Source organism: Mytilus californianus, unplaced genomic scaffold (genome assembly GCF_021869535.1).
Source record: "Mytilus californianus isolate M0D057914Y unplaced genomic scaffold, xbMytCali1.0.p SCAF_1, whole genome shotgun sequence".
Lineage (NCBI taxonomy): Eukaryota > Metazoa > Mollusca > Bivalvia > Mytilida > Mytilidae > Mytilus > Mytilus californianus.
The window spans coordinates 10,058,101-10,202,279 of record NW_026262581.1 but is presented as its reverse complement, the minus strand read 5'-3'; the positions used below and the strand labels follow the sequence as shown (position 1 = coordinate 10,202,279).

Genomic DNA, 144,179 nt, shown 5'->3' with positions numbered 1-144,179 from the left:
ACTCTCTTAATTTGGCCAAACGGCATTAATTAAGTCGGACTATGTGACATACAAGGAAAGCAGGACCCACGCAAGCTGAAAATCTCGTACGGGTCTAGACATAAACGCTATGGGCCATTTTAGAGGCAATGTCTTCTTCTACCTCTTGTATTATGGCCAACGTGACGTATCTCTTAGTTTGGCCAGCCGGCAATACTTAAGTCGAACTACGTGACATACTAGGATACCAGGACCCCGACAAGCTGAAAATCTCGTACGGGTCTAGACACTGATAAACGCTATGAGCCATTTTAGAGGCAATATCTTCTTCTACCTCTTGTATTTTGGCCAACGTGACGTATCTCTTAGTTTGGCCAGCCGGCAATACTTAAGTCGAACTACGTGACATACTAGGATACCAGGACCCAGACAAGCTGAAAATCTCGTACGGGTCTAGGCATAAGTCCTATGGGTCATTTTAGATGCATTGGTTTCTTTTACCGCTGGAATTATTGCCAACGTGATACATCTCTTAGTTTGATCAGCGGCAATAGTCGGACTATGTGACAAACCAGGTACCCCAACCCTATGCTTTAAACTCGTACGGGTCTAGAGCAGCAGTGCTGTGAGCCATTATAGAGGCAATGTATACTTTTACTCCTGGTATCATGGTTAACGTTAATAATCTCTTAGTTTGGCTAGCTGGCAAAAGTTAAGTCGGACAATGTGACATCAGAACATCAGGACACTCACCCCCTCCCGCAAAAAAAAAAAAAAAAAAAAAACCCTGCTGACAAACTCGTACGGGTCTAGGCATAAATGCTTATGGCCATTTTAGATGCAATGTCGTCATCTTCTACCTTTTGTATCATGGCCAACGTGACGACTCTTAGTTTTGCCAGCCGGCATTAGTACTAAGTCGGATTATATTTGTTGCATAGTGTGCTAGTGGCCTAATATGATATACATGGGGTCAGTGAATCCCCATATTCAATTTACTGACCCCAAATATGTCAAAGTAATCAAGTCTTCAATACCGTTAGTATTAAGAACCTTCTTCCATTGGTCTATACAAAAGCAAATGCTAAAAATAACAATTTTTCAGCTTTAAATGTGTTATATGAATTTATTTCAATCGTTCATCGTCAATTTTTTCGTCTGTTGAAAACTTTTAGATTTTCCCTCAACACCGTGTTGTTTTTATAAAGGGACGCAACACCACTACTAATCGTGTATTGAAATAAGCTCCGCCTACTAACCCAATATGGAATATACACGGTCTCCATGCGGGTGCTTTTAACCAATCATATTCCTAGAAATGTATAGGAGGTAAGATAATATCAGGATACAAGGATACCAGGACCCTCCCTCCCCCCCCCCCCCCCTCACAAGCTGAAAATCTCGTACGGGTCTAGCCACAAACACTCTGGGCCATTTTAGACGCAATGTCTTCTTCTGCCTTTTTTTATCATGTCCAACGTGACGTATCTCTTAGTTTGGCCAGCCGGCAATACTTAAGTCGAACTAAGTGACATACTGGGATACCAGGACCCCTACAAGTTAAAAAATTCGTACGGGTCTAGGCATAAGTCATATGTGTCATTTTAGAGGCATTGTCTTCTTCTACCGCTGGTATCATTGCCAACGTGATGAATCTCTTAGTTTGATCAGCCGGCAATAGCCGGACTATGTGACAAACCAGGTACCCCCAACCCTATGCTTAAAGCTCGTACGGGTCTAGAGCATCAGTGCTGTGAGCTATTTTAGAGGCAATGTATACTTTTACCCCTGGTATCATGGTTAACGTTAATAATCTCTTAGTTTGGCTAGCTGGCAATAGTTAAGTCGGACAATGTGACATCAGAACATCAGGACACTCACCCCCTCCCGCCAAAAAAAAATCCCTGCTGACATAAATGCTTATGGCCATTTTAGATGCAATGTCGTCATCTTCTACCTCTTGTATCATGGCCAACGTGACGACTCTTAGTTTTGCCAGCCGGCATTAGTAATAAGTCGGATTATATTTGTTGCATAGTGTGCTAGTGACCTAATATGATATATATGGGGTCAGTAAATTCCATATATTTAATTTACTGACACCATATATCTCAAAGTGATCAAGTCTTCAATATCGTTAGTATAAAGAACCTTCTTCCATTGGTCTATACAAAAGCAAATGCTATAAATAACAACTTGTCAGCTTTAAATGTGTTTTATGAAATTATTTCAATCGTTCATCGTCAATTTTTTCGTCTGTTGAAACCTTTTCGATTTTTCCTCAACACCGTGTTGTTTTTATAAAGGGACGTAACACCACTACTAATCGTGTATTGAAATGAGCTCCACATACTAACCCAATATGGAATATACACGGTCTCCATGCGGGTGCTTTTAATCAATCATATTCCTAGAAATGTATAGGAGGTAAGATAATGTCAGGATACAAGGATACCAGGCCCCACCCTCACAATCTGAAAATCTCGTACGGGTCTAACCATAAACACTCTGGGCCATTTTAGACGCAATGTCTTCTTCTGCCTTTTTTTATCATGGCCAACGTGACGTAAGAGGTACGTCACGTTGGCCATAATACAAGAGGTAGAAGAAGACATTGCCTCTAAAATGGCCCATAGTGTTATTAGCAATAGTTAAGTCGGACAATGTGACATCAGAACATCAGGACACCCACCCCCTCCCGCCAAAAAAAAATCCCCTGCTGACATAAATGCTTATGGCCATTTTAGATGCAATGTCGTCATCTTCTACCTCTTGTATCATGGCCAACGTGACGACTCTTAGTTTTGCCAGCCGGCATTAGTACTAAGTCGGATTATATTTGTTGCATAGTGTGCTAGTGACCTAATATGATATATATGGGGTTAGTAAATTCCATATATTTAATTTGCTGACCCCATATATCTCAAAGTGATCAAGTCTTCAATATCGTTAGTATTAAGAACCTTCTTCCATTGGTCTATACAAAAGAAAATGCCAAAAATAACAACTTGCCAGCTTTAAATGTGTTTTATGAATTTATTTCAATCGTTCATCGTCAATTTCTTCGTCTGTTGAAACCTTTTCGATTTTTCCTCAACACCGTGTTGTTTTTATAAAGGGACGTAACACCACAACTAATCGTGTATTGAAATAAGCTCCGCCTACTAACCCAATATGGAATATACACGGTCTCCATGCGGGTGCTTTTAACCAATCATATTCCTAGAAATGTATAGGAGGTAAGATAATGTCAGGATACAAGGATACCAGGACCCCCCCCCCCCCCCTCCCCTCACAAGCTGAAAATCTCGTACGGGTCTAGCCAATAACACTATGGGCCATTTTAGAGGCAATGTCTTCTTCTACCTCTTGTATTATGGCCAACGTGACGTATCTCTTAGTTTGGCCAGCCGGCAATACTTAAGTCGAACTACGTGACATACTAGGATACCAGGACCCCGACAAGCTGAAAATCTCGTACGGGTCTAGACATAAACGCTATGGGCCATTTTAGAGGCAATATCTTCTTCTACCTCTTGTATTTTGGCCAACGTGACGTATCTCTTAGTTTGGCCAGCCGGCAATACTTAAATCGAACTACGTGACATACTAGGATACCAGGACCCAAACAAGCTGAAAATCTCGTACTGGTCTAGGCATAAGTCCTATGGGTCATTTTAGAGGCATTGGTTTCTTTTACCGCTGGAATTATTGCCAACGTGATACATCTCTTAGTTTGATCAGCGGCAATAGTCGGACTATGTGACAAACCAGGTACCCCAACCCTATGCTTTAAACTCTTACGGGTCTAGAGCAGCAGTGCTGTGAGCCATTATAGAGGCAATGTATACTTTTACTCCTGGTATCATGGTTAACGTTAATAATCTCTTAGTTTGGCTAGCTGGCAATAGTTAAGTCGGACAATGTGACATCAGAACATCAGGACACTCACCCCCTCCCGCCAAAAAAAAAAAAAAAAAACCTACTGACAAACTCGTACGGGTCTAGGCATAAATGCTTGTGGTTATTTTAGATGCAATGTCGTCATCTTCTACCTCTTGTATCATGGCCAAGGTGACGACTCTTAGTTTTGCCAGCCGGCATTAGTACTAAGTCGGATTATATTTGTTGCATAGTGTGCTAGTGGCCTAATATGATATATATGGGGTCAGTGAATCCCCATATTCAATTTACTGACCCCATATATGTCAAAGTGATCAAGTCTTCAATACCGTTAGTATTAAGAACCTTCTTCCATTGGTCTATAGAAAAGAAAATGCCAAAAATAACACCTTGTCAGCTTTAAATGTGTTTTATGAATTTATTTCAATCGTTCATCGTCAATTTCTTCGTCTGTGGAAACCTTTTAGATTTTTTCTCAACACCATGTTGTTTTTATAAAGGGACGTAACACCACTACTAATCGTGTATTGAAATAAGCTCCGCCTACGAACCCAATATGGAATATACACGGTCTCCACGCGGTTGCTTTTAACCAATCATATTCCTATAAATGTATAGGAGGTATGATAATGTGAGGATACAAGGATCCCAGGACCCCCCCCCCCCCCCCCTCCCCCCACAAGCTGAAAATCTCGTACGGGTCTAGCCATAAACACTATGGGCCATTTTGAACGCAATGTCTTCTTCTGCCTCTTGTATCATGGCCAACGTGACGTATACCAGGATCCCTGCAAGCTAAAAAAAACTCGTACGGGTCTAGGCATAAGTCATATGGGTCATTTTAGAGGCATTGTCTTCTTCTTCCGCTGGTATCATTTCCAACGTGATGAATCTCTTAGTTTGATCAGCCGGCAATAGCCGGACTATGTGACAAACCAGGTACCCCCAACCCTATGCTTAAAGCTCGTAATGGTCTAGAGCATCAGTGCTGTGGGACATTTTAGAGGCAATGTATACTTTTACCCCTGGTATCATGGTTAACGTTAATTATCTCTTAGTTGAGCCAGCCGGTAATAATTAAATTGGACTATGTAATATATATCAGGTACCCCCCTTTTTTCACCGTATGCTTGCAAAGTGTACTGGTATAGAGCATCAGTGATAGTGGCAATTTTGAGGCAATCTCTACTTCTACCTCTGGTACCATGGTCAACGTGGAGAATCTCTTAGTTTGACCAGGCGGCAAAAGTTAAGTCAAACTATGTGACAAACCAGGTACCCCACTCTTCACCCAATAGAAAAAGCTCGTATGATCCAAGGGCATAAATGCTAAGGGCCATTTAAGGGTCAATTTTTATTTTCCCTCTTGTATTGTGGCCAACGTGGAGAATCTTTTAGTTTGGCCAGCCGGCAATACTTAAGTCGGACTATATTACATACCCGTTACCCCGACTCTCTCGCCCTATTCTTACAAAATCGTACGGGTCTAGGGTATAAGTGCTATTAGGCAAACGTGGAGAATCTCTTAGTTTGGCCAGCCGACAATAGTAAAGGTTAACAATGAGACAAACCAAGTACCCCAACCCTATACTGAAAATCTCGTACGGGTCTAGGCATAAGTCCTATTGGTCATTTTAGAGGCATTGATTTCTTTTACTACTGGAATCATTGCCAACGTGATACATCTCTTAGTTTGATCAGCGGCAATAGTCGGACTATGTGACAAACCTGGTACCCCAACCCTATGTTTAAAACTCGTACGGGTCCACAGCAGCAGTGCTGTCAGTCATTTTAGAGGTAATGTATACTTTTAGTCCTGGTATCATGGTTAACGTTAATAATCTTTTAGTTTGGCCAGCTGGTAATAGTTTAGTCGGACAATGTGACATCAGAACATCAGTGACCTAATATGATATATATGGGGTCAGTAAATTCCAAATTGGGTGAGAGCGAAGCTCGAATCCCCATATTGAATTTACTGACAACATATATCTCAAAGTGATCACGTCTTCAATACCGTTAGTATTATACCTTTTTAACAACTCTCGACACCGATTAATGACACCTACAGTTTACAGGTCAAATGAATGGGTCGTCTCAAAATTAAAAACTATTCATGAATAGTAATACGTTTACACCTTCCATTTATCGATTTTACACTATTTTGACAAAAGAACATATTTCAAACAAATATGAATCATATATCTCTCTTTTGTATAAAATTCTAGTTACATGTATTTATACGATATTTTACGTTGATTTTATTAAACCTCCAAGTAAATAATTACTGCAATCATTTCACATCGTAAGCAGCCTTTTTCTTCTTAAATTTTATGATTATGTGAGTATTTAGAGAAGCGAGTTTGTCAATGCAGATTGCTCCACATGCCGGTAGCGATTAATTCGGTTTTGTAATGCTATTTATTAAATATGCGGAAGGAACATATTTTTAGTTGGTTCTTATGGTGTGCTGTTACACCACTGTCCCAAGTTAGGGGAGGGTTGAGCGCTCACAAACATGTTGAACCCCGCCACATTCGTTATGTGCCTGTCCCAAGTCAGGAGCCTTTAATTCAGTGGTTGTCGTTGGTTCATGTCTGTCAGATTTGTTTTTCGTAAATTGTTTTGTTATAAATTAGGCCGTTAGTTTCTCAATTGAATTGTTTCATATTTTTCATGTCGGGCCCTTTTATAGCCGACTAAACGGTATGGGTTTTTCTCATTGTTGGAGGCAGTACGGTTGCCCATAATTGTCTCATTGGCAATCATACCAGATCTTCTTATTTTTATATTGTAACAGGACTGTCCGTCCGCTAGAGTTTGTGTTTCTCAACCTATCTTTACGTCACTTGTTGTACATATTCAATTTTTGGGAGGGTAAAAACCTACTAGTTTAAAGGACAAAGGAACAGGCCACATCGATTTATTTACGAAGGACTACTCCGCTTTAAGATAACATGTTACAGTTGAGGTGTTTCCTTAATGAACTGGAAACAAAAACGACATAATTTTTTTCTGCGCCACATGCTCATTTTGACAATTAATTTCTCTTCAGTGATGCGTATGGTAATTATATCTCAACAGAGCTTGTGGTCATTGCAGTGTCTTTTTGGACAGTGCCGAACTGATTGACTGTTATAGGGTTGCCCGCGTCCCGAAAGACAACATACCTTGTCCCTTTGTCGTAGATTCCTTTTCCTGTTCCCGAAAAATGACCTTCGTGTGTCTTGCGAAAAATGCTTACCCTTGCCCTTTTCAGGATATAGCTTTGGTTTTCTACCCTTTTTTACTTCTATTTTTTTCATGCATAATGGTTTTTTAATTTCATCTCTAACCATACATAGGGGAGGGTTAAGATCCAATCATACTAGTAAAACCCCGCCACATGTTTTATGCGCCTGAAACAATTCCTGAATAAGTTGGTCATTGCAATTGGTAAGTTTTTGTCACAATAGAATTTTTATTTTACAATTTAATATTTTGACGTTATGCTTCGCTCTCATATTCATTTCCTTTTTATTCGATCAAAGATGGTAACTTTGTTTCCTTTTCATTTCATTTTTGGGGGTTGGGGAAATCAAAATGCAGACCATGCGGTAACTCAAAATGTCTGTTTTAAAAGTTGCATATTGTGATTTTTTCCTACTGCGGAAGTCATAAAAATAACAAGACAACAAAAAAAAAGCTTACGATTTGAACCTGAATCTGAATCTTAATCAGAAGAGACACAAAGGGCCTTTAAAAATCTTGGTATCTATTTTGTTATGAATTTATTGTACTCCAGCTGATTCTTGCGAATGAGGTTCATTTTTGGGCGCTATTTTTCTTTTAGTTTGTTTTTGTCGTTCAACATTAAGACGAGGCAATTCATCAGCTAACTCATCTCTCTTGTCAGCTACGGCATCTAGTTGCCGGGTAGCAAGCAGGTCCAGGGACGGCACAGTAAGCCGAATGATTTAAAGAGAAAGAGTCGAAATTTAAATTGCATTGATGCTGAATATCGATTTCAAGTTTAGTGAATCAAAAAGAAATAAAGTACTAGTCATGAGTACATTGAGGTATCCGAAGACATAATTAACAGACATTGTAGAAACATGTACCGACCTATTCAACAGACATACCACATTAATTAATTAAACATCTATATAGTACAAAAATACAGGTTTATTTATTCAGTTATTATTTTCATTTTCCAACTCGACTTCTAAAAGAAGTGAACCTTGAAGTCCTTCCTTTTCTTCATAGTCAATTCACAAATAACTTGAGTTTAATTTTGATAAGCAAATACTTAATAAACAAAAGAAGGTACGGTACACAACAATTGCTTTTATACACGTCGTGTTGGGTAGCTGTTTCATTGGCAATCAAAATAATCATAGGCGATCAATAATATTTTTTCAATTTTATTTTTGAGACGACCCCTCATATCTCACCTGTCGTTAATAACCTTCTTCCATTGGTCTATACAAAAGAAAATGCCAAAAATAACAACTTGTCACCTTTACATGTGTTTTATGAATTTATTTCAATCGTTCATCGTCAATTTCTTCGTCTGTTGAAACCTTTTAGATTTTTCCTCAACACCGTGTTGTTTTTATAAAGGGACGTAACACCACTACTAATGGTGTATTGAAATAAGCTCCGCCTACTAACCCAATATGGTCTCCATGCGGGTTCTTTTAACCAATCATATTCCTAGAAATGTATAGGAGGTATGATAATGTGAGGATACAAGGATACCAGGACCCCTCTCCCCCCACAAGCTGAAAATTTCGTACGGGTCTAGCCATAAACACTATTGGCCATTTTAAACGCAATGTCTTATTCTGCTTCTTGTATCATGGCCAACGTGACGTATCTCTTAGTTTGGCCAGCCGGCAATACTTAAGTGGAACTATGTGACATACTGGGATACCAGGATCCCTACAAGCTAAAAAAAACTCGTGCGGGTCTAGGCATAAGTCATATGGGTCATTTCAGTGACATTGGCTTCTACTACCGCTGGTATTATTGCCAACGTGATGAATCTCTTAGTTTGATCAGCCGGCAATAACCGCACTATGTGACAAACCAGGTAACCCCAACCCTATGCATAAGCTCATACGGGTCTAGAGCATCAGTGATGTGAGCCATTTTAGAGGCAATGTATATAAACATGTTTATGAGCGCTCAACCCTCCCCTAAAAAATAGCCGGACTATGTGACAAACCAGGTACCCCCAACCCTATGCGTAAAGCTCGTACGGGTCTAGAGCATCAGTGCTGTGAGCCATTTTAGAGACAATGTATACTTTTACCCCTGGTATCATGGTTAACGTTAATGATCTCTTAGTTTGGCCAGCCGATAATAATTAAATTGGACTATGTAATATATATCAGGTACCCCCCTTTTGTTCATTGTATGCTTGCAAAGTGTACTGGTATAGAGCATCAGTGATATGAGCCATTTTAGAGGCAATCTCTACTACTACCTCTGGTACCATGGTCAACGTGGAGAATCTCTAAGTTTGGCCAGGCGGCAAAAGTTAAGTCAAACTATGTGACAAACCAGGTACCCCACCCTTCACCCAATAGAAAACGCTCGTATGATTCAAGGGCATAAATGCTAAGGGCCATTTTATGGTCAATTTTATTTTACATCTTGTATTGTGGCCAACGTGGAGAATCTCTTAGTTTGGCCAGCCGACAATAGTTAAGGTTAACAGTGAGACAAACCAAGTACCCCAATCCTATACTGAAAACTCGTACTGGTCTAGAGCATCAGTGCTAATGGCCCTTTTTTGGGCAGTATATCATTCTACGTCTAGTATCATGGTTAACGTGAACCATCTCTTAATTTGGCCAGCCGGTAATAGTTACAGTGTACTCTGTGACATACCAGTGTCCCCCCTTTTCAACATATGGTGATACATCGTACGGGTCTAGGGCATGAGTGAGCCATTTAAGAGGCAATATCTACCTTTACCTTTGGTATCATGATCAACGTGGAGAATCTAAGCATGGCCAGGCGGCAATAGTAAAGTCAGACTATGTGACAAACCAGGTACCCCCACCTTTCACCCAATAGTGACAAAAAAGTAATATAACAAAAATACCGAACTCCGAAGGAAATTCAAAACGGAAAGTCCTTTACAAAATGGCAAAATAAAAAGCTCAAACACATCTAACGAACGGAAAACAACTGTCATATTCCTAACTTGGTACAAGCATTTCCTTATGTAGAAAATGGTGGATTAAACCTTGTTTTATAGCTAGCTAAACCTCTCAATTGTATGACAGTTGCATACAATTCCATTATATATTGACAACAATGTGTGAGCAAAACAAACAGACACAATAGGTAAAAACGTCAAAAATCGGGGTATAGCAGTCAACATTGTAATATAATCTTAATCACTATGAAAACAATTAACTGTTTCAACAAAGAAACAGGAAATGGCATATAGACAAAATACATAAGCAAAAATGAAAGAAAAGAACTCAATATTGACCATAGCACAAATAATACAATGCGGGATGTATAAGTACAGATCCACGTCATAAGTATATAATCAAAAACAAGTTCGTATGGGTCAAGGGCAAAAGTGCTGAAGGCAATTTTAGAGGAAGTGTCTTCTACCTCTTGTATCATGGCCATAGTAGAGAATCTCTTAGTTTGACAAGCCGGCAATAATTAAGTCGGACTATGTTATATACTTGGTACCCCGACTACATCGCCTTATGCTGAAAAAACGTACGGGTCTAGAGGCAATCTCTACCTCTGCCTCTGGAACCATGGTCAACGTGGAGAATCTCTTAGTTTGGCCAGATGGCAATAGTAAAGTCAGACTATATGACCATGTACCCCTACCTTACACCCGTATGGGTCAAAGGCATAAGTGCTAAGGACCATTTTAGAGGCAAGTATGGCCAGCCGTCAATAGATAAGTCGGAATTTGTGACATGCCAGGTTACCAAACCCTATGCCGACAAACTCATACTGGTGTAGGACATAAGTGCATTGTACCCTCTTCCTCTTGTAGTATTGGATTAAAGAGAATAGAATACTGCTTTTATATGGGACCATGACTAACGTGGAGAATCTTTCAATTTGGCCATCCGGCAATAGTTAAGTCGGACTATGTGACATACCAAGTTCCCCCACCCCTCCCAAACCTGGTACTGACAAGCTCGTAAAGGTCTAGGGCATAAGTGGCATGATCCATTTTAGAGGCAATATCTACTTCTTCTTCTGGTACCATGTTCACCGTGGATAATCTAGTTTGGGTAGCCGGCAATAGTTAAGTCGGACTTTATGACATACTAAGATAAAAAGTAATATAACAAAAAAAACGAACTCTTAGGAAAATTCAAATCGGAAAGTCTCTTATCAAAAGGCAAAATCAAAAGCTCAAACACATCAAATGAATGGAATACAATTGTCATATTCCTAACCAGGACCTCCCACATGCTGACAAACTCGCACGAGGCTAGGCATAAAACCTATGAACCATTTTAGAGGTACTAGTATTGTCTTCTTCTCTTAGTTTGATCAGCTGGCAATATTTAAGTTGGACAATGAGACATACCATGCCCCCTATGTTAAAATGTATACGGGTTTAGGCCATTAGTGCTATAGGCCATTTTTAGAAGCAATGCAAACTCCTATCTCTCGTTTCATGGTCAACATGAACAATCCTTTAGTTTGGCTAGCCGGTAATAGTTAAATTGGACTATGTAACATACCAGGTGCCCCCTTTTTATCCCTTACTGACGAAAACGTACGAGTCTAACACATAAGTGAAATGATCCATTTCAGACGCAATATCTACCTCTACCTCTGGAACCAAGGCCAACGTGGTGAATCTCTTAGTTATTCTAGGCGGCAATAATTAAGTCAGACAAGGCTACATACCAGTTACTCCCAGAGTTCACCCAATAGTGACACGCTCGTTTGGGTCAATGGCATAAGTGCTAAGACTCATTTTAGAAGCAATATATTCTTCTACCTCTTGTTTCATGACCAAAGTGGAGAATCTCTTAGTTTGGCGAGCCGGCAATAGTTAAATCGGACTATGTTACATACCTTGTACCCAAAACCCTTTGCTGACAAACTCATACGGGTGTAGAATATACGTGCTATAGACCATCTTAGAAGCAATGTATCCGTCTTCCTCTGGTAGTATTGCATTAAAGAGAATAAAGCGGTGTATGGTACCATGGCTAATGTGGAGAATCTTTTAGTTTGGCTATCCGACAATAGTTAAGTAGGACTATGTGACATACCGAGCCCCCCCCCCCCCCCCCTTTGATTCTAAAAAACTCGTACGGTTCTAAGTGGTATGAGCCATTTAAGAGGCAATGTTTACTTGATCTCTAATACCATGACCAACGTGGAGAATCTTTTAGTTTGGATACCCGGCAATAGTTTAGTCACACTATGTGATATACTAGGTACTCATCATCCCCCTATTTACCCAATGCTGGCAAACTCGTTTGGATAAAGGGCATAAATGCTTAGTACCATTTTAAAGGGCAATGTCTTCGTCTACCTTTTGTATCATAGCCAACATTGAGAATCTTTTAATTTGGCCATCCAGCAAAAGTCGGACTACTAGACATGCCAAGTCCCCCCACCCGATGCTGACAAACTCGTACAGACTAAAAGCATAAGTTTAGGGTCATTTTAGAGGCAATATCATCGTCTACCTCTTGTATCATTGCCAACATGGATACTCTCTAAGGTTGTCCAGCTGGCCAGAGTAATGTCGGACTATGTGACATACCAGGTACCCCAAACCCTATGCTGACAAACTTGTATAGGTCTAGGGCATAAGTGTTATAGATCATCTTAGAGGGAATGTCACCCTCTACCTCTGGTAGTATTGGATTTTAGAGAATAAAATATTGGTATGGTATCATGGCCAACATGGAGAATCTTTTAGTTTGGTCATCCGGCAATAGTTAAGTCAGACTATGTGACATACCCGATACCCCAAACTCTATGCTGACAAACTCATACGGGTGGACAATCTCTTAGTTTGGCTAGCCGGCAATAGTTTGTGACATACTGGGTATCCCTCCACTCCCTGCTTACTCAATACTGACTCGTTTGGGTCAAGGGCATAAATGCTAAGTGCCATTTGATAGGGCAATGTCTTCCTCTACCTTTTGTATCATAACCAACGTGGTGAATCTTTTAGTTTGGCCATCCTGCAATAGTTAAGTCGGACTATGTGATTTAACAAGTTCCCCCACCCGATGCTGATTATTTGACATACCTGGTACCAAATACCCTATGCTGACAAACTTGTATAGGTCTAGGGCATAAATATTATAGACCATCTTAGAGGCAATGTCACCCTCTACCTCTGGTAAAGTTGAGAATATAAATGGGGAATGTGTCAAAGAGACAACAACCCGACCAAAGAGCAGAATGCAGACTCAAGGCCATCACAGGTCTTCAACACAGCGACAAAATCCAGCACCCGGAGGCGGGCTTAAGCTTGCCCCTTAACAAAAATTTGTACTAGTTCAGTAAAAATGAACATCACCCTAAACTCCGAAACATATAAATGAACTAAAATTTAAAAAAAAAATACAAGACTAACAACGGCCAGAGGCTCCTGACTTGGGACAGGTGCAAGAATGCGGCAAGGTTAAACATGTTTTGTGAGATCTCAATCCTCCCCTATACCTCTAGCCAATGTAGAATAAAGAAACGCACAGTAAAACTCAGTTTAAAATATGTCCGAGTCCGATGTCAGAATAGGTAACAGAAGAAACTAAGCAAAATGACAATGATACATGAATCAACAAAGCTCGTATGGGTCAAGGGCATAAGTGCTGAAAGCATTTTAGAGGCAATTTCTACTTTATCTACGTCCGGTTCCAAGGCCAACGTGGAGAAACAACCCGCAGTAGTTTATAATTACTTAGACTGCGTGCATACCAGATATTCCCTCTTAACCCTAGTGTGGAAAAAAGTAAAAAAAAAAACTTTTTTCTACACTAGGTGCAAATGAAAGTTGGGACCCTTAGGCATGCTTGACTGACAAATCCAGGTGGGGTATAGCACGGATTTTTTTAAAAATTGATCCAAAGTTGGGGTCCGGCACCCTACCCTACCCTAACTTTCAAAGTTTATAAAAAAAATTCTGAGGCAATACTTTTTTCCACACTAGGTGCATATGAAAGTTGGGACCCTTAGGCATGCTTGACTGAAAAATCCAGGTGGGGTATAGCACGGATTTTTAAAAAAATTGATCCAAAGTTGGGGTCCGGCACCCTACCCTACCCTAACTTTCAAAGTTTATAAAAAAAATTCTGAGGCAATACTTTTTTCCACACTAGGTGCAAATGAAAGTTGGGACCCTTAGGCATGCTTGACTAAAATTTCCAGGTGGGGTATAGCACGGATTTTTTTTTAAATTGGTCCAAAGTTGGGGTCCGACACCCTACCCTACCCTAACTTTCAAAGTTAATAAAAATTTTCCTACGGCAATACTTTTTTCCACACTAGGTGCAAATGAAAGTTGGGACCCTTAGGCATGCTTGACTAAAATTTCCAGGTGGGGTATAGCACGGATTTTTTTTAAAATTGGTCCAAAGTTGGGGTCCGACACCCTACCCTACCCTAACTTTCAAAGTTAATAAAAATTTTCCTACGGCAATACTTTTTTCCACACTAGGTGCAAATGAAAGTTGGGACCCTTAGGCATGCTTGACTAAAATTTCCAGGTGGGGTATAGCACGGATTTTTTTTTAAATTGGTCCAAAGTTGGGGTCCGACACCCTACCCTACCCTAACTTTCAAAGTTAATAAAAATTTTCCTACGGCAATACTTTTTTCCACACTAGGTGCAAATGAAAGTTGGGACCCTTAGGCATGCTTGACTAAAATTTCCAGGTGGGGTATAGCACGGATTTTTTTTAAAATTGGTCCAAAGTTGGGGTCCGACACCCTACCCTACCCTAACTTTCAAAGTTAATAAAAATTTTCCTACGGCAATACTTTTTTCCACACTAGGTGCAAATGAAAGTTGGGACCCTTAGGCATGCTTGACTAAAATTTCCAGGTGGGGTATAGCACGGATTTTTTTTTAAATTGGTCCAAAGTTGGGGTCCGACACCCTACCCTACCCTAACTTTCAAAGTTAATAAAAATTTTCCTACGGCAATACTTTTTTCCACACTAGGTGCAAATGAAAGTTGGGACCCTTAGGCATGCTTGACTAAAATTTCCAGGTGGGGTATAGCACGGATTTTTTTTAAAATTGGTAATATAGCTAATTAATAATATCCCTGCACACCATACTTTGATTACTAAAAATAAACCCTGCGTATCATCAAAACTAAGCGAAACCCATTGTTATAGAAAGAGAATGATTCGCTAAAACAGATTCGGCTGACGTGAAAGTATTAAAGTACGAACGCAACTTTGAATTTCGTGTAGCGTAGAAATACTGTTACTTTTTAGGAACTATTTTACAGGATGCCGAGAATATGGAAAGCTATTTCACACAATATCGAACAAAATTTTTCTGATGGAAAGGTCGATACCGTGAAACAAGAAAGTTTGGCAATATTTAAATAATTTCATTTTGTCAGTGTTGACAGTTGAAGTATTAAAGCGTGCAGTACTATGTTGAAAGCACATATTATTAATATTGTTTTTAAAATATTGAACAGGAAATGAAATTTCAAAATTCATTGAATTATGTTTTCGACTGCTAAATTCAGATTAAAACAGATATTGTTGTGATTATATAAAATAAAAACGTTTTAGTAAGTTTGAATCTTATGCAACTTTTGGGTTTATAGACATATCTGAAAACTGGCTGCTAGCGGAGTGGCTGCTAGCGAGTGGCTGCTAGCTTGAGTCTAGCTGAAAAATGTACACTTTTTTGTTTAGGGGGCAGCTGAAGCCCTCCTCCGGGTGCGGGATTTTCTCGCTGTGTTTATGACCCATTGGTGACCTTGTGCTGTTTTCTGCTTTTTGGTCGGGTTGTTGTCTCTTTGACACACTCCCTATTTCCATTCTCAATTTTATTCAAACAAGTAATGATATTCATCCCCTAGTTGGTTTTATTACAAATGTCACAAATTCTGTCGTCACGTTCTATACCCCAAAAGCGACGCCTTTCATTAGGGAGTCGATGATTAAGACATCTAAAATTGCGTAAGGCTTTCTTTAAATCATCTGGCAAATTAAGTAAATAATATTCTAAACCATGCTTACATTTAAAAATTCTATAGTTAAGACATTTTGGTGAGTTAAAAATAGTTGTACCCCAATTCTGCTTAAATTGATCACATAATCTCTGTTTTACAAGGTTTGATAAACATATACATTTCGGTACATTTTGTGCAATCCAATATTCAGAAAATCCACAATCATTGAAAGGTAGATTAACTGTATACCGCCATCTTGGATTTAAATTAGTAGTTCTCAATAGGTCTAGTTCTTTGCTTAAAACTTCAAATTTTTGAGAAACATTTGCATTTAATGGGTTAAACTGTTTATTAGAATAAAGAAAAAATTATTGCATTATTCAGACTGGTTTATCAAATACCAAATGTTTGTGTTTGTTAACTTAGCCATTTAAGGGGAGATAACTCAAATAGTAAAATTTTTATAAAGGAATGATAGAGAAATTTTCAATTTTTACTGGTAGTAGGAAAACAAGGTCGGTGACACCATTTTTTTCTTTTTATTTTCATAAAGGATATTTTAAAGCCTATCTTCTCATATTTTATTTCAAAATTCTATCTCATAGATTTCTTTTTATTCACAAAAAAGTGTTTTTTCATGAACAATTTATGCCAATTTGGGCAATATTGCTCGACTTGTAGCTTGAAAAATAGCACAGTGACCCATACTTTTTTATCATATTTTTGAAAAAAGCATGTAAAGATCTACTTTCTGTCAAAGTTTAAGAAAATTCTATCTCATAATCTGAGGAAATATATTCCAATGATCAACCTTAAGATATTTTCAATACATGTTATCCACTTAGATTGGAAAAATCTTTCTTATGCAGACTTAACAACAATTTTTACAGCATGGCAGATATCCTGTCTTGTTTATTACATATGAGCCTTTCCAAATACCTATCATTCTGCTCTTTAAATATAAATGTCAGTAGGATATCTACCTAGTTCTCCATACAAAATACAATTAGTAGATTTTTTAACACCAAGTTTAATTTTGTAAAATTGTACAAGGATTCAACAGCATCATTATTCTCATAACCCCACACTTCATAACCATAAAGCAGAATTGGAAACCATAGTATCAAACATTAAGTTGGATATCAATATGCAACTCCAAGGATCTACATTTTCTCAACATGCTATGACTGCTATTCATTGCTTTTCTACCCTGATGAAACAATTTAATTCTATTTTTGGAAGAAGATCCATTTGACATAAAAATTATACATAATACACAAAGCCATCTACATCATTTAAAAAATCACCATTTTAATTAAATACAGGTCAGGTTGTCGATTATTTTACGCTTGTTAAATAAGACAAGTTTTGTCTTTGAAGCAGTAATTTCAAAACTCCATGTCTTACAATACAAGTACATTGCGTTAAGAGCAGTTTGTAATTCTTCTTTGGATTCAGCTAAAATAACTGTGTCATCAGCATATAACAACAAGTATTATCTTAAATAAACAGGACATTATTTTAAAGGATTAAAGGATTCAGTGTAGAGGTGTATGCTTAGACCCCAAGGGAGGCAACTTATAAATTGATGGATCACGTGATGCTTTCCATAGAAACGACGTTACGTTGGGCCTGACGTTGTGCTGCAAAAGATATTTTCATATCCTTTTGACATGCCAAATTCTGGAGTTCTCCGACTACACAATTCCCGCAAACTATACTTACCTAGAAAGGTTTACAATGCCTTTGAGAATGGTGAGGCTTCCATTTATTTCAAAGCTGTTGTTGACGGAAAACTCACGTTCACGGGAGCGTACTGCCGTCTTCCCGCTTGGTCACAGGTCCACCAACCCAGGCTTGTTAAATCTTACGAGCCTGTAAGAATTTTTACTACAGTCCAATTTAATCTTTATTCAAAATTTACCTAAAAAATCAGCATCGGGCCTGTTTCTGCTATCTATCACGAAGACCGCCGTAGGTGACAGCTAACGTGAGGGTACCCAAATTGCACCTATTTTGACAGTTTTTTCACCTACGTTTTTTAACGATCCAGACAAAAGTTACCATTCTGAGTTTATTTTGTAGATGTATCCTTTTTTACTGTATAGTTACACCAATATAATTTTGAATCCATAGTGAGTCATAGAAAAATGGGTTTGAACCGACCTCCAAACAATCCATGATTCTGTAATGAGGAGTACCCAAATTGCAACCATGCTTTAATTCACATCCTTAAAAATCGAATAACAGTTGTTTTGTTTTATTTCTTCAAATATTTAGAACAATTTGACATTAGTCCATGCTTAGTATTCATTTTTTAAGAAATAGATCCTTGTAACATATTTTATTTGCTCATTTTAAAAGATGACTTTTTGTGAACGTCGCATGGCGACGTTCAGTAGATTTTACTTTTTCCAGTGTGCTTCATCTGTTGAAATATATACTGTGAACGTTTTTTTTTTGCATATTTGAATATAGTTACCTATATTAAAAGACGTCTATAATGTCAAATCATAAAAATACTAATTATTTCGTCTCAAAGAAAACTTGTAAGATTTTCGCAGCTATTTTTGTTGAATAGGTGCAATTTGGGTACTCGGTGCAATTTGGGTACTGTGACGTTAGACTTTTACAAAAAGAGTTATAATATTCAGAAGCGGATCCAGGAAATAGGGAGTGGACAGGGGGTATCTGATTCCCTCTTTCGAGTCCTATCCTAAAATCCCACTTCACTCCCCCCTTCTCCCAAATCCTTCTCCCCTACTCCCACTTGCCTCTCACTTAATCCAAGACGAAATTCTGTAAAAAATAAATTCCAGAATATCCCTATTTTTACTCCCCCTTTCCCCCCAGTTCCCGCCCCCTGACTCCCATTTCCCTCCCCCTCATTCCCAGCTTATGGAAGTACATTTTTCTGAATTTTGATCGTCGTACCCTTTTGTCGTAATACAATTCCGGTTCCCCTTTTTTTAAAACCCCAGATCGCCACATGATATCATACTGTCGTTAGCCAAATGAAACAGCAGTATTAACAATAACATTTTTAGAAATGTAAAAAGAATATATTTGAGTCTCAGTTTGCCTTCACTGGCCTACAATTATGGTTTATGTACTCTTAACTTTTCGTGCATAACTACCATATATATTCTTGTTACATTATTAAAATGTCACTTTTAATATGAAATGGCATCCGGTAGTCTGCATGGTTTCGAGTACCATTTACGAGAAATAAATTTTCGAAATGCGCATATGGTGTAGCTTTTGTAGTAGATACTTTTTTCTTTTTTTTTCTAAATGTATATTTTGGGTCTCGTGCCTGAAAAAGGTATTTCAGAAACACGTCTCGCGTGCATGCACACAAATCTCTATCATATGATTTTTACCAATATTTTTATGAATTACATTTGATGGCTATAAATCTTCGTAAGACTCATTTGGTAGATTTTCAAAACTTTCAGATATTTTGACGACAAATTCCCTTAAATAATCCAGTTTCTTAATGTACCAGACTTGCAGGCAAGCGTTTAAAGTTATCGTATCCTTTTTGGTCCTATATTTTTTTCGTTTTTATTCTCAGTTGTCTAAAGGGGTATGTCGTTTAGATGTTTATTTTGATTGACTTGGTTAACAAGCTTTTTCTTGACGTTTACCCGACCTTTCATTTTAGTTATTTGCACAAAAATCAGAACAATATAACATTGAAAACAAGCACACTCACAAAAAAAAACCAATATGCAAGGGAATGGTTTATAGTTGTCTCCCTTACAACATTAAAACATTTCTGCTTATCCTCTGCGGACAACAATAGCCAACATAAAATAGAAAGAAAACAGAGCTATGATAGTTTATGTCCCGCCTATATATGATATAGAGGGGAATTATGTCCCCGGTCTGTGCATTCGTCCGTCCTTTAGTCCGTGCGCCTGTCTCATATCAGATAAAGTTTTGGTTTAATGAAGTTTACCAAGAAGTTGTGGTCACATCATATTTAATCTTACACTTTTTCATTATATATTCAAAATTAGGGTTTTAACTCCGTTTTGCTCTCATGATCATTATTTTGGAACGGCAGACAGGCGGTGTTTCTGTAGTTTTCTATTATATTCAACTCGTGTAATTGAACCAATGGAGTCCAATCAGAAAACATGGATTTTATATCCCCTGACTCACGGAGTTGGTGGTATTACTGCAATCGTCTTGTCCGTCCGTCGATCCGTTGGTTCGTTAGTCCGCCATAATTTTCGTTACATATTACTCATCTTCTAATTAAGGAATGATTTGATATTTGGGTTGAACGTATTTATAAGTGTTAGCAATTTTCATATCTGCCGGGTAGTCACATACTTTTGATTTTTATTATAAACACTGAGAATGGAAATGTTCCTCAATGTCTTATCAAATGAGATGGAGTATACTTTGCATGGCGCATTTTGTTAGCTTAGTTTGAAAAAAAATCGTCAGTATATAGAGTGAGAGACCCATATTCGCCGCATAATTCGTCATTTCCACTTACATCCGACCTACATTTGAATATTTGGAACTTTTTATGAAGGTTTCAGAAATTTAACTACATGAAAAAAATGTTTGATAAAGAAATTATCTTCAAAACATTGGTTAATTGTTCTAAAAACGAACGCAAACTCAAGAGGAAATTAAGTTGTTCGTGTACCATGGGGGACACATTTTCGCCGCAATGTATTATATGACCATCCTCATTATCCTGGTATATTATAAAAACGAATGTTTGCAATTACATGAATTAGCTTGAGAGATCATTCCTATTCGATTTTTCTCACAAATATTTACTTTAAGACTGCGCATGATTGCCATATAAATCTTACATAATTGCCAAAATCATTTAAAAACACCTGCGTATTTCTCAATATGTGCGAATAACCTTGGAAATGGGGTAAAGATGAATATCAACAGTTGTAACATTACAAACAGCCTTTACCATCTATTTAGGCAAGTATTGGGTAAAGGCACAAAAATTTTACAGAAAAAATAGCAAAACGGCGAAAATGTGTCCAAGGCGAATATGCGCCACCCACTCTACCTGAATGTGTAATTTTCACTCAATAGGAATAAATCAACGTTTGGGATATAAGTCATTCACCCATTATAGAACATTCCGCTATCACCAGCGAGTTTATATATATACAAAAAAATACAATTTATGATGAAAAGAACTATAAAAACATGTAGATATCTTGCTATTAAAGGAAACTGCTTATAAAATAGCTTTTATTTTAAAGCTAGTCTTTGTAGTGGGAATACAGTACATCCGGACATAATCATTTTTACGTGTACGAACAGAAATTGTACTCGACTCGGCGAAATGATCGGAGTATACTTGTATATCACAACCTAAAGTTTCGTTTTATCTATGAACCGTTATAGAAGTTGACATATTGATATAGATTTATTATCATTATTATTTAACACTAGCTATCCAAATCTCTCATCACTCACATCAAACCATCCATATTAAAAGAGACATTCATGCATGTAGAACATGGATTAATTTCACCGCCAACACCGAACCGAAAATGCCATATAATTATGTTTGGTGACGGTCAGGGGACATGTTGACGCAAAAAGCTCATTTGGTAGCAAAAAAAATCTTCGCCGCGTAATTAAGCAGTTTGAAAAACATATTGAAACTAATATCCGGGATTCATAGAAAGCGCTTGTATTACTAATTGCTATTGATTTAGTCATCATGTAAAAATATGCAGTTTTCTGTTCCATTTATTAAAAACTGATTGGCACTGAGGAGGGTGGACTTATACCTGCACAAGCATTTACGTTATTGAATCATTTTACAGTTATTTATGTTTGTATGCATTTGTGTTATGTGTCCTGTCGATGTCATCAATCTCTCGGGGTATAAATGTACAATTTAAAATAAATAGAAAATAAATATTAAGAGAGTTCTGATGATTACGGATGCCATGGATTTTGGATCGACATTTTGAGCGGACCACCACCGAGATACACAAGTGACATTGAACCTATGAAATGATTCGGTAAAAAAGATATTTAGTGGTAAACTTTTTACAAATATGTTGCCTTCAGTGGTTGTATTTGTTATTTGCCAGGATAGGCACCATTCCACAAATACGTCTAGAATTCCAAGGAAAATTCTTGTAAATTCATTTGACTCGATCTGTAAAATTGCCAAGAACTTGGGTATTATCTCCATTTATGAACTTAAAAAGGGAGCCTGAAAATGCTTGTGTAATTGTTAGCACAATCAGGACCAGAGATTCCGAAGGGTTTTGTTACCTTTAATATACGTGTTGTTAAACTGTATTAACAATTGATACTAATATATATTTAGGAATATCATAAAAAGGGTACTTTCCATTTATTTATAAAAACAAAAGAAAATCAAAATTTGAATAATTATTTTTTTTACGACAAGGTGAAAAATTAATCACGTTAATCCGGCTGTAATACTACACGAAACTTAACACATGAACTACTTTTAGTTCTCACCAGTTTTTCATTTATTTCTTTAATTTTTACGTCTTTACTACCACAGCCAATTGACTTGTTCATTTGATTTGAAATCTATTAAAGTAATATGCATTGAACGGTTCGTCGAATGACAACGATAAATTTAAATTTTACATATTATTTGATTCAATTCTTAATTTTAGATTTGAATTTTTAATGAGTTAACTATTAAAGGGGAATATTATAGTCGGTTTCTTATTCAAATCAAGAAAGTTATTTCAGTATAATGAAGCTTTGTTGCGCTTCAGGGAAGAAAAGGTAAATCCACGAGTTCCGTATTAAAAAAGAGAAGATAATTCTCAATATCGTTAAAAACACATGAACAAGGATTATTGGAATGCCAGTGTATATATGAACCCCACGTTTGGTATCATTTAGCAGGCGACCGCTTTTATTCATCTCGAGTTGTACACCTTACATGGCTTTGTGTACAAATGACAGTTTATTTGAACAAATTGATATGTAAAATGAAACGATCATTTATATTAAACAACTGATACTAATCTTTTGTTAAGTGGATTTATTTATTTGATGTTTTACATGTATTTAAAGTGCCAACATTCAAAGCCAACGTTAACTAAGGATGTGCTTTGTGAGTGTATGCTTTGAGCAACACGTCCAATCCAGCACGTGTGGGGTTGGCGAATCTTCAAAATGAATTCAACTACAAGAAGAACCACGAGGCATTGTTAATGAGTGCTTAATTTTGGATTTCATAATTTCGTCAGTTTAGATATTGTTTTTAAATGATGAGTGATGTTCTAAAATCATTGACTAGGTCAACTACCGACATAACTTTCACCAGAGGGTTAACATTTGAAAGATCACAGGTTGTTGCACCTGTTGTGAAATTAAAATATGATGTTCCAAAGTCTCCTCCAAATAATAACATTCGTTATAAGAGGAAGATGGTCTTGTCAATTCCTGTTGAACAAAAGATTTCCCACAGACATAGTTTGCGGTTGTTAAAGTCTAATACATTTATACATCCGGACAACTTGGGTAAGTTGTTTAACAGTGATGTCGAGGACGAATACAAGTTTTAGCATTTTTGTGTTTATTGTGCCGAAAAAGGAAGACCCGACCAAAAGACGGTCTGGAATGAACGTGCAGAAGAAAATGTCACGAAAGTTTAAAGAAGAAATACACAAGCTTTTGTCATTACGTAAAATTTGTTTTGTACTTTTAGGGGAGAATTATTTTGTCACCGTCAGTACATAAATGATATAGTATAATACCGAATGGGACTTATAAAAAGGTGTATTCGATTAAGTAAAAGTGTTTGAAATATGTTTTTAACCATTTTAAATTTCATCGTAGGAATGATAGTAGGAAATATTGATTATGGTCGAAATTTAAGTGGGACAGCACCAAAGTTCCGATACCACATTAGTTCGACACCCCAGAGATATAAGGAAATTTTATCTGGACTTGTACTATACATGTCCCTGATTTAACTGTTTAAGTGATGAGACCTTTTTGGTATTTTGCTTTTACATTCACCTGTATGACTCTGTATTCATAAATGTCATACACAGTTTAGTTTGCTATCCTCAATTTTCATTCAGTTTGGAATATCTTGGAAACAGTTAGGTTCAATACTTATTGACATCAAATTCAGATTTATGTCAATATTTCAATTTCCCATGTAAAACCAAAATAAGAATAACTTGTTTAGGATTTCCATATGTACCCAATTTTTGTCGAGCCTGCGACAATTATGTTGCGAAAGCGAGACATAGCAATCCTAGATTCCGTCTGCTGCATTCACAGGCAGTGTCATTAAAGTTTTTTTAGACATCAATAATTTTTGTCAAGCCTGCAACTTTTGTTGCAGAAAGCTCAACATAGGGATAGTGATCTGGTGGCGGCGGCGTTAACTAACTTCTTTAAAGCTTAATATTTCATAAGGTAGAAGACCTGGATGCTTCAAACTTTGTATATAGATGCCTTTTGATATGAAGTTTCCGTCTGTCATATGTCCATTGTCCTTGACCTCATTTTCATGGTTCATAGACTACTTGAAAAAAAGTTAAGATTTTTTGTAATGTTAATTTCTCTCTTATTATGAGTAATAGGATATTATATTTGGTATGTGCATACCTTGCAAGGTCCTCATGTCTGTCAGACAGTTTTCACTTGACCTCGACCTCATTTCATGGATCAATGAACAAGGTTAAGTTTTCTTGGTCAAGTCCATATCTCAAATACTATAAGCAATAGGTCTACTATAGTTGGAGTATGTAATGATTGTAAGGTGTACATGTCCAATCGGCAGGTGTAATCTGACCTTGACCTCATTTTCATTGTTCAGTATTAATAGCTTAGTTTTTGTGTTTTGGTCTGTTTTTCTAATACTGTATGCAATTGGTCAACTATATTTGGTGTATGGAAATATTTTACAATGTACATGTCAGTCTGGTACGTTTTATTTGACCTTGACCTCATTTTTCACAGATCATTGCTCAATGTTAAGTTTTTGTGTTTATTTGGTTTGGTCTGTTTTTCTAATACTGTATGCAATAGGTCAACTATAGTTGGTGTATGTAATGATTGTAAGGTGTACATGTCAGTCTGGCAGGTTTTATTTGACCTTGACCTCATTTTCACGGTTCATTGCTCATTGTTAAGTTTTTGTGTTTTGGTCTGTTTTTCTAATACTGTATGCAGTAGGTCAACTATATTTGGTGTATGGAAATATTTTACAATGTACATGTCAGCCTGGCAGGTGTCATCTGACCTTGACCTCATTTTCATTGTTCAGTATTAATAGCTTAGTTTTTGTGTTTTGGTCTGTTTTTCTAATACTGTATGCAAGAGGTCAACTATATTTGGTGTATGGAAATATTTTACAATGTACATGTCAGTCTGGTAGGTTTTATTTGACCTTGACCTCATTTTTCACAGATCATTGCTCAATGTTAAGTTTTTGTGTTTATTTGGTTTGGTCTGTTTTTCTAATACTGTATGCAATAGGTCAACTATAGTTGGTGTATGTAATGATTGTAAGGTGTACATGTCAGTCTGGCAGGTTTTATTTGACCTTGACCTCATTTTCACGGTTCATTGCTCATTGTTAAGTTTTTGTGTTTTGGTCTGTTTTTCTAATACTGTATGCAGTAGGTCAACTATATTTGGTGTATGGAAATATTTTACAATGTACATGTCAGTCTGGTAGGTTTTATTTGACCTTGACCTCATTTTTCACAGATCATTGCTCAATGTTAAGTTTTTGTGTTTATTTGGTTTGGTCTGTGTTTCTAATACTGTATGCAGTAGGTCAACTATATTTGGTGTATGGAAATATTTTACAATGTACATGTCAGCCTGGCAGGTTTTATTTGACCTTGACCTCATTTTTCACAGATCATTGCTCAATGTTAAGTTTTTTGTGTTTTGGTTTGTTTTTCTAATACTGTATGCAATAGGTCAACTATATTTAGTGTATGGAAATATTTTACGATGTACATGTCAGTCTGGCAGGTTTTATTTGACCTTGACCTCATTTTCATGGTTCATTGCTCAATGTTAAGTCTTTGTGTTTTGGTCTGTTTTTCTAATACTGTATGCATTAGGTCAACTATATTTGGTGTATGGAATGATTGAAAGGTGTATATGTCTGTCTGGCAGGTATCATCTGACCTTCACCTCATTTTCATGGTTCATTGGTCAATGTTCAATTTTCCTGGTTAGCTTTGTTTCTTAGATACTTTAAGCAATAGGTCAACTATATTTGATGCATGGAATGATTTTAAATTGTTCATGTATGTCTGGCAGGGTTCATCTGACCTTGACCTCATTTTCATGGGTCAATATAAAATTTCCATGGTTTGGTATGTTTCTTTTATACTATAAGCAATAGGTCATCTATATTCGGTGTATGGAATGATTGTATTAAAGGTGTACATGTATTTCAGGCTTGGTTTATCTGATCTTGACCTCATTTTCTTGGATCATAAATGTTAATGTGATACTTGTAGTAAAACCTTATATTTAAGACTATCAACATAAAATCAATTGTCAATATAGTAGGCGAGACATTTCAGTGTGTGCACTCTTGTTTTTTAAATTCTGTATTTTACTGATAAATGCTCACTTTTTAAGTCAACATTACACTTTTACACTGACAGCAGCAATTGTAGGCAAGTCACAGGGTTCTGTACAAATTTTTATGTCCTAGAATGCCTACTTTTAAGTTTGTATAGATGATTTTGAATTCGTGCACTTTCCTGTAAATTCCGTATGTCACAATGCTTATGTTATTACGTCACAGTAAGAATCGATTGTTCCATGATGTCAAACCCATACCTGCCAACTTTTCAAAATCTCTATTGGGGATTTTAAGCGAAAGAGGAACTTATTCTCCTCTGTTATTACCATAAGTGTTTGAATCTACTTCTAAATTGTTTGAACGAGTATGTATGTGCTTAAATACCCTTTTAACTCATCTTAATGTCTGTTTTGAGGTGTTCAAGTTATGAAATAAAGAATTTCAAAATTCAGGTTGAGACCTCTCATGGGGGATATCCCCCATAAATCGGGATAGTTGGCAGGTCTGCGTTTACAAGGATTGACCTCAGGTCAACAGGTTTAACTCATTCATAAAAGACAACTCGAGATTGGTGTATTGGCACTTCAATATGGTAATGAATCTTGACATCTTACAGGTGTTCCCATATATTCTAGGTAAATAAAAAGAATTCCTACCTCCCTACCCTATTCTTGAGGAGGAAATCCTTGACACTCACTTTTTTGTTTGGCCTAAGCCCAACAGTCAGTAAATATATGTCTGAAAACTAACAAAATTTCCAAATAACAACACATCACATCATACATTGTACCTAAATGAAACTAGATTGGCACAAAAACCTACCAAGAATTTCAAATAGCAATACACCACAAAGTTTTGAAATGAATACAAAATGGGTCGAACAGTAATACCTCCTATTGCAGCACCTACCCGTAATGTATACATTGTTAATTTGTTCCCATCCTGAATGTGCATGAAATATTTGCCACTGGACGTAATAATAGATCAATGATTCAATTGGTGATCACATATGATATAGTAAGGCCATCATTATTTTAAGTAGTACACAGCAATTGACACAATTAAATAAGAAGTCTGCTTTTAAATTTCATTAATATTAGGCAAGAATTGCAGTATCCAGATTTGTAATTATGAATCAGTCAGCTATTATGTTAAAATTGATATAGTTAGTTCATTGATTCCATGTTTTGCTAACAATATAGTTACATCAGCATGTTAAGAAAAACGATTAGCCTTTTAAGAAGCTAATGTATGCCACATTAATATTCTTAAACAGTCATTAGTTTGTACATGTAAACCAGAAAATTTTCATCTTGTTTAAAATTACAAAAACCCAAATAAGTTTAAAGTAAATTGGATTAACCTTATATCTAGATACGGCTTTATCAGAGTGCTTGAGAAAACTTTCAATACATGTAACCTTAATAATGAAGACTATATTTGTATTAACAGTTTTTGATGATAACCTATAGATACAGTATATTTACTGTTGGTGAAATGTTACCAGATTATGTAAATACATGTTGTACTGCAAACACAGAAATGTTGGCACAGTATAGGTCTGTGTTTAAAAAAACAATATATTTTGATACTATGTATTCAAATGACTTGGAGATCTCCTTAGGCTTCAAATATTAGGCAAAAAAATGTTTTAATATTTATATTATAGACATACAGACTGAGTTTGTGAAAGACATTGGTAAGACCAGTAAAATGACTGACTTATATTGTTGTTATAAAATAATCATCAAGTGGCGAATATTTCATGCATATTCAGGACAAGAACAATTAAACAGTTAATACAATGTATAGGTTCTTAGAGTTATTGCAAAAGTTCTTAAAATGTACATTGAGCATGGCAATATCTCTACAAAAGGCTTCCTATTTGAAATCCCACTTCCAACTGAACTTTGCTGCAGATTTGTTCATTCCACACAACCTGAAATAAATGGTCCACTTTGACTGCTATACAAGAAGAGTACAGGAATGACCATATATCTATTCCTCAGTCAACCATTTGAGTGACCAGTAAAATGAGATATTTACTGGATTAAATGTAGGATAAAAATGAGATCTTTTTCTGGACCAAATGTTGGATAATTGTCAAGTAAAAGTTTGTTTGGATCAGTAAATAATAAGCAAATATTAAGTGAACCATCCAGCACCTCTACATTGTAATTGTAATTTTAGATATCAGCCAGAAGGGATAAAGGAATTTTGTTTATCTCTGATGCTTCCTTACATCAATCAGTACTTTTGAAGGTTGACTGAGGTAGGGCATATATGATATAGCTTGAATATGGTTATATTTCCTGTTATTTAAATGTCACAAAATACAGCACTTTTATTATATACATGTACATGTAAATCAGAAGTCATTTATCAAATGCTGTTGTTGGTAAAAAACCTACAAGGTCTATCACATGAAGTTCATAACAAAATATGTTGTATCTGACCTTTTATTTAGGTAATATCTACATTTTGTTTGCCTTTAACCCTGTTTTCCATATTTACGTATTTTAATGCCTCCCACTTTCTGAAAAAAATTAGGCCTTTTTACATTTCACCCTTTTTTCTATATTAATGGCTTTTGTCACCTCCCCTTTTACTCCATAATGATGGTTTTAATATCTTACATGATTTTCTTATATGAAATAATTTTTCGCCATGCATTATTATTTTAAAAGGGAGGTATAATAACTTTATGTGTTCTTCTGAATTCTTTTTAATTGCAATCCTGTATAATCTTATAAAGACATATTTAGATAAGTTAGTTAAACAGTCTTACACCATTGTCAGAACCAAAATCACATATATTATACAGCGGTCTCATTGCATTTTAATGTATATGAATGTGCTATAAAAAACAGTATAAACCATGTGATATTGTGACACGGAGTTATAATAGATTGAGCTGCATTAATTAACTTATTAAATCTATTAAGGTCACTATAGGTCAGATTATAGTTTTAATATTGATTATATGATATAATATCACTAGTATATAATGTTTACAAGAATTATTGTAAAAAGTTATTACATATCTTATGTCCATATTTACTTGTAAATGAAATATGATCTAGAAAAAGATCTATGTCTCTACACTTAATAAAGAAAATATTGATAGGTATGAAAAATTATGAATAAATCTTTTTAATCTGAATTAAAAACTTATGAACAATTTTATTCAACAAATGAATTCATACATTATAAAACTGATTCACTCTTAAAATGAGAAAACAATCTCATGAAATGTTGGAAAATATTTTATTATAGGAACAATGGTTTGACTTATGAATGAGGGTCGTAATTGGGGTACCTTCATGACGAATAACGGTAAAAATTCTTGCCAAATGACGTTAACGGTAATTTTTGGTGCATGACGATAGAATGTACACTTTCTTTTAGACGATAAAAAAATCGACTGATTTTGACGAATCACGTTAAATTTTTTCCAAAAATAACGGTAACGATAATAATTTTATACCTCTCACGAATCACGACAAGGATTTTTTGCAAATCACGGTAAAATTTTAACCAATTTGACACTAACGGTAGCCGAAAATGACAGTTTGACGCTTGATGGTAAAGGGCATTCATTCCCTCATGAATGAAGCAACACTTGATAGGACCTTACACCATATTGTTTATAGTTTTTGCCAAATTTTTTCATATTTAGCTCAGCTTGCCCTAAAGGCCAAGTGAGCTTTTCTCATCATTTGGATATCTAGTTTATAAAATGTGACGGATGACCCTACCTGCCATCCAACATGGCTGACATGAATAAAAATAAAAGGCCTTAAGGGGTAAAAGTTTTGTCTATTAACTTGAAAACCGCTATAAATAGAGAAAAACTGACAGTCCATAAATGTTCAATATGCTGAGATCCACCTTCTGTCTATTTACATCAAAACGGTCAGATGATTTCTTATAGGAGTTATTGGAATTTTTTTTTTCATTTTTACCTATTATATTGAAAACTATAATAGATAAGTAGAAATTCAAATACTAAAACGATCAGAAAGATAAGATCTACTTAAAGTCCATCAATATAATATTCTATAATAATTTAAGAAAATTCCAGACTTAATTGAATTTTAAAATCATCTTGAAAACAATAATGGATAAAGAGAAACTTTAATCAGCTAAATATAATTAAGATTTTTTTCATCACAAGTTTTGTGCATATCCCAGAATTGTCTTTGATAGTTTCTATGTGTAACTGACACAGGGCAGAGCAGGGGAGACAAAGCACATTTTAATTTGAATAATATTTTTATGTTCAAAAGAAAAAGAGAAAACACAGATATATTTGTACAAGATGACATTTTTTAAAATAAGATTTTGTGATCAAAATTAGTGTCATATTGAAACAAATTTTGATTGTACTAAGTTTCGCTGGGATTTATACAGTGTTCAAACATAAATAATTTAAACTTCTTTAATTGAACCTTATACTTTGAATAAAATAAGATAAAAATCAGAGTTGTCATCAGTATGACAATGCTAGACTATAGAATTAGTTTGTTCACTTGTTACATGTATTTTGTTATTTATTATTAAAAATCTGAATGTACCCAGTAGTCATATAAGAATTGAAGCACTTGAATGTCAAATTTTCTCTTTGGGGGCATTTTAATGTATCATAAGTTTGAGATTTGCTTTAAGAAGATCATTTTAATTGAAAAAATAATTAAATAACTAAAAGGTAATCTACAGCACTTTTGTATCATTGAATTTCAATATGTGGTAAATTTAAATACATTTTACAATTATGGAAAATGAAGAAAAAAATTAAATATTAGATTATCACTTCATCAGAAAGATGAATTGCTATTACTTTAAAATTCTATCTGTGTCAAACATTTATATATTACAAAATATACCTCTTTTAGGACAATTAAGCCTATTCATTGATTAGAGCAAAGTTGGCATGATTAATATTTCCTTTCATTTCATGGTGGAAGTTCCATTTCATGTTATGGTCAAATCACCTGGCCCCATTGTGACATTTGTATCATATTGTCATCACTTGACATTCATATTTTCTCCATCTCTCCACAAGGCCAAATGAGTTAAACTTGGCAGAATAATATATATCAGGGTTTTCCTAAAATCTCCCATGTCATTGACTGATTTGAAAGAAAAAAAAAATGCTGCCAGAGAATATCTTATGATTCTAATTTGCCAGTTTAGAAAACTTTTTTTTAGTTGAAACTACATTTATAAGGCCAAATATTTTGAAAATTGAAGAGATTGATGATTGAGTAACCCTTTACAAAACGTCCTCGAGCGATTTTGACAGATGGCAAACATGGTGGCATTGATGGCAAACAGTTCTCATTGTAACCCTATTGTTCTCTTATGAAACTGTATGACCAATTTTAACCAAACTTTTTAGGAATGATATATGAAGTGTCCTCTACAAATGATTCTCATTAAGTTGTGAATGGATGAAAATATGGTTGCTACTGGCATTCTTTGATTCTGATTAAACAATTTTAAAAATCTTTTTGTTTGAACTACAAAGGGTTCATTATTTGTCTAAGCAGTTTATCTATCTTTAGTGATCACTAGCATGTACACACTGAGATTGTGAGTTTCAAATCCAACATGTGGCAGTTGTGCTCTGATGGACTCTGGATCTTCTGCTAAAGGTAGGTTTTTCCCTCAAGATACTCTGGCTTCCTCATCTATGACAAAGCAAGGAGTGCTGAAAGTGGTTTAAACACCCCAAAAAATAAATAAAAAATCAAGTAATCATAATTGCACTTTCATATTTCATTATGATTTTTTCAGATTGTACAGTAAATGCTGATGGTCAGAAGGTGACAGGAATTGGATTTGGTAGAAGTTATGACGGAGAACATAAGAGAAAGACAAAGTACACAGAGACGGACAGATATGTTAAAAGTGCCAGCGATGACAGTAAACATGGGAACAGAAGCAAGTTAGTCATCAAATATAATCAAATCCTCCTCCTTTACTTTAGATAATAGTGACCAGATACAAATTGTCCTTGTGTTGATATTATCTTTATCCTACACAAAAATAACCCTAATCACAAGACTCACAGACGAAGTGCCATGGTGTCAGTTCAATATGATATTTGAATTAGGAGCAACAGTGAAATGATTCTCCAATTTTAAACTAGAGAGTGAAATAGAAACTAATAAATTGTTTAAATAATTTTCCAACATTTCCACTATAGACCTAAAAAAGTTGATCATAGGTCAGTGTTCAATCCAAAGCTATATACTGGATCATAAGCAAGTGCCCTGTCCAATGGTATTGTTGAGTGCCAAGTTATCCAGAAACAATTGTACTCTGTTGCAATGTAATAATTTCCATGGAAACATCATTTAGGCGGCTGAGAATTCTTTAAATAGTCAGTGACTACACCACAATTGTTTATACAACCATACATTTTGACTGAAAATAGCAATTCCCAATGCAATATAATGCTACATTTGATTGGATGATGTCTGCCAACACAGTCACATTTGATGTTCCTAGTCATTGGCAAAAATGTTAAGACATTTACTTTTGACTTCATCTTGTATTATGATAAGATTAACTATAAGGTATTGGAAAAGTTACCACATTCTATTCTGGATTTGAAGGTTGCAAATATACTTTTTTTCGGCTCTACTCCACATCGCCTTACATTTAACTGCATTTGTAACTGTCAAATCTCCAATTGATGGTAACAACTTTTCAAACATAGGACAGACATTCCTTAATAATTGATATCTAGTACATATACCATTTTGCTGTTTTCACAATATTACATGGTTTGTATGCAATATACAGATAGCTACTTATTTGTGGAAGCCTCGATTTACAGTGGTTTCATACTGGTAGCAGATATTTTGTATATATAATAACACTACATCCAGTTGTTTTTTGGGGAATAACAGCACATTGGTCTTTGAATCAAATGATGAAACAAGATATGGATAACCCTTATACTTGTTCCTTTTATGGATAATTTTTTAATTCAGATTTAAGAAAGAGGATATATTGATTGTGCTTTTCAAGCTAAAAATGTTGATTTAACTGTTCAGTGTTTGGATTTAAAAGCAATATTCATGTATATAAGTTATTAGGAAGGTGTTGTAAAATTGAAGAAATGTTTAATAAGCCATGAAATTATGAACAGATTAATGTATTTTAGCGATTATTTTGATATACCTCTATATATAATAATAATTTAATAATATTAAAGTTAATATGAATAAATGAAAGAATGAATGAATGAGTAAACATCACTTTTTCCTATTACGGTAATTATTGTGTCTAGTTTTTCTTGAGAAAAAGAGGCATGACTTCAACATCCCTCGTTAGGAAGACTTTCAAATGTAACAGAGTTATTGGAATTTGAACACTTTAGGAGAATGATTGATTCCATTTTTAGTATCAAATAATACTTTATATTTAGAAAGCAGAACATTTGCATTATAAAATGGATTTTGATAATGAATAGATTGATTGTTGTTTGGTTAATGTCATATTGATAATAGAAAACTAACAATATTGTTTTCTCATACTCAGGAAAGCTAAAGAGCTGACATTTTACAAATATTGGAATATTAGTTAAAATGTAAAAACCATGTGTGGATGTCATGAGGCCATCCAAATATAACAAATGATGATGAACAATACAGTGTAATAACACGTGTTGTTGTTGTTTATAAGGTTGTGATGCTTCATGAATGTTGAAATTTAATTTCGGTCATAACTGAATAAGCATGTAAAACACATTGATGTGTACGCTACTTTGGACAAAATGCTTCTGATAGAAAATAACTTAGAGATGCAGAATAACTTTAAAAAGGGATATAGTGGCAAACTGTAACGGTTGTGAAAAAATAAATCAAGAAGATAGAAATAAAGATTAAGAATAAAAAAAAAAATGATCAAACATAGGATTTTCCTTAAATGTCATTATATGTTTTTTCACTTCCATTTGAAAGAAACTAAATTGTTTCTTTTGGTTGAACTTGAAAGAAAGAAGTCTCCTTTTAAAGACATTGTCTTTTTCACTTTTTAAGCAATACTGAAGATTTCCCAAAGTATCAGGTAAAATAACAATTAACTTATGTCAGACAAAGTTCAAATTGCTTATATTTGCCTTACTAGTAAGTATTTATTTCTTTTTAAATGGAGTATAAAGTGTGATTAAATCATTGAAGTAGTACAGAAATATTTTGTACAAAAGGTCAATTGTAGCAAGATCCCATTAGTGGTCTGAATCATTTATTTTTAGATATATATAAAAGTTTATGTTATGAATAATTCATCAGTGTTAATGAAAGAAATATTTTATTGCACAAGTACACATTGCATTGTCATCTTTGTGTAGGACATTTAAAGTTGTCTCCCTGTATATGATGAAAAGTGTGTCATGGAATAATTAGCAGCAAAGTAAACGTTTCAACTGGTAGCTTTTAGATAAGACTGTCTAGCCTTTTTAAAACTGTCATAATATTATTCAAATTGTTCTTTCAAAACCTTAAAATGTTAAAACAAAAGGAGATTGCATGTCTCTATTTGATTGGTTTTCAATTTTTCAGAGGTTTAGGATTTTTTTCTGGTTCCACATTTACAGTTTTGCTTCTTTCACTATATTTAAAAGCAACTTATTCTTTTGGATATTTTTTGGGATACTGGTAAATCATGTTTAGGTGCTTTTGCTGCGATTTTCTTACCTTGTTGATATATTCATATAATTATTAAGAGAAGATCCAAACATTACAATTACCAATATATATTGACATTATTTTTCTTCTGACCAGATGAAAGTGGTGAATTTTGATTACTTCTCCATCCCTTAATAGTGACATTGATTGAACCACACCGGGTATCCCGATCGGAAACTGCTGATGGATCTGAATCCAGAGGAGCAATTAATGAAAAGTTTGTAACAGTGGGTAAGTAAAATCTGGATTTTTACCTACCCACTGTTACAAACTTTTCACTAATTGCTCCTCAGGATTTGGATCCCTCCACGTATTTCTGATTGGGATACCTGGTGTGTGAACTAGCATTACCTGTGAATTTGTAAGCTGAATTTAAAGCAGAATTTTAAAAGTAAACATATGAGCAAATTGCAAATCCATGTGATTTGAAATTTAGGAAAAATATTAATTTTAGTTTTAGTGAAACAATGTGATATTAAAATATGGCCTTTCCCTTAAACAGCAGTACAACAAATTTCTAACAAATGGGTCACTGTAATTTATTTTTGTTCAGTACTGTTCTAAGAAAACTGTACTGATATTTCTATGATTAATACTATTATAAAATCCAACTCCGGTTGTCTACATTTTGGTCGTTATAACCTTGATTAACCTTAGTTAAATCAATATCTCAAAGATTGTCTTGTATTGGCCTTCCTTAAAAATATAGGAAGTTAGCCAGAATAACTTGACATGTTCGGATTATATGTCTTCCTACTGACTCTTACCCTATTGAGGTAGCAAGTTTGGTAACCCTATTGAGGTAGCAAGTAAAACTAAAGGTTCTGCTGCAGTGACCATGTAAAACTCAGAGTTAATATTAATATCACATTAACAGGTTCTCTTTCTAAATGTGGTAAGGGGGCCTTGGTGGATGAGTGGTCTAAATAGTCCAATTAATGTATCACTAGCCTGTCAACACTGAGGTTATCAGTTTAAATCCCACATGTGGCAGGTGCTCTCGACTCGCAACACGTTGCGAGGGACATAGAAATACTGCGCGTCCTTCCGGTCTTGTTAGTGCTCTCACGTGTTCAATTCTTGCCAGATTTTTATGAAACATATCATAGATATATCAGCAATGTCTCTGTTCTTTTATAATTATTATAACCACCATGACATAAACTTCATACTTATATCAATTATCATGATGATAAATGATGTCAATGATATTTAACCTATTTTGATGTAAAGCAAAGTTCTGAAAATACTTTGGCCATCACGACATGCTACATGTATTGTTACTTGAAAAACTTTTAAAGTTTTATAAAAAAAAATGGTCCAAGTTTTCAGTTTTTCATATTTTAATGTGAATTATGAAAGACGCATCTTTTAGTTTATTTTATTGCACATGCAATTTTCCTGAATTTGCTAATGTTTCTTCTACACATCCTTGTAATACTATTACTCCAGTAATGAACAGTTTCATATAGATTTAAATTTTCTACTAGAGTTACTTCCCTTTTACTGGTATATCCAAGTTTTTTTTTCCATTGTTACAAATTGGCAAGCGAAAATTATCTATGACTATTGATTATTGCAGGGTTTATGATTCATTTCCAGAAAGATATCTCAAACATTTCAGGATTATAAGTTCCAGAAGTTTTTCCTTGTTACAATGCAGATGTATATCACTGTTTATTGTGTGGTATTGTCTTAGACACTCAAAATCAATCAAGTTTGAGGTTATCAAATTTAAATTTTGATAATACATGTATGAATAAATCTAGTGGTAGAATCTATTTCTATAAAATATTTTGAATTTTGTATACACTGCAAGCTACATCAAGGTTTGCAGAAATGATAGACCTTTATAAATCCATTGTCACAAAAATTGCTATTATTTTAGAAATGAAAATTGATTGCCCAGTTATATTTCATACAGTGTCAAATGTATGAAGACACATACACAATACAAGGTTTATAACTTGAAATGTAACATCAGGCAAGAAGATATTGCAAATGAAATTGAAAATACTGTAAATTCAGAAATATATGCATAAAATGAATGTCCACATTTATAAAGCTGTATTACAGATGATAAAAGTAAGTCGATTTGTGGTTGATAACATGAATCCATTGTTTTTAATGTACAGTGGTAAATATTCCATGCAACATCCAACCCCAAATAAGGCAGGTAAATTTGGCAAACTCTACCTAAAAGGGTTTATTTGATGAGTGAAGACCTGCAATAGGTTACATCCATACCCCTAAACATTTACTGCAGGGGTTTTGTATGTGCAGAAAGCAGGGTGCTCTCCAAAAAAAAAGTCCTCATATTTAAGGTGTCCTTTCCAAGGAAGTGGATGTTCTGTATGAAATATGTTGTTGTTATACAAAAATAATGATTATCAAATGTGTAGAAATATAACGTACATGTACATATTAACCACGCGTTACCTGGTAGTATTCTACCATATTGTACCCATGCATTGTACTTGTAAATTAAATTAAGTGATGTGCCATACAACAAAATGTAGGCTTTGAACTCAGAAGTTACATCAGTGATGAAACTCATTTTGTTATATATATGGTATTTACAAAATAGAGGTAATATTTTTTCAAGTAATCAATGACAAATATTTTAGTCAATGATACAAGACAGATTGTATAAAATGAATGCATACTGTATATATCATACAATAACGGGTAATTGAATAATAGAATATGTTATTCTACTATTTATGTAATTGCCAAATTTTATTTTACTGATTTTAACAGTCGGATATTATGTAAACATGCATCATATTGTTTTAAGATATGTATATTGAACTAAATGATGGTAGTTTTCTTTACAGAAGCAACAATTTACACATATTTAATGAAAGAATGTGAACAATGTTGGATTACAAAATGATATTTGGAATTCTATTTTAATATTGTATTTGAGTTATTTCCCCTTTTCTATACATTTTCCTACTTTATGAATGTTTGCTAGGTGTTTGTTTTTAATAATACATGTAATTATGTAAAAATGGTTCAAATTTATAATACCTGAATATGCTTTGTTACTGTATATTTATGTACTCCTCTAACTCAATTGTGGTTTTTTGAAGTGATATGTAAATAATTTTTTGAATGAATTATAGTTCTTTTGAGTGTAACAATGTTTGTTTTAAGAACATTGTAATTGAATTTTCATATTTATTGATATTGATTCAAATTAATGTTCTTTTAGAGGTTGTTACTAGTAACTTACTACATGTATCAATTTTTGGATATCAGAATTTTTTTGTTTAGTTTTTATTGCATTTTTTTGTCCCTTTATTAACAGCTGAGAGATCATACAAAAGTTTGAGTATTTAACTAAATTTTTTATAAATGGCTAGAACAAAACTTTAATAGTAGAAAGTAATTTGAACAAATTGGTCACAGGAATCTAATTAGGCAGTTGTAGGGTATATCAACTGTTTCTGATATATAAGATCTTAAACAAAAACACATAGCTGATAAAAAATTTTTTTTTTATGAATGATCACTGCACTGCACTTTGTGAAATCTACTTTTCTTTTACTTAATTCTAAGCACTGCAATAGCTATATACCCAATACTAAATTCACTTTAAACTTGACTTAACCATAATCATTAATGACTGGGATTCCCCTCACCCCCCCCCCCCCCCCAAGACTTTTAAGTCTTCAATAAAACTTTCTTACTGAAAAATCAGAAAAGTTAATATAAACTTGACAAGGACAATTGTGGATATAAGTAGTTGCTAATTTAAGGAAACAAGCAAATGCATCAATTCTCAGAAAGGCAGAACAGATACTATCTTTCTGATAAAGATTATCCAGTACTGTTCAACTCCTAAAACACTTTTTGAAAATTAGTCCAATTGAAATTACACAGAATATTCAGTGTACCATAAGGAGCCATAGAACCTGAGTGGTCTAATTAGTTAAACAAATGTATCACTAACCTATCAATACTGAGGTTGTGAGCGTTTTAACCCTGCATGTAGCTGGTACATTTCAACTCCAAATCTTAATTGACTAGGATTACCAGTTTTCCAGTCAAAGGTCATTGTTCTCTACGGCACTTCAGCTTCCTCCACCAATAATGGGTTGCCATGATAAAGCCAATAGTGCTAAAAGTGGCGTTGAACACCAAAAATCAATTGATGAATGTACAATAATATTTCTTTGTTAATATAAAAATAAGAAGATATCATATGATTGCCATATATAAATGTACAAAGATGTCGTATGATTGCCAATGAGACAACTCTCCACCAGAGATCAAATGAAATAGAAGTTAACAACTACAGGTCACGGTACGGCCTTCAACAATGAGCAAAACCAATATGTCCAACCAAACTTTGGAAAGAGCTTTTGAAGATACCATTGTCTGTACATGCACCAATGGATATTGTTAACAAACATTTTTCTATAACTTTGTGGTTTCAGTTTTTTTGGTTTCGAAAAAAAAGTGCTTTGGGTAAACTTCTGGTCAACCTGGATAGAAGGACTTTTCATTTATTTCACTGCTACAAAGTAGGTTAAAGCAGCTCAGCAAAGTTTGGGTTACCATTACCTATATTTCATGCTTTGATGACTTTGGTTGACAACCTTTTCTATTTCTGCACCCATTTTATTAATGCTATATTTTGTATAATGCAATGATATTTCATATGATGCTGGTCTGTAACACTCGGGTTACAGAACTCTATATTTTTGCAATTATATGATAAATCGACTTTGGAGCTGCTTGTATCTCCATATCTCAGAACTGATTTACCATTACTTACAGTCACACAGTTCTACAACTGTTACATTGAATATCACTTTGACTGTTGAGACTGGTATTTTAAGGATCACATGCAGGTACATATCGAAGAACCCCTAGTTAATGACTCTTTTGTACATTAGTTTTATAGGGGGTGAGGCATCTTTATCTTACAAAACTATTTTTTAGACTCTTGACTATTTAGATCTTGAAATATTGTATAGACACCTGTCTAATGTTGAAGACTGTAGGTTGCCTTCTAGATGTCTCAGTTTTTGTGTCAGGGTCTTACTTTCTCATTGACATTATACCCAAGATCTTTTTTATTCATATCTTAAATTTGTCATCTTCCTTTGTATTACGATAATGAATACATTTTACAGGGAGAGAAAATATCATGAGAGTCAATAGGATATAAAATCTGAACTTTCAATTTATTGACCTAATTTTATTTCAAATTAATGACCCTGGCAGCATTGAACACCCCAATAAATATATAATTATACAGATTTAATGACTGAGCAATTATATTAATTTTCTTCACATTAACCTTTCTGTGACTAACATTACTACATACAGGCATGAAAGCATAAACACTTTACTTAACTCTAAAATGTATTTTCTCTTATTTTTTTTATCAATAATTAAAGTTTTTTGACAACTTTAATTGCTCCCAATATTATCGTATTTATGTATAATTAAGATTTAAAATGATGATAAGCTAGTTACCCTTTAGTTTATAAATCTTGACAAGTTTTTTATGTCCTCTGCGTTTTTAATTTAACAGGAGAAATATTATGTATCCGTATAATAGAGGTATAGTTATGTGTTTTTGATTATATCTTTCCATGCACACCTATAGATTTAAACTGTAAAATACTGTTATTGATTTGATTAAAATCTTCTTTATAAGCTGACCCATAGTAAGGATCACTTACCTGAGGGTTCTAGGGATCGTGTAAAAGTGTCGGGGATATTAATTAGAATCTAACCTCAAGGACCACTCTTGAGTAAAGGTAAGTTATATATATATAAAGAATAAATGAAGAAAGAATAGAGAAATTTAAAGGTTCTGTAGAATTTCAAAACATTGTAGTCTTGTTATGTTTTCAAGCAGCTAATGTTTTACTATACTTACATTATTTTATTATTCAGGCAAATTGGTTTCGTTGCCAGCATATATTTTTGTGGCGGCATATTTCATGCTCTCAAGTCTACATCCTCATTACTCCATCATTATCCTCTGTTTGATTCTTATAGTTCTTTATCATGCAGCACTTTATATTCCATTGTTTTTATGTCCAGCTGATTACAATATGGAAACAGATCTGCCTTTTGTTTATGTCCTGTCTAGGAAACTAGAGGTGTTTCTGTTTTTTGGTCTGTCTGTCTGTCTGTCTTTTATTCCATCCAATATTCCATCTGTTCGTCCATCACTTGTCAGGTTATATTTTTATTGTTAAGGTAGTTACCATGAAATTATGATCATGTCAACTTTCAAATTAGTACAAATGTTCATTTTAATGTGGACTTTTAAAATTATATGCCAAATAATGATTTAGACCCCAATTCATGGTCCTTAGCACATAAAAACGTGGTAATGGAAGCTGGGCTTGGTGTCCTAAGGACACAGATAGACTTGTTTTGGTGGAAGATGGATCTCATGGATTATTCAAACTTATTTTATGGATGTCAAATGTTTACATCATTTTTTCTCTTCCAGCTTTCCCTATTTTTTACTTTCATTTTTGCTTGTTTCGGAAGAAAATAATATTACAATTGCCATTATTGCAAATTATGTATAGTATGGAACAATATCTGACTCTTTTTTTTTTATACTGGATTATGTCATAGAAGGTTGAGATCAAAAAGTCCCTAAACAATCACAACAAGGAGTCTTTTTAACTGTTTTTGAGGGATATCTGAGTCACTCTTATTTCTTTTATGTATGCTGAATAACAAACTTAACACCACTTTCTTTTCTGCAGGTGAGACTTTTCACAATGAACCTTTGAGCTTGCACATAACGATGTAACTGTTGAAAAAGTATATAGAAAGATTAATTTCCTTTAATGAAAATGTGATGGTGTATCCCTGTAAATCAGCTGTACAAAAGTTATATCACAGCAAAATTTGGTACAGTAAACTGCTCACTGTTGAAGGGCTCACTGTGACTTTGAGATGAAGAACAGCAATAAAAGTGCTGTTCCTTTGCCAGTTGTGTGCTTTTTTGCTCTGCATGACTGGTTTGGGGTAATGAATGGATACCCATATCCTTTGTTTTTATACCCCGCTTTGAAAAAGTGGGGGTATACTTTTTTACCTTTGTCTGGTTGTCCATCCGTCCATCCGTCAGTCTGTCCATCCGTTCCATGAATATTTTTCGTTGCATCTTTCTCTACATCCTAAGGATTTCTGAAATTTGGTTTCAGGTTTTATATAAGTCAGCTATGTCGTGCGATGCGTTTTCAGATTCATCACTCAACAACTTCCTGTTTACCGAACTCTTACATATTTTTACACTATTATATTTAGGCGGGGGTATCATCTGTGAGCAGTAGCTCGCAGTTTCACTTGTTCTATTAGGTTCTCAGTTTTAGAGTGAACAGTCATATTCCAGTTATTATTCATTTCCAATGTAGTGGGATATATTGTATAAACTAAAGAGAAGATTTTGGAATTAATTATTTTGATTCAACTTCTGAGTACCCTGAATTTGGAAGTTAGTCGGTTTAAGGATGTAGTCAGGTGAAATTAAAAAAATCTGGAATTTAAAATTGATACTATAAATAAGAAGAGCATTAGTTAAGGACAATAAGCTAAAAATATTGATAGGTATGGAACTCCTTTTTGATATATATTTTTTTTTTTGGAAATGGCGGGAAACCTGACTCAGACTATTACCTTATATTTAGCATTGGCATTACTTGGGTCTCAAATCGTAAGAAAAGAAACCTAGAATCTGCTTAAATTTTGGTAAATGACTTTTTATGAGCTATTGCAGTCTTATATGAAAAGAAAAGTGGGTGATATGGGGCAAAATATTTTACCCTGTATCGTAGGAAAATACCCAAGGAGTCTGAACATCTGATAAAAATCCCTAAACCTGACATGAGTAATTATTACATCCTTAAAGTTATAGTTGTTATGATCTGTTCACATTGGTTATATTTTAGGCTTTTTCTGCTATAGCTGTAAGGAGTCTTAAACTTTGATATGATATAGTATCTTGGAAGAATTCTTTTTTTATGTGTTAATGGTTTTCCCTTAAGAAAATGTTAAGATGCACTTTTAATATTCTAACATGTACGCGTTTGAAATGTAGATAAGATTCAATTGTAATGCAATATACGTAATTCCAACCTTTTGAACACTGGCAGTATTTATATCTTCTTAGTTCTGACTTGTATCACATTGTTAGGTATAAATGTCACTTACTTTTTTACAGTTTAAGTTTGTTTCAATAAAGTATTGAACTATCTTGAAAGATTTTTACAGGATATAATTTCCATTTCTTGTCAACAGATTTAAACTCTTAAAATCAATCAAAAGTGGTAGAATTGATCTCTAGAATGTTGACATATATATCAATAGTTTGGTTTCACAGAAACCATGATGTATAAACAAATAGTTTTAATTACAGATAACTAAGTCTGTCCTATACTTCTCTGTTAAAACTATGTATCTTTATAGAGAAGATGTAAGCATGCTGGTTTAACATCAAATCTGATATCAAACTTCAATTTAACTTTAATTTTGATTTAAGCATATTTATTATTTACATGAAAACCTCCTTACTTTCAGTAAAACTATTCTCAGATCCTCCTTTTATACTTTAAGGTACGTTAGGCAGGTTTTTAATTGAACATACATGAATTTCTTATCAAATTTATGCAAACAATTTCATAAAGATTTTTCAATATGGAACAAATTTGATTGTTGGTGTTGAATGCCAATGTAAGCATGATGGGCTTTTTGATAGTGGCCAATTTTTATTGGTGGAGGAAGCCTAAGTACCCACAGAGAACCACAGATCTTTGCCAGGAAAATTTGCAATCCTAGTCAATTAAGATCAGTGTAAAATGCATGTTGTCGAACTGGGATTCAAACTCACAACCTCAGTGTTAAAGGGCATGTGATCACTGTAAATAAACTACTTAGACCAATGGGCCACCCAGGCCCAGAACAATTTTAAATATAGAAAAGTAATAAAATAATTTAGAAAGACATATTTTTTCTGTAAGAGTAATGAGTGGTTGTTAAGATTTTGTAGCTGTCTTCAGAAATTTATAGTCTTATCTTGTGTAAATTTATAGTCATATTATTATAGATATTTAATCCATACAAAAAAGTGAAGTACCATATATATTCTCCTTGATGTGATTTTGAAATTAAATGCCAATGAGTGCACACAAAGGAGTGTGTTTTCTTAGGGTATTTTTACCTTTAATTGACAAAAATAGAAATCTGATTCAATTAAAGATCATAGTCAATAGACTTCATCATCTGACTTAATCAGAAGGTAAGACATTTCATATGTTTCTTAAATATAAGGGAAAAAATAAACAGCACACAAATTTATCGTTTTTTTTATTAGGAAAAGAAATATCAGAAAATGGAGGGAAATGCTTTCTTTGTTGACCTTATCACTATATATAACACCTCTATGGAAAAGCATTTTTTTAAATCTATTATTAATTATGGAGCCATTTAAATAAAATATATCAAAATCTATAAACAATTTTAAGAAGAACCTTTCACTATTTGTGATTTACAATTTAGTTTTGGTTGAATATTGCTAAGTTTCCAGGTCATGTTTATTAAAGATTTTTTTGTACATATATCTAAAACATTGTAATGAAGTTTGAAAAAAATTCTGAATAGATTTTCCTGTGAACAGATCCTTATTTTTCACTTTAAATTTAACTTGAAAAAAATGCAAATGACAAATTCAGAAAAATGTAAATTTTCCTAATAAAAACATGATTTAGATTTCTGTATGCATGACATGTTTCTTAAATCAAACCTTCATTTAATACAAAACTGGTTTTGTGCCATTCAGCCAGTAGTCTTTAAAGTATGGTTTATGTTCAGACATTTCTGCTAAATATTTTTCCTGCCAAGACACATGTATTGCCTTCATTACCAGACATTGTTTTTGTTTTCTTTGCCTCAAATTTTCATATCCTGATTATATTTGCTTGTTTGGTATTTTTTTGCCAATAATCCTTATATACTGACATACATTTGCTTGTTTTTTTGTCTTTCTTTGTCTGTAATCTTCATGTCCAGACATTTACATGTATTTGCTTGTTTTTTGTCTTTCTTTGCCCATAATCTTCATGTCCAGACATATACATGTATTTGCTTGTTTTTTTGTCTTTCTTTGCCCATAATCTTCATGTCCAGACATATACATGTATTTGCTTTTTTTTGGTACCGTTATTTCTTTGACTGTAATCTTCATGTCCAGACATATTCAAGTATTTGCTTGTTTTTGTATTTCTTTACCAGTAATCTTCATGTCCAGACATATACATGTATTTGCTTGTTTTGGTATTTCTTTGCCTTATTATAATCATTATATGTAGAAATATTTTTGATTGTTTTGGTATTTCCAGCCTATAATCTTTATGTCTAGACATACATTTGTTTGTTTTGATATAGAATTTCTTTGACTTTTAATCTTGATGTCCAGACATATAGTGATTGTTTTTGTATGGTATTTCTTTGTCTTTAATATTCCTGTCAAGACATTATATGAAATTGTTTGTTATTTCCAGACTATAATCTCTATGTCAAGGCATATGTTTTATTGTTTTTGTTATTTTCAGCCTATAATCTTTATGGGTAGACATTATTTTTGACTGTATTGTTTTCTATTTGCCCTGTATCTTCATGTCCAAACATATATATGATTGTTTTGGTATTTCTTTGCATAATATGCCCAGGCATGTATATGATTGTTTTGGTATTTCTTTGCCCATAATATGTCCAGACATATATATGATTGTTTTGGTATTTCTTTGCATAATATGCCCAGGCATGTATATGATTGTTTTGGTATTTCTTTGTCCATAATATGTCCAGACATATATATGATTGTTTTGGTATTTCATTGCCCATTATATGTTCAGACATATATATGATTGTTTTGGTATTTCATTGCCCATTATATGTTCAGATATATATATGATTGTTTTGGTATTTCATTGCCCATTATATGTTCAGATATATATATATATGATTGTTTTGGTATTTCATTGCCCATTATATGTTCAGACATATATATGATTGTTTTGGTATTTCATTGCCCATTATATGTTCAGATATATATATGATTGTTTTGGTATTTCATTGCCCATTATATGTTCAGACATATATATGATTGTTTTGGTATTTCATTGCCCATTATATGTTCAGATATATATATGATTGTTTTGGTATTTCATTGCCCATTATATGTTCAGATATATATATATATGATTGTTTTGGTATTTCATTGCCCATTATATGTTCAGACATATATATGATTGTTTTGGTATTTCATTGCCCATTATATGTTCAGATATATATATGATTGTTTTGGTATTTCATTGCCCATTATATGTTCAGATATATATATGATTGTTTTGGTATTTCATTGCCCATTATATGTTCAGATATATATATGATTGTTTTGGTATTTCATTGCCCATTATATGATCAGACATATATATGATTGTTTTGGTATTTCATTGCCCATTATATGATCAGACATATATATGATTGTTTTGGTATTTCATTGCCCATTATATGTTCAGACATATATATGATTGTTTTGGTATTTCATTGCCCATTATATGTTCAGACATATATATGATTGTTTTGGTATTTCATTGCCCATTTTATGTTCAGACATATATATGATTGTTTTGGTATTTCATTGCCCATTATATGTTCAGACATATATGATTGTTTTGGTATTTCATTGCCCATTTTATGTTCAGACATATATTTGATTGGTTTGGTATTTCTTTGCCTTATTATAATCATTATATGTAGAAATATTTTTGATTGTTTTGGTATTTCCAGCCTATAATCTTTATGTCTAGACATACATTTGTTTGTTTTGATATAGAATTTCTTTGACTTTTAATCTTGATGTCCAGACATATAGTGATTGTTTTTGTATGGTATTTCTTTGTCTTTAATATTCCTGTCAAGACATTATATGAAATTGTTTGTTATTTCCAGACTATAATCTCTATGTCAAGGCATATGTTTTATTGTTTTTGTTATTTTCAGCCTATAATCTTTATGGGTAGACATTATTTTTGACTGTATTGTTTTCTATTTGCCCTGTATCTTCATGTCCAAACATATATATGATTGTTTTTGGTATTTCTTTGCATAATATGCCCAGGCATGTATATGATTGTTTTGGTATTTCTTTGCCCATAATATGTCCAGACATATATATGATTGTTTTGGTATTTCTTTGCATAATATGCCCAGGCATGTATATGATTGTTTTGGTATTTCTTTGTCCATAATATGTCCAGACATATATATGATTGTTTTGGTATTTCATTGCCCATTATATGTTCAGACATATATATGATTGTTTTGGTATTTCATTGCCTATTATATGTTCAGATATATATATGATTGTTTTGGTATTTCATTGCCCATTATATGTTCAGATATATATATATGATTGTTTTGGTATTTCATTGCCCATTATATGTTCAGACATATATATGATTGTTTTGGTATTTCATTGCCCATTATATGTTCAGATATATATATATGATTGTTTTGGTATTTCATTGCCCATTATATGTTCAGATATATATATGATTGTTTTGGTATTTCATTGCCCATTATATGTTCAGATATATATATGATTGTTTTGGTATTTCATTGCCCATTATATGTTCAGACATATATATGATTGTTTTGGTATTTCATTGCCCATTATATGATCAGACATATATATGATTGTTTTGGTATTTCATTGCCCATTATATGTTCAGACATATATATGATTGTTTTGGTATTTCATTGCCCATTTTATGTTCAGACATATATATGATTGTTTTGGTATTTCATTGCCCATTATATGTTCAGACATATATATGATTGTTTTGGTATTTCATTGCCCATTATATGTTCAGACATATATATGATTGTTTTGGTATTTCATTGCCCATTATATGTTCAGACATATATATGATTGTTTTGGTATTTCATTGCCCATTATATGTTCAGATATATATATGATTGTTTTGGTATTTCATTGCCCATTATATGTTCAGATATATATATATATATATGATTGTTTTGGTATTTCATTGCCCATTATATGTTCAGATATATATATGATTGTTTTGGTATTTCATTGCCCATTATATGTTCAGATATATATATGATTGTTTTGGTATTTCATTGCCCATTATATGTTCAGACATATATATGATTGTTTTGGTATTTCATTGCCCATTATATGATCAGACATATATATGATTGTTTTGGTATTTCATTGCCCATTATATGTTCAGACATATATATGATTGTTTTGGTATTTCATTGCCCATTTTATGTTCAGACATATATATGATTGTTTTGGTATTTCATTGCCCATTATATGTTCAGACATATATATGATTGTTTTGGTATTTCATTGCCCATTTTATGTTCAGACATATATATGATTGTTTTGGTATTTCATTGCCCATTATATGTTCAGACATATATATGATTGTTTTGGTATTTCATTGCCCATTATATGTTCAGACATATATATGATTGTTTTGGTATTTCATTGCCCATTTTATGTTCAGACATATATTTGATTGGTTTGGTTTTTATTTGCCTTATTTATTTCTGTCTAGACATACATTTGATTGTTTTGGTACTTCTCAGCTTATGTCTTCTTGTCCAAACATGGATGAGACTTTTGGGGTATTTTTTTGCCTTTTTATCTTTCTGATCCAAGTTATCACAGTCTATAATTATGTTTGTGTTTTATTTCTGTCAATAGACCAAAATCTATTGATCTACAAAGGTGAAAATTAAAAATATAAATCATTCATGTCAAAAATGTATGGCCATTTTTCAATTATTTTGAAGGCTATTTTTTTTTTAGCTCACCTGACATAAGGGCATGGGATCTAATGGTATTAAAAGCTGTTAATATACATGTTCCTTTGCAATGGTTATTTCATTGTTGCTGATTTATAAACAAAATTGCTGGCTTGACCTATTTTAGCTCCTGATTGGGTAGACTTTGAAAATTCCTCAAGAACCATTGAATCAGTTTGAAAGAAAAGTATCTTTATCTCTCGCTTAAAAGTGTAGCTTCTTAGGTGCTAATCAGAAAATCAAAACACAGAAGTTAAAGTTTACACTGATATCCATAAGGACTAATTAGATTTTGATTTTTTTTCAAAAACAGATGAAGTAGAATGAAGTCCATGATGCAGGAAGTTCTTTAGAGGGTACATATTTTGGAGACCTGTAATGTTGTTCAATTGATACTTTCATGTTGACTTTTTGAAATAAGCACCAATAGCCAGCCAATATGATCACCATTAGATTAAAATTTCAAGAAAATTTTAAATCACATTCAATATATGACCCAGTTCTGGGAAAACAATATTTTTGATGAATTCCTTCCAAATGGAAGTCCCGATTGTAGTTATAGGTGTCAGGTGAACAGGGCAGTTTCCTAAGAGTCTCCAGTTTTTTATTAAATTACACATAAAAGGCCAATGATAGTTCATCTGAAGATACACCCTTGATTCTGGATAATCATCAGATGGTCAGATCAATCTGGCATAATTTTCATGCACGAATTAAGTAACTCACATTTCATTTTGCATTAAGGTTTCAATTGAGATTTTGGTGGTTAATCAAATTTGTATTATACCTAAGACTATCATGACCTATTTATTTAAAAAATGTTTAATACCAAAATTGTCTTCACAATTTTTATTCTTGAGAGATTTTCAGTCATGAGAGGTAATCTGATGGCAAATGATGCAAGTGACAACATCTTCTCTCTTTAGTTTTTCAAAGTACTCTGGAAATTTCACAACTAATAATGTTTATTTTGTGAATTTTTTCTTTGCCATTACACAAACTAAATATTAGTATAGTAGGTTTAATCTTCTCTCTATATAAAACATTATGATCTTTTTAAATTTTAAAGATCTTTACAGTTAGGCATCAAAAGTGTTTTCAGTGTTAAAGCCCAGTTATGTCTTTTAAATTGAAAAGGTCAAATTTGGTAAAGCTAAGCACTGAAGTATATGCAAACAATTTATTTTTAATCTTGTAATATCAGATGGTAAGTGTTTTATATGGTTTATGGTTACAAAATTTTTAAGCATTGATTTCAAGTTTCAATGCATTTACAGCTTTTCAATTATTATGTCCCTGTGCTTAATTGAAGAAAGGAGACAGTATGTTTTAGTACTATTTCTACTTCTGTTTTCCAGTTCTGAAAGTGACATGATATTTGGTATGAAGGTGTATTACTGTGAGAGGGTATGTCAACTTAATATTGACCTTGTGACCTTGACCTTTGACTTCAGGGTCAAAGTAGTTGATTTTTTGGAATCTGTTTGTGTGAAAGATATGGTTTTGATATTTGGTACATGGATGCACCACATTAAGTCAATGTGTCACATACCATGGTCAAATACTTAATTTTAGGAACATTTTCATGTGAAATAAATCCTGCAAATTATTTTACTCCTCTATAAAACTATAAAACATTATATGCAATATGAGAGAAAAGTATGTAGATAGAAGTCCTTCCTGTTTTCCTAAAATTGGCCAATGTCTCATGTATGAAATTATCATGACTTTATAAATGGTTTGTATAAATGTTTTTTCTCCATTTTAACTACTTAAATAAATAGCCAACATGTTATACCATTAACATACATTAGCAAACTAGTAATTCTAAAGCGTTATAAATAAACAATCAAGTTACCTTTAATGCTATGGTATTTACAAATTCTAAACAAAAACTTGAGAAAATTGATTTATCAATTTTGAATAGGTTATGCATTCTTACTTAGCAAAATTATTTGTGTTACAAACATTTTTGATTAAATTGAAATTTATGCATGTAATGTTTCTAGATTTAAATGGTGAAATGGAAATAGTCTAAAACTTTATTTTTGCTTTTTTCTAAAATTATAATACAGAATATTTTAAAACAAATAAGGAAGCCGTACTAGACATTTGTTGACAGTAAGTTTTATTATTTTTGTACCAAAATTGTGAGTATTTTGATATTGAAATGTTATTCCTGATAAAAATCTTTTAAAATATAGAACTTGCAATGCAAACTGAACCTAAAAATTCATTTAACTCCAAACTCCAAAGCATTTTTACTCCTGCAAATGTTGTAGTTATCTATTTTCAGTTGACTTTTGTTGTTGGATGATTCTCGTTGAAGTTTTTCCCTGATCTACATATTATGGATTAGATTGCATATAGTGCAAACACTGTTATTATCTTGGTGAATGTATGAAGGGAAAATTTGTTTCTTTTTGTATATTCAATTCCTCCTTTGTTATTGTACTTAGTGGAATCATTATTCATAGATATCTCAATATTCTGCAATTCATGGCATCGTTTGGGATTGTTCTTTTGTCCGATTGTCTTTTTAAATTTTTTCCAGAAATCTTTTTGTTTTACTTTGTACAATAATTGCATGAAAGATTTATTCTTAGACTTGGTTTTCCTATTATAACATTCATAATCATATCATTTTGGACTATGATTTAGGAAGATGAACTTTACTTCAATATCTTTTTAGACCAGTTTACAATTCTGTGTTCTTGAATTACATTAATTCTGGTTATGTGTGCATCTACAACTACATTTTGATAGGCTATTTAAGTTTTAAAAGATTTTGTACTTTCATTTACAATGGCTCATACCTAGAGGATTAAAGTAATAGTATGTAGATTTGAGACATGAAAGATAAAAATATTTAATACGTTATGTTTCTTCTCAAGTTTTTCATATAAAGATCTCATTTGAATTTTCAACTGTAAAATAAGTAAAAAAAAAATTATCAGATTATTAAAAAAAACACCTCATAGAATCTTTATGACATTTTTCTGCGATAATATTTTATGTACGTAATGATATTCACTGATAGTTGTTATAGATTAGTTATTTGTTTTCAGGTCTATGATGTAGAAGACAAGATTCACATCTTCTCAACCAAAACATTTTAATTTTGATGGTATTAAAAATGAAAGGACGATTTTGTTAAGCTTTCTGTGAAGACATTTTAAATGTTGGCTTTGATTGGGAGCTAACAAAATAAAAACAAGATAATACTTTGATCAAACGTTTGGTATCAGTGGATGAAAATCATTAAAAAATAGAAATTGTCGTGCATGTAGAGTTGTATTGAATATTGTGTTGACAAGACTTGACAGTTAAATTTTGTTTAAGCCTCATTGGAATATTGGATAAGTTTTTATTTAAGTATTTTGTATGTCCAATGCATTATTTATCAGGTACTTAAAAAATCATGAATGCATGCCGAGTAAAATTAAATAAAAGTGTGGAAAGTGATGGATATTTTTAGTTTTCTATAAAGATCAGCATTAAAGGATATGAATGAAGCCTCAACGATCATGGACAACTTTGGACGATGGAGCATTGACAGAGGACAGGGTCAATCTAAAGGACAGCATGTTCCTCAAACTGCCCACAAACAGCCAACTTCTGAACAGGCTTTATGCCAACTCAGGAGTACGTGTCAGAATGCAAGTGGGGCGAAACCCAAGGCGTAAAATCCCTACGGTGCGAGAACTAATAGAACAGTTACAGCATAAACATGAACAAAGGTTACAGAAGGAGATGACTGAGATGGTTCCAATAAAAGATCGGTAAGAATTTGTGAAATCTAAAGGTTACTCACCTTTATAGTTTTAAATCTGAATTATTTCCGATGCAACATTTGATGTCAAGATTAAAGTTGCCATCAACATGTGTTCATTAATTGACATTAATTATCATAACATTTCTTAAAGACTGAAAACTGAAATCGCACCTTGTCCCTCCATTTGTCTGTATGTCCATCCATTGGTTTGTCCAACAAATATTTCCAATGCACTTTTCTCAGGTACTACCGTAGTATTATATCATTAAATAGAACTAGTTTAAGTACTTGTTAGGAATCTAGATTCTGACATATATATATTACTATATTATTTCGTTTCTATTATTTCCATGGTATTGTGCAATAAAGAAAGACCTTTATTTTAGTGAAAGAGGAAGAAAAGACAAGCAAAAAAAGCAAAAAACACAGAAATTTGGATTTTTGGCAATATTATATATATTCACATCTTGACAGTTATTAGTTGTAAAGTGTGAGCACCTTTTGTGTCATTCACCTACTTCCTGTTTGCCGCTACTTTGAATGTTCAGAATTTTTATAAACTACAAATTTTTCGTCACACATTTCTCACAGTACTTCTTCATAGAATGACATTATATTAATTTAGCAACTTTACAGTGATGAATTGTAATGTGCGAGTACTTAAGTGCCAGTTGGCTTACCAGGGTGCCACCTTTTTTCAAAATCCTGGATCCGTATCTGCATATGATGTACCTGCTCTGTGCACATAGAACTTTTTTCTTTCCATTGATATGTGCAGGGACATGAGTATATGTGTATGTTAACTTCCTATCTTATTTTAATTTTTCATTTGTATTGTGAATAAAAGGAGGTGTGGGTACATAGCTTATAAATGTCTATGAGAAAGCAATTAAAAGTCATTTCAAATTTTAAAAAAGAACTAATGATATAAAACAAAAGGCTTCAACAATAGACCAGTGTCTGCACATTAAGTCCAGAGTCTGCCATAGTTATGAAGTTAAATAATAATGTGATTCTTAAACTACTTATATACTAATTAAATAATAATTTTCCCAATATTTTTCATTGTGTTGATCACAGCTAATGCTCCCCAAAAATTGAAATGTAATGTAATACTTGTTACAAATGCATTAGTATTCATTAGAAATACATGATTCATTTGCATGCATTTCAATATATTATCTTCAAGCATATATGTTTTTAAGCACACAAAAAAGTCTTAATTTTCTTGTTTATCTATTTGGCAATTGGTTTTATTTTTTTTCTTTCGATCTAAATTTTATTTCTATTACTTGTTCCTGCTGTTTAAATATTTCAATTGGTTTCAAGTTGATTGCAGCTTTTTTAACAGTATTGTAACTAGTTCAAAATATTAAGATAAACCTTCAAACAAGCGTGAGTTTATATATTATATATAAATTGACTGTTATTTTACTGTTATTAGACAAAAGGAATCTGTAACCAGAATGATTCGTCATTTTATTGAGGAATCTAAATCAGCGCCAAACATAGGGAAAGGGTAGGTTTTATTGTCAACGTACATTCATTGCTTTGAAATATCTAATTGTTAAATATTTTTTCAGAATTGGTCCTAATTTTTGTTGTTTATCTATCACACATAAGTTTAAAGTAATTGAATGGTGTGGTATCCTAACGACCTTGTACTGTAACTATGGAATCCAAAGGGGCAAAATAATAGTGTACTGTGGATTCATTATTATTCGTGGGATACCAATTTTATTGGATTTCGTGGTTACAGGTAAACCACAAATTTAAATGTTCAATGAATATCACATTTGCTACAGGCTTGTATGCAAACTTTGGCAAATCCACAAAATCAAATATCCACTGAAATGCAAATTTAACTCAATTATCCATGAAAATTGGTACCCACGAAAATAAAAGAATCCCCTGTTATTATGAATTTAAAAGTGTTAAAGTTTTAGAACTTTAAGCCTTTCAGAGCAATATAATGTACATTGGTATTGGTTTTTAGAGAGGTGATTTGTATTTGTAGAATCACTTACCTCTTTCTTATTTCCAGGAAGACTGAGTATTGCCAATATCAATAAGTTGTCTGTCAATTGAGAGTCTTACTCAGTCTTCTGACCTGCTATACCCATGATGTAATGCTTTTCCTTTACTGTCTAATTTTACTGTAACATTGATTTACCAATGCTAGTTTTTTTTGTTTCAGAACATGTAACAATGCTTATAACAAATGTAGTTAATTAAGAAAAGCATTCATGAATTGTAATTTTAGTACAAAAAATAAGCTATAATTTGACATGATTTATTAGTATTAAAATAAACTGCTAAAACAAGTGAACAAAAAGTTTTGTAGACTTTTAAATGTCTCAAAAGTTTTTATAGAAACTTATAGTGGATAAAGTCAGTCAAAAGTTTTTTTAGAACCTTGGAACATTTTACAGTTTGTGTTCAAATTATGTAATGGTTAACCATTATTGTAACACCATAAAAACAACTTTGAATGCTTATTGAAACATGTGTCAGGTTTGTGACTAAAGACTTCTAGACGGCTTTCACAATCATTCATGCATTTTTCATACATTTCCAATATCACAATGTGCATGTTGTTTTGTTATAGTAAGAGTTGATTGTCGCCATTTACACAGGTTGACCTTAGATCAATTGGCGTAACTCATTCATAAAAAGGAACTCTAAATTGTACTATAAAAGATTTTATACCAGGGTTATATGGATTTAAAAATTTATATGATTTTTTCCATATGAGGAGTAAAATAAAATGATAAGTGAAATGCATCAGGTATACATAGTATATATATATATATCTTATCTGAAACACCCTCATTTCCAAATGTCCTACATTTAGAGGTTTTTTAATGGATGTGAAAAGTATAGTATAAAACAAAAAAGTGTTTATTACATAATGTTAGTCTTACTAATAACATCATGTTCAGCAAGCATGGTAGACAAATTCAAGATAAACTTGCAGTAGCATTAGATGTTTGCATAGACATGCATGACTTAAATAACATGACAAACTGTGTACTGTTTTCATAAGCTAATGTGCTTTTGAATAATATCGTTTATACCAAATTTTGCTTCAGAATAATATCATTTACAACAAGTGAATGAATGAAATACAAAACTATTTTAATTTTCTTCAGATTCATACCATGAATTTTAATGTATGAAGTGGGTACTATAGTATAGATATTATACAGTAAACACATTTTTAGCTCACCTGGCCCACAGGGCCAAGTGAGCTTTTCTCATCAATTGGCGTTCGTCATCGTCGTCGTCGTTAACTTTTTACATTTTGAACTTCTAGAGAACCACTGAATGGAATGAAACCAAACATGGCATGAATGTTCCTTATGAGGTGCTGACCAAGTGTTGTTACTTTGTAGCCAATCAATCATCCAAGATGGCTGCAAGCGGGGAACTTAGTTTAACAAAGGACCCTATGTAAAATACATACAAAAGTCTTCTTTTGAAGACCACTGAATGGAATGAAACCAAACATGGCATGAATGTTCAAATGAGGTGCTGACCAAATGTTGTTACTTTGTAGCAAATCCATCAACCAAGATGGCTGCCAAAGGGGGACTTAGTTTAACAAAGGATCCTATGGGAAATATATACAAATGTCTTCTTCTAGAAAACCGCTTAATGGATTGAAACCAAACATGGTAAGAATGTTTCTTTTGAGGTGCTGACCAAGTGTAGTTACTTTGTAGCTGATTTGTCATCCAAGATGGCTGCCAGCAGGGGGAGTAAGTTTAACATAGGACCCTATGGGAGATAAATACAAATGCTTTCTTCTAGAGAACCACTGAATAGAATGAAACCAAACATGGCATGAATGTTCCTAATGAGGTGCTGACCAAGTGTTGTTTAACTTTGTAGCCGAACCATCATCCAAGATGGCCACCAGCAGGGGACTTAGTTTAACATAAGACCCTATGGGAAATACATACAAATGCTTCTTCTAGAGGAGCACTGAATGGAATGAAACCAAACATGGCATAAATGTTCCTTATGAGGTGCTAATGAATACCTTAATACATGTATCTTTATAGATTGAGATATACTGTAAACTGCAAAAATATCAAGAAAAGAAGATCTACACATAAGTCAACATGAGCAAAATTGTCAATTGACATCTTGTTGGAGTTATTGTCCTTATAAAGTCATTTTGTACAATGTCAATGAATTTATTGGTAGTTTCTGTAAACTTTACAAAAGTTTTCTGCTTTTGATTAAATTACGGGGCCAATATTAAACCAAAGGACAAGGTACGATAAGGCCTGTTTTTGGCCCCCCTATTTTCTCATTTTTCAAATTCTGTTTTGGAAAGCTACTTATTATGTTAAAATATTCCCTGAGGTTTGAAGTTTGTTTGGATGAACTTCAAAAACACTAGTTTTAGCAACTGGGTGAGGTGAGGGGGTAAACTTTATGTTATTATTCAAATATTGTAATTATTATTCACTTTGTAGGTGTTCCGTACAACTAATTTTTAGTTTTTTAGTGTCTGCGCCAACGTGACCCAGGAATTTTTCTATTCCAATGTCATGTGAACTGTTTTTGCTGTCTAAATCGCCATAATTTTCTCCGGGTCACGTAGGCGCACGCTATTAAATCTTAAGAAACAATGGCCAAAAATCGTACTTTTTCCTTCTTTTGGGGTTTTTGGTGCCCTTTTACCCCCCTCACCTCACCCATTTTCTGAAATTAATGGTTTTGAAGTTCATCCAAACAAACTTCAAACCTCAGGGAATATTTTAACGTGATAAGTAGCTTTCCAAAACAAAATTTAAAAAACGAGAAAATAGGGGGGCCAAAAAAGGGCCTTATCGTATTTTGTCCTTTGGCCTCAATCATTATTAGGGTATCTGTTATGATTTTAATCTATTTTTACATGATTTCCATAACCAAAGTAGAATCAGGTGAGCAACACAGGCTCTTGAAAGCCTCTAGTTATTATGATGACTACATTTTAATTGCAGCTTTGAATGTCATACAAAATAGAATTTTATGTTTTTAGCTGTATTTGTGGTGTTATAATGAGAAGTTTTATTAATTCATTATTTAAATCATCTCATTATTGTTTTTAACAAGAGACAAATACATTTTTCAGGATATGTATATGCAAGCAGTTTTAGAAACTGCTACAAATGTCATTGTAAATGCTTTTTTCCTTCTCCAAATAGGTTTAAAAACAGCTCATTTAATGGGATTCAGTGGTTATCTTTACCATCCAAAGCCTGCATATTATTATTATACATGTGATGGTTGTTTTTGTGTATGGAGAGTGCCTTGCTCTCTGTTGGTTAAAGAGTCCTAAGTGTAACAGCCCGTTATGGGGACATATGTGGCATGTTGAAAGATTAGAGTACAGTCAAAATACCCTCTTTTTTAAGTTGCAGTCCAAATTTATCTCCTTTCATTTTGTAAACTCACATTGCAGATCTTACTGGTCTATTTGATTTTTAGTTGAATTATTCTTGCCACGATACGAATGCAAGAAATATTTGCCACTTTGTTTGCTTGCAGAGATTTAAATTTACTTTCGCATTCCGATACATTTTTGTATGGTCAACATTTTTAAATAAATGTTTGAAATATTATACTAATTCCAGTACCATGGTTTTAGATTAATGGTCTAACGTGGTAAGCATGTTTCATAACAAAGAAAATATGTGGAATATTTAATATTAGGTAGTCACTGGGTAAGGTATAATGCTGTAGAAAATTTGATATGAAACATGTGAAGGTGCAATGTGATGAAACTTTTTAGTTGCCACAAGTGGAATAGAATAATGTGAACATTTGGGTGGCACACAGGGGAAAGTTTATGAAATATTTTAATTCCACACTGGGAAAAGGATCATAAATATGAAATATTAGATGCACACTGACAGGTGATGGTACACAAGTAAATGCTCCTTTGAAATATATGATGATATAAAATGTTCCATACAGATGAAGTTGTAATGATAAAAATAATTGTAAGTTGTACACAGCGGGAAAGAAAAATATTGACTATTTTGATATGTAGGAGGAAAAACTTTAAATGACATGGAACATAAGAATTATACAATCCAGGGAGGGTGAATATAACTAATATGAGTTAAACACAGGGGAAAGTATAAAGATGTGGATACTAATAAAATAATATCAAATTAACAAAATCATAGGTAAATTAAAATTTCTATGTATGAAAATATTAAAGAAGTAATGGATTTGTGATACATAAAATATTGACATTGTGCATGCATATGGTAAATACTTTCAATGGGAGATAACTCTAACTGACATCTTTGTTTTGACTGGTTGAAACATGTATTTTGGTTTGTGCAGTACAGTCCATTTTCTCATGCTTATGAATCAGTCTTTAAAAGTTTATTTACTTTTCTTTTAAGAATCTAGGAATGAATAAAGATGTCCTCCCCATTTGAGGTGAATTTATTTTTATTACAAGTTTTGCAATTTAAATTTTTGCTATGAATGATATGGAACATGTTATACAGTTAAGTATTTCAATTACAATGTCTTGGCTTTGAATCATTTTATAAGATATAAATATAAACCTACAGTGGCTTTGTCAAAGGCCATAAAGACTTCAGTTTTATATGTTTATCATCAGTCAAAACCTATTGAACGAGCTCATTCAGAATTAGTCTGATTTAAACCTTATATATTGTTAACTGATTTAATTTGCATGTTTTAATACATTGTGACTATTGAATACACCACCCGTCTGGGGTGACCCCATGTAATGCAACACCGTCCACACTTTGATGTACTGATACTCTGTTAAATGATTTGAAATTAGATTCATGAATTGTTGAATTATTTTATGAATTATCTTGAACCGATCTAGGGGGTGTATTATGGGTGTTTTTATTAATAAATGATTTGTAATCTTAATTATGATTTTAAATATTTGTTAGTTTAATTTTTCCTTAAAATATTTTTGAAATATTGACATATTGTATTTGCAATAAACCTTAGATTTTCCATTTATTAAATGAGTATTTAAAGAGAATCCTTGATAAACCCTTCTTTAATCAGTACTGGCTCAACAAATGAAAACTAAAATAAAAATGTCTTAATCCATAGATTTTCTTTATCAGATAGTTTTTCAGATTTGAAGAAAATTTTGAAGTTGTCAATAGACTAGACTATTTTGAAGATTGTGAATAGGTTTTTAATGCAGTCATCTTTTTTATGGGAATGCTGAACCGTTACAAATTTTGGCAACACTTAACCGATGGGTATCATTTGTATTCACCCTAAATGTGACGACATAATACTAGTACTCATAGAATAAATGGCATTTTTGTAACTGATGACATTTTGTCGTAGAAAATTGAATAACAAATAATTCAAGTTTATAATGTGTTTAATATGTATTAATATGTATCAGAATATGTGAATTGGAGTACCCTTTAACATTTTCCGTACATCACAGCATGGGACTTACAAGATTTTCAGGATATTATTTAAAAGATATGTACTTCAAGCTCAAAACTATATTATTACATAATTTAAATTGTTTTGTTTTGTTCAAAATGAAGGAATAAACCGTGGCTTTAATGTACTCAACAGCAGATTGCAGTAAGTAAAAAAATTATAGAAGTTTTATGATTCATAATTTAACTTTGAAAATGAGTGGGATTTTTTTTATGAACTACAATGAAGTTTCCTCGATTATTGACACAAAAGCGTGATCCTTTAGCTCGTCAGAAGATTCGATATATTTTAAACCAGCCTGTCCACAAACGTGCGAAAGTTGTACGTTTTAGTTTACCACAGATTAATGATCCACAGAAAAATAAACAGAGTCCTGATGATATCATACCCTTGCCAGAGAAAACCAGACGATTTGAAGTAAAGAAATTTGAAACACTTGACAATGTACATTATGAGAAGAGAGAAGAAGAAACTATACGACTAAGATGGACATCACGACTGGAGAAGGAAGCAGAAAACATATCCAAAGTTTTTAATAGATCAGATACTAGTAAAGAAGATGTTCTTAAATTACCAAAACTTGTACATTTGCACAATAAAGACAGAAATTGTCGAAATTCCTGCAATGTTTGTGAAGCATCAAGGATAATTAGTGCATCACCTGTAGACAAAGTTTTTCGTGAACATAGAGAACACGGAATATCCTGTAAATGTACTGTATGTGAAACTGTCAACAAGATCAGAGCTATGCAATCTCCTAGCCCATCAGAATCTGAGGTAAATGTATATTTATTACTGGTAATGAAAAAAAAAAATTGAAGTAATAAGGGACAATTAGACTTAAGTTGATTTGCATATATTGGTGCCTTTTTTTGTTTTTTTTTGTATTTCTCTTGACTCAATTTTAGCTATAGTAATTTTTTGGGGCTCATATTGTAAGGATTATAGTCTATGTGACAGCTAGGGAACATCTGGCTTTGATCTCATTTTCATGGTTCATTGACCAATGTTCAGTATTTGTGATCAAATCATATTCTCGGTTGCTGTAATTAAATGTCAATTTTGTTCATGAAATCATTGTTATGTCCAGCTTACTGGATTCACTAAACATTGACCTTATTTTCATGGTTCACTGATCAAAACATTATAAATTTTGGATAAGCATAGAATTTTCAGATAGTTTTACTATCGCATTAGAACATTGTTAATTACTGTTTTAACTTACTAATAACCATTTATAACAACAAAAAAAGTTTAAAAATCAATTAGAGGACTGCATCCAATACACCTTATCGCTATTTGTCCGCCATTACTGGACATCACACAAGTTCCCGTAAAATTTTGACGTCATAATAGAAAATGTCTGACGCCACAATGGAAAAGTGATTGTTGTATGACGTCAAAAGTTCGAGCGGGACAGATTCTCGGGTCAAGCGGGAATAGCGATAAGGTGTATTATTATACCAAGTTTTATTAATATTGAATAATTCTATATTTTAACTAAAACAGATGAGTATTCAATTATTTAAAAAAAAAAAAACATATTTTGAGAGGTATTAAGCAAAAATAAAATTTTTATGTTTAGAAGAGGTCATTGGTTTCATTAGTATATACAAGGTAAATAAACTACACTATGGGAAGGTCTGTTAAAAGTATTTATACCTTAATATAAAGGGATTATGTAAAATTTAAGTCTTGCATAGTGGACTTATTTACCAGATATGTACATTGATGCAGTCAAGTAGTGTTTGAAATATACATAAAATTTTTAAAAAAAAAGATGGAATTTAAGGATAAAATACGAGAAATATATTTTCGTGAACGTAGCCAGTCTGTACCTGGTTTCTATCCTAAGGTAAGAAAGTGTTTTCATAAATATTTAGGACGTTTTTGCGTGGATTAAAATGGATTACACATTAACTTATAAATATGTTATGAAAAAATCCCCCCCACTAAATACCAAAAGCTGTTTGAGGAATTTACTAATATACATTGGAATAAAAGGAGATGTAGGGTATACTTCAATGAGACAGCAACCCAAAGATACAAATAACAAAAAGACATTGAGAGGAAAATAGTCTACAACAATATTCTTTTTACCTTGTTTAGTACATAAATCAGGCTGTTAGTTTTCTCATTTGAAATTTTTTACATTTGTCATTTCGAGGCCTTATATAGCTGACTATGTTGTATGGGTTTTGCTCATTATTGAAGGCCGTACAGTGACCTATAGTTGTTAACTTCTATGTCGTTTGGTCTCTGGTGGAGAGTTGTCTCATTGGCAATCATACCACATCTTCTTATTTTTACATTCAACAATAGACAGGTGTATTTGTCAGATGTATGATATACATTAAAAAAAGTTGGGGGTCTTAAAAGTGTTGTCTTGAAGCAGAGCTCAAATCAAAGTTAATACTAACAAAGGTTGATCCAAAAGTTCATGGACAAATTGGATAAAATTTACACTTTTCATTTCAGTATAATCTGTACTTTTATACTTTTAATATTACTCATTATGGCTTGGAATACCAAAATTGCATACTTGTATGTATGATAGCTGTTCAAATTTTCACATGTCAATTTTGCAAATTGTGATTAAGAATTTTGCTTTAGTTCAGTCTTAAAAGTCAAATTTAATTCTAAACTAGACAGTTTCAAAGAAAATGACCTAGCAATGTGGATGATTGTAAAACTGTTGTCAACATTTTTTTTAATACATGGAACTGTTACACACACAAAAATATTGTAAAGCATAATGCGTACAAGGAGGAGATACATTTAGCCAGCCCTATTTTACCTTAAAATTGCATTATTGCAAAATAGTGTGCCTTTTTTTGGTGAAATAATTGATGATTAAACTTTTATGTCTTTCAAAGATTATAAATACTCCCCTAGATTTTATGGACTAAACGTGGTCAAAGTTTAATTTTTCTTTTGAAATTGGGTGCATGCATGAACCAAGTAAATATGTGTATAAAATATTGTTCATAAAAACAAATACTAGGGAAAACTATTTAGTGGAATTTTTATGCATAATATTTTTGGTCTAATAACCATAAAAGTATCATCCAAAATCTATGAGTATTTACGAAAACTCTTTTTTTTTTTTGGATATCATGGATCCTGACCTACCATTTTATATGAAATAAGAAGATGTGGTATGAATGCCAATGAAATAACTCTCTAACAGAGTCCATATGAAGTGGGTTTAAGAAACTGTAGGTCACTGTACCATCTTCAACAATGAGCAAAACCCTTACCTTATAGTCAGCTTTAAAAGTCTCTGAAAATAACAAAATGTGAAACAATTCAAATTAAAAAAAAACTGATTTATGACAAAACAATAGACAAAAAACAAAGACATCAACCAAAGATAACCACTAAATTATAGACTCCTGAATTGCGACAGGCACATATAAAATGTGGAAGAGTTAAAAGATGTTTGTGAGCACTCAACCCTCCTAGTAACCTAGCTTGGACAATGGTGTAACACTGTACAACGTAAGAACAAACTTTTAATTTTAGAGTAAACATGAATTGAAATATCAAATTAAAAGTTCAAATTTGCATGAAAAACTTGACCAAATAAGTCCATTGAAGTACCCTGTCCTTTCTCATTAAATATACTGTGGATTCATTATTATTCATCAAGTATCAAATTTTTGTGGATTTTAAAGATAAAGGTTAATATAGAAATAAGAAGATGAATTAAAGTGTTTTCAATAGACTTGTATGCAGAATTATTAAAGCTCTGAAATAAAGTGATCACAATATGAACAACTGGAGATGTGACATATACGTCAATAAGACAGCAACCCTATGACAAAAATAACAAAAAATCATCTAGAGAGTAATTTTCTACAATAGACAGTAAAACTCCCCTCCCTCTCCAAAAAAAAAAGACCAATATAAAAAACCAAAACTAAAGACTTTTCTACTGGAGGTATAGTTTAATAGGTATGTTCAAAAAATGTTTTTCAAGAAGAACAACTAGGTTTTTAATGTATTCAGGGAGATGTTATGCACACATTACTCTAACTTGCAGGTATTCCTTAAGAATAAGTTGATAAAAACCAAACATATTAAGGCAAAGTCTAATCAAATTGAAATGAGGGTGTACATCTTTTTTTCATAATTTTCAATGGCAACCATTTATTGGATTACTATTTTTCAAGCTCCAGCTTAACATCGGTTATATACTAGCTGTGGTAAGCCCAATCAACCAATTTACTGTGATTACTAAAAATACAACAGAAGAGTAATAAACCAGATTCATCCATTTTCTGTACAGTTCAGATTTCAGTCTAAATGTTGAACATGATTTGTTCCTGTGAAAGACTCTGATAGATCAGGTCTGAGTATCCAAGGCTGTTTACTATCAAAGATAATTATAGAATGGAAATGTTACTGGAAAAGTCAATTACTTTAGAATGGAAAGTCTAATTGGTGTTGATGTAAATGCTCTTTTGTTCCAATGTTGAAAAGTTCCGGGCGGAAAGAACTAACTAGCCGAAAAGTTCCGGAGGAACTTATTAACTAGTTACTTTGTTCTTCCTCTGGTTTAAAAGTTCCACCGGAACAAAGCGACTAGTTGAAAAGTTCCAACGGAACATATCAACTAGTTAGAAAGTTCCTTTTTGCCAAATTAGTCAAACACGGAACTAACAAACTAGCCCAAAAGTTCCAACGGAACTCAACCAGGTAGAAAGTTCCATTTGGAGAATTGATGCAAAGTAAAAGCGCAACATATTATATTTGAACCTTTCAAAGGGAAACCAAGATACTGATTACAAAATTCAAATGGAACTTATCAACTAGCCACAAAGTTCCTCTTTGGCAAATAAGTTAAAACCGGAACTAACAAACTAGCCCAAAAGTTCCAACGGAACTTATCAACCAGTCACAAAGTTCCATTTGGAGAATTGATGCAAAGAACCACATGAGGAGGGGGGTATTCTTCCCTCTCTTGAGGGTACTATGAATACTAAATTTGCATGATAATGCAACTCATTCCGTTTTATGTGAGCTATGAAATACAACTTAAATTTTGCATATTTGTCCTCAAAGAAACCCCTTTCAGTGCGTTAGGTATTCTTGTGAATTAATGATTTGCTCTTATATATACTGATACTCATTCTTCCCCCTCTTTCTACAAAAAGGAAGAAATATGGTATATTTGGAACGATGTAACTAGTTGTTCTGTTCCACCAGAACTATTCAACTAGCTACATTGTTCCGGGACTTTTCAACTAGCTACTTTTTTCCGGAACTTTTTGACTGCACTCGGAATAAAACAACTAGTTGGAAAGTTCCATTGGAACGAAATAACTAGTTGAAAAGTTCCGCCGGAACAAAGTAACTGACGGAACATAGTGGCTGTTACATTGACATGGCTTAGTTCTGGTATTTATATGCTTTTTTTTTTTCGAACTTTTCTCTGAAAGTATAACACAAGATTATTTAAAACTTTGATTCATTATAAGTTTTTGCATTCTTGGGCTGTTGAAAATATTAGTCCAAATGAAAACTTCTTAATTCCTCTTCAATAAGATTGTGGGATTACAAATCAGTATTGTTCCATTGATTTATTATATATTCAGATTAATCTTTCACCTATGTATTAATAGCAACATTTATATTCATTGGTCGGTCACCAGAGCAAACCAGATAATTCAGGCCAAAATTTTTTAAAATGCTTAAGTAACAAAGGAGTAAGCCCAGTAAGACCCCTTTTTGGCCCCAAAATGTAGCAGTTTTACAAAATTGTTAAAATGTAATTTTTTAGCTATTTATTGGAAAGAAGAATACTTCTGTTACATAAATTTTGGCTGTTTTTGACAATACAATGCACATGTATCGGGTACTAGCATCATTAAGTCATGCTATATTACTGAAATCTTCGAAATTTTAGCATTTTGGTTAATTTTTAGACGGTTTCCGTCTGAAATGGAAGTGGTCGCATTTGTGTTCATTCTAAATATTTAAATGTAAGTTGTATTTGATGATAATACATAACATATATAAAGGTTGAGAATGAACACGGATGCGGCCACTTTCATTTTTGACAAAAAACCATCTGAAAAGTGACATATTATGGCATATTTGATAGATTTTTCTTATTCAAGCTTGAATTTGAGCGTCTTTAATGACTAAATCAGTTCAAATCTTTCACATAAACTGATTGAATCAACTGAAGTAGACACCTAAGTGTTTAAAAAGTGTCCAAAATCTTTCTTCAGATGAACTTGAATTTTGAGGCCAAAATCGGCCCTAACCGGACCTACTCCTTTAATAAGAGAAAGCTTTTTATTGTGCTCTCTCCAGATTCTTTAATGCAAGGAAAATAAGCTGTAGCTGTTAGGATTTTAGTAACAGTAATAAGGGGGAGCAACTCTTCTTTTGCAATCACCTGATTAACCAATGATGCATCACAATATGCTTTGTAATTACAAAAATTAAAGAATCATTTTAATTTTCATCCGAACATGAATTCAGCTGCACAGTAAGTGAGTGTACAGATTAGGTCAGCAACTAGGACAAAAGTAGGTCAGATTGAACTATTTTTTTTTTTTAATGTAACTGACTTTAATTCACTTTTACTTCACAATCTATCTTTTTTCCAAAATGTAGCATCTTCTAAACATGAACTACATCAAGGACAAAAGAATTTCCGATTGAACTATTTAAAAAAAAATAATTCTAAACTGGAACTACATCCAGACAAAGTAGGCCACATTGACCTTCTTTTCATGATTTTGGTGCAAGTAATTGTAGTCTACCATAAAGTTCATATCACTAGTGTTGTAAGATTCAGTTTCCCTTGATTCCATGAAATATTAGAAACTAATCATTCTGTTTGACCACTCTTACTGGTGGTATTCAACAAGAGAAACCTCCTTTAATGTTCTAATGATAGCTTATTTCCCATTAGTCTAGGCGATTGGTACAATCCCCAATTTTAAATTTATAATTCCTGCTCTTTCGTCAGATTGTTTTTAATTTTTGCATAAGAGCCAAAGCCTCAGAATATCAATGAGTCAGAATATTATGTTTCCAAGTAGGGTGACATGTCTAAAACTAACTCCTTAGCATCTCAGTGTAGTACCAAGATATCCTAATATAACATGACCTGTAATCATCCTGAATAAAAATAAACATAGGCTGCTTAAAATCTAGATATTTTCTTTAAGGTTTTCTATTTTGACACCTATATACAGCACAAACAAGATGGCCCCAAACATTAACTTACCCTTATATATTTTTTGTTATGATGTAACCTACAAATAAAAGAGCAATCATGGCTTTCATTTAAATTTTGTGAAGTACTCCTACAAAACCTTTCATTTGTTGATCAAAAATATATGAATATATATAAATAAGATTGTTGTTTTTACCAGATATACATTTATGTTTTACAGAACAAAGTTAACAGCTTTGCTTAGTGTTTGAGCTTTTCTCTTTACAGTCTTTAATTCAATTGTTTAGCAGTACTTACACTTTTTCTGAATAAAAAAAGCAATACAAAGATTAAAAAAATATTGTATAAGTTAAGTTGAAAACAATAAAAAAACGGTAGGACTTACTGCGGGATATTTTTGAAATTAAGTAGATTTAAATATTAAGATTTTTGGAGTCATTTAGATTAAAGTAATGGATTAAACGGTTACATTGATGCATTGTTGTAACACCACCATCATGGAACTCATAATTAGCAGATTTTTAAAATAGTAAAAAAGATATGCCAATGAGGTCCATTAGAGGATGACAGTAATTTAAAAGTCTAGTGAACTATTAAATCAAGGTCAAATCAGTGACAAAATATAATTAGATATTAAAGATATTGCCTTTGTAATAAAAAAAAAATATCTCAGCTATGTGTTGTTATTGATTGTTAGAGGGTTTTTCTTACCCTAGGAACCTCTTATGTTGAAATCCAACAACTTATCACATTAAATATTAGTATATTTGTAGAGGACTTACTAGTGGCCATCAAACAGCCAATAAGTGGACCTAGGTGACTTCAACTTGTCAAATATAACATTTAAATCTATTTGCATTCCAAGGATAAAATTGTTATTTTTAATGGATTATTCCCTTTTATTCCATGGAAAGAAAATTGTCAATTTGAGATAGTTTTTGTTATAATGGAAATGAAATTTCAGTAATGCATTATTGAAATAGAAATCAAAGCCCTACTGGAATATTGAAACATGCTATAAGTTCATTTTGATATTATGAAATGGATTAGTACAATTCTATTCACAAAGCAGGAAAATGACATCTTAAAGTACTAGAATACAAAGACTGAAATTGATCATTGAAAATAAAGTTCAGTTAATTCAATAACTAATTCGATGTGTTTTGAAGTATATTATTAAAGGATATTACTGGAATATGTAGACAGAATCAATATTTTTTATCATATTTAAATAATACAGTAAATAGAAATTAATAGTGTACACATGAAGCTGTAATTGATTGAGAACATTCTTGGATCATTGGAAACTTAATACACAAAATGGATAAGTTTGTCATTTTCAATATTGGTAAGACCACTTTATTTGATATGTAACAGTTTATAAATTTGGTGTGTACAGACTCTTTTCTTGATTTACCTTTATTTGGAACATTAAACCTAAAATTTTGAAGCAAAAGATGTATAAGTACTTAGATATGTGAGGAGCAAAATGACCAAAAAGGACCTAAAAAGAATATATGATCTATTTAAGGTCATTTTTTTTCTGGAGTGAGTTGGACCCTTTAAGTTTCTTAATAATTTCTAAATTTTGAATAATCAAGGAAGAACTTTTTATTTGAAACATATGATTAGGTATAATTTATGCTTGTCAAATCCTTTCATATATCTTGATAAGTGTCTCTGACTCACCATTGTTAATATGTGTGAACAGTCAACATAAAGAATTGTAATAAAAGCTTTGAATGTTTACCAGTATCACACACAGCAATGAGAACTATCATATATAACACCCTTTTCCATGTCACCTTTGTATAACACAGAAATATTATTGAAAAATAAAGATAGATCTTGCCTGGTTTTGGGATACAAACCTTTGAAAAATTATTATTTTGGTTTGTAAAAAAGATGTCAATGGATTTTCATATTTGAATAAATGAATGTCAAACTACATGAAAAATATGTTAGAACTATCAAAAATTTCATGAATTTTCTGGAAGTGTATTTTAGATGTAAGTTTATTTAAAAAGTATTGAGAAACAAGGAGGTTTCTGTTATAAAGTGCATAGCTTGGGGAAAAAGAAAGGGTTGCAAAATATTAGGGAAAAATTGAAAACATGAGAAGGGAACATTTTTTAAGGAAAATATCAGTATGTATGATGGAGTAAAATATGTCTTACAGATTTTTTGTTGTCTCCCTTATCTTGTTTAGGGTCCTTAATGGATGTAAAATATAAGATGTCACAGTTAATGTTCACTATCAAATTATTTCACCAAAATAAATGCAGTCTTATTTCCCAATTGTTAAGCCTTTCCAATGATAGTAGGGGCATTATGTTTTCTGGTTAGAGTCCATCTGTCCCTTCTTCTGAATAAAAATGGGTTTTGGGTCGATTACCATGAAATTGTGGTCCGATCAACTGGAAACATAGTACACAAGTTCCAAATTACAGTTTTGACCCAAATTATGCAGTTCATTGAACGTGTTAAAAATGATAGTAGGAGCGGGAAATGGTGTCCGTACATATATGCTTGTTTTTATATTGAAAAGAACTTTCTTTCTTGAATAAGGTTAACAATTCAATAATATACTAATATCATTCTCTATTATCATATATCAATTAAGGGATATGAAATTATGACACAAGAACAATTGAATAGCTTTTTTGAAAAAATTGTCATAGATTGAAAAAAGCAGCTTTGAAATATTCGTAGGTTTTTTTTAAAACCTTTTCGTATATATTTTCCAACTTAAATTTTACAATTGTTTTTAATTAGCTTTATCATTTCTATTAATAGTTAGATACTGGACGACTATTATCACAAATGCAGATCAACCAACAACTCAATCTTCTCAGAAATACGGGGAGTCTCACCCCAATACAGATGTACTCGCATAGAATGATTCGTTTTAAACTAATGCAGAACCACAGACGGCAGACTTTGCCGATACGTTTACAGCCAACCAGGTAGGTCACAGCTATTGGTGGAAGCAAAAGTGTATCCTTACTTGTTTGTTATACAAATGCATTGTCTTGAAAGGACTCCTGTGTGATAATAAAATAATTTTGTCAATGGGCTATTTACAGCATTGTGCAAATTACAATTTCCAATGGTCTATTGCTTAAGAATCTTTTCAATTTATTCTACCATTTTAATATTGCATTCACCTTGTTGTCTGCTTGTCCAACAAATATTTATGCATCACTTTTCTCAGGTACTACTGAAAAAAAAATTACTTCATATTTGTTCATTAGCTTGATAGTAATGAATTATAACATTTGAGCACTTTTCTATCTGTCAGTCACCTTCTTTCTATTTAACAATACTTTGAATTATGAGTGAGGGTATTTATTCTTAGGAGGTCAGAGTATGAACTTGTTTTTTCAGCAGAACTTTATATAATTGACATTCTTCCAAATCTCAAAGTATATCTATGTATATATTTAGAAATGCTTGATGTGTGGTGACAATAGGGTTTGTGGGAAAGTATTTTTACTGCAGGTATTATAAGATTTATGTGGTTTTAACAGGCAGATTCTCTTTGAATGAACCTCTAAAACCCTTCAATCAAAAATGAAAACAATGAACAAATTATGACAAGCAAACATATACTTCCATTATATTTAAACAGTCAGTCCAAAAGATTGATTTAGGATTGACAATAATGTATGTTTGATTTGGTCATTTCATTTATTATTTTGTTTTATGGAATTTTTAAGGTATGTTTTGAGCCTTTATTAGGCTGTTAGAATTGCAAAAACTGTAAAATTCTCCAGTTCATTCAAAGTTTTCTTAATTTGATAAATATTGAGATAGAAATTTTGTATGTGATGTTACTATGAAGTCAAAATGTCAGTTTTTGACCTAATTTGGCAATCTTATACATACACCCCCAAAATTTGTTTACCTGTATCAACATCTTTACACAAGACATTTTATTGCAAAACATCTTTTTGGTTAGGTTGTTTCTCTTTTAATGAAGAAAACTTAAAATGAGCCAATATTATTGTAGTTTATGAGTTTATTTTCTAAAATGCAGAAAAAAAATACAGGAAAAAATATGTTTCATTATACTTTCTTCTTCTTCTTCTTCTTCTTCTTCTTCTTAAAATACAGCTTCCTAAATAGGACAGGTTAGTCATTTTACTGGGTTGCTGTAAGGGGGGAGATTTTACTTTTTAAATGCAAAATATTATTATATTTAAATTTTTCAATTTGTTTAAAATCAAGCCCTATTCTATATTAGAGTTATCTTTCTTAGTGTAAGAAAAAATATATTTTGAGGCAGGTCACCAAGAGTTATCTTTTCATGTCATTGTTCAGATTTTGATTAGTAACCAAATTAGAGTTATCTCCCATATTACTGTATTTTAATGAAAGATAGAGGAAGCTCAGCTAAAATGGTAATTATGTTGTATTTAGTTTGCAACACATATCTGGGTATTTATGTTGTGAAGTATTCATTTGAACCTCCTTAAATATTGTTGACAATTAATTCTATGGCTTGTATACAGAGATATTTAATGTAGAAAAACAGAATAGTTTAGTATTTCTTTAAAATAGGCAATACGAAAGGAAAATTTAAACAACAATTTAATGAACATATTATACTGAAGCTGTTTCTTGAATTATTGAGGATTTTAAAACTAGGAAATCTTTGTTACAGATTTTAGTATAATCATATGCTACTGGTCTTTAATGATTACATTTTGGAAAAAATGTGGTGAATAATGAATTACAATTCGAATGTCAAGTATTCTCCCCTTAATTCATATGCATTCATATCTTAAAATAGAGTAATTGGAATTAATGTGGCCCTGCATAGTTATATTGTGAATTATTGTTCTTCAAAAAAAAAGGCCTAACAAAATATTTCTGGAATTCAAATGGTAATATATGCGCTGTTCACTGGAAACATTTTTTTGTATTTATTTCAAATTAAGTTTAATAACAACAACAATCATGACATAACCTTTATTATACTAAATATGTTTATGCCTATTTATTAAATTGGTTATACTGAACCACTGTGATCTCCCAGTAAATGTAAAACTATAATTTACATCATGTTGTAACATCATTCACACTATCCTGAGAACACCCATTGTTGTATGATGTCAAAAGAGTGAAATTACAGGATTTATAGTTTATTTCATTTGCAAAATTATTTCATTTACAACAATGGGTGTTCTCAGGATAGTGTGAATGATGTTACATCATAATGAATTGAGAAAATGTGCAGAGAAAGATGTTGTTCCTTGCATTCTCTACTTTTGAAGTCATTGAAATAAAAAGAATAACCAATCCAAGATTTCAAATAGCATAAATCTATCCAATGATATATTTGATCTTATAGATAAATTACACAGGACGGATTATAAATAGAATAGCATCTTCACTTATGCAAATTTGTAAGTGTCTTATTTTTTGAATTGGGGGAATTTTCTGATTTTCAATATCCAATCAAAATTGTCACAAATAGACAACAACAAAATGGGCTTGAGTTGACTTGATTGGTGTGTTATTGAAGAAAGATTATGTTTTGCAAGCAAAGATGATGAAAAATGTAACGAAGAAAATAAGAAGTTAAATACACAGTATGCTTCAACATTTTGTATTCTGAGGAAATCCCAGGAAAGAAAAAAATTGCAAATACTGAGAACAACCCCTTTTCCTCAAACCAAAAAAAAAAACTTAAAAAAAACAAAACAAAAAAACTAGCAGAAACAAAGCATCATTATCATTATGATGACATCACTATCACCATTTCTATAAGTCATGGTAACTTATGATGACATCACTATCACCATTTCTATAAGTCATGGTAACTTATGATGACATCACTATCACCATTTCTATAAGTCATGGTAACTTATGATGACATCACTATCACCATTTCTGTAAATCATGGTAACTTATAATGACATCTCTATATAGATATAAGAAGATGTGGTATGAGTCCCCATTTCTGTTAGTTATGGTAACTTATGTTGATATTCATTCCTGTTAGTCATGGTAACTAATGATGACATCACTACCCCCATTTCTGTTAGTCATGGTAACTTATGATGACAATACTATCACCATTTCTATAAGTCATGGTAACATATGATGACATCACTATCCCTATTTCTGTTAGTTATGATAACTTATGATGCTATTCATTTCTGTAAGTCATGGTAACTTATGATGACATCACTATCACCATTTCTATAAGTCATTGTAACTTATGATGACATCACTATAAACATTTCTATAAGTCATGGTAACTTATGATGACATCACTATCACCATTTCTATAAGTCATTGTAACTTATGATGACATCACAATTACCATTTCTGTTAGTCATGGTAACTTATGATGACATCACTATATCACCATTTCTGTAAGTCATAGTAACTTATGATGACATCACTATCACCATTTCTTATAGGTCAAGGTAGCTTATAATGATATCACCATCACCATTTCTGTTAGTCATGGTAACTTTTGATGACATCACTATCCCCATTCCTGTAAGTCATGGTAACTCATGACATCACTATCACCATTTCTGTTAGTCATGGTAACTTATGATGACATCACTATATCAGCATTCCTGTTAGTCAAGGTAACTTATGATGACATCACTACCCCCATTCCTGTAAGTCATGGTAACTTATGATGACATCGCTATATCACCATTTCTGTTAGTCATGGACACTTATGATGACATCACTATATCACCATTTCTGTTAGTCATGGTAACTTATGATGACATTACTATATCACCATTTCTGTAAGTCATGGTAACTTATGATGACATCACTATCACCATTTCTATTATCTAAGTCATGGTAAATTATGATGACATCACTACCCCCTTTAATGTAAGTAATGGTAACTTATGACATCACTATATCACCATTTCTATAAGTCATGGTAACTTATGATGACATCACTATCACCATTTCTGTTAGTCATGGTAACTTATGATGACATCACTATAAACATTTCTATAAGTCATGGTAACTTATAATGACATCTCAATATAGATATAAGAAGATGTGGTATGAATCCCCATTTCTGGTAGTTATGGTAACTTATGGTGATATCCATTTCTGTTAGTCATGGTAACTTATGATGACATCACTACCCCCATTTCTGTTAGTCATGGTAACTTATGATGACATCACTATCACCATTTTTGTAAGTCATGGTTAATTATGATGACATCACTACCCCCTTTTATGTAAGTCATGGTAACTTATGACATCACTATATCACCATTTCTATAAGTCATGGTAACTTATGATGAAATCACTACCCGCATTTCTGTTAGTCATGGTAACTTATGATGACATCACTATCACCATTTCTATTATCACCATTTTTGTAAGTCATGGTTAATTATGATGACATCACTACCCCCTTTTATGTAAGTCATTGTAACTTTTGACATCACTATATCACCATTTCTATAAGTCATGGTAACTTATGATGACATCACTATCACCATTTCTATAAGTCATGGTAACTTATGATGACATCACTATCACCATTTCTGTAAATCATGGTAACTTATAATGACATCTCTATATAGATATAAGAAGATGTGGTATGAGTCCCCATTTCTGTTAGTTATGGTAACTTATGTTGATATTCATTCCTGTTAGTCATGGTGACTAATGATGACATCACTACCCCCATTTCTGTTAGTCATGTTAACTTATGATGACAATACTATCACCATTTCTATAAGTCATGGTAACATATGAAGACATCACTATCCCTATTTCTGTTAGTTATGATAACTTATGATGCTATTCATTTCTGTAAGTCATGGTAACTTATGATGACATCACTATCACCATTTCTATAAGTCATTGTAACTTCTGATGACATCACTATAAACATTTCTATAAGTCATGGTAACTTATGATGACATCACTATCACCATTTCTATAAGTCATTGTAACTTATGATGACATCACAATTACCATTTCTGTTAGTCATTGTAACTTATGATGACATCACTATATCACCATTTCTGTAAGTCATAGTAACTTATGATGACATCACTATCACCATTTCTTATAGGTCAAGGTAGCTTATAATGATATCACCATCACCATTTCTGTTAGTCATGGTAACTTTTGATGACATCACTATCCCCATTCCTGTAAGTCATGGTAACTCATGACATCACTATCACTATTTCTGTTAGTCATGGTAACTTATGATGACATCACTATATCAGCATTCCTGTTAGTCAAGGTAACTTATGATGACATCACTACCCCCATTCCTGTAAGTCATGGTAACTTATGATGACATCGCTATATCACCATTTCTGTTAGTCATGGACACTTATGATGACATCACTATATCACCATTTCTGTTAGTCATGGTAACTTATGATGACATTACTATATCACCATTTCTGTAAGTCATGGTAACTTATGATGACATCACTATCACCATTTCTATTATCTAAGTCATGGTAAATTATGATGACATCACTACCCCCTTAAATGTAAGTAATGGTAACTTATGACATCACTATATCACCATTTCTATAAGTCATGGTAACTTATGATGACATCACTATCACCATTTCTGTTAGTCATGGTAACTTATGATGACATCACTACCCCCATTTCTGTTAGTTATGGTAATTTATAATGACATCTCTATATAGATATAAAAAGATGTGGTATGAGTCCCAATTTCTGTTAGTTATGGTAACTTATGGTGATATCCATTCCTGTTAGTCATGGTAACTTATGATGACATCACTACCCCCATTTCTGTTAGTCATGGTAACTTATGATGACATCACTATATCACCATTTCTGTAAGTCATGGTATCTAATGATGACATCACTATCCCCATTTCTGTTAGTCATGGTAACTTACGATGACATCACTATATCACCATTTTTGTAAGTCATGGTATCTTATGATGACATCACTACCCCCATTTCTGTTAGTCATGGAAACTTATGATGACATAACTATATCACCATTTCTGTAAGTCATGGTATCTTATGATGACATCACTATCCCCATTTCTGTTAGTCATGGTAACTTATGATGACATCACTTTATCACCATTTCTGTTAGTCATGGTATCTTATGATGACATCACTATCCCCATTTCTGTTAGTCATGGTAACTTATGATGACATCACTATATCACCATTTCTGTAAGTCATGGTATCTTATGATGACATCACTATCCCCATTTCTGTTAGTCATGGTAACTTATGATGACATCACTATATCACCATTTCTGTAAGTCATGGTAACTTATGATGGCATCACTACCCCCATTTCTGTTAGTTATGGTAACTTATAATGACATCTCAATATAGATATAAGAAGATGTGGTATGAATCTCCATTTCTGGTAGTTATGGTAACTTATGGTGATATCCATTTCTGTTAGTCATGGTAACTTATGATGACATCACTACCCCCATTTCTGTTAGTCATGGTAACTTATGATGACATCACTATCACCATTTTTGTAAGTCATGGATAATTATGATGACATCACTACCCCCTTTTATGTAAGTCATGGTAACTTATGACATCACTATATCACCATTTCTATAAGTCATGGTAACTTATGATGAAATCACTACCCGCATTTCTGTTAGTCATGGTAACTTATGATGACATCACTATCACCATTTTTGTAAGTCATGGTTAATTATGATGACATCACTACCCCCTTTTATGTAAGTCATTGTAACTTTTGACATCACTATATCACCATTTCTATAAGTCATGGTAACTTATGATGAAATCACTATCACCATTTCTATAAGTCATGGTAACTTATGATGACATCACTATCACTATTTCTGTAAGTCATGGTAACTTATAATGACATCTCTATTTAGGTATAAGAAGATGTGGTATGAGTCCCCATTTCTGTTAGTTATGGTTACTTATGGTGATATCCATTTCTGTTAGTCATGGTAACTTATAATGACATCTCTACCCCCATTTCTGTTAGTCATGGTAACTTATGATGACATCACTATATCACCATTTCTGTAAGTCATGGTATCTTATGATGACATCACTATCCCCATTTCTGTTAGTTATTGTAACTTATGATGATATCCATTCCTGTAAGTCATGGTAACTTATGATGACATCACTATAAACATTTCTTTAAGTCATGGTAACTTATGATGACAATACTATCACCATTTCTAAAAGTCATGGTAACTTATGATGACATCACTATCCCTATTTCTGTTAGTTATGATAACTTATGATGCTATCCATTTCTGTAAGTCATGGTTACTTATGATGACATCACTATATCAGCATTCCTGTTAGTCAAGGTAACTTATGATGACATCACTACCCCCATTCCTGTAAGTCATGGTAACTTATGATGACATCGCTATATCACCATTTCTGTTAGTCATGGACACTTATGATGACATCACTATATCACCATTTCTGTTAGTCATGGTAACTTATGATGACATTACTATATCACCATTTCTGTAAGTCATGGTAACTTATGATGACATCACTATCACCATTTCTATTATCTAAGTCATGGTAAATTATGATGACATCACTACCCCCTTAAATGTAAGTAATGGTAACTTATGACATCACTATATCACCATTTCTATAAGTCATGGTAACTTATGATGACATCACTATCACCATTTCTGTTAGTCATGGTAACTTATGATGACATCACTACCCCCATTTCTGTTAGTTATGGTAATTTATAATGACATCTCTATATAGATATAAAAAGATGTGGTATGAGTCCCAATTTCTGTTAGTTATGGTAACTTATGGTGATATCCATTCCTGTTAGTCATGGTAACTTATGATGACATCACTACCCCCATTTCTGTTAGTCATGGTAACTTATGATGACATCACTATATCACCATTTCTGTAAGTCATGGTATCTAATGATGACATCACTATCCCCATTTCTGTTAGTCATGGTAACTTACGATGACATCACTATATCACCATTTTTGTAAGTCATGGTATCTTATGATGACATCACTACCCCCATTTCTGTTAGTCATGGAAACTTATGATGACATAACTATATCACCATTTCTGTAAGTCATGGTATCTTATGATGACATCACTATCCCCATTTCTGTTAGTCATGGTAACTTATGATGACATCACTTTATCACCATTTCTGTTAGTCATGGTATCTTATGATGACATCACTATCCCCATTTCTGTTAGTCATGGTAACTTATGATGACATCACTATATCACCATTTCTGTAAGTCATGGTATCTTATGATGACATCACTATCCCCATTTCTGTTAGTCATGGTAACTTATGATGACATCACTATATCACCATTTCTGTAAGTCATGGTAACTTATGATGGCATCACTACCCCCATTTCTGTTAGTTATGGTAACTTATAATGACATCTCAATATAGATATAAGAAGATGTGGTATGAATCTCCATTTCTGGTAGTTATGGTAACTTATGGTGATATCCATTTCTGTTAGTCATGGTAACTTATGATGACATCACTACCCCCATTTCTGTTAGTCATGGTAACTTATGATGACATCACTATCACCATTTTTGTAAGTCATGGATAATTATGATGACATCACTACCCCCTTTTATGTAAGTCATGGTAACTTATGACATCACTATATCACCATTTCTATAAGTCATGGTAACTTATGATGAAATCACTACCCGCATTTCTGTTAGTCATGGTAACTTATGATGACATCACTATCACCATTTTTGTAAGTCATGGTTAATTATGATGACATCACTACCCCCTTTTATGTAAGTCATTGTAACTTTTGACATCACTATATCACCATTTCTATAAGTCATGGTAACTTATGATGAAATCACTATCACCATTTCTATAAGTCATGGTAACTTATGATGACATCACTATCACTATTTCTGTAAGTCATGGTAACTTATAATGACATCTCTATTTAGGTATAAGAAGATGTGGTATGAGTCCCCATTTCTGTTAGTTATGGTTACTTATGGTGATATCCATTTCTGTTAGTCATGGTAACTTATAATGACATCTCTACCCCCATTTCTGTTAGTCATGGTAACTTATGATGACATCACTATATCACCATTTCTGTAAGTCATGGTATCTTATGATGACATCACTATCCCCATTTCTGTTAGTTATTGTAACTTATGATGATATCCATTCCTGTAAGTCATGGTAACTTATGATGACATCACTATAAACATTTCTATAAGTCATGGTAACTTATGATGACAATACTATCACCATTTCTAAAAGTCATGGTAACTTATGATGACATCACTATCCCTATTTCTGTTAGTTATGATAACTTATGATGCTATCCATTTCTGTAAGTCATGGTTACTTATGATGACATCACTATCACCATTTCTATAAGTCATTGTAACTTATGATGACATCACTATCACCATTTCTATTATAGTCGTGGTAATGAACACAATTACATGTACCATGTCAGGCATGGTAATATTGGTGACATTGTGGTAGCCATTAATCTGTTAGTCATAAAAATCAATTGAAACAACACATAAACAACACAATATTAAACTATTCAACAACCAGTAATGATAACTTATGATGACATCACACTAATCATTCAGTTCTCAAATATATCATTAAAGGTTGTTATGGTTAACTCTGACATGGCAACATCATAGTTTACTTTTGACTTGTGGTCATGGTAATATTTTGTAAAGTAGAGCCTATTATAAATAAAATAAAGTATATTACAAAATATTTTTTCTGTAAATTTAATAAAAAAAGTAGGTTTTTTTGGGTTATATTTCTTGAACAGTAAATTAAAAAGGAATATGCTTTAAGTTTGAAAAATGATTTAAAAAACTTATTTAAGTTGGAACAATCTGTAAGAGCAACACTTTCTTCCATGTGTGGTCTTTTATATTTGAATTAATTGACAAATATAAGCCCCCTATTTACAACAAATTCTATGTTATATAGTTATGTAATAGATATACATTGTCAATCTGAAATGATCTGAGCCTAAATCAAATATGAGAATTATAAGTATGAAGAGTAAATATTGAAACAAAAGTGGGTTTATATAGTGAAAATTGATATTTTTAAATATAAGCATATTTTATTAAATTAGGCATGAAATTAAAAATTCTCAGGTAGTTTCAGAATTTATCAATGTATATATAAACTTTCAAAGTAATACAATTTAGACTAAACCATGGACACAGATTGAAGTTTGGTCAAATCTTGGACAGTTGTTGTATAAATTATAAATCTCATATCTAAACAAATTCATTTAAATCAATTTAAGTTAAATTAAAAGACATAAAATTTTATTTAAATTTTGATTCTTGTTTATCCCTTTAAAGAAATCTAAGCTAATGTAGTGTTTATATCAATTGATAGTGATTAAAAGACCAATTGACTTCTTATGGTCTGTGATGCTAGGTTCCTAATAATAAAAAGAACTTGAGAGGATTATTGAAATGGAATTAGATTCACGTTGTGTGAAATTTCACTTGCCATGAGGTTATCTTAAAGCTATCTTCTTGTATGAAAAATATGAAAATGATTGGAAAAATTTAATAAAGGAGCTCATGTAATGACAGTTGATGGATAAAAAGACATATTTTTATTATAGATGATATCATTATATTACCATTCAATTTGCAGTTTTGTGTTCAGTTATGGCATGTATGGCTATCAAAAGTCTATAATGAATTGTATCAAGTGTTTATGAATTTACAAGATTTTCCAATCAAGGACAAATTACCATTGTTATCTGATATTAAAGATTTAAATCAGAATCTTTTCTTTGACTTGAGATCTTTTTTTTGTGTTTGAAATGATTTCTTGAGACAAGAAATTAAATGGAATTTTATTTCAACTTAATTTAAATTTCCAATAAATGACAATCATTTTTGTCATGCAGAATTTGTTCGCTTAATATATTGAATAAGTACATGTTCTTGGTATGGCAAATCACTATTTTGTAATGGTGCATACAAAAGACTTTCTCACTCTTTGTATTTAATTTTCATGTGTCAATCAGACAGTGTTATCTTCGCTATGAAGTTTATTTTACGTAATCGAATATCATTGTCATTTAAACAATGACATAAAATATAGGACAATCGGACAAAATCATAGGTAAAGGATCAACAAATAAAAGATCGGGAAAGCAATCCGGCATATCGACACGAAACATCTACATAGTTTCCTTATTTACATGATTTAAATCGCTAAAAAGACGGCTGATAGTAAATTAGGAGGTTATTAAAATGACATCCAATGGAGTTCACAGTTTACAATAGACAGGGCAATCGTTACTTACAGATATTTACAATGGACTTTCTTTGACTTACGGTGAATGTGTATTCAGGGAATGTCTGTTATTATAAGTAATTAGCTAATGGTCCTAAAATTGACATAAGAGTTAAATGTACCAAACAATGTGACAATTTTGAACCATTCTTCATGTTTAGCTTGTGTAACAAAGTAAAAAGTAAATCCAGAGTTAAAGATATATGTGATATAGTTACTTGTTTGATGGATGCAGTTAGATAATATGTACCTCATTAGAATTGCACCAACTGGGATTTGAAACTAGATATTCTATCTGCAGTTAGTTATGATATATTGATTAACGAGAGTTTTGCTGCAAATAATTTTTTTTAACAATTGCTTTTCCTTCTAAAGGATATTGGAATACAAATTCATTAGAGAAAACCATCTATAAATGTCATAATTACACTATGACGACTATATTTTCCACGACTATGACGACTTCTTTTACAAGTTGAAAAGTATCTGATTGGAAAAAACTGAAACATCTATTACCATACAGGGAATATAAGCTTAATGCATTTAATGTGTTTTTTGCTGGATAAAGGTGAAAATCATTCCACTACATATCAACCAAATCTTTGTGTGCGGTGACATCAAACATTCCTAATTTCATTTTTATGAAAATTAGGATGCTGCAAGAGAAAAGTTAACAGAATTGATGGAGTTTGAAAACTTGTAACATTTTTGTCATTTGGTGTTATTTAATACTGTTAAATGCAAATGAGGCAGTTGAGTAATTTATTGAATGATTGTGACTATTAATTTGCCTTGATATTTTACTTGGTTCAGTCTCACTTCAAGCTTCCCGATCCCTTTACCAACACAAATTGGGTGATCAAGGTGGAAATAAAACGAGGCCATGCATGGAAAGTGAATATGTCCTTTCCCGATTATGTTGCCAAATTTCGGCGTAAAATGGTGGAAATACGTTCCCGGTTTAGAGAGACTGCTCGGTTAGGATTATATGCTGATTACTGGGTTCCACCACTCCAATCTTCTTCACTTAAACAGCCTTCATCGTAAGTACTCTTTACATTTAATCATAAACTTCTATCGGTCAGATTTTACTTGATGACTGTCACTGCTCATTTTAAGGTAAGAAGATTAATTTACAACAAATCAATTAGTATGTTTCTTTAGAAGTTGATGTCTTTTGTTTCTTCCATTATCACATTTTAACTCTTTTGCTGTAAACCACTGTTATATTCCTTGAAATTTTTTAAGACGGGAAAATCTGTTTCCATGAGGACATTAAGTAGTGGATTTTGTTGGATACAGATGCCTAAGCAGACAGAACTTTAGAGATGAGTTTTTCTTCAGCTTCCTATTTAACAGATTCTTTGCATGAAACTGGTTTCTTGAGTCATGAGGATTTAACAAAAAACAATGAATATGTTTATAGAGATGTTGATGTTTACTATGGATATTACACACATTCTATGCTGTATTCTTTCGTTGCTGCTTTTATCATTAATTCTTTGGCTTAATTTTCATATAGAATTTTTATATATAACAAACTACACAAAAGTTTTTTAGTGCTTCTGTATTCCAACTAGGTAATTTATAGTTATATACCGTAGGTTTTTATACATGTACCATCTTTGTCATACATTTGATATTATGTCTCTTGCTGGAGATGATTAATGAATTTATTCTGACTTTGTAGACTATGTGCAGTAACTCACTTTTTGTATAGAACTTGGAAACACAGATACTTATCTAAGAAGTGTTCTTGTCTAAAGGTTATACTTTTATTCCTATATCATCATTTATAGTCTGGAAAATGTATTGTTATGACAGAAGTCTACAGAGATTTTATATTCATCAGAATAATGCTCTCTACCTCACATACTTGTATTGAATTAAGGACTATGTTATTGTATACATTTGTTTATCTTATTGGTTGATCGGCTGAAATCAAACTCCCATGAGCACCTGCCATAGTTTATAATTGAAAAGGTGATACTTCTAAATTTGATATCTGATCTGTGAGTACAGATTGTAGTATTTGATATCTACTGATCACTACAGATATTTTACACGGATATTCAAAATATACTGTGGTCTAAAAGCTTTGATCAGTGAATTTGAAACAGTCATATGTTGTGTGTCACCAGTACAATTGCATTGGAATCAATGGATGGAGGAAATCTATAAGCCAGACTTTAGGCATATGCCATTTTGAAATTTAATTCATATTTTCTTTTAAGGATGTAGTAAATGAATCAATGTAGTTTATGTTGATAAATATTTTTATAGGGGTATTCATTTCTTAATCTTTATATAATCAATAGCAGTCAAGCACTGTTTCATTACTGGTTCATTGAGGCGGTTTAAGATGGGAACCACTTTTTTCATTAAATTAAATTATATTGTATTTGTTATCAAAAAAGTAATGTTATAGTTAAATTTTTTTTTAATTACCATAGTACATGTACTTCAATTCCACACTTCAAATATGGCTTGGGTATATATAGATTTGTCCTTGCCCATATTACATCCTATATAAGTTTGTTGATTATTTTGTCTATATTCAATTTTTAAGAAACCTTATTCTCATATCTCAACAATGTTTCATCTTTGCAGTATTCTCATATAAGGCAACATTGTTCAAAACATTTTTGTCACTTATTGTCTCTATTTCATGCAATTTGTGTTATGTTTCTTGGCACATTTTCATTTCTCAGATAAATGGGAATTTATTGTATCAACTTTTTTAAGCAATTTCTTTCATTTTAAACCACAGTGGGTTTAATAAATTTTCTCTGAAATGATTATAGTACTTAAGAGATATTTTACCTGTACTACAATACAGTTCAGTAACCTTTGAGTCATTGTAACCTATATTTTTTGCTTGAGTGACTGATTGAGGTCCCTATCTCACTCAGAATCATGATAATACAGCAATACTATTATGTTGTGCATTATCAACTTTTTATGTGTTTCACATGTTGCAATACTCAAAAGCACCATATATAAATTAGTCATGTTTATTTGAAATTATTTATTCACAGTAAAAGACTTAATATGTAAACAATTTACATTGCATTGCAATCGCTTTATTTCAGTAAACTGAGTCACTCTATATTTTACCAATACCAAGTACATCTGTACTTCTATTCATTTTTACCTCTTTTTAGCCTTAATGCAACTGTTGTTACACCAGTAATTGGACAACAATCATCTTTTAACACCACATTTTAATTATATTGCAATTTACAGTTCATTCAGAGATCATCCTAACCAACAGTTTACATTGTACAATGCTTACTCAAGCCCTCCGGAGTGACAGATGTCTCAAAATTTCATGTTAAGATCTGAATGGTATTTCTTCACATAGTTCTTTTTGGATACAGCATTCATCTAGTCCTGACCAAAATGATTGTAGAGGTTTTCATTAATAGAATTGTGAATTATATTGCTTTTCAAGAGTTTGCTGACTTAAGTTGTGACAATTTAGTTTGTACATGCAATTATCTTTATTTAATGATGTTCATCAATAACCAGTATTTGTAACTGTCAGATCTGAAATGAGATAAATTTATTAATATTTACCTTTAATTCCAAATGCCAGCATGTCATTAAAACATGAAGTGGTAGACAGTTAGGGCTGCAAAATCATGGACAATTATTGTATAAAGTAATTTGCCAATTTTCATTTGCACTCCTGCTGGGATGGGATTTTGGTTATTATTCACTTTGTTTACTGGTATATAGGTGGATTCATTCTTATTTGTGGGATACCATTTTTTGTGGATTTCATGGGTACAGGTGAACCAGGATATTGAATGCTCAATGAAGTAAAGACTTATATGCAGGCTTTGTCAAAACCACAAAAATATGGTTTTCCTCAATCCACAAATTTTGTACCCATGAGAATAAATGAATCCACATTATAACTTATCTCTTGTTACTTGACAGCTACCTCTCAAATTTGACACACATTGTAATTTTTTACCTTTTTGAAATTTTGGTTAAAAGTATTATGGACCTTTCATATAAAACTTTATAAGTACATAATCATATCTACTGGACAGTAATAATATTAGTTCTATCAGAAAAGATAGAACATACCAATGGGACAGTTAACCGCCAGTTAAAACCACCATCTATTAAGATGAACAGAAAACATAAAAGGTCATAAAAGATTCAGTAAACAAACCCCAAATAACTGGTTGTGGACTAGAGGGCTGAGACTGTTCCTGCTCCTCTTGTGACTGAGACATGTAGGATGAGTGATGCTTTAACTCAATTTATCAATTTATCAATTAATTTATTCAATCATATTCAATTTTAAGAGGTTATGAGTGATTATACTCCAGTGATCAAATGAAGCATTGAAATCTACAGCAATGGTACCAGGTATGTGAAAAAACAGAAGTAAATTAAAATTTTGGTCTCTGCAGTCACAAAGCCAGGCATATATTAGCCTTACTTTTCTGGCAACAGCTTCATCAACACCTGTTAAGTTTTCTGATTGGGTCCATTACAACATAAGTATACTCATGAAACATCATATGCATTTGGTATACAGTTGCATCAGCATACATGGCCACAATGTATTGTCTTGAGTTTATGATTTGGATATATTTTCAACTGTTTATGGAGTTTTCTTTTACATGGGACTTGTGATTGCAACTCTCACTCAACTGTGTTTTTATTGGAACCTGTTATGTTGGACAACTATATGGTAATCATATTGATTGGAAGGTAATTGCCTGAATTAAATCCTTGTTATCTTGACAGTTTTTAATACCCCTTGATATCTTGGTGTGTAGATGATTAAAACTTGACAATAATTTTTTTCATGATACCGTAATAAAATATGCAGATAAATAAAAAGCTTGAAAAATTCTTATGTATAATAAATTACCAGAAATACAGTTCAAAATCATCTTAGATTTAAGGTAATGTTTAGAAAGAGCTGTTTTTTACACCTATCTATGTTCACTTGAGTATTGTCTTGAGAACTCGTCATACTATCGGGATTGTTTAGAAAGAGCTGTTTTTTTACACCTATCTATGTTCACTTGAGTATTGTCTTGGGAACTCGTTATACTATCAAGATTGTTTGGTTGACTCTGTCAGATTTCACTTGAATTTGTTTTTTACTGTTTGCTGGATTAGTTGAAAGGGAGCATTTATTTATTTAAGTTTGTATTTTATTGTATAAAAGTTAATAGAGACATTTCTATTAACTAGACTGATCCCAGTTTTAATTCTCTATGGATTATATCTTTATACACAAAGTATGCTGTCAATAAAAGAGATTTTTTAGATCTAAAGAATTGCATTAATTTCTATTGAAATGTTATTCTTTAATGAAAGATGGACTCCAATACATGTAATATATTGGTTGTCATGTTTCAGGGTATTGATATTGTAACTAGCTCTTTGCTTTGTAACAGTTTATCAAAGCATTTCAGTGTTGGTAAAATGTTGCTAGCTTTATTATAAAAGAGAAATTTAATTAGAGATTTGAAAAACTGATGTCTTTTAAAATTGAAATTGATTTAGTTATTTGAAAGCTTATAATGCAACATTTTAAAATAGAAATTCTATGTAGAAGTATTTGTAACTTAGTTAAGTAACTGATTTGGTATGCTTGCGCTGTTATAATGGATAAAATCGTAAAATTTAGAAATAAGATAGATACAATTCAGATCAGATCTATTGAAAAGTCATTAGTTGTGAAATTTCATGTAAAATAGAAAACATACATAAATGGGTTATATCTACTTTTAAGAAATTGTAACTAGAAAAGAGTATTGCATCTGAATACATTGTATTGATAAAATGATGACCATTATAAGTTTCAGAAATACAATTTATGGAAAAGCTGTGAAAATGACTAGAGTTTCTTCATATATATCAGAGACATATATATATTTAGTATATATGTCTCTGTATATATATATATAAAAAAAAATGCTTATATAGTTAATAGAACTTATTTTTGAGATCAAGTGAATGAAATTAGTAATTTAAAATTTTATGACAATCCCCAGTTTAATTTTGTATTTAATGGGAAATAAAGTTTATTTTAATTAGCAAAGAGGTGAAAGAAAGGTATAATTATTTCATCTTGAAGTAGATTTTATTGTAAATGTTTATTTAAAAATGAATTAGACCTAAGGTCATGTATGTACAGTCATAGTTAGTGAATAAAATAATATTTGGTAATAAAAAGTTTATGTTTGCAGTTTCTATGAGTTCTCAACAAATATTTATTGTGGTCTTCAATGTTTTTTTAAAACTTTTTACCCTAATGTAGTGGCTTGACTCGTTGAGCTAAGATATGTTCAAGCACTTCCTGAATTCTGAGAGAATGTACACATACAAATCATCTAAATGATGTTTTGGACATTTACATTTTAGCATATAACTTAACTTTTTAAAAATAAGAAGAAGATATATTGAGAATCAATCAAAATCATAAGTCAAGATCGACATACATCACCATGGTCGAAGGAAAATATAAAAATAACAGTCAACAAAAACAAAACGCAGAAAACTAAAAATTAAGCAATAGAAACCCCAACAAAAACTGGAAATGTACTTCCATGCTCGGAAAGGGTGATCAGCCCTTTTGACACATGAGTGGCAATGCTTTAAGTATTGCTAATGACCAGTAAAAAATCTGGTGGATATTGTGAAGGTCATACATATAAAGGAAAGCTGTTTAACCTCCTGTGTAAGGAGTTAAGCAATAATTAGTTTCTGGATTGCAGAAACACCAAAACATTTAAAAGAATGTTTTTTTTTAAATCCATTTACAAATATCACTATTCACATGCACAGTAATATTGTATATTGGTAGATTGAATGTATAAAGTGCTCTTTGCTTTGTTTTTGGTGATAAAATCTTGAAATCCTTTATTCAAGTGTAGTACAGCTAGTTTGTTACTGTTTACAGTTTGCGATTAAAAATAAGTAAAAAATTGAATAAAAACAACATTGATGAAAAAATATCTTTCTTTATTTTATTCAAAATAGTTTTCTTGTGTTTAGAGTTGAAAAAAGTTTTTCCTAAGAAAAAAAACTTTGTTCACCCGACAAAATATAATTTGACGGTGACTTACTACAAAAAGTGTCAAAACACTGCCTATTTACATGTCTAAAATCAGATATCCGAATTATGTATTTATTTGATATGCATAATCTAGCTAATTTAAATTAATTGATTTTACTTTGTCAAAAGGACTATTAATAAAAACTGGCATGTTAATTGAAATGCTTATTTGTTAATCATTTGAGAATTTAAAGTAATGAATATGCTCTATGAACCATATTTCTATATTTGAATGCCCAAAGATATAGTTTTTATAGTTTTGGGACCTTTCCCACCTGAAATATAAGACAATTTGTGTCATATTTAAATTGGCCTTTCTAGTATTACAATACAAAACGTAATGAAAGATTATCAACTGAATTATTTGTTTTATTGTGCAAAGATAAAGCAGTATTTACTACAAAACTGTTTATCCTGAAATTTATTTTAAATCAAAGCTATTGATGAATACACATCAACTGCACTTTTGTCAGGGGAATTAAGCTCATACATTGAAAAGTTGCATGTTGGGAATTTACTGGAATGGCCATTGAATGAAGTAATGTATGATTCTTCTAATTACGAAGTTACTCGCGTACTTAGGTGTGATGAAGAATCCCTGGTTTGTGTTGGTAGCAATCGTCAGTCTGAACTTCTAAAGCATTGCCGATTGTTAAGTGCTCATCTAAATGCAAAGCCAAGAGTTCACTACCAACATAGAAAAGCATTCAGTGCTAACTGGTAAGTCAGTGTACATAGATTCTGTGCTACTTAAGTTGGAAGTTCAATCATTTAGTGCTAACTGGGAACTTATATCTCTTCATACATTATTTCTAGACTAACAATAAACCTTTATAAAATTAATTGTTTATATAACTGGGCAACTAATTTTGTCAAAGGGTAAAATTTACAAATGACAAATTCTTTCATTAATAGATTGCATGTCTAAGTTTGTTGAATAAAAAAAAGGGGATATCATTTTGTTAGCCTATAATACTTGCAATACATCAATGTACTACATATACTAGTTAACATTAAATTTCTGTTTTATATGATATAATGGACCATAACCCTTCAAAACATCTTCTGTCATTAAATATTTAGGTTAGTCTGTTTTATACATAATTTTATGTACAAAATTCATGCTTTTAAAAGTTAAAACTTTTAGTGCATTGAATTAATGTTTGCATCAGGCTACAAAATAAGCTTTTTATATTACAACAGGGAAATAAAATAAAACACAAGGCTTACCAAGTGGAATTTTAATTTGTGATTCTGTCACAATATTTAACTTCTAGTTATGAATATTTAATGTCTAACTTTACAAAATTCAATACATTTCTGTATAGCATTTCTTTCAAATAGTCATTTCTGATTTGATATTGATTTTATGTGGGTTGGAAAAGTTGGTTGCTTTGTAGTACTTCATCTGACAATGCAATATCATGGAGTGAGTATAGCAGTTGTACTATAAATACTTAATAAATAAAAATGACCATTATAAAAGTCTGTTTTCATGGTTTGTGGATGACTCTGTTTTTTTTAAGGCTCATATGGTCCAAGGACACAGTTATCGTCCTTAGGTTTCCGTTGTCTACAAATATAGTCCCTAGTGTGAACAGTGTATAACTTGCATTTTTTTTTGATACACTTTTCCAATTTATTTCTTGATATTTTATGCATGAAATATTAAGTCAGGGGATGAAATTACATGTTAAAAAAATTTGGGTGCTGAATCTTTATGTTAAGTAGTGATTTGGTCGAGTTAAAGAAGGTCAAAAATTAGAATGTCTGAAGCTGTCAAACTGAATTTTAGCCCCCCTTAACACAGAATTGTCAATATTTATACCCCACGCAACAAATTGCGGAGGGTATAATGTTTTTGACCCGTCCGTTCGTCTGTCCATCAGTCCGTCAGTCCTGTTTCTTGTCATCGCAACTCCTCTCAAACCACACAACAGAATTTCATGAAACCTTTTTAGATAATAAGGACATACTATGTAGTTGTGCATATTGACAGGAAATTACGATTCAATATTTTTTCTAGGAGTTACGCCCCTTTGAACTTATTTACTTTAATGTACTACTGCAACAGTTTGTCATCTCAACTCCTCTGAAACCACACAACAAAATTTCATGAAACTTTGTAGATAATAAGGACATACTACGTAGATGTGCATATCGACAGGAAATTATGATTCAATTTTTTTTCCAGGAGTAACGCCCCTTTGAACTTATTTGCCTAATATACTACTGCAACCTTTTGTCATCGCAACTCCTCTCAAACCACACAACAGAATTTCATGAAACCTTTTCAGATAATAAGTACATACTACGTAGATGTGCATATCGACAGGAAATTACGATTCAATTTTTTTCTAGGAGTTACGCCCCTTTGAACTTATTTGCTTCAATATACCTCTGCAACAGTTTGTCATCTCAACTCCTCTGAAACCACACAACAAAATTTCATGAAACTTTGTAGATAATAAGGACATACTAAGTAGATGTGCATATTGACAGGAAATTACGATTCAATTTTTTTTCTAGGAGTTACGCCCCTTTGAATTTATTTGCTTCAATATACCTCTGCAACAGTTTGTTATGGCAACTCCTCTGAAACCACACAACAGAATTTCATAAAACTTTGTAGATAATAAGGACATACTATGTAGATGTGCATATCGACAGGAAATTATGATTAAATTTTTTTTTCTTAAACAATTTTTTATTCTTACAGTTATTTTATTTCTCCAGTGACAATGTGGGGACGTGGGGTATGTGAGCGCGCTCTCTAAGGTTCTTTAATTTGAGTTAGAGCTGGTAGAAGTTTCTATAATTTTGATATTATTTGTATCAATAGTAGTACACTACACTGTAAAAATCTTTTTGAGATAGAGCAGGTGCGATTTTTTTAATTTGAATTTATTGTCTAAAAGAAATGCACTACGAAATAACTGTGTTCTCAGGCCATATATAATAGAAGAGAGGAATTATGTTTTCTGGTCTGTGTATCCATCTGATATTCGGTCAGTTATTCAATCCATTCATCCTTCTGTCCTATATCAGGCTAAAGTTCTGATCAAGGTAGTTTACCATGAAGTAGGGGTCACATCAACTTGAAACTTAATACCCAGTAGCAGATAATAGGTTAATTATAATTGCTCTATAGAATCAGAATATTTGTAAGGTGTTCATTTTGCAGTAATGTTCTGAATAGCCATAAATATTGAGCACTTGAGTTTACCCAATTTTTTTTTGTGGGGCTCAATCTTTGGTAAATTTATGTATCACATATTGTTTAGTTGACAGTTGTTTGTCTTTATTTGTTTTTTTTGGCCATGGTGTTTTCTTTTTTTTTTCTTGAACTTTCCTCCCATTTTCCTTCTATCATACTACACTGTCAACCAATATTTCCTTTAATTTGGCCTCATGATTTCCATTATGTTACTGAAATTACTTAATATCTTAATATTTATATTCTGAATAGTAAAATTACTTTCTTTTTAATGAAATATTATTTGTATTTTAATTGTTACAAATTTCAAACAAAAGTCAACTACCAATTTGTATACTGTTAATGAATATTTATTAAATTTTAAATTAACCAACACTAATTTAATTGTCAAATTTCTTCATAATTTTCATAATTTTCTTATTTAAGCATAATTAATGCTTGATTTACAAATATGGAAATTACAATACTTAATTTATTAAAAATTTGGTATTTATTTGATACTGAAGTTCAGCTTTCCATTCCATTTTGTAATGCGATTAATACGAAGGATTCAATATACTTGTACGCAAAATTTTAGAGGTACATTTTAAAAATGGATGATAGATATTTTCTCGATGTTAAACAAAAATACTGTTTCAACACTACAACAGTGAAATCCAAACAGAGAGTAACTATTAAACTAAAGAAACTGACTTCAAGGATTGATAGGAAAAGAGCCATAAAAATTATAGAGGTTTATAAGAATTTTAACAGGTAGAGTAGAACTGCTTTATCTTATGCTGATACATGATTTAATTATTTGTTCATTGTAATCATCAATTTGTTAAAAAGTTGATTTTTTTAATTGCTCCACATTGTCTTTTTCAAGCATAGTTTTTTATTACCCCAAGGGGGATGTATTGGTTTACCTCCATTATGACCATCTGTGCATACACCTGATACATATTTGTCTCATTTTCCTTAGCAACTAAAAGTTATAGCGCACCAGGCTTCTTCTGGTTATGCCATATTGTGTGACTGGTTTTCAGTTTTTTTTATGTTCTATCTCTTATTTACTGAAAACATATATCTTTAAAGTTTCACGCACATAAGTCATGAAACTTTTGTCAAATTTGGTGACCATTTGAGCAGGAGTATAACTGGTTGGTTGTTTTTTTGGTTTAGTTTTGTTTTACTTTGTATTTTGGTGTAAAAAGATCAAACAAAAACAAAAGAATTGATTCAAAACAGTAAACAGAAAAGAGAACAGAATGAAAAACACTACTGTATATGACGTCTACAACATACCATATTAAATAGATTCATTTTATGTTTTGATTTATTCCTGATTGACTATGTAATCAATTTCTAGGTTCCTAACAATCTACTTCCCCGGAAATATGAAATGTGCAATAGACTGGAATGGAATATGAAGAGAATAGTTACTTCTATAGAAATCAATTTGCTGTATTATTAGATATATTCCTAGCCTATAAAGGTACAAGAAGTTGTGTGTATATTATTGTTCTGTCTGACAAGGTATGAAAGGATTTAGGGATTGATTTCAGATAAGGCTACAACATCAATGCATTAAAAGGAAACAAAACGTTTCCTGGAGATTGATAGATATATTGCTAATTTGTAAAGATTCAATGATGTGCTCTGACGTACATGACCTGAAAGGTTTTGCTGTCAGGTCGGTTCGATCTTTAATCATGCAGTGTCATATTGTGCAAAACGGAACTTGTTTCTCTTACAATTTAGTTTTTTAGATAAAAATTTTTTCATTCATTGTTGACATACATACATCTGCATGTAGAAGCCTTGCAGTTCTATAAAAGGGAAAGGCTGGACTGGTTGAGTGGTTGTTATATAATCAGAAGCTTTTAAAAGTGATAGATTATCAAGTGTTCATTAATTTCAATAAAAAAGTAACAAAACTTAGCTTAAGAGACGAGTATGATTTTCAACCTTTATCTCTTGCTCTCTCAAGTTTACCGTGTGCTTAAATTATTTTGAGGAAAATGCCCTTTGAAAATTGAACAAAGATAAAATGGTCTTACTGTAGGTAATATTTTTATATCTCATTCATAATTTCTTTCCTTATTTAAATTGGATTGGTAATATAACATAATCCCATGCTAAAGTTTACAAAGTATTGTTAGAGTTATCTCCCTTAGAAGCCAGAAACACTACTAAATAGCCTGATGAGGCCTCATTGACTCATTTGTAGTTAAATTATGCAATTGTATATTTTAACATGTATTTATATGTGACTGTGCTACACCAATATTAAGAGTTAATTGTCAGAAATGATTGATTGAGCACAGTGGAAATGACATAACTTTTTTTATTACATTGAGTAAAAATTTGACTATTCATCTTGAAAAGTGTTTTTGTAATTGGATAAATTTTTAGACATGACATGACTATTTGCAAGCTATTAAACTCTTTGTTCACTTGTTATCTTATGCATTTTACCTCTTCTTATTGCTGCTGTTAGTTAAGTAGAGACCTAATTGATTGTTATTCAGTCATGCACTAGTATTTATGATGAATAAAACCTGTGAATTTATGGTTTAGTTGCATGAGAAATGTTGATTTATCATTGATATTAGGAAATTAAATGCTTTAAATGCTCCGTGGGGGATCAAAAGTACAAAAAAAATATGCATTTTAGTGTGCCAATTGCAGGTCTTTTGAGTTACTTAAACAGGATACACTTCATGGATTCAAAAGCAGGCAGTACCAGATAATATATCCTACATTTTAAAGGGTTCTGATGCTGACAGATTTTCATAATCTTTATATAAGTTAGTATTAATATATTGCTTGCTACTTAAAAAGAACAGAATTCATATAAGAGAAGGCACTAAACTATTTTGCAGAAATTGAAATAACCTAGATGTCAGAATTAAAAATTATCAGAATTTAACATTCACATGTTTTTTAGTGATAATTGAAGGAAGATTAGTTTTTTTCTTCTTTTTTATATAGATATATATTGATTCTAAGATAAAGTTTGGAATCTTGAAACTTGGGAATATTTAGAGGAATTTATGTATTACAAGTTTTTACCAACTTCAAATGAATAAAGTTCCTTTTTTTTAAAAGAATGGTCTTATGATTAGCGTAAAAAGAAACAAATACTATTTTACCATTGCTATTCTGTAACTTTAAAAGATAAAATTTAACCATTTATATTAGTCTACTTTATTATGCTTTGTTTAATATTTTGTTCTGATTTTAAATCAATATTATTTTTGAAATAAATTAAATGACTAAATGGTCATTGTTTCTTAAAGAAACATTAACTTCTTCAATCTTGAAATTTAACTGAAAGTGGTCTGATAATTATATACTATCCTTATCCTACAGTACAACAGTATTTTCTGTGATGATAAAAATTCAATACAATTTTATTGCTTCAGTGAAAACAGTGTTTATTGTACATATTTTCACTGAAGCGATGTGAAAGAAATATGTAAAGGAAATATAATAATATCAAAATTGCTTGAATTATGGTCCTATTAATTTACCAGTGTAATGATTTAAATTTAATGACAGCTATATACTTTATACTGCTACTTGAATTACTAAATTTTTATTAACTTTTTCATCAGCATACTGGGTACAAGATTGATTTTTATAAATTGACAGAATATTTAACACCAAAATAAATTGAAGGAAGGCAATAAGAGTTATTTCTCTTGAACTGAAATTTTGATTATTGATCTTTTATGCAGGAAAACTGTATTGTCTGTCACAGTGTGTCTAAATATTGAAGTTTGAATAGTCATATTGTGTTCTTACTAAGTCCCTGTTCACACTCGCATTTTTTTAACGATTTAAATTTGAATCGATCTAAATAAAACCAGATAGGGTTCACATTATCTTTAATCCTAACGATAGAGTCGGCACACTACAAGTAAACATGCAATCGATCTGACCTAATTACCCATGAAACTAAACACTGTTTATAAATAGAAATATTTAATCAAATTAATGCGTTGATTAAGAGTTCAAATGTTGAGACTGCTGATCTTAAAGTTTTTATATATTTTCAAACAAAAAACTTTAGCAAGGAAGTTACATCTTTGTGAAATGTTGTGGTTCCTGAAAAGATATAATTCGATCAAAAATACCGTTTCCTCATGGGTCCATGTATCAGCCCTTTCATGTTGGTAATCCATTTTGCAATAAATTGCATGTGTTGTTTTGCTGCCATACATGCACACAAATTATTTTTGATTCAATTGTACTAATTTAGATCGATCTCTGTGTTTACATTTAAGGTTAGACCTGTTCACTTTAGATTGATTCAAAATAAACTACCTCATTTTGTGTTTTAAATTATACTGATTCAAGATCGATTCAGAGTTCAATTTTTTTCATTTTGCCTATCATCTTGAAAATAGTAACAGATGAAGAAAACCTATAATAAGCAAAAATGATCAGCAAGACAAGATCTACAAATAAGTTAACATAGATACAATCAGTCGACTCATTATTGGAGTTATTGCCCTTAAGGGACGATTTTTACCCATTTTTTTTTTTGCATTTTTGTCTACTATCTTAAAAACTATAACAGATAGTCATATATTAGAACTTAAATAAGCAAAAATGATCAACAAGTCAAGATCTACAAATAAGTCAAACATGGTCAAAATTTTTAGTTGACTCCTTATTGGAGTTATTGCTCTTTAATGACGATTTTTACCCATTTTTAGTGTCTCTGTTGTATTGCAAACTATAAAAGATAGACACTTTAAATAGCAAAAATGATCAACATGACAAGATTTACGAATAAGTTAAATTATTTCCGAAATCTTTACTAGACTTTTGATAGGAGTGAATTCTATTCTAGTCTACAATGTTGCAAAGTGTCCATTGTTAAAGATGCATATTGATTTCATGATTGGTTTATCATAATTATTTTTTTGATAGTTATTCATAGTTGACTAAACATGAGAATTTAAAGCAGCTTTTGTAAGTTTCTAGAGATAAAACAAGCAAGTAGTGTTGCACATTTTAAGCAAATTACCTCTTTAGGACCTCATTTACAATTTGACATATCACTTGCATAATAAATTCTGAAATTGAAAAAAAAAACAGATTTTTTTCAATTTTATTAGCAGGTTTGAGCTGTCTGTTTGACAATCAAATATCCTATATGCTGAGAAATTTTGATATTTTAAAACTAAATTTGGCGGAGTTATCTGACATTTTACAACCATATTGATTTATAATGTATTTCTAAATAGTTTTATTATTTTTTGCACATAAAATGTATTTTCTCAAAAGAAATACAAATAAGTACCATAATAATTTGCCATAGACCATGATAATATATCAGTGGCTAATGAGATTTACATTTGTCACTAACAAACACACACACAATGGTAGTGAAGATTTCATACAATAGATCAATGGATATATGTCATCAATATTAAATCTCCTGTTGTCTGGTAGAAAGTCTCTCTTATTTCAATATTGATTTTATCATTCTGATGTATAGGAATCTTTAAAAAAATTCACCAAGTTTTTTTTAACTTTATGAAAGTAACGGTCCGGGAGGTATTAAAAAATATTGCATGATACTGTAGAATAAATTAGTCTCCTAGCACAATACATTCTTATGTGTATCTGAAATCTGCCCTTGCCTTTTGTCTAAAGTTCAAACACTTTGTTTGTTCATGTTTTTAAGACTTTTGAATGGATGTATTTTAATTCTTGAAAAATGCTAATTTACAACTAATTTGTGTTAAAACAGAGGGTTTTACCTGGAAATGTTAAAATCATAGGGAACCTAATTGACAATACATTTAATTACTTGTGATTTTAAACAATTTCAATGTTTTCTGGAAAGTTTCATATGATTGCCATGGGATTTATATAGACACTGATTAGGCGTGTTAAAAAATATGTTAAATTGGAAGGCTTTATGTATACTGCTTATATTTTGAGGGTAAAATGAGGATTAATTCTTCACTGTAGTATTTAATTATGAGGATTTTATTTTTTGTTGTTGTGTTTATATACATGAGAGGTTTAAAATCACAAAACAAATTTTAATCAGTAGAGATTATTTCTTATTTTAAATAGACATTTCTATAGTAGGAAAAAAACCTGAGATCTAATACATTTTAGTAGTGTTGGACTATTATTACTACAAATTAAGTCTGCCAATTGCATGAACTTACATTTTATGTGTGGATTTAAATTTTTGTTTGTCCATATTTGAATGGACATGAAGATTTCAAGAGATTCTTGTTTTTTCACAAATCATTTTCTAGTTCAAGGCTTGGAATATTAATTGGATTTCATTATGGACAGTGTAAACAAAGAAAACATTTAATGGCTGATGTCTATTGAGTGCTGAATTAAATCATACTAACTGAATGGCATTCAAAGGAAACGTTGGATTTAAAAGCACTTTTCAGTATTGGCATCCATTGAGTATAGACTGAATAGAAATGTTTTGTACTTATTTGTTCGAGTAGAGTTTGTTTTCGTAGCTACAATTCATTTCATTAGAGGATATTTTAAAATTCGTCAATTTTTATGAGGACTAACTGCAATGTGTATCCAGCCAAACAAACAATAGACCACATATTTAAAAAAAAATATTTTGACTAAAAGTAGTGAAGTTTTGTGACGGTTTTTAAAACAAGGAGGTGTCTATTGACAATAAATTGGTAAATAAAACATTATTGGATATTTTAATATTGATAAATAATTTATTGAAATCAACAATTTGATTTTGAAATATGTGAATAAAGTATATTTACAAATGGTTGCTACACAATGTGAAGAAGTTAGAATGAAAGCTCGTTTTGGGAAGCTGTATAAAGAGTCGTACAATAGACCTTCTACATCGTACAATAGACCTTCAACATCAGATGAATGTGTTCGACTTCGATTAATTAATGTTTCTAGTATTTCATTGCAATGTGCCCAAAGGTAAGAGTTATATTGTTGGTTTTAATAATCAAGCACATATTGTTAGGTATTTTTTAATTCATGATTACAATTTCAATCCTAAATTTTGAACTCCAATGATATTGATTGTCTAGCTTGTTTGACTATAACAATTTGCTGTGTTGACATTTTGATACACCAGCAGCTACTAGACAGAGTTTGCACAGCACAACTGCTTGAAAATATATTCCTCCACACATGAGATATGTTGTTTTTTTAATGCCAATAATATGTCATTGTTATAGCTTTTATAAATGTCTTGGTCTTAAATTCTTTTTAACTGTTTGATAATACATGATAATCTTCAAGGGAGTAAAATTGTCCTGAACATGCATGAAATATTTGCCACTGGACATAAAGCAAACAACAATCAATCAATCTAGGGAGGACAAATTAGTCAAATTAAACTTTTCTGTAATCTTTTAAACATTTACTCGTTGTATTACGTTTCCTCATTTAAGATTCTTTAAAAATTTCCATTTTGTTCCATTGGAACATTTACATTATACTTACTGTCAGAACATTTCTTTCCGATTTTTGATAAGTCCTAAGAATAGTTTTGTTTTACTTTACTTGTATAATTTTTAGTAGATCAGTTGAAAATACATACATGTATCTGAAGCAGTCATCAGCCAGGTGAGAAGTGTGACATCCAAAGAACTGAACAAAATTGCATGAAATTCAGTTGCCATTATAGTTATTTAATCAATGCAGTCTCCACATCTAATGAGTTAAAGATTAATCCTGTTACAGAAAGAGAAAATAGATTCTTAGCTTATTTTCCATGTTCCTCTATGCCAATCTGCCTTACCCTAGTTTTTAACACTTTCAACCCATAACCTTGTCCTTTATCATCCTCTTTATTTCATTGTGGTGGTCAGTTATCAGCATGAAAATCTTCTCATTTAAATATGTTGACAAATGCTATCCCAATGTTCTGAAGATGCCTGAGACTTAAAAATTGTCATCTCAGGCAACATTATTGACATAACTAATAATAAAACATAGGGTATAAAACAACAGCGCTGATTATTTTTCATTAATCTTCTGTTTTGACCAAATATTGGTAATTCAAATCAGTGGAGATCTTTTATTTGAAATCAGACCAGTCTCAGGACCCCTGCACACCAGCAAACCAGCCTGTCCTGGCAGAGGTGGCGTTTAACTTTTTAAAAGCTTCACATTTTTTAGGGAAGAAGACCTGGTTGCTTCATATTTTTTATATATAGATGCCTTATGTTATGAAGTTTCCGTCTGTTATATGTCCATCGTCCTTGACCTCATTTTCATGGTTCAGTGACCACTTGAAAAAAAAATTGAGATTTTTTTGTAATGTTAGTTTCTTTCTTATTATGAGTAATATGATAACTATATTTGGTATGTGCGTACCTAGCAAGGTCCCCATGCCTGTCAGACAGTTTTCACTTGACCTTGACCTCATTTCATGAATCAGTGAACAAGGTTAAATTTTCGTGGTCAAGTCCATATCTCAGATACTATAAGCAATAGGTCTACTATATTTGGTGTATGGAATGATTGTAAGGTGTACATGTCCAACTGGCAGGTTTTATTTGAACTTGACCTCATTTTCACAGTTCATTGCTCAATGTCAAGTTTTTGTGTTTTGGTCTGTTTTTCTAATACTATAAGCAATAGGTCAACTACATTTGGTGTATGGAATGATTATAAGGTGAATATGTCTATCTGGCAGGTATCATCTGACACTGACCTCATGTTCATGGTAATTGGTCAATATAAAGTTTTCATGGTTTTGTCTGTTTCTAAATGTATGCTATAAGCAATAAGTCAACTATATATTCAGTGTATGGAGTGATTGTACTTAGGTGTACATGTATTTCTGGCTTGGTTTATCTGACCTTAATCTCATTTTTTTCGATCATGTTAAGTTTATGTGATACTTGTAGTAAACTTTATATTTAGGAATATCCACATAAAATCAATGGTCAGTAAAGCAGGCGAGACATTTTATCATGTGCACTCTTGTTTTTAGATAATTAATTCATCTGATCTGAACCACTATTTCAACAGGCATTTTATTCCAAATTAAAATTTGATAGTTTGTGCTAAAATGCAATTTTAAACACAACCTTCCTGCAATTATTTAGTTTCAAAAGTTTCCCTGCAGAAATATGTAAAAATATTTAAGTATATCTGTTGTAGTCATTTAAACTGGACGAGCAGAATATTGATACTTTTATTCCATAAGGGAGAAGAAATACTTGTATCATATAACAAAAAATTTACAAAAAAAGTTGGATGATACCAATAGTAATTTTTATATCCTGAAAGCAGCATTTCATCTTTTCGGGTTACATCAATTTTTTCCCTGTCTGTTAAATCTTGATTTCCTCTTAATGTCACTAATTATTCAACTAAATCAGCCCTTAGAACAAACCTTCAGATAGCTGTATACTAAATGAAGAAATATTTTAACAACAATATGACATGCTTTTAACTAATGTTTTAAATTCAATGTTGTTCAAATATTTTATGATAATTAATACAATAATAATAGATAAATGTACACATTTTTGCAAATTCATTAAAAATACTTAGGTAAAACAATTACTAGTACTTCATATATATACATTTTATAATTGTTAAGATATTCAATGTTTTAGCCATTTTAACATTATCTTTCAATTTTACACTTATATCGTAACAATCATTGTAAAAAACATTAAGATATGAAAAAAGACAACATATAGAGGTTCTGACTTGGAACAGTCATATGACAATGTGGCAGGGTTTAACTATTTTTTTTAATTTGTTGAAGATTTCAATGTCATGGGAAAGTACATGTATTTTTGTCTTATTGTGTATCAGGTTGTCTCCTCATATGAGTTTAGCCATCATTTCTTTGATTTATATGTAGGACTCGGAGATGCGATGGGGACACTGAAGTGTGATGGTCACGCTGAAGTGCAATGGTCACGCTAAAGTGCAATGGTCACGCTAAAGTGTGATGGTCTGCGCCGAAGTGCGATGATCCTTTTGCTGATGTGGTATATAAGACATGTGATGGCTAGTTTAAAATTTACAGATGTCCAATTATATGAGAGCTTATATAAGTTAGTATATAAATACCAAACATTCAATATTTTCTCGTTGCAATAAAAAACATCTGTGATCTATCTTATTCCGTATACTGATTCACAGCAGCCATTTAGATTTTTCGCTTATTTTGTCTGACTAACCAAGAAGTATTGGCATCTCAAACAACTACCACTTTTTTTCAGGCATTGCCATTGGTACTGGTTTTAAAGAAAAATAGCATTTGTATGTAGCATCAATTTCTGAACGATTGTATGAACCACTGCTTTTTGTTTTGTTTAAGCTATTTACAAAGTATAATGTACACTACACCGTTACAGTGAGGACTGTAACGGTGTAGTGTACATTATACCGTTACAGTGAGGACTGAAAATGCAATGACTTTTTAGCATGAGTGTTTTGAATTCAACGGGTTATACTCTCGATATTTTACATTTGAAAAAAAACAAAAAGCTACTTCTCACAAACAAATTGACTTTTTAACATGACTGTTTTTGAATCCAAAAAGCTACTTCTAACAAACAAATTGACTTCTACATCGACAAGTGAACACAAAAAACATAGAAAATATGATTTATGTAATCCATCGCGCTTCAGCGTAACCACCATCGCACTTCGACATAGGTATCAACAAGATAGCGTCACAATGCCACCATGGACGCACTTCGGCGTGATGAAAACCGCACCAGCGTTAAACCATGGCGGTTCAGAGTCCTGCATATATATTTAGCCATCATTTCTTTGATTTGTATATTTTGTCTTATGTGTATCAGGTTGTCTCCTCATATGAGTTTACCCATCATTTCTTTGATTTATATATTTTGTCTTATGTGTCTCAGGTTGTCTCCTCATATGAGTTTACTCATCATTTCTTTGATTTATATTTATTGTTGTCATTTTGTTTTTAAAAAACCAATATTACACAAAAAAGACACTGACATGTTTATTTTATTTTAACAAAATATAAAAGTGTCTCCCTGAGTTTGCCTATAAAAGTGTCTCCCTGAGTTTGCCTATAAAAGTGTCTCCCTGAGTTTGCCTATAAAAGTGTCTCCCTGAGTTTGCCTATAAAAGTGTCTCCCTGAGTTTGCCTATACAAAATATTTTTTGTTAATTGAATGCAACAGGTCTATATAAAGATACCCTGTGATTATTGTTGTTTCAGGGAAGCTTGGGAACCGAATTCTGTAGAACATTACAAAAATGGGTAATATACTGTATTTTTACCAACTCTTAATTGCTTTAAACAATATTTGCCAATTACATTGATAAATATAAGCAATTGAACAGTTTTAACAATGATCTGTGTTACTATTTCTAGCATTAACTTTTGTTAATTACATGAACTCATTAAAAGGACAGCCTCGTACTGAGTATCCCAGTCTGAAACCGTGAGTGATCCTTATTCTGAGGAACAATTAATGAAAGTTTTTATTGCCAATATTGGTTGGTAAGTTAAATCTGGATCTGATTCCCTCGGAGAAATTATGCTCAGTGGGAATCAGATCCAGATTTTACCTACCCACCGTTACAAATTTTTCATTAATTGCTCTTTGGAATTTGAATTCCTCCGCAGATTTCAGATCAGGATACCGGGTGTGACAACAAAACCACTGAGGCGGTTTTAATATCTATTTATCATATGCTTAGCATTAATATGATAATTCTGAATTCCGAGAAGCATTATAATTAATAAAAAGTTTGTAACAGTAAGTAAGTATAATCTGGACGGATTTCCAAGGAGAAATTATGCTCCGACTGGGAATCGGATCCAGATTTCACTTCCCTAAAAACTTTTCATTATTTGTTCTTTGAGATTCAGATCCTGCTGCAGATATTGGATCATGATATATACCCAGTGTGAGCCTGAAAAGGGTTGATGGGTGTTTTGTTTTGCAAACAGATAAAACAGTTGATCTGATCTCCTACACTCAACTCTTTTCATGGGTCTAAATACAAGATAACAATTGAACCATTTAATTGGTTTGCCTACACCCATCAACCATTTACTTATTTTTTGAAGTTTATTAAAATGGTAATAACAAATAATGAAAAAATCTCAAAATTATTAGAAAGAATATACATGCTTTAAGAGATTTAGTCCTTTATTTTCTATAATATCAAATTTGATAAGATGACAATCATTTAAAGCACCTGTGTGTAAATATGATCATATTTCTACTTTTTAACTTATTCATACATCTAAAGTTTATAATGAAAATGGAAAAATGAATTATAAAGTCAATTGTTATTACATTGAAAGATTTTTCCTTTAAATGTTCTTTATAAATAGTAAAATTAATGGTGATAAATTTCATAAACAGCCTGAGATAGTATTTTCACTTAATTTTAGAATCTTCTTTGTTCGGCATCAGTGTAGGACTAAATTCATGATTGCACATGATGACTTATTAACAAAACACTTTCTCATGAAGTTATGTACACAATATGAAATAAGAAATCTCAATTCAACCTAGGAAATATAGGATATTATATACCTTCAATAAAACCATTGATGTATTTAAAGAAATCTAATAACGGTGAATGTTGTGGAGAAATTAACTCCGAACCTTTTGAAAAAGTTTTGTATATCAAGGATACAAGATTTGTGAGGAAAATTTTGATTAAAATGGCGTCTTGATGGGGGTTAACATGGATAGTATAAGAGGAAAGGGAGCCAGGTGTCACCTTTCTGCCGCCAAATGTAGCATTGTAGTGAGAGTTAGACGTAAGAAAAAGAGGTAAGAACACCCTACATTATCCCTGGCTGTTATCAATATATACTTTTGGATGCACTGGTTATTAATTAACCACTGTTTTCATTTTGAAAAATTTCATCAATTTAACATATTATAGCATGGACATGTTACTATTAAATAACCGCAATCAAACTACATGTATTGATTCTAAAAAAGACTTTTTGTTTGCTTTTTGATGTCTGGTTTTATTTACTTTTTTTGTCAGATTGCTGCCTCTGATGTTTTTCTCGCATGTCCTTTATACATTAATTGCATTTTCATTGGGCTCTGTTAAAATCATTTAAATTTTAAACACTCATTTTCGATGATTATATGAATACTTGTTGCTGTATTTTATACAGTTTGTGTTCAAATCACAAAGTTTAACAAAAATCAGTTGAATAAAAGAACAGACTATATCCTAATTAAAATATTTTCCATGGTCATTGTATTTCTGTCGTGTCAAACTTCTTTCGAAAGAGTTCTTTCTATTTTTATATCATATTTATCTAGCTTGTGACAAAAGTTGCAGAATGGTAGACTCTGGGGACAGCAGTGGCTAGAAGAACAATTGTTTTTTGTATGAAGCTTCATTATTTCAGGAGGTAGAAGAGCTTGATGATACATAAAAAAATATCTGGTATACAGATGCCTTATGGTCTGATGTTTCTGTCTGGCAATAATGTGTCTGTTGTCCTCAAACTTTTTTTAATGTTCCTATGACTAGTTTGAAAACTGTACAGTTTTTATCATACACTTTTTTCAATTATAAATAGTAAATGGAGAACTGTGTTTGGTACAGATGCCTTATGGCCTGAAATTTCAGTCTGGCATATTTCCTATGTTCTTTAGCTCATTTTTTGAAGTCTAGTATGTTTGGCATATAGAATCATTGCAAGATATATTTGTCTGTCAAACTGATTTCACAAAGTTTGCAAATTGAAAGGTGAGGACTTGTCCCCTCCCTCCCTCCCAGATTATAAACGTAATCTGACAATAGCTGTGTTTCACATGACCTTTTGAAGGACCTCTAACTACCTATTCATTATGAAAATTGTATAGTAGTAGTCAGGATATTAAATTAAAAGTATTTGAGTTATCTCCCATGGAAATATTGCAAATGTTTCTGCAATAAAACAAATATTCATTGTCAGCAAGTTGTATGTTCTCATATAATTCATGTATTAGTTCTGTTAGATTTGTATGATTTCTAACAGATGTTATATATATGGTATAATAGGATCAATTTCAGGTCTTCAATTTGAATTCAATTTAAATATTTAAGATTCTTCAATTGGAAAAATATTGGTAACAGTTTAATGTGACTATTTAGATAAAAAGTTGTAAAATTAAATCATTAAATGGTGTAAATCCCACTAAAGTAAGATTTAATATCTTGGTTTTGAATCTAGAATTACAAAGTTTTTGTTAGAGGGTTCTAAAGTCAAGACTTGAAGCTAAATAGTTAAGTTTTATTGACTTAGTGAACTGATAAACTTACTGATGTTTTTCTTTGATTAACACATTGAATGCTCCCGATACAGCAGGAAAAAAGAAATTACTGGGACAAGAACGTTTAATTTGTTTTTGTAAAAATTATCAATTTCTGAGGTGTTGTGCTTTAAATGTTTGTCAATTTGAGTTTTTGTTTGTAGAATTGCAAATGAATATGTATATCAAATTTAAAGTTGCAATTAAATTGAATTAATAGTCTATTTCATTGAATACAAGCGTACAGAAAAAGTTTAATGTTCAATAAAACATTTGATGGTATTTTTGCATCACTTTGAAATTAGAAGAGTATGGACAAACAGTATGTGCTGTTATTCAATACAACTAGGAATTCTCATTTTGAAGACATTTTTTTAGGAATAGTTCCATATTGGTGCACTCATTTAACCTAGGACACTTAAAAAATTCCATTGTGATTAATGATTTTTGTATTGTCTAAAAATTACTAGAAAATAGGCAATTTCTCTATGCAGGCCTAGCAACCTTGTGTGTTTTCGTGTTTGACTTTTGATAATGTCAGTTTAGAATACATAATGAAATTGCCGTGTTGGTAATGCAGTCTCTATTCAGGATTAGGATTACGGTGATAAGACCTGTATCATTATACAAACTTCATTAAAAGCTAAAGTAAACTAACGAGAGATTAATTTTCATCAATCAGTTATACATGCAATAGGGTTGGTGAATTGACAAGTTGCGTTAAAGTCAAAAGTACGACCTAGACATTCTTACCAGTATTTTCAAAACTATAAATTTTGGTGAAAAAAGTGTGAAAAAGGAGAAGGAATTGTGTTCATTTTTTAATCAGGAGGCAGTTTTATCTCAATTTTAAGTTTTGGACTATAGAGATATAAAAAGTAACTGATTTTTCTGAGATATAAAAAAACTAGAGCTAGTTTGAAAGTAAAAGATGCTGAATATGGATGACTTAACAGAGAAATTATAATGTGTGCCTTGTGTGATACTATAATGGAAAAGTATGTAAGAATTTGAGACTTATTTTGATAACTTGTATCAGTTTACACAAATTATTGATGGAAATTAGATTGTGTCAGCTATTAATATACTAACTTGATAAAGTGAAATCGAAAACTTCATTAATTATGCATGAAAGGTCTTATTGAATAAAAACTTAGGAAAACATCGTTTAACAAACTTCTACTTTGGAAGCTGACAATATTTCATTTAAGAACTATCGACTTTTAAATATATTTGACAAAAGATTTTAAGTGACTTTCCAGGTATTCATTGTATCCAATGATCTGGGACTAGTATTTAAAAAAGGGAAGAAATCAGCAGTTCAGAAACCGTATGAGTTGTGCCAAAAAAACTTCTTAGTAAGTCAAGGTTGATTCTTAAATGAACTTAGTGAATGAGCTATGCCATTATCGTTTCCAAATGTACAAATAAGATTTGGAAACGTGATGGTGCCTTATGACAGCGTTAAACTTAAATTTCGTCAGACACCAATTCCAGATCTCATTAGTACAGTGTTGGAATACAGACTTGGAAAATTAAAAGTAAATAAGGGGTAAGTCTTCTAAAACTGTAAACAATATATGTTCTACCTGTATTTAACACCTGTTAGTCAGAGATCATAACTGTTAATCCATTAGACTTAGTTCTCACATTAGGGACTAGTTGTCCATTATATTCCTCCCTTGAGGTTCTGAAGGTATCAGTTTCAGCATTCTCTTGATAGTTCTATAAATATCTTCTCTAGTTTGGCTCTGCAGTTGTCATCATTTGGTGAAATGACTGAATTATTTCTTTGGACAATTTGAAACCTTTTGAAATATACATTTATGAAGCTAATGTGATTGTCTTGAATACAACACATCAAAAATAAGTAAGAGTCAGAGAAAATAGTTATCCACCTGTTTTTGGTGTGAAAGACAGTTTTTGATGGCATTCTATGTCATTTCACAGAACATAAGGTCTATTTGTCACTTTCTTTTTGAATGTTTAAGTTATTCTATGTAAAATAAAAATCAGAACTTAAATCTCATTTCCTCCTTCCCAGACATAACCTCAGATATTCTCGAAACTTTTTTGCAAAAATATTTCGGTCATTTAGATGTTCTGAATTTGTTATAAACATTCGACTGTTCATTTTCACTTTTCTGTCAACATTTTTTATAAAGATAATGAATAGTAAAATACAGTTCAATCCGTAGAATTCCATCAAATTTATATTTATTGAGCAAATGGTGGTTTTAAGATCTACATGCTGGTGTTCATCTCAAGCTACAAAACAATTTTACTGATGGGTGCTAGTAAGAAATATGCTCTGCTGTTAAACACAAGGTCCTTTTATAAACTTAAGTACAAAATATGTGCAAACTATATTTTACTATTGAAAACAAATATAAAACATGTTTTACCAGAAACATAATTATCAGATGATCACAAGTACAAAACATGTTCTAATGATGATCACAAAACCAGTAAATTACTTTAAGGTGATCACCTGTACAAAACATGTTCCTCTGATGATCATCAGAACAGTACATCACTTTTAGATGGTCACCTGTACAAAACGTTTTCCTCTGATGATCACCAAACCAGGACATTACTTTTAGATGGTCACCTGTACAAAACATGTTCCTCTGATGATCACCAAACTAGTACATTACTTTTAGATGGTCACCTGTACAAAACATGTTCCTCTGATGATCACCAAACTAGTACATTACTTTTAGATGGTCACCTGTACAAACATGTTTCTCTGATGATCACCAGAACAGTACATTACTTTTAGATGGAAACCTGTACAAAACATGTTCCTCTGATGATCATCAGAACAGTACATCACTTTTAGATGGACACCTGTACAAAACATGTTCCTCTGATGATCACCAAACCAGGACATTATTTTTAGATGGTCACCTGTACAAACATGTTCCTCTGGTGATCACCAGAACAGTATATTACTTTAAGGATTTTATTTGTACAAAACATGTCCCTCTGATGATCACCAGAACAGTATATTACTTTAAGGATTTTATTTGTACAAAACATGTCCCTCTGATAATCACCAGAACAGTTCATTACTTTTAGATGGACACCTGTCAAAAACATGTTCCTCTGATGATCATCAGAACAGTACATCACTTAAATTAGATAGTCAACTGTACAAAACATGTTTCTTTAATGATCACCAAACCAATACATTACTTTTAGATGGACACCTGTATAAACATGTTCCTCTGATGATCACCAAAACAGTACATTACTTTTAGATAGTCATCTGTACAAAACATGTTCCTCTGAAGATCACCAAAACAGTACATTACTTTTAGATGGTCATCTGTACAAAACATGTTCCTCTGATGATCACCAAAACAGTACATTACTTTTAGATGGTCATCTGTATAAAACATGTTCCTCTGATGATCACCAGAACAGTACATTACTTTTAGATGGTCATCTGTACAAAACATGTTCCTCTCATTATCACCAAAACAGGACATTACATTTAGATGGTCACCTTTACAAAACTTGTTCCTCTGATGATCACCAAACTAGTACGCTACTTTTAGATGGTCACCTGTACAAAACTTGTTCCTCTGATGATCACCAGACCAGTACATTACTTTTAGATGGTCATCTGTACAAAACATGTTCCTCTGATGATCACCAGAACAGTACATTACTTTTAGATGGTCATCTGTATAAAACATGTTTCTCTGAAGATCACCAAAACAGTACATTACTTTTAGATGGTCATCTGTATAAAACATGTTCCTCTGATGATCACCAAAACAGTACATTACTTTTAGATGGTCATCTGTACAAAACTTGTTCCTCTGATGATCACCAAACTAGTACACTACTTTTAGATGGTCACCTGTACAAAACTTGTTCCTCTGATGATCACCAAACCAGGACATTACTTTTAGATGGTCATCTGTACAAAACATGTTCCTCTGATGATCACCAGAACAGTATATTACTTTTAGAATGTCATCTGTATAAAACATGTTCCTCTGATGATCACCAGAACAGTATATTACTTTTAGAATGTCATCTGTATAAAACATGTTCCTCTGAAGATTACCAGAACAGTACATTACTTAAGGATGGTCATCTGTACAAATCATGTTCCTCTGATGATCACCAGAACAGTACATTACTTTTAGATGGTCATCTGTACAAAACATATTTCTCTGATGATCAGCTGTGCAAAACATGTTCCTCCAAAATCACCAGAACAGCACATGATTTTCAGATGATTACAAGTACAAAACATGATGTAAAAAAGATCACCAGTACACAGAAAATATTCTTCAGATAATCACCAGTGTACAGAACAGAATTGTTGTGACCACAAATACAGAACCTTAGTTGTGATGATAATTGATACACACAAAGCCACAAACATAATACATAAACATGTACCTTGCAGAGCAGTTTAAGCAGCAAATTTTAGTAAATATCGTTGAAATAAAATTAAGTCTGTGTTTTATAGCTTTTTATGAATGTATTAACCAACTTTGAAAAAGGACATTTTGTAGATAATTGAATATATAATTCAGCCTAAAAACACAGGGTGTAAGGTTGTTCTAGTATGGAATTTATTTTACATGCAATTTTGTCTACTTGAATGCCTGTTTAAAACAAGATATCTCAATTTTTTGCAAATATGAAAAATTAAAGAAGGCATACTTTACAGAACCTGATTTTCATCAACTTATCTGCACAAAACATTGATAGGATTATTTGTATTGTAAATTGTGATATGACTTTGTGACCTCATAAGCATTTTGGATATAATTAATCCAATGATTTATAATAAGTGGTAATAATTAATGTTTTTATTACAATCAAAATTCTCAAATTGTTTAATTGTAGAAAGAAAATATTTTCCTTTGCTGACAAAAGAAGCAAACTTTGTAGAGTGGGGGCATTTTATTTAACTTTAATGCTTTTGGTATATTTATCTAAATGGCTTTCGTTCTGAAATAAATTACTTTTCTTACTTTCAATAAAATTAATTTTATCATTTATTTATTTTATTTCAAGATTTAGTGAACCATAAACAATAGTTTTTCAAATGAATTTCTTAAAAACTACAAAATCACTTTGCACAACATTACTGAAGAATTTTGAAGTAAGTCAACCATGTCAGATTTATCTAATTTCAAGTGAAATGAACCATATACAAGATTTTACTTATCCTCAAATTTTGAAAAAATAAAATAGTTCATTATTTATTTGAAATAATACATTTGATCTGAAATAGATAAATATGTTTTGACTTGATGAGATGTTATGAATTTATTGGGTGAAAGTTAAGAGATTTGTTTCTCTATTTATATGGATTAACTTGTAATCCCTCATTATAGTGAAGTTTATTATGATAAATACTATCAGATTCTACATATATGAGGACCAAATAATCAGGGACAGTTGATGTCTACAACAAACTTTTGAACCCAATCAAATTGAATAGAGTGTTATGGAGGCATTTGTATTTGGTGAACCTGGAATTTCTTGTATTACAGCTGAATTAGGAGAAATCGTATTGTCAGTGAACATAGGATTTATGAACTGAGAAAGTTGTCAAGATCTTTGTCACTTCTGTAAAGCTAAATTATTAACAAAATTATTGAATGCTGAAAGATAATTTGAATTGTCAGATTGATAAGTTATTGAAATATCCATTCTTCATATTATGATAAATCGTAATATTTGATGTTCAAGGGAGATAATATTCAGACATTACTGGGAAGAAGAACGAGGCATTATATTAAGATACCAAGATTGTAATGTTTGTTTTTATTAGTGATTTTGACATATCTAGAGAATCGACAGTATTTTCTTATTCAATTGGCGATTAGAGGATTATATTTTCACATTTGTATTTATATTGAAGGGGTTATTAGGTGATATACAGGTGCTGATTCAATCATTATTTAAACTTCAATTTGAATTAGGTTTTGTAAGTGGCTGAAGATTTGACACATTTAAGATTGTCTACTTTGAGGATTAAGCTTTGGAGCTCTTGCTCTGGACAATTGGTTTTGGTTAAAAATCTCAGACTGCACTAGTGAAGGTCTTATTAGTTTTTTGGCATAACAATTGGAAATTAAAAACAACTTTAACAATCTTTGGAAATTGGATTGCATGTTTATTATCTGAGGAAGAAGCATTGAGATTACCGTATTTAATATTTGAAAGAATCAAAAATTTATTACATGATAATTGATTTTTGTAATTTTAAGATTGTCCTATAAGTGTTGATGACAAGATACTGGATATTAGAAATACTTAAATTCATTCATTATTCATTGACATGAAAGTTTTGTGTCCTATTTTAATTTTTCTGAAATAACTGCTAATGAAACGAATCGGCATAAGAAGGACTGGACAATTGCATTCATGAAGAAGAAAAGTTGGTTTTGAAGGAAACAAGTGTTTATAGATTAAACAAAATGACAATAATACTGTTTCACATCATTAAGGCAGCTGAGATAAATCTTTATGGAATTTCATTAATTGGACAAGAATAAAGACTTTATCAATACAATTGCTACTTGGTATTACTTCTTATACCACTGAATACTTGAACTGTATAATCATTTGCTTTAGAAGGAGACAAACATTTATTGAAACTATTGACACAAGTAAGGACAAACCGTTTGTCCAAATAATGTTGACTATTAGGAGCAAATATTGCTGTTACATGCAAATAAACTTTTGAATAAAAAGATCAAAAAGATTTCGTAAGATTTTATTTGGTGAAATATACGTATAAATTGAAATAAAATTGGACTTTATTTTCTAAAAAAGAACACTTTGGAGAAATAGATTAAAAATCAAAGACGTGCAGATTTTGGATCATAGTATCACAGAAAAGTTTCTACCTATAATGATATATTAAATGTGGACTTTACATAATCTATTGTCAAGCAGCAATTTTCATTGGCAAACTTTTTTATTTGCATTGTGTTAATATTGTTGTTAAAACGTAAACATATGTTTTTCTTAAGTTGGAGAAAAGAACTTGAGAATAAAAAGTTGAGGAAATGTCGAGTTTCACTTGTTACAGCCTGTTATTATTTAGCTATGACTATTTGTGTGTGACATAACCAGTGTAAAAGGCTAACAGAACTATTTGTGTTCATGTAATTTACCATTAGCAATTGGCTGTACAAGAAATTAGTTAAAACTTGATATCGGGAAATTCCTGGCATAAGGACAATGCCCACATGGACCAAGTTGATTTTTGTAAACAGTAAATGACATATTTGAAGTCAATTGAAGAGAATTGATTACGGGTAAAGTGGTAACAAAACAGCCGTTTTTCAATTAAGGTTATGATCTTAATATAAGATAACATTCAGAAATGGAGAAAAGCGATATAAAGTGGAAAACTTTGCAGAATAGTTTATTGTTACAAGCTCAGTTTGAACGCTATGACTTGATACGTTCTAGTCAGTCGCTAAGAGCAGCCAAGGAACTATCAGATTGTTGTTGTAATCTGCCAAATAAGCAATACTGTATGTTGAATGTTCAACCTGTATTTTCTTCTAATGAGAGGAATAGGATTCGTAAGAAATACCAATGGGTACCAATGAGTATCTGCAGTGTATAGTAAGTACCTTACAAACTTATCAAATGTTTTCTTTATGCAGCATTATTGTTCTTAAAGTGTAGGGTTTTTTTTTTAATGCTGGTATTAGAATTTAGATTATTTTCAATTTTTTTTTCAGTTTGAACTCAAATTAAAAGTTAGAAATAATGAATACTGAAAATTCAGAAATTATTGAGAAAAATGTGACAGTATCAGGTTAACAATAATAAGTACTTGCATTTGTAATTTGAGTAGTGCTTTTCCTTCATAAAATTTTTTATACCCCCGCTTTAAAAAAGTGGGAGTATACTGTTTTACCTCTGTCTGTCCGTCCGTCCATCCATCCGTCTATCCATCCATCCATCTGTCAGTCCATCCTTCAGTCCTTCTGTCCGTCCCATGAATATTTTTCGTAGCATCTCTCTCAAGAACTACATTACAAGGATTTCTGAAATTTGGTTTCAAGGTTTATATGAGTCAGCTATACCGTGTGATGCGTTTTCAGATTCATCACTCAACAACTTCCTGTTTATCTTATACTTTTAGCGGGACAGGGGTATCATTAAGTGAGCAGTAGCTCACAGATTCACTTGTTTATGAGGTCAAGGATTTCCACTGATAAATTTTGTGTCAAAGCATATACTAAGATACCAACATAGAATATAGCAGTATATCACAATTATAAGGTTGCACTTGAAAGCTGATGATGTTGTTGGATTTTGCAATATCTTTTTAGAAGGTTATGATTGTTCTCTTGTAAACTATATCTTACTTGTCCCTCTTATTTTAGGATCCTACTCAATTCAAAGAAGTGATCATTTAAAAAATATGTGTTTGTTTCCTGTTGTGATAGAAATAAGTCATGGAATGGTCATCTAATAACGAATGAATACACAATACGTATAAACATTTTAGAAAGAAAAAAGATTTGATTTACATGCTGTCATTTTAAAAGGAGATATGTCCTGAATTTCTTGATCTTTCTTGCTGTAGTGAACCATATTATGAGTCCAAATTCAATACTTTTGTAGAATCACAAGTTTTATTACTTAGCAGTTTGTCAGCTGTTGACAGTTTGGTTTCTTTTGTTTTAAGGACATTGCAGGAGATGTTCCTCAAACAATAGAAGTCCAGTTCTGTATCAGAGTATGTTAGCAACGCTAAACAAACCAATAATATTTTCATTCTATAGCAAATCATTCTTTTATAACATGTAATTTCTCCTTTTGTGTTGCATTTGAAAAAATCCAGCCTCTGTGACTTCAATGAGTTGTTTGCAATGGAAACCAAGTAATTACTACAGCAGAAAGTCAATACAATAATGTATAGACCCAATAAATACCTTGCTTTAATTGCAGGTTAATCAGTTTTTGATTTTTATGATTACACTACTACCTAGGTTATGAATGGCACTATGGTTGCATGGCAGGTTAAATCTGAGTCAGATTCAGATATCTTTCTGTTTTTCGAAATGTTGATTGTCTGAGATTTATTTAAGAAAAACAGAAATTTTGATGGTTTGATAATGATGTCAATCTCAAATTTTAGAGGACAAATTTTTAAGTTATGCAAACCTATTATAAATGATGAATTAATCTGTATGCTATTAATATTGTTGCTAAAGTCAGTCAATATTTTGACCTTTTTTTCAATATAATAACTTGTATATTTCACATGGTTACTTGTTTTAAAGCCTTAATAGTTGCTGCTATTGCAGCAATGGGGAAATAAATATATTTTAGAATTTTTTGTTAAATGATTGACAATGCATTGAATCCTAGATTGCCATGCTTTTTTAGCACTCACTCACCAGGTTAATCATTTGTTTTGATTACGACATAGAGATGCAACAAAGATTACTTATAAAAGTAATGTTTAAAATTAAATGATATTAATGCATGAGTAATTGTATTACTGAGTCATATTCTGAAAACTAAAAAACATCTTCAGTTACCTTGTATTTAACTGAGACATAAAAAAAAATATGATATCATATATATATATATATATATATAGTGTTCTATAAGTTGATTTTTGATTTTTTGATTTTTGGTGTTTAACGCCACTTTTAAGTACCGCTTTTGGGCTATTTCATGGCGGCCAGTTTTTATTGGTGGAGGAAGCCGGAGTGCCCGGAGAAAACCACCGACCTTCGATAGGAAAACTGACAATCCTAGTCAATTAAGATTGGAGTCGATTGCGAACTCACAACCTCAGTGTTGACTGGCTAGTGATTACAGTAGTAACTACTGTTCTATAAGTTCATAACACATTCATTAATCTTTGTATGTTAATCGAAATTTTGATAGATTATGGATAAGATATAAGTTTAAACTTTTTGTTTCTTATCCTTTATACAAGTAATTAAAACTTAACTGGATTAAAATAACATAAACTTTTAAATGTTTTATTTTGTAGAATATCCATTGTTAGTTACTGAGATTCATTCTATTCGTAATTTACAGACAAAAGATGATATTTCTATGTGAAGCTTTTATTTTTAGTACAATATCTTAATTGAAAATGAGGTTAGACATACATATATACTTGATTATTGATACAGCCTTATTTACTGAAATGTTTTGATCTGGGACTACTATATAGTATAATAAGTCCCAGTTTTGATATAACAAATTGAAAAGTTCAAGTGTATTTTTATTGGGTGTTTTTTTTAACATTGTTTTTAATATTTTTTTTTTTTATATTTGGCAGATTATTACTTTTGTTTGTGTTTAGGGGAGATAACTCAATTTAACTTTAAAGTGTTTGTAACCAAATTAAATCAGTAATGGATTTTTAAGAGATTTTCTTACAAATGATTTCCATACTGATATTTTTTAAAACTCAACCAATGAAAAATCAATGTTTTAATTATTTTAATAAGATTATACAAGTCTTAACCAACATGATTTAAAACTTTTAAAAGTTATATTTCTTGTGGTGAATTTTAATGTAAACAAAAGTTTGTCATATGGATTGTTTGTTTAAACTTTATTGATGGATATCTTACAAGATTTGGAATTTTTATAGAACATTAAGAGTATCAAAACATGTATAAGTTTGTCTTGAAATGGAGTACTAAATAGCTTAGTAGTTTTACCAGTGCAATTTTTTTACTTTTTTCACTTATGTGACTTTCTAATAATTCATTTGAACTTTTTGTCAACTGTATTGTGGATAATACTATGTAATAGGAATTTATTTTGTGACTCTGTTTGTACACCGTTTCAAAGTGACACGGTTATGTAACGACAGTGGTGATAGAATAGAATTATACCTTTCCTATGTGTAATTGCCGGAAAAGAAAACATTTGTAACAGCTATTATTGGATGATAACATTTTATCAATACTCAGATGATTGTATATTGATCTACCTTTATAGATGAGTTTTCATCTTCTTAATTTGTGACAACAAAACTTAATTGTAGCTTTTTATAAAAATTGATATTAGTTGCTTGGAGATGCTGTACATGGTTGCATGATTTTACTGTGATTTGTTGTTCATAATGCGCCTTGAAAGCAGAAAGAATATCTTGTAAAAAAAATCAAATCGTTTGGAAATATGAATGACAAAAAGTTGACATAGTGGAAATTTTTATATTGATTTTATTTTGATATATTGGATATTAAGATTGTAAATAATGTGGTTATATTGGAATATCAAGATCTAAGTTTAAATTTCATCATTGTGTCAATATTTCTGTAGAATTTAAAGAAATTTACAGTTGAATATTTGCTAATTTGAAGATCAAATTTCTTTCTTGATTGTAATGAAAAAGAAGTTTTCACATGACCACCCCTATAGTGAGTTCTTGACAAAATAGCAAATGGATTTGTTTGTAATAATGTATTCATATTTGATGATGTTTGAGTAAAAGTGTCTTTTGTCATTGAAAACGTTCATTTAAAATGTGAATATGCAATCCCATGTGGCAAGGATTATATGCAATGTATTGATATGCTAGAATTACTTATCCCATGTCTGTAGAATGGAATATTTAATGAGGTGAATTTGAAAATTCTATTATTGAAGTTCAAAATATTGTCTAAAACGTTTAGATGAGTGACTTTGAACGCTTCCGCAATGTAATGATAATTACATCAGCTGGACGACCAAAGACGGGTAATTTTCACTCCTTGAGACAAAATTCTCGTTTAAGAAATGTTTATGGTAGAAACAGTTCTGTGTCTTTATTGACTGAAGGAGAAAGAGTCAGACCAGCCACAACTGGTTCTCGGCTTCAGGCTTCATCAAAGTGAGTTTTTTTATTGATCATTTAATGTAACTTAATTTTACTTTCAATTTTATTGTAATTATCATTAGTATGCATAATTCACAACTATTGACTTCAATTCAAAACTGAGATTTGAGTTTAGAAATGGTAAATTTTCATAAAAGTCTATGAATGCATATAGCTATGAAATATTATGTCTGAGCATGTTTGCATGTAAATATATATGTAAATGTTGAGAACAATAAGACAGTTGATCTGGTGTAGTAAAGTTGAGACAGTTAATGTTATTTCAGAAATGGTTATAAAAATGATATGAATGGATGTTTTTATAGAACAATAGAAAAATATTTTTTATAGTCTTTTTAATGTTACTACAGTTCAACTGGGATTTTCAGTTTTCTTGCCAAAAGTTGGTGGTAACCTCTCTGGGTAATTCAGCTCCCTCCACCAATAAAAAATAGCCACCATGATTTAGCCATGAGTGCTGAAAGTGGCATTAAAAAGCAAAAAATCATCATTACCTCTGTTCATAGTTCTATTTTTGTATCTGGTGTAGAATTAATTGTATTCTTCTTCAAAAAAGGCGGCATTTGCTGTTTACTGCTTGGATAAAATATTTAAACTTTTGACTGAACAAAAATTCTGATTTTGGTTTAAATTCTAACTTTCAAAGGTTTTAGACTTCTTGATTTAACATAGTCACTGTCTGCATTCCAAAACAAATATAGTATTATCCACAGTGGATATTTCTGACAGAATTTATTATGATCAATAAAAACAATTTTCGCCTATGATTTACCTTCTAACGAAATTTGAATTAAAAATGGAGAAAGACACTTTGTTTCCCTGACGTCCTCAAACCAATTCGCTGTTTTGGCGAAAAGTTGCCCCTTTAGCTTAGTGTTATTTCCACCACAACTGTTTGTATTCGAAAATCTTTGACCCAATAGCAAAATGAACATTTCAGAAAACTTATCTGCATATCATACCATTGTATTTAGGATCAAAGTAAATAATAAAAAATACATATAAAATTTAAGACCTTCAACCAAAAATGACTGACTTTTGGAAACAAAGCTTTAACTAATAAGACATCTTGATCAATTTAGTGGTCATTCTGTTTGAAGCTGGACTAGATAGGTTTATGTCTCGCCTCAACAAAGTCATGGAGGCTAGATTTAGTCATGCTGATTCTGGCTGTCACATTAACAAATTGTAAAGTTTGGGGTCAGGTTAGTTTAAGGGATGACAAGTCAGTGATGTTTGGTATGCAGAACTTTGTATAAGCATCATCTCATTTCCCTTGACATTATTTGGTTCGAGGGAATTGAAAGTCAAGAGAGTTGCCAATTTGCATCATAGTAAGGGAGATAACTCTAACTGCTGATGAATCCTGAAAGATTTATTGTTTGTTGATAAGTGATGTAAGTTCACCATCCAATTTTAGTTTTACAGACATACAAGTTAAATGTTAATGTAGCTTAGCTTAAGGTTCATTTGTGGTTTTTTTGTTGTTGATTGTATTGATTGATTGATTAAAGATTGCAAAACTTTGGATGGAAATATTCCATGTATACATGCAAAAAAACCATAAATGAAACAAGTTGGTCAACCATTATATAGGTCAGGAATTCAGACTATCACTGAAAAAAGAGGATATGTAGCCTTACAACACTGGTTACCTACAGATACCTCAGTGAGTGGAACCTGAATGTTCTATTTTTAGTATGCAGGGTGTGTGCCAATCTCCCAATATTTGATTTAATGTCCCAATAGACAGGACTGTAAGTGGCTGTATATTTTTTATAGAATATTAATAAAAGTAATTTTTCTTTAATGTTATTTTAAGGGGAAAATGTTGAGAGAAAAAACTTTTACAATCAGTGTCAGTATTTGGAAAAATAAAATATTTGGAGTTACTCCCCTTTCAGTTCAATGAAATTGTCATCCAAACATATAATTTTTTAAGTAAAGGAAAGAGGGAAGGAAAAAAAGAAAGGTAAAACTTTTTTTGTGGAATTATATGTATAATCTCAAGTAAGAAACTAGAGTTGACCTGACTCAATATAATCAGGGAATTTTTATTTATTTGTATTTTTTAAAATTATTTGAGAGACCTCTAGCACCCCCATGGCATGTTGGCATTGTTATTTGATCTGTAGACCCTTTATTGAAAGTAAACTTATCTAGAAAACCAACCCATTAGCTTGTCTTAAAACGTTTGACTTTATAAATGGATTATGATACAGATTAATCAGTAAACAAAATATTTGCATGGTGGATTTTCCGGTACTTTTTATATCAGTTAGTCTTTCTTTTATGGCTCTTTTGTGTGAATTTCTATTCTTTAAACCAAAATTTAAATAAAACAAGTGGATTATCAGGCAAACAAAAATCTAATCATTGTTGATCCATTGACGCTGAACAGTTTTTAATAATAAACAAACTGGTATTGACTTTGGCCTTTTAAAAATTTTAATTTTGCCAGTTTTAGGATAAATTGATCATTCAATTGTTAGCTACATGAATGTGTTGGTAACTATATTAAAAGAGGGATGTTCAGATTGGTTCAGGCGTTCCATCATCAAATTATATCAGTAGCCGCATTTGTAGTTGTATCACAATAGACTAAAGAAGTTGATTTAAAATGTGAATGTGTTTTGTGACTCTGGGAGAGAAAAAGTATTTAACGTCATTATTATTCATCATCATTATTCAATGTTTGTTTAAACTAAGCGGTAATTTATTCACAAACTTTTTAAAATCGATTTCGGTAGAAGTGTAACAAATATAGACACAGAGCCTGTATTATTCTGTATATACTAAAGAAATTTACATACCAGTTTTAAATGAGTTTTGTGTCAGTTTAAATGGTTTCTGCTGATCATCGTCACTTGCAAACGAAATGTTGTTTTGAATACCGTGCGATTTTAACTTTAACCTCTATAAATTTTATAAAAGTGTTGACATAAAATTACTTGAGTAGATTGTAAAGAGGAAATATAATTGAATGATACTAAGGTTAAAACTTATATGATTGAAATGATCTATAATAAAAGTGATTAGTACAAGGAACAGTTTTATTTGAAATGTGCAATGCAGGACAGTACTTTTTGTGGACTAATGAAAAAAGCAACGGTAATTTGTCCTCAGTGTCCATGGTTGTATCCTGTGAGGGTGAAAAATCACAGAAATCTCAACTCATTAAATTTGTAAGTTACATGCTTTCATTTTATTGGCTTTGATTTTGAATTAAAAAAAAACAGCATCCATTAAATTAGATACATTACAGTACTATAGTCACTTTAGTTGATATTTATATTATAAAAAAAAAACTATATTCAAAAGTACTGCTGAATTTTTCTATTTTACATAACGGTTAATTTGACATCCATGTAAATAAAATTTTTATTGTTCTTAAGACAACTTTTTAAACCTCAATTTAAAAATTTGATTTGGTTCTAAAAATAGCAACTAAAGAAATCAATGGGCAAAATGTATTGTGCAGTATTATTTTTTAATAGGAGATTTGAAAAAAAAATGCAAAACCTTTTAGAACTAGAAATCAATTTCATTTGGTGTAATTTTATGCAAACAAAACTATTAGCAACCATCCAATATTCATGGTCATATAATATATTTACTATAACTGTACTGTATATTGCATAAATTCATGTTTGAATATATTTTAATGATAAAGTTATAATACATTAGCTAGAATGAAATAGATCAAACAAATCCTAAGTTTTTTTCTACTGTAAAAGCAGTATTTTAAGTACGTGTAAGCAAGGCATTTGAAGATGTTGTTCAAGACATTTATATTGCTCAAGCATTTAAGGTGTATTTTTTAATTGGTTATTTATTAAAATACAAAGCCACATTCAAATCACATTCACATTCAAGTATTCTTATACATTTGTTTTTTTCTTGTATTCTTATTTCCTGTATTTGAATTTATTGTTTACTGCTTGATGTAAGGCAACCATTCAATATTAAAATTAATTTTTATTTGATACAAATTTTAAGTCTTTGCATCCAAAGAGTTGACTGGGTTATATAGAAATATGGTTATCTGGACTTAACCCATACTAAAGAGGGCTGTTCATTTGACTGAGGGATATATGGAGAGTTGTACATTATCTGCATGTTACAGAACCCTTGCAACAACTCTCTAAGGATTCTAGGTGTCCTGTTACATGGCAAATGTTTTGTCCATATCCAATATTCCCCATGGTAGACTAAATGTTTGCCCCTCAGCTCTCAGAACCTATGTTTTGGATTTATTGTTAATTTTTACTGGTCCTGAATTCCACGAAATGTTTGCCACTGGATGTTATGCAAACATTTACAATCAATCAATAAAAACTCTTTTTGAAACTGAACCTTTATTTTATAAGTTAGTATACACAACTTTCTTTAAAACAATTTTATGTCTTATAATTGATTATTTAAAGTAACTCCCTATTGACTGCCGTTTTGCTTATTTCCATGATTTTATGTTCCTTTGGCAATTTTATGATAAGTAACAGTGGATCGTTGGTTTAAAACAAAACGCTGACCAGTTTCTCCTTTGGGATCTTTTGTTATTTAATCTGGCTAATCATATCGGGTCAATCCATGGCCTTTAAACATTTATTTTATTGTTCAAATTCATTTTAGGGTATACTAAACTGTGTCCTTGTAAGATTACACTTATACCCAATGTTGTGTGAACGTTTAACGCATGTTCAAATTACCAACGGAACCTGTGTCAAGGAATACCTTTAAAATGGTCACCATAAGATCATTCTTCCCCTTAGGATAATAACATATTTACTAAATGATTGGTGTAAATTTAAGTGGAGTAATTTTAGGATGACTAAAACTTTGTTTGTTTAGATATGAAGATTAAGTTTTTGAATAATAGAATTCTATTTGTACTATGGATTATCAAGTCCGTCGATATTCCACACGTAAATCGTATCTGTCATTGAATAAGATTTTGGCTGAGATCAGGTAAGGGAGATAATTACATATAAAAGATGGGTTTGTTTGAACAATTGTTAGCAGACATCTAGATCAACAAATATGTAGATGTAAATAATAGTGCGTTGTTTACATTGTATTAGATTTGTTAGTTATTTATTTGAATTATAAAGAAATAAATTGTATACTTGAAATCCACACCTTTTGTAAGTACAACATGTACATGAAGAATACTGGTACTTGCCAAGGTGTTTAAAAGTACTACATTACAATAAAAATATACAACTTGAACATTGTCTAAGAATGACTGTTTGAAAGAATAAAAATGTTTTATAGAAGTTGACTAAAATTCATGTATAAATGCATGCTCTTCAGATGCTGGTTACTGAAGACCTAAAATGTCCATGTTTAGAGCTTTATATTGTTAGGTTTACTATGTCTTTTATGCTTACGAATAATATCTCCTTTTCCACTTTATTTCATGTATCATAATTTTTGGATCAATATATTCCATTGAGAAGAAATCGTTAGCACTACAGTGTATATAAATTTATTGTATGACTTTTCAACTTTTTATTATTGTTACCTAACAAAAATGTCCTAGATTTTAGTGTAAACTTATATATGATTTGCTCAATTAATTTAGTCATACTGAAATCAATGCATCTGCATAAGTATAACAACATTGTTTGTTGAACTTTTTTTCACCAACTTAATATAAATAACTGTTTTTTTTTTGTATACATGGTATAATGTTTTTGATTTTAGGAGACACAAAGACATTCTTAGGTATGATGGTTAAATGATGCGTTTTTTTGGGCTTTATTTTGGTAATAAGATCTTAGCTAGAAAAACAAAAGTTTATCTTTAAAAAAATCCAGTTGATTATTCTATAATTTTTACAATTGACCAACATTTTATGTAACTAGTTTTGAAATTTATCTTTTAATTGATTCAAAATAATGTGTCTCATCGGTTTTCAGCACTGTTTTGATTCAGAAGAAAATTGTATACCATATCTATACAAGAAAATACACAAAAACCTTGTACTACATTCTGACAGATCTTATGTTATTAGCTCACACCAGTCCAAACACCATTGTGATCATACCAAATTACTCAATACGCTAAAGTTCTTCATGTGAAATTAATTAAGTATCTTTTATTGAAATATTTAAATATATACAGAAATGAAAAGATACATGAAAAACTTTTGGTTCTTTGGTTTTTAATTTAAATCACGTTTTTTTTTTTAAATATTAATAAAAGAATGTGGCTTGAATTCATATGCAGCTTGCAGGGTGTGGTATCCATCTAATAGATCATAAGGTGAACAGAAGATGTTAAACTTTCTCCTTTGTTCTTTGTGCTGATCTTGTTGGCAGGCATACTATATCTTCTAATATTAATGTCTAAGACAAGTACGACAATCTGAAAAGAATCAAACATGTTTCCTATAAGGACATGTTGCTAGTGTTCTGTCTCTAAGATGAGAGAACTGTAAAGAATTCTTTCACCTATCACTGTATACAAATAACTTGCACTGTTTGAATGTTAATGGCTGGATTATATGACACTTTGTTACTTGTTGAAGTATGTCATTGTGAACTGTTATGTTAGACAAAGGGATATATAGAAAAAAAGTATTGAACTTTGACTGGTTCTATTGATCTTCAGTCACACTTATTTGTACAAATGGATCTGATTTCAAAAGGTTTTTACATTATTATATTATGTATCATGTTCAATTTTTTTCGATTTTTTAAGCCAATTATTGTCTATTTTCAGTTCTTCCAGCACGCCAACAGTTCCATATTCAACTACAGATATATTATATGGCAACGAGGTTCGAAACTCACCTCAGCTGGATGAAATTAGACAAAACAGTTTTATTGAATACAGCAAAGATAAAGACCGTCTTAGTTCTAACAACCTAGTGGACTTTAATAATCGAAGACCGGCAAGTAAAAGTGGAACCAGAAAATCATTATCTATAGAAAAAGGTAAGTGTCACTATGACAGAATAGAATTGTTTTAATAGTAAATATAGTATTATCTTGTGTTTAGCCTTGGTTACTATTTAAAACCTCCATGGTATAAGGGAATTTAAATTTTACATTTCAATAGATCTAGGATTAGAAACATGGATTTTGTTTTCTGGCTAGAATTCAACAGAGAGAATTATTCCAATATTAGATGTAATATATGACCTAGCTAAGAACAAATTGATAAATCTGGTAATTTATTTTTAAACTTTATTGTTTCGACCTTTCAATTTCGACCATGTTTGTGATAAGTTGTATACTTTTGTATTGGAATTGATTATGTATAAGTTTGATTCTGGTAAGTTTTGGCATTTATATATGTAAATATTCATGATATAAATTTTCCATTAATAATCCACATATAGATAAAAGACATGCATATACATGTTAAGTTTAAATTTATATGTGATATGATATAAAGTTTTATGCATTTAAAAATTTTGACAATTTGTCAAAAGCTATACATTGTATTGTGAAAAGTGCTTAACATTTGTGTTCAATTCTTTTCTTGATGTCATCAGGATTGTATCTAACTTTATTGGTGTGATTTTATACCCATAGTTTGCCGCCCTTTACTCAACACTGCCATCATGATGATACTCATTGTTCAGCTTGAACATTCATTAACATGAAGAAGTGGAATGATAAATATATATAAAGAACTTAAACTTTAATTTGCAATGTCAAAGATGAATTGCTAAACAAACATCCCTCTGTTATAAATTACAGATAATGATACTTCTTTAAAAGGTTTATAAACTGATTGTGTATTATAACAATAATGATTGGAAATTTTAAATTTAGGACAGAGTACAGACACAATCATTGTTCACCTTTCTATGAGTTTTGCATTAAACACTATTTCATAAGACCTGTCTTTAGATAAAAAAAATGAGGAGACAATTTTTTTGCTAGATTGACCCTCTTTGTTTAAGAAGAAAGCTGACTTTTGACAGGTCAATTTCTTTGTCTTGACTTATTCAGGCATTAACATTTGAAATTATCCAATATTCATTGTTTGCAAAGTTTGAAAGGACTTTTTTCTTCACCATCAGAAATTAGAGATGTATATCAGAAATATTGAAAATAGGGGGGGGGGCTTTTAGTTTTACATCAATTGGTTTTGAATCTCATATCAAAAGTAATAGAACAAGATTTGTGAATGAACAAGTGCAGATGACATGAAATTGTCTAAATATCATAGCAGATAATGTAGGGTCATGTTAACTTGCAAAGTTGTGCATCATATTGAGTATGTCAGTTATACAGGTGTATATATGTCTTGAATTACATGTACATAACATGACTATTATTATACCCCCGCTTTACCTCTGTCTGTCCTTCCGTCAGTCCATCCGTCAGTCCGTCCGTCCCCTGAATATTTTCGTCGCATTTTTCTCAGGAACTACTTGACAAGGATTTCTGAAATTTGGTTTCAGGGTTTATATAAGTATAAGTTACACCGTGTGATGCGTTACCAGATTCAACACTCAACAACTTCCTGTTTATCGAAATATTTCGGCGGGGGTATCATCAGTGAGCAGTAGCTCACAGTTTTACTTGTATTAGAACTTTGGAATTTACAAGCATTTTTGAAGACTATTGGATGAGTTTCAGTTGTTTTTTTTTCTCTATATGGGATATCAGGTATTTGTTTGTTGTTAAAGTTGGTATAATTGTTCACCTCTAGATGCTTAATTAATTTAGCATGTGTTATTGGGGTGTCCTTTTAATTTATATTTTGGTTATATATTTATATCTTTTGAAACAGTATGTTCTGTCCAAATAGACTTCTTGCAGATAGCATTATTAGAAAAAAAATGTGTATTGCATAGATTTATTGTAATGATATGGACATCATAAGGGATTTCAAATATTTAAAGATTGATTTCACAGATGATATTGAATAAGTATTTTAAAAGCCAATAAGTGAAGCACTTTGAAATTTGGATAATCAATCCTCAACTTTTCATTCAATAATTGATTTTAATTGCTGTTGAAAGCAATTAGACTTTTAAAAATTCTTTCACACTTTTATGTTAGGTATTGTAAACCAATTGCAAGCAGTCGTAGCATCATAGCAACTATTCATGAAAATAGGCTTAAAATTCTTCATTAACAAAATGGCCTTTCTTCAAGCTTTTTTAAATTAGTTTTCTTATTTTCATTTTCAAAACCAGGATTGTCCTATAAGTGTTTACATAAATGAAAGTAAACTTGAATTTCATTTATATTATCTATGAAAGAATACAATACATACGATTGTCATTTGTAAATATCTTTTGTAAATATTGCTCTTTGTACCTGTGGAGGTTTTATCAATGTTATGGCTGCCATTTTAACCAGTTTTTGAATTTTTGGTGGATTTAAGAATGATTTTTAGACATATTTACTGTCCTCAGAAACCTACTGGAGAACCCTACCTTATAACGGGCAGGGGTAAACGTATGTATAAAATGTTGTAAAAAATGGATTTTTATTTTCTACATACCAGTATTGATATCACATTGCTTTATCATACCTAAGCTCTATGGTCATAAAAACTATGTACTATCAATAGTTTAACATTAATGCTTCATAAATGACATATGTTTAAATGAAAGCATATTTTGGTGGTGTGAAGAAGCTTTTAAAAAGTTTGTTGTTTTTTTATCACTTAAAACTCAATAGTCGAAGCCTTTTTGATGGCTTGATATTTTTGTCTTGAACCAGTAATCTGGTGATCTGTTGACATTAGTCTCAGTACATTATATAAAAAGTTTGTGCCATATACCGCAAAAATAGTTTCCTCTTTAATTTTGTGGACTCTTGCTCAAGTTACTGGACTGTCAAGACAATCTGTTAATTCTTATGTGGTGTGTCATAACTAATTTGCTTTGTTTTTGCAGTGAATTTTAATAAAGAAAGTGATGACAATTTGAGACCTATACTGCCAAGTCCAGGGAAAAACGGCAATCAGTACCGACCTAATGGTTTACGGAACGGTTTACTCAAGGGAGACCCCCTGTATGGTTCAAGGGGAGGTAATTATTCATCAGGTAGTTACAATATGAAGCTTCTCTATTACTTTATTTGAATAACCTTAAACTGACAACACTGCTCTGTTGCTGCAAATAATTTTCCCTTAAGAAAAAGAAAACAATTGTTTCCACAGAGAAATTAACAGACATATGTGTCCTTCAATTGTCTAAGAATAATAACTTGTTGGAGAACATGCTACATTGGGATCATAATTTAGTGCCCTGGACTAGTAATTAATGGTCCCTGCATGTTGGCAAGTATTTTATTGAGTTTGAAAATGGGAATTTTTTTTTAAATTATGATTTTAAAACAGCTAGATTTGACTAGTTAATTAATAAAAAAAAATAACAATTTTCCCTGTAAATTTCACATGTTTAAATTACTGTATATTAGAAATTTTGTGTGCATTTGTTATTTCAAACAAATGAAAAAATGTGTGATCAATTATTGAGTTTTCAGGAAATGATGTATATAAATAATGCTATCAAAATTTGAAATGCAAGTTTTTATTTTTGAAAAACCTATCCCTTTACATTTTTCCCCATAATAAAAACATCACAAATAATGTGAATTTACTATACCCTGTTTAACATAACTCCTCCATTTCTTCTATTGTTTATCTCAGTAGAACTATATGCCTAAAGGAAATGTTTGAATCATATGAATGGTTTCAGTTTATTTTATCAAAGATCAGACCAAATATTAAGAATTCAATTATATGTTCTTGAACTATACAAATTTGAATACTGAATATTACAGTTGTAGTACCTTATTATGGTAAGATTACTTATTGTATGAGCTTGCTGAAACTGCAGTTTGTTATTCATTATGCGATAAAAACTCATTTTTACCTTATTTTATCCTATTTTGACAAAATTTCATACATGTATTAAGTTTGAATATCTCTTTTATTTATTCCTTACTTATAAGAACATTTCATGGTGTCTCTACAGAAGCTAAACTATGCCTTTATTTGGTATATTCATGTCCACGTATTCAGTATTTAGGGTCTTTGGTATTTTTTCTGGATTCTTCAACAATAAAAACATCTGTAATGAATTAAAATTTTGGTAGTCAGAAGTTTAAATGGTGTTCCAATGCTTTCAAGCAGAATGTCCAATCACAAATAATCATGGCATGATACATTTTTAGAATATAAAATTGACCATTCATAAAGCTGTTATCAGATGTGGCTACATATAGATGCTATAGCAGATTCATTTTGAAGTCTTAATAAACAAGAAATTCAAAAATTTAACAGAAAAACTATTCTCTTATAATATGCTGGACATCTAAGATCAATAAACTCTTCCAACAACAATACAATATCTATTTCTATGTTGTAAATCTGATGTTGTACCTCAGAGTACTAAACCAAACTACAGTGAGAAGATTAATATGTTCTCATTCAAAAAACCAGATTTATAGAATTGGGAAAGACTATGCTGTGCAATATCAGTAATATATTTGACTCAATTGAAAGTCGACTAACTACATTGCATGTTGCATGAAATCACATTTTGTTAAAACTGCATGTAGTGAGCAGTTTTTGAGAACCTGTTGTAGATTTCCTTATTCTGCTACAATGTATAGAAAAAAATCAGTCAGTGTGTTGCATTTAGATGTCCTAGCATGATTTTTATTTACAAGGGAAGAAGAATGAGGGGGAGGTTTTAAAAATTTTGAATAGTGATAAGTTTTGAATCATAAAAATAACTGAAAATACAAAATTAGATCTTCTATTGAACTTAACATGATCAGTACATAAATATATGAATAAAGTAACTGCATGTAATAACTTTTACATTTATTTTAATTTTTAATTAGTGAAAGGACTTAAACTATGTTCTAGTCATTTTTATACGCCCGTTTACGGGACGTATTATGGTATACCGTTGTCCATTCGTCGTCCACATGTTGGACAATAACTCAAAAATGCTTTATCCAGTTTGTATGAAACTTTGGTGGATTGAATATATCTATTGACGTAAGCTCCCTTTTAATTTTAATAAATTTTAGATTTAACGTTTTCGAGTTATGGGGTTTTATTCATTAAAAAAAGGGGGATTTTCCAGTTTGCAGACATCATCGTTTAAGTGCTTTGAGCAGTTTTCATGAAACTTTGGTGACTGGTTTATATCTATTAAGATAACCTCCCTTTAGTTTCATAAATTTCTGATATGACATTGAGAAGTTATTGAACTTTATTCTTTGAAAAAACGACGGGCATATCATGCGCTCATGGTGCAGCTGTTTATTAATAGATTGTTAAAAAATTTGTATTTTGTACCCTTCATTGAGCATGACTGAAATATTAGTAAAATAGATTTACACCTTGAGTGCGAGTTTTTAAGTAAATGTGATCTGAATCTGTTGTATACTAAATAATTTTAACGAAACATTGCCTACTTTTTGAATTTATGGTATTTTAAATATTTATACTTTATTGCTAGATATATCTAAAATCTGTCCAAGGACAAAAATATGTTTTCCTTTGAAATATAATATGTGAAAAATATTGATATTTGATATAGAAAAACTCTTTGTAAATATTTTGTATTTACTAATAGTAAAGATAACTTTAGTATTATAACCAAGACAACACTTCCACTAGGTTAATATAACTAAACATTGAAAAAGTGCTAAAATTATTTACCGGGTATTTGAAATTTCTTTATATGTTGCATTTATCACTTAGAGGTCCTTGCTGATGAGTATTGACTTCAGATTTGTAAAACATTTTTTTTTTTTTATAAGCAGGAGTGATTTTAAATGCTATATTATTGTAAATGCTCTCCTTTGATCTCCTTCTTAATCTTAGACATTTTTTAATCATTCAGCCATTTTATTTGCTGATAAATAACGATTTTAAGGAAAACCAAAGTGATAATGATTGTGTTTAATTGATTTCCGCCATAAAAATGGACGTTTATTATTAATCAACTATATATAAAGTTATCTGTTGTTCAGATCTTACTGTTGCATTCTGGGTATTGATTATTTCTATCTGATACCATTCATATTGTAACAATGGACAGAAGACAATTACAAAGAAATCTATAAAGTTTAATATGAAGGAATTCATAATTTTACCTGATAATCAAACAGGTGTTGCTACAAATTCAGTTTTTAGACCAACGTCCATGGTTCTGGAAATAGCAAACGTGTTTTCTCATAATGAAAAACTTTTTAATGGACTTTAAAATGTGGACCAAATGGAGAGAAAATAGTTTTGTAAGATTTAAAGTAATGGATGAACGGGAAAAACTGCCAAGAATACACAGTAGTGTTGTTAGGCACCTTTTGGCTTACAATTTACGACACAGTAAGTTATGTGCTGTTTTTAACACCTGATATATTATTTATGTGACTACCATGGAAAAGTGTAAATACAATCCGATAATGGTAATTCTAACTAGGTTTGTATGGAAAATCAAAATGTATCTTTTCTTCTATAAGAGTTTGGAAAAATACAGAAATCAAGATTCTAAACAGCTGCCAAAAAAACTTTGATAGCAATAAGAATTTTAATGAAATATGAAATTGTTTCTGAATATCTGCTTGAAATTGTCTGTAAAAAATAGCATAAACTCTGCAACTAAACAGTTTTAAAAGTAGTTATGAGATGAGATATTTCTTAAAAGTTGAAGGGGAAGTTATCTTTGATGTCACACTACAGAACATCTGGTTTCATATTAAAAAGGTTTGAAAAAAAAAATCCCTTGAATTTGACAGTTGTAGGAAATTAACATTTCATTGCAGGAATTTTTTTCTGAGTCATAAACAGATATCTTGGGTTTTTCAAAGCACTTTTCTTTTTTTATTTGGTATTCATATAAAATATTTTGAAAACTTGAGGTGACATGATTACTAAAGCTTGTAAACGGGGAAAAAGGTGAAAAGTTGCTTGGTTTACTTCTGGTGATGGTTATTTTTTTTATATGCAATGAAATGTTATGTGGATTTTTTACTGTAGTACTGGATAGGATAAAACTGTTCTCAAGTATTTTTTTAAACCAGGATGAAGTTCTACACATTTTTTGAAAAATGCCAATTAAACAAAGACTAATGGGGTAAAACAAGACCATTAAGGTGAACATCAAAAGCTTATACCACTGAATATAAGACAGCAATCAATTGATCAAAAGTTAAGAATATCTGGGACTCATTTAAAAAAAAAACTCACTAGAAAAGTAAGTAATGAACATTTCAGTCATAAACTGAGACTAATGTTAGTCATAAGATTTTTTTGTAAAAAGAGCTCCAGCCCCTTAACTTTTAATTAAATAAAAACAAAATGAACTTGATAAGGAAACACTTTTTAATGTTATTTCAAAAGAAAAATTAGATTCAAGCGAAAACTGTACATAATATTTTTTTTTATTTAGGGAGGTGACTTCTTGCACTAATTCTCTTATGTACAATGCTGAATGGTGACATTTTTTGTCTCCACCCTTCAGAAAATCTTCAAAATTGATTTGACATATAAGTAATAAGCAATTTTCAGAAGGGCTACTTTAAGCTTTCCATATGTCATGGGAATCATTAAATAAGCCTATATTTTGCAAATTGCAGAAATGAATATATATTGAATATTTCACATCAAAAATGGAATTGGGATCTTATGGGATATATCCATACAGTATAATGACCACAACATGTAGTGGTAAATTTAAGATTGAGATAGCATGAATAGCTCTTATAAAAATAATAAGGAGAGATGGTATGATGGCAATGAAACAACTATCAACCAAAGACAAAAGGATGAGGATATATATACAATTGCAGGACACCATACAGCCTTCCAACAAGTCCATTTGGATCATGTAGTTGCTGTGTTTCTTGCCAGCCAAGCTTTAGATTTTGTGTTCAATTTGTCTTGCAAACTATTTGAATAAAAAAATGCACCATAAATTATTGCTTAATTTATTATATATCTAAGATTTTTTGTACTAATTGATTTTATGAAATAAAACTGCACTCTGAAAATAGAGAAATCGATTTAATCACACACAAAATTAATTTGGCTTTAATTATACTTTTTTGTGGTTGGGTTCTTGTCTCATTGATATATACCCACATGTAAAAAATACCAAGGAAAAATGAGGATAAAGAACGTTTTAAATCTTGACACTCAATAGACATAGGATATAATAATTGTACAAGAGAGTTGAATTACAGTTGTTAGGCAATTTGAGATAATTTGGCCTATGTACAATAATGGAATGATTTAAATTAGGTTAACTGGTTGACATAAACTTAAAAAAGAATTATTATGCTATTTTTGTCTGTCATGTAAGTGAGAAGAGGTGATTCTGTACATATTGTACTTTAAACAATTCAAATCACTGGAGGGAAAAAAAAATCAGAGTTTTGATAAATAAGATTCTATCATACTTTAACCTTTTCTTTTTTTTTTAATTATTCATGTAAACTTTTTTTGTAGTGGTTTTGAGGGGGGCTTTGTTGATTAAAAGTCTACTATATAATCAATCTCTTGGCACTGGTCCTTAAAACAATAGTAAATCTAAATTGTGAAAAGCCCTTATATGTCCATTATGATATTTCCATAAAAAATCTTACAATAAAATGATTTGTAAATCATGAATCAATCGCTATAACTTATGATCAATTTTATTAGTAAAAGTTCTGTTGAATTCTGTTTTGAATTAAGCTCTTTTACATAAAACAAAACATTCCAGTTTTCTTCATTATATGTAGTAACATTTTTTTAGCAATGATGTTACTTATCATAAATCCTTCCTTCCCCTTAACATATATTTTGTTATGGTGTAGCATAACCCATTCTTCTACTGTTTCATACAAAAAAGATATACATATTCAGAAAATATTTATGAATTTCTCACAATATATTATATTTCTACTTTAAGGTAGAGAGTCCGATGATTTAATAGCCATGGGGACAATCTGGAGTCCAAATACAGGAGCACAGAAAAACTCAGGTTCAAATAGTGCCAATGGAATACAAAATGTTACAGGCAAAAGTGTTTCCATGGTGGCATCTAACAGTTCAACCACAGTGGCACGCAAAAATGTTAAACCAATCATGGTTCAGAATTCTTCATCACATGGTCGGTCTAATTTCAAAGAAGGTATGTAACTAAAAATCAACATAATTTTAAAAGTGTGATAGAGGAAACTTTTGGACTGCAGTTGTTTAGAATTTTACTTTTTATTTCTCGAATCAGGAAGTCTTGTTATTCAAATTTGACATAGAAAATATGTTTGGTGCTTTTTAGATGAAATGTTGGTTCTCCTGTGCATTCCAGGTTCTTCAACTAATAAAAACTGGCCACCAGGTTATAGCCAATAGTGACGACAATCAATCAATCAATCAATCCATGCCAGTACAGTGGTTGAATAAGAAAGAACCACAAAAAAAGTTTTTAGTCATGGAAGAGTGGAGAACAAATTAACCATGCATGGAAAATAATAATGGGTTAAGGATAAATTACAAAATGTGGATTAGAAAAACAATAGTTTGGTGTGATAGTCAATAGAATTTTAATAATTGAATTTTAATGATTCTGATTTTTAAAGTAAGTGAGAAATAAAGAGTTAACTTGATATTAACAAAGATGTAAATACTTTTCTTTCTTTTACAGTTGAACCAAGATATACAGATCCAGTTATTGGTGCTCAACCCTCTTTTCAACAAAGACTAATGGAGTTAAGTGCCCTTGAATCAGAAACAATTAGATATGAAAAAAGTAAAAAGGTGAAAAAGAAAGTTAGAGACAGAGACTCTTGAGGATAACTTATTGTTAAATTATTTCAAATTAGTTCATCTATATTAAAAGACATAATTTAATATTTATCACGTTAACAATCCCAGGGATTTTTAACCAAATAAAGACTGCTGAATAAGCACATCTGTGATACATGCGTACGTGGTGTCTGTGGCAGTGTGAAGAAGGGGAGATTACTCCTGATCATATCAAGACAAGAATGTATGTTGTTGGAGTTATATTTGAATGAGTTCTCTATATAGAACTCAAGATTTGACTTTAGTCTTTCATAACAAATAAAAAGACATGTATGCATTGTTTAGATAAATCACAGAAAAATTATTTCAGTGTTTTAATTTCATGACTTGAGATGCATTTGCTACAATTGATTGAGAATGGCATGAGTGAAACCTAAAATAAATCTACAATATACATGTAATACAGTTTAAGATTTCCTTGTATGTCAATTGAAAAAGTACTGAAATTTTAAGTTTTGGCTGCTTTTTCTATGGTTTTTTTCACCCACAGATATAGACCATATGCAATAACCAACTAATCAATTCACCAATGTGTTTTTCTGTATGGACAACACCTCTTGTATAGATATTTACTTAGTACGGACATGCAATTGATATTTCTAACATGCAAATATTTGTCAAAATTTATTTTAATAAAAATTATATTAAAAAGACGATACAGTTTATACTTCAAACTGTATCAATTATTTTAATGCAAAAATCACATGATTTTGTACTTAATAAATCCCTTAGCAGACATGCAAATTTAAAATGAATCATTTTAAGAGTATCTATTTATATCTAATCACTCTGCTTGTCATCCAAAATACAGAAATGATTAATTACCATCAACAGAACACAATGTTAAATCTTTTGTTAGGATTTCCTCTAGCTTTGTTTACATAGTACATAAGAAAAAAATTAAATAATATATAAAACTTTATTTTAAAAAGATTATAAATAGTCCAGTAGATTCATATTACGATAGGTTTTACATTGAAAAACATCACAAGTCTTCTTTTAAGATTTGCATTTCAGTAATCTGAATCAATATGGCTGCAATCTGGGAACATAATGTTACCTAGAACAATGAGAAAATAATTATATAATCCTTCTAGGCCTGTTGAAAGATTTCAGATCTTTGTACCTGTTTTTAGACTATAATGCATAGTAGACCATGTAATACAGGCTTCATTGAGCCTTTTAGATCTGAAGGATAAAAAAGTGGACTGATACCTCTTGCTAGCTGAAAGCTAATGCTTGACACTGATGATATACAGATTCTATAAGTAATGCATCAAGTCAAATGACAAAATTTTCAATTGGAAAAAAAAAATCCTAGTCCAGTTTTGGATGAAAAAATATGTTAAAAAAGATGTATTTATATAAGAGAGGATCTGCATGGAGGATGAAAGGTTTTAGTGGGACAACAATCCAAGTCAAATTGTTTTTTGATGAAATGGATACATTGTTTTTACCATGCTAGTACAAATGGAATGTATGAATGCTTATAAACTATATTTTATGGGTGCTGAATTGTCACTGGTCATATGAAATCCATTACTTTATGAATTAATTAATGCTTTTGTTGTTACTATTTCATTAGATCTAAACATACATTCTAAACAAAAAACATTTAAATTACAGGATGTTTTTAGTTAATTTTTATTAATGACTTTTTTGCATGTAAAATTTCATTGAAATGCTTTACTGGGTATGTCATGTTAGAGTTATTCCCCTTTTTATACTTTTATATGTTCTTATCAGTGCATATTTCAAAAATCTTGTCATACTAGGTTTTTTTTCAGTAGAAGATTACAGATAATTTATTCGGTTTCATATTAAGTGAATCATATTTTTATTAAGAATTAAATGTCTTTGGAATTTATTATTTTTTTTCTTCATTTTTTCATTTTCTAAATTTGGCTTTTCAATTTTATGAATCTACAAGTTTAAATTATCAACACATCTAGGTTTCTGTGATTAACTGGATATAAATATGTATATTTATAAAAACCAGTTTATGACTATCAACAGTATTATTTTGACTTATAAGTTATACAATGTAACAAGGTACTTTACTTCATTTGTGCTGAGACTATTATACTAACATTAGTAACTAATGTTAGTATAATAGTCCCAGATTTGTGTAAATTTACGTATTCATAGGAAAATGTATTGCTAGTTTCCAATCTATTGTTTTTATTCATAATGGTAAGTTCAAAAAATTTGAAGAAAAAAAATTTGTAAGTTGTAATTTTTTTAATTTGTCAAAAAGTATTGAAACAGACAGCATTATAAGGCAGATCATATTTGTACAAAAGGAGTGTGCTGTCTAATTTACACCACTGGATAGTCAGAAGCATATGCAAAAATAATAGACATAAAATAATTAAATTCCAAGTTGAGTAACTTAGAAACATTTTCAGCAAAAAATCTGTTTATTGATAGTATAAACTTATCTATTGGAAAGACAGGTATTTTTTTTTATGAAATTCAAACAAATGAGGAAACTAAAAACATTATTTACACAATAGATGTATGTTAAAAGTTTCTTGTTACTTTTTGCTGTCCATATTTTGATTGTTTCTATTAGCATTATTGTTCAAACACTGTCCATATATATGAACATTTATTATTTAACTGAATCTACATGATTCAAATAAAGCTTTTACCAAATGTTTTCTGTGCTTTCTTAGTAGATTGCAAGATAGTTGTTGTTTGCTCTATATCCAGTGGCAAATAGTTCTCGATTCAAGTAATTTTCAAATATTTCTTTGTAGAGGTGATTGTTGTATGTTCAGTGCAGCTGGTTCAGTGGCAAATATTTCTTGACATGTTACTGATACATGTCCAGTGGCAAATATGTCATGATAGAGGTTACTTAAAATGTCCAGTGGCAAATATTTCTGGGTAGAGATCACTGGCACATGTCAGGTGGTAAATATTTCTTGTTAGAGGTTACTGGCACATGTCAAATAGCAAATATTTCTTGTTAGAGGTTACTGGCACATGTGCAGTGGCAAATATTTCTTGGTAGAGGTCACTGACACATGTTCAGTGGCAAATATTTTTTGTTAGAGGTTACTGGCACATGTCCAGTGGCAAATATTTCTTGGTAGAGGTTACTGGCACATGTCCAGTTGCGACTATTAATAGCCTTGATAGTGATGTTATTGACACATTATGTACTTTTATTATTTTATGGCCAATAGGTCGAAGGTCAAGGTAACTTAATAAAAATGGAAAACAAATTGGTAAAATGGTATCTGGGTTTTCACTTGAGTTTCCTTGCTTGCTTGGAATGAAACTTATAATACAGATGTAGGATACAGATAAGGGAAGAAGCCTATTGATTTTCGTGGTCAAAGTCACTGTTACTACAAAAAAAGTAAAGCTGGTTTCTAGATTAGAGGCGAAAAAATTAGCAATGCGATTGGATATAGATATAAGAAGATGTGGTATGAGTGCCAATGAGACAACTCTCCATCCAAGTCACAATTTGTAAAAGTAAACCATGATAGGTCAAAGTACGGCCTTCAACACAGAGCCTTGCTCACACCGAACAGCAAGCTATAAAGGGCCCCAAAAATGACTAGTGTAAAACCATTCAAACAGGAAAACCAACGGTCTAATCTATATAAAAAACGAGAAACGAGAAACACTTATGAACCATATCAACAAACGACAACCACTGAACATCAGGTTCCTGACTTGGGACAGGTGCAAACAAATGCAGAGGGTTTAAACGTTTTAATAGGCGCCAACCTTCACCCTACCTGAAACAATAGTGTAACATCACAACATAGAAAGACACTATAAAATATCAATTGAAATGGCTTAACTCAAAAGTTCATTTGTCCCTCCAAGTATACTAGTATTTTGAACCCTTGAAATAAAAATGTTTTCTCTCAATAAATGCAGTGTGGGAGCATCAGTTTTGCAGTGCCAGCGTTTAACTTGTTAATTTTAAGATTAAGAAATTCTTATTGGAGATGGAAGTAGCTTCACATGAACAAATATGTTATTGAATGGTATGTATGATGGGGAAATTTATCAAGTTTATATTGTACTGTGATTCAGAGAGTGGGAAGTTATACAATATTTGAGCAAAGTATCTGCATTTGCAGTAGCTTAACACACAGTCTTCTTTAAGAAGGTCAAGCAAGTTACATTAAATTGGCAATGTCACAGATTTTGTTCAAATTTTATATACCAAGGGCGGATACAGCCATTTTTAAAAGGGGGGTTCCAACCATATGTCCCCATTCAAAAGCATTGATCGTCAAAAAAAGGGGGGTTCCAACCCCCGGAACCCCCCACCCCTGGATCCGCCACTATATACAACTTAGATTTGTTGGTCTATAACTGAAAATCGATGATATAATGCATTTACCTTTAATTTCTGAAATATTACTTTTTGAATTCTTTTAAAATAGATGTACATTAGGATAGAAAGCACATAAAGTCGGCGAAAAACCTTCTTAAATTTGTCTTTAAATCATCAAATCCATATATTTTATAATATATTTATAAGTAATATGTTGTTGATACATAAATTTCCATTTTAATGATGTAAAATAATAATAGTCAGTAACTTCCTTTATGTGGTAAACATTATTAAAACGGTGGTGTTCTAGGTGAAAAAATTTCACAAAACGTCGAAATAATGGTCATCGCGTTGCAAGTCATATATCACTACCAACTAGGTAACATATTGAACAGATATATCATGTTAAGGGGGGTATTTGCGAAAAATACCAGTCGAGAGAATGTTAAATTTCGCGAGCCTTAAGGCGAGGGAAATTCATTCTCAAGACTGGTATTGTTAACGTACAAAACGCATTGATGATCGTGACATAAAACGCTTTGATGATTGTGACATTACAAGCGTCCAGTCGGATAGAGTATTTTTTGGCAAATACCACGTCAGAGAGGGTAAGAAAGGCATATCCTTTTTATACGACCGCAAAAAAATTTTGAGGTCGTATATTGGTATGACGTTGGCGTCGTCGTCGTCGTCCGAATACACAATGGTTTTCGCACTCTAACTTTAGTTTAAGTGAATGGATCTCTATGAAATTGTACCATAAGGTTCAATACCACAATAGGAAGGTGGGGATTGATTTTGGGGGTTATGGTACCAACAGTTAAGGAATTAGGGGCCAAAAGGGGGCCGAAAATAAGCATTTTTGTAACTTCCAGACATAACTTGTGTGTTAGCATATGGATCTCTTTGACATTGTACCACAAGATTCCATATCACAAAGGGTCAATGCTGGGATTGATTTTGGGGTTAATTGCCTCAAAATTTTAGGAATAAGGGGCCAAAAGGGGGCAAAAAACAAGCATTTTTCTAGTTTCATGACAATAACTTGTGTGTAAGTGTATGGATCTTTCTGAAATTTTACTACAAGGTTCCATTTCACAAAGAGAAAGCTGGAATTGAGTGTTGTGGTAATTGCCCAAAACGTTTAGTAATAAGGGGCCTAAAAAGGGGTTTAAAATAAGCATTTTTTTAGTTTCTAGACAATAACTTGTGTTCAAGTGTATGGATCTCTCTAAAATTGTATTACAAGGTACCATACCACAAAGGCAAGGCTGTTATTGAGCTTGGTTTGGGGGGAAAGGGGGGTGGGGGTGATGAATCATAAGGGGGCGGGGGTCAAAAAAGGGGTAATTTTTTTTTTTCCTTTTTTTTTTGTTTAAAATTTACATTTTAAGTTAGTTATTTTTTATCACGAAGAGAAAGTAGGAATTGAGTTTTGGGGTTAATTGCTCAAACATTTATGAATAAGGGGCCAAATATTGGTCGAAAATAAGGATTTTTTTAGTTTGCAACAAAAACTTGTGTTCAAGTGTATGGATCTCTGTGAAATTGTATTGCAATGTACCATACCACAAATTGAAGGTTGTGATTGAGGTGGGGGATGATGAATCAAAAGGGGGTTGAAAAAATGTGTGGGGGGTAGGATTTTTTTTTTCCTTTTTTTTTCTTTAAAATTTTCCATTTAAAGATGGTTGTTTCAGATTTAGATATGAAAGAAAATAATAATGATACGGTTATATATCATGAGGAATTGAAATTTAAAATTATGTATATTGGAAATTTAGGTTACATTGGAAAGTAATAATTGGCTTTGGGGGGGGGGGGGGGGGGGGTTATGGCTCTAATGTTTAAGGAATAAGGGGAAAAAAGGTTAAAAAACAAGGGTTTCCATTTTAATAGACAAATAATTGAGTAAAGAACATTATTTAAAAGCAGTGTAAGGTTGGTAATTCAAACTCATTTAAATATCTCATCTACACTGCTTTTAAATTATGTAAATTGGAAATTTGCCAATAACTTTATTGTTAATAAATACATTGGAAATTTGCCAACAATTTTAGTGTAATAAACTTCATTGGAAATTTGCCAATATAAAATTTTGCTGATGAAGGTTTTTTGTTTACCTTTAGCCTTGACTATGAAGTCATTTTCTATTTTTATAGCCTTATGATGTAGTTGAATTATTTAATACTTTTATGATGTGTTTAAATGGGGTTTTATCATGTTTATGGTTGCAAATTTATTGTTGTAGTATAATAAACTCCATTTAAAATTTGCCAATAAAAAAAATTTTTGTTTATTTTTAGCTATGATTATGATGTCATTTTCTATTTTACTTTTATGGTTGCAAAGAAATTTTTATTTTTAGATATTACTGTTAAATGATGCTGATTAAGGTTTTTGCTATGTTTAGCCATGACTATGATGTCATTTTCTATTTTAATATCTGTTATGATGTATTTAAATGGGCTTTTATGGTTACAAAGGAATTTTATTTTTAGATATTACTATAAAATGTTGCTGATGCTGATTAAGGATTTTGTTTATTTTTAGCCATGACTATGATGTCATTTTCTATTTTAATACCTTTATGATGTAATTTCCATTTTTAGATATTACTGTTAAATGATGCTGATTAAGGGTTTTTTGCTATGTTTAGCCATGACTATGATGTCATTTTCTATTTTAATATCTTTATGATGTATTTAAATGGGCTTTTATGGTTACAAAGGAATTTTATTTTTAGATATTACTTTAAATGTTGCTGATTAAGGATTTTTGTTTATTTTTAGCCATGACTATGATGTCACTTTCTATTTTAATACCTTTATGATGTATTTAAATGGGCTCCCATGTATTTAGATTTTTGATTATTTATACATGTTACCAAATTGGTCCACATTGAACAAAAACGGTCCAAATTTCAACTTTATTACATTACATCAAACATTGAATTCTACATATTCTTTGATATATTGAAATTAACAAACAATTTAGTTTATGGATATTCCACCATAATAGGTAAATTAAATTTTTTCCAGTTCTTACACCACATTCATCCTGTGTCAGAAACCTATGCTGTGTCAAATATTTAATGACAATCCAAAGTCATAGCTGTATCAAGCTTGAATTTTGTGTCCATACTTGCCCCAACTGTTCAGGGTTCGACCTCTGCGGTCGTATCAAGCTGCGCCCCAGCGAAGCATTTTATTGCATATACCCCGGCGCTGTTTAAAAATGAACGATATTCATTTGATAAAAGTAAATTGGTGAAAAATACACTGGCTATCAACCAATCAAAACTCAGGATTCTTACATAAGGTGTAATTATGGTCAATACACCGTCATAAACCAAGTTAGTGACAAAATGATTAATTTATTAATGAGCTATCTGAAATATTGGAAATACGTAAATCATGAATTATTATATTTTCTTAGGGTTGCTGATTGATTCCTGTTTATCGTTCAGTAGCAGTTATTTCATGCATATTCAGGACGACAAATGAATACAATAGGTAGTTCTGCACGGATAAAGGGCGAGAATTTTGGATTGCCACTGGAAAATGGTATGTTGGATAGGGGCAGAAATTTTGCCTTACAACAGGTCATGTTTGGACTCTCAAAGAGTTGTTGCAAGGGCTGTCTAACGTGCAGAAAGCGTGTCATGCTCGCAGGCTATTCGAGGCATCGGATTTAGCGTCCCCATTCTGACCGGATATGGCTGTGAATTTATACAATATACATCCTGCACAGCCAAACGGACGCCCCACTTTGGATTTGGTTAATTTGGAAATGCTCAATAATCTAGGGATGGTAGGAATATGTCAGTTGTTCCTCATAAATTTCTGGGTTTCCCCAATGAAAACTATAATATATTAGGTGTATGTGTTTTTTTTTCTACAAGTGAAAATAGGGGGGAAAACTAAATTACGTACCTGTTGCTTTAGTTGTGATAGCACATTTTAAAACATATTAAGTTTGCAGTCTCAGTATATCTTACAATTCTGAAATAATTGACGTTTTCACTTGTGTCTATCAGTATGCTTTACTGTATCTGCTATGCTGTTTTATTTTGTCGCAGATTGCGAGACATAGAAATTACAATCCAACGGCAACAGCGTAGACTATTTGTATAAACTTTATATTTCAGAGGGTAGAAGACCTCGATGGTTCATACTTAGTATACAGATGATGCTTATGTTACAAAGTTTCAGTGTGTCATATGTCCAATGTCCTTGGCCTCATTTTCATGGTTCAGAGACTGCTTAAAAATATGTAGCATTTTTTGTCATTTGAATTTCCTACTTATGACAAATAGAATAACTATTTTGGTATATGGGACCCTTGTAAGGTCTGTATGTCCGTCAGACAGGGTTTACCTGACCTCGAACTCATTTCATGGATCATTGATCAGGGTTAAAGTTACCTGATTATGTCCGTATCTCAGAACTATATGTGGTACATGGAATGTTGTAAAGTTTACATATAAAAATAAGAAGATGTGGTATGATTGCCAATGAGATAACTCTCCACCAGAGACCAAATGTCTGGCAGGGTTCATCTGACCTTGACCTCATTTTCATGGTTCATAGTCTAATGTTTAGTTTTCCTGGTTAAGTCTGTTTCTTAAATACTATAAGCAATAGAAAAACTACA

General features: G+C 31.6%; 1 protein-coding gene across 14 annotated transcripts; it reads left to right on the top strand.

The window, feature by feature from the left end:
* The first annotated feature begins 23,037 nt into the window (after positions 1–23,037).
* On the top strand, positions 23,038–137,876 carry LOC127699443 (uncharacterized). Of its 14 annotated transcripts, XM_052203041.1 has the most exons (8): positions 41,015–41,089; positions 52,268–52,981; positions 54,419–54,493; positions 125,150–125,364; positions 128,295–128,429; positions 129,187–129,204; positions 134,319–134,540; positions 135,054–137,876. In XM_052203041.1, exons 2-8 carry the CDS (start codon positions 52,710–52,712, stop codon positions 135,197–135,199), a joined length of 1,083 nt encoding a protein of 360 aa, XP_052059001.1. In that variant the 5' UTR covers positions 41,015–41,089; positions 52,268–52,709; the 3' UTR covers positions 135,200–137,876. The 14 variants fall into 14 exon arrangements, with proteins under 14 accessions (XP_052058999.1, XP_052059000.1, XP_052059001.1 ...); XM_052203039.1 differs by lacking the exons at positions 41,015–41,089; positions 52,268–52,981; positions 54,419–54,493 and adding exons at positions 23,038–23,558; positions 32,407–32,557; XM_052203036.1 differs by lacking the exons at positions 41,015–41,089; positions 52,268–52,981; positions 54,419–54,493 and adding exons at positions 59,948–61,218; positions 70,436–70,605.
* The last annotated feature ends 6,303 nt before the right edge of the window (positions 137,877–144,179 follow it).

Bases quoted from the DNA above. Each gene is read 5' to 3' on its own strand.
- LOC127699443 (XM_052203036.1), top strand. From the start codon at position 60,664: ATGAAGTTTCCTCGATTATTGACACAAAAGCGTGATCCTTTAGCTCGT. The intron at 61,219-70,435 runs GTAAATGTATAT...TTCTATTAATAG, and splicing joins CTAGCCCATCAGAATCTGAG to TTAGATACTGGACGACTATT. The intron at 125,365-128,294 runs GTAAGTGTCACT...TTGTTTTTGCAG, and splicing joins ATCATTATCTATAGAAAAAG to TGAATTTTAATAAAGAAAGT.